This window comes from Telmatherina bonti (genome assembly GCF_933228915.1).
Source record: "Telmatherina bonti genome assembly, chromosome: 14".
NCBI lineage: Eukaryota > Metazoa > Chordata > Actinopteri > Atheriniformes > Telmatherinidae > Telmatherina > Telmatherina bonti.
The window spans coordinates 28,347,553-28,480,943 of record NC_136612.1 but is presented as its reverse complement, the minus strand read 5'-3'; the positions used below and the strand labels follow the sequence as shown (position 1 = coordinate 28,480,943).

Here is a 133,391-nt window from a genome sequence, read left to right as displayed (position 1 = left end):
CTCACTTGCAGACAAGGGGAGTGGGTCTGTCACAGTCATTAACTGGAAATTCCACAACATCTGTTTGTTATCACACAATGGGTCACGGTGGAGTGCAGACATGGGCAGGAGATGCTAAACTGAGAGCATGCTGCTGTATTTATTTATTTATTTATTTATTGTCAAGAAGAGAGAAACAAGGCCTTCTGGGGAGGAGCAGAGGAGGAAGTGAGGAGGAAAGGGAGCAGGAGGTTGAGAGAAAAAGGGGGCCAGGGGGATAACCGCTGGAGGTGGTGAAAAGACAGAGGTGGAGATCCGGGTGAGCGCCAGGTAGGTTTGAGGCCTTTGGCGGGTGGCCAGGTGGGTTTTGCGGGGTTTGGGTGGTGCCAGATGTTGTTCAGCTGCAGACTGAGATTTATTTTAGAAAATGAAACTCTTCTTGGCCTGTCTGCTTGTGTCATCCTCACCGAGGCCCAGTTGCGGTATGCAGCGGAGGGTCCAGAGACAAGGCGTGGCTGGCCCCTGGTTAGGAGGTTAAGTAGGAGCGCGCAAGGGGACGCAACTGGATCAGAAGGGTGGATGGGGGGGGGAATGGGGTCGTTGCTGGTCTGCACAGATGGCATGTGTACGCGCTTGTGGGCGTGCGTGTGTGTTATGATAGGGTTGGCTGATGCCCTGGTCACATGGGCAGCAGTAATTGGCCTCCATATTGACCAGTTTGCAGTGCTGGGGGGCGGGCAGTCTCCCAGCTGGACCTGTCAGATGGCATCGCATCCACCTCACTGATCACCCCCCGGACGACCTCCGCACCTCTCCCCTTTTTCCTTTTATCTTCCTCCTCTCCTTCATCCCCTTCATGTCCGCCTCTCTCCGTCACCTTTAATCTGTCGTCGCCAGCCTCCTCTGCCTCTGCAGAAATGACCCTCTGTTACTTAAAAACTTTGAAAAACAAGTCGATTCCAGAGCCGTCGGGTCATTTATTCCAACCTGAACTGATCTATGAGGGGAACTGTGCTTATTTATAGCACGGGATCCCTTTCATTTCCAATATTTTGTTTAATCTCACATTAATCTAACTCCTAATCTTGACCCTGTTTCAGCTGCATGACAGCATATCTACCTCCCCAACATCCCCCCGTGCAAACCTGTTGTCATAATTTCTCCCAAATCAAATCTAAAGCAGCTTTTTCTTAATGAGATTCACTGTAGGGTTTAAAAAGTCATTTGTGTATTTTTTATTTCTGCATTTATATTCATTTTAGCGGGGAAAACGCTTCAGCATTTTTTTGGTCATAAATTAGGTCTACATCTGCAAAAAAAAATAAAAAAAAATAAAAATAAATAAATAAAGAAATAATTTAAACTAAATTCAGACTAAATAAACCACAAACATTGAATTTTATTAAACCATTTTAATTCATCTTGAAAACCAGCATTTCTCAAAATATCACGTAATTGCTATATAATTTTTTAAAGAAGGCTAAATGAAATGTTTCCGATTATATGTTTTTATTGTTTTTTTTATTATTATTTTTTAAGTCTGTATCTTTATTTTTAGTGCGTTAAAAAGACCTGTGTGCGTCAGACTGACATTTAATGTGGTGTCACTCTCCCACCCCGAGCAGTGATGGTGTGTATCGTGTTGTAAGATGCCCGGCTGTGAGGAGTTAGCACTATAGAAAGGATTTCATCCCAGCCTTGGCAGGGGAGGGTCTCTGGGTAGGTACAGAACAATCGTCTATCCTTCGCTTCTGTCAGCCAGAAAACACAGAGAGCTGGCACGCGCTCAGTGGAAAAAAAAAGAGCGGGAGTGACAAAGGGGATGGATAGACACACACACGTACACACTTGTGCCCATTCTTTTCTCACAAAAATGGGTTCTGATGATCCCGTCGGGAATAGTGGGATGACAGGCTGGTTCTGCGAAGTGGATGGGAGGACCTCATGAAAATAGTCTGTAAAATGACCACAGTGTCAGTCTGCTGTCAGACTAACAGACAAGCAGGCCGACAGAGAGGGCGGGAGAGAGAGAGAGAGAGAGAGAAGAGTGGGAAAATAGAGACAGAGACAAGCAAAGGCGCGCGTGAACCTCTACCAGGGAGAACTCACGTGGGAATACACGTTTAAAAAGTCCTGTACTGCGCACTCATGTGGACAACAGTTCTCAGCTCCTTTGCTGTTTCTCAGCAGCCTACATGTGGATGCAGAAGAAGCATATCGTGTGTGCACGCATGTGTGCGCGCATTTACGCGTGAGCAAGAATGAGGAGGATGAGATGGGAGAGGAGGGAGAAGTGTGTTTGTGTGTGAGAAGGGGGGGAGGAGGTGAGGAGGAGGGGGGGTGCACGCTTAAATTCTGTGACATCTGTTCATTACAACTAGAGTGTGTTTATTTTTATACAGCCAGCCACAAGCAGAGAGCTCGACTGGCACCGCTGGTTAATGCACCAGCCTGCTAAGACGGCAAAACAAATGAAATATTAACCGACAGACAGAAAAGATGAGGACAGGAGCGAGGAGAAATGGGGGGAAAGAGGGGAAATGATCAGATAATATGTGACAAAAAAAAAAGGCACTCTCACTGCATGTCTTCCAAAAGTCTTCCGAACACACTGTCTTCAAGCTGCTCACGAAGTCTCAGTTCGGATCTAATTACTGGAAATACCTCGAAAACTGCACATGCATGAGCTGCAGAGAGATAAAACAGAAAGTTCAGAGCAGCTATAATGTGAATCACCACTTTCAACCTGAGTAAAGCATGCAGTGTATGTTAAAATTACTGATCAACACACTAAAATGGGGAACAGAAACAGACAGCATGAGGACTTTGTATATTAACTATGGAAGTTTATTAAAGCTGCAGAGATCATAGGATTCTTTATTTTATTAGCATTTTCCTGCTGTGTGTGGGGGGGGGGTTTGTTGTTGTGTACGTGGAACATATCATGAATTTGTTTTAAGAGCATCGCAGCGTCTTAACCAATAAAAAGCCAACCTCAATCCCACTCCTTGGCTTTTTCTAAGATCACTGTCCTGCTGCACATGCAGCCTCAGTACTGACCAAGAGCATGAAGAGAAGCTCAGTAACATCCATCCATCCATCCATCCATCCATCCATCCATCCGCATCAACAAGCTCCCTACCCCCTTACCCCCTTCCCTCCCACCACCCCCACCTCTGCCTGGCCCCACTCTGGCGTTCCCCTGGGACGGCCTGCTCTGGAATGCCGCTCATGGGGAAGAATCTCGCTGCAGGCGCTCAATATGTCACATGTGTCTCTGAGAAGGAGATGGAGATGCAGACAGAGGTGTGACAGGTAAGACGTGCCTTTTACAAGGCAGTGACAGGTTGTGCGCGTCCATGCTTGTGTGTTTGTGTGCATGTCAAAGATTCCCAGATTAAAGGTTTAAAGGATTCAGATTAACAGGCTCTGAGCAAAGGGGAAGTAGGATGGCATTAATGTCTCTGCACCAGCACATTAGCCATTCATTACCGTGTGGTTGCACAATCAGTAACCAGGCTCATCATTTCCCCCCTGTGTTATTGCATTCATGACCATATTAACATGTTGGGATGCTTTGTTATTAAGAGGCCATTATCAGAGATCTAATTATATGGCTATACACTGATGATGAGGCTACTACTACAAGTGACATTTTTATCACAGGCAGTCAAGTCAATTATCAAGTGTGCTCACTTGATAATTGAACAATTAATCAAATTAAAAGAGTTGTAAATAATAGTTGACCTTTCTACTACACCGAACTCAACACAGCGATGAGTTTAAAAATATGAAAGACTGTTATGTGACAGCCAGAACAAGTACATGTATCCCACGGCAAGGTGGTCAGGGGTGGCGGTTCAGATTTACATATAAAATAAATTTTAAAAAAAGTAACGCCAAAAAAAGTTAAGCCTACTGCTGTGAGAGCCAAGTGTGTATTCGTCTACCAAGGGAGGGTGAAAAAATACTAAGTTTTTAGTCTTGTCGGGTCTTTAATAATATGAAAAGGTGCAACTGTAAAATGCAAAACAGCAAAAACAAACAAAAAAAAACACAATTACCTGCAATGACAGCATTAATCTGAACTGATACTTACTGAAAGGAGGATTTAATCCTCCTTTTACCTTTGTTGAAATTACTGCATGACAGGATTAAACGAAAAATTGTATCTTTTCTATTATGATAAAGTTTTGTCACGCTAAAAGTTGTTCTAATTTGTTTGTGATCATCTTGGAACTTTATTTATTTTTTTTTTTTTTTGCTTAACTTTCACTGTGAACAATCATTCAAATTCAGACGTGATAAAATCATGCTTGATTGTCGGTTTCTCTCTCTGTTAGCCCGGTGGTGGACTGGTGACCGCTCCCCTGAGTCCCTCATGTCAGCTGTGTTCAGGATTGTAATCTTCAAATGCTTGCTCAATGCTTGCTTTACTCTTGAAACTGTCCATATTATCATTTCATAACTGTAACAAAATTATTCACTTAATTACTCATATATAGTTATGTAGCAACTTCAGGAAATACGATGTTTCTGACCGACAAAGCAGTATGCAGTAGATCACTCTGAAAGCATGACCTGCTAATGTTTAAACTGCAGACAACCACGATTAGAAAATATAAAGTGAAGATGGTGTTAAGCAACATAGGGAGTGTATTTTTCTTCTGAATAGAAATGAGACCAAATAAAGAGCTGCAAATCATGAACAGACTTAAGTCGTTTTTCTGCATGAACACGAGAGAATTTCAGTAGAATGGTCGGAGAATTATGTTGGCATTTCTCTGCAGCTGCTGTCCGTACATTTTTCCTTCACAGCTGGAGACTCATTCTCACAGCAGGAAACACATTGTTGTGATGCAGGAGAAAAGTGGATATGATGCAAAGAGGAGGCTGTGGAAGTCCCAGTGGGAGTCTCAGACAAGAGTGGCGTGATCCATCACCATAATTGTTGTGTTGATATCATTGTCATAGGGAGAGATTCACAGTTTTGAGAAGTGCAAGCAAAGTGTAGGTTAAAAAATAAAGACATTTACCTCTCAGTGTAGGCACTCAGATGCCGTCTACACGCATAATGTAGTTTAAATAACTGTACTTCAGGCCGTTTAGCAGGTATCTGGTTCGTGTCCTAAAACTATTTACCATTTCAGTGCTGTGTTCACAAGTGGTTCCCATGCCAACAAGTAGAGAATAATAATTATTGCATGTTCATGAGGCGACACATCAGAAAGCAACAGGATGTGTTATAGACCCTTTCTACATCCAGCTCATTTTATAATCTTGATGCATTATAATAAATCTGGCATAGCTGAATCGATGTTTAGAATGTTACGACTGGCATTCATCGTGTAGAAATTACAAGCCCTCATTCATGAAGGCCCTTCACAGCCCTCAGCTGCAAACTTTTCCTGTTTTCCGTCTGCCTGTGTGCCAAGAGAGAAGTGAAGGTGTGGATTGACACACCATCTCTTCTCCAAAGCCTCCCTCTTCAGCATCGGCAGATTAAGGGATTAGCGGGCAAGACGAGCACTAAAGCTGGCTAATTCTCACCCAAGCACAGAGCTAAGGCTACCCAGAGCCCCGTGGAGCCCCTCTCTGCTCAGAGCAGCTGTGTGGTGGAGGGAGGAACAGAGCTGCTTCTCTCTGAGGAACCAGAGAAAGAGAGAGAAAGAGAGAAATCACAGCATCACTCATTTGGCTTTCTCTCTAAGGCTCCAATGACTTTTTCTCAATTAGTCCAGACCACCAATAGTTCACAGCCAAACTTCTGTACTCTACAAAACTTTTCCCTCCTTGTTTATCTTTGTATATGGAGTTTATTTAGCTATCAAAATCCATTCCAGGTTTTTACACACAGTAATAATACGCTTTTTAAATTAGTTTGTGAATTTTGGTATTTAATTCATTGTTTTATTCGTGCCCTATGATGGACTGGCGACCTGTCCAGGGTGTTCACTTCCTCTCAGGATGGGTTCCAGCTTCCCCGCAACCCTTAACTGGACTAGACAGTTAAGAAAATGGATGTTTTATTCTTATGCATTCAATCAAAACACAACAATGAAGGGCCCACAATATTGTCTTGTCAAGGCACATAGTTCAGTAAGAGGCTCTTATTTCCTTGTTGAGTTTGGGTGTAGACTTTAACTAGATCCAAACTCTCAATGCCAGCATCTTACTACAATTTCTACTATTTCAGCTGGATGGAGGTTTTGGAAAGTTGGCGGGACACAAAAGCAGACAATGAGGCACGGGAGCGAGATTTCCCAACAGTGTTCCATTACAAACACACATTCATTCATCTTAAGTTTCGGTGTACTTTGGAGACCTAAAGCAAGCAAACGACATCCATCTCAGTTCGTGTACGGTAAACAAAAGGAAAGGCAGTGAGAGGGTCCACAGTTTGGGCGCGTGCTCTCCAGTGGGCAGAGGACAATGTAGAGCTGGCAGAGTCGGTGTCTCGTGCCAGAGGGAATAGAGTGCCACATGGTGCCCCTTTTTGAGCAGGGCCAGCCTGGAGGGGGTTGTGGGCCACAATGCATGTGCACGTGTGTGTTTGTGTCTGCTTTTGTGCATGCACTTGTGCATAAATGTGTATGTGTGACCATCCATCCATACACACTCCATCAACACACACAAGAGAGATTTATCTTCAAGTTTAAAGTGCGATATATGTAGATTTCTGTGTGTTAGGGTGTAAAACTGGTTGTGAGTGCATGTGCATATAAAAAGGGGGTATAGCAAGGTGGGGCAAGGGTGTGTGTGTGTGTGTGTGGGAAGGGGGAGGTGGAGGGGAGTCCCAGTTCCCTTTTGCATCTTAAATTCCTCAACATCTGTTCAACCCTTCTCTGTGGTAGCAGCAGCGGGTTGTGATTTCTGTGCGTACGTGTTCACGCATGTTTGTGTGTGCGCGGATGCGATTGTGTGTCTGTTGTTGTGATTGTGCGTGTCTGCATATGTGCATGCACTGTTGAAGGTGCTGGTTGTTACCCACACCTTAATTAGAAGGAGACAGAGGCACATTTTCAACAATACTTGCAGGTAATGTGAAGCGTTCACGGTGAATACAGAAACAGACCCATTCACCTCCAAAAGCTACGACGCCTTTAAGCTCCCAGGACGATGACCTAAATCACTGCTCAAGTTCAATGCCTTTGATCAAAAAGACATCGTGCATGATGCCGTGCTTGGCCTAAAAACAAAAAAAAAAAAGTGTCACCTTCATCAAATAGAAGATAAAAAGCAAGGTCTGCAGCTGCAGCAGTGCAACATGCAAACCAAGTAGGTCAACCTGAATGGCCTGAGTGTGTCCTAACTGGTAAGCATAAGCCCGCATGCATTTAGCACAGTTTTCTAGTACAGATTTGAAGAAGTCTGCCTGAGATGTGGGTTAGTGTTAGCATGCCACGTGCACGTATGAATGCGAAATGACAGAAGATTTTGGAAATGAAATATTTAGATCCTGTGTGCCATCTCCTGAGCGAGAATTTCAAAGCATCAACATAAACAGCTCTGAGGCCAAAAGTATGTTTTCTCAAACACACTGTGGCGCTTTTGTCCTCCTGTAGCATTTATATTTTATGATTTTTTTTTTCTAGCTATTTAACTGATGTTTAGATAGAAAACTTTAATCATTTTAGCTATATGTTCCTTTACTTTTGAAACTTTATGTACAAGGGGGGAGGGGGTCTTGTTATTTTTTTTTTTGAGGAAAGTTCATTAAAACACAAGATTCATAAACTTTACTTCAACATTGTTATAACTGCATGAAGTCAGCTGTACTGGTAATCTGTAACCTCTCTGACAGACACGATCTACTCGGCACCCCTCACTAACCCCGCTGCCAGTCTTATGCCACCTTGATGTCAAGCCTGCCAAACTTATGTCACATCCGAGCAGACCCTGTGTCAACTCCTCACAGTGCATATGCCAACCCGATGCCCTCCACATGCCAACCTCATGCTACAATGGTGGCAATCCTCAGACAACAATATGCCAACGGAGGAACTCTGTTTGGCCCGTCGTGAAAAATCCCTCAGTTGCGGGTGCTGAGTGACACAGCGTGGAAGTTTAAAAGGTCAAAAGTCATTGGTGAATTGGGGTTTAAGGACAAATCTGTTAATTTGGTTCTTTTTCACTGGATGCAATTAGTGATGAAATCCTGCTCCCAAGCCCTGCTTAAGCTCTAATCTCAGAGTCTGTGGGTTCCCTCCAGTCTGCCCGTCTACCAGCCTGCCTCCCACCAAAGCCCCTCACCTCTGTCTGTCTCTCTCCTGATGCCTGCTGGCACTTTGGGAGTGGTGCCCCTCCAATCCCTGTACCACCCCCCTACCTCCAACTCTACCCTCCATCCTCCCCTCCCTCCCTCTTCCTCTGGATGCCAGCCGACGGCCCTCACAGTGTGGGACGCCATCTGCTGCCGCCCGCCCCGGCAACCCATCCACCCCCTCCCCTCCTCACAAACACCCCCCCCCCCCCCCACCCCCCCAACTCACACGCACACACATGCAACCCCACCCCACCCCTGCAGACAGCAGCTACCCACAATCCCCCTCTGCCTCAGCCGCGCGGCGCATAGAACAGGAGGCTTTCGCACAGATCACTTCACCCCCCGATGCCCCTGCCATAAAGAAGGAAGCTGGGGAAAGTGTTTGTGCACGAGTGTGTGTTTGTATACGTGTGTGTTTGTGTGATGGAGGCAGTGGGGGCCTCCTCACAGACAAAGTAGACACGCTTTTGGTTCCATGTGTGAATAAAAAACACATATTTTGCCTGAGCATGTGCACACACAGACACATACACACACATACTGAAAAGCACTACTTATTTGCTGAACATGCACTCACACTCAAACACACACAAAGCCAAGCAGACAACTCAGTTATGAAGTTTATTTGTAGTAAGTAGAGTAGACATGCAAACACACACATCTGCATAAATACTAAAGTAACCTCAGGTGTTATGAGTAGGCCTCATATGGTGACTCTGCTTTTAGTATTAGATGGTTTGCTGATAATATAACAAATATGTCAGAATATTAACATATTTATCAGCATCAGTAAATATAAATAACACTGACCTTGTTTGTAACAAGAATTCGTTTAATTTGTAAAGGACAGCATGTAACCCTCCTGTGCACAGACTTCTTGTTTACTGGACTTAAAGTATTGTTACAAGGCATAATTATAAGTAGAGTTGCTGCAGGGGTTGTAAAACATCTACAAATATACTTATGTTGTTTGTTTAAGAATCTTAAGAGGTCTTTGTGGCAAAACTCTGATCACTGTTCAGCTTCGGAAAAGCGAGCTAATTAGGATGAGACGCATCAAACTATAGGAAAGAGAGAAAAGAAGCAGCACTCCATCCATCTTGTGTGAGTATGGAGCCTCATTCCTGGCACTCTATCCATCAATGAGCGCAACATTAACTTTCTGGATCAGAACCAACATCCCCAGATCTCTCCAGCTCGCTTCCCCTCCCCTCACTTTGCTAAATACACAAATTGATGTACAGACTTAGCATTCTGAAGGCATCTTTGAAAAAAAAAAAACCTCAACATCCATCTCTCCACCTTCTTCTCCCCAAGATCTTGTTTTGGGGTTTTTTTTCCCCCCAAAAATGCATAATTTCTGTAAAGTAAAAAAAAAGAAGGGTGTTTTTATTGTGAGGTTGCTGTGTAGTTTCTGTCATCTCCCTCTCAGTCTTTACACACTTCACTCAGCACCGCTGATGTTTCGCTCGTCTCGATTCACCTCCTCTTTCCTCCTCTCCAGATCTCCTCTCTGCTGAGCGGCCTGATCCGCTCCTCTCTTTGTCTCTCTCCCAGTTGGTGTTAATAATTTAACTACTGAGCTGCTGCAGAGTTGGCTCCTATCCAAGCCTCCGATTGGCACTGTCTGTCTATTTATGACACTGTGTGGCGGTGCACATGTGTGGGATGTGCAAGAGCGAGAGGAGAACTGCATGTGTGTGCGTGCATGTGTGAAGACGTGCATGCGTTTTCCTATTAGACTTCAGCCAACAGCAAATTAGCCTTGAAAGCCACAAGACTGTCACCTAAGCTGAAGTTAGAAAGTGATACGTGCATTACAAAATCCTGAGTTCTAACCAGAAGACTGGATTGTTTAACTTCACGCACACACAAAGCAGTGAGCATTTCTGTTGCAAGCTGATGGCCAGTTCAGTTCACTGGTATTACAGCTCAATGTCGATTGGACTGTCAGGTTCTGTTTAGTGTGATGTAACAGTGGTGGGTGTAATTTTATTTTTGGAAACAGAAACTCTAGTGAGCGTGCTGCAAGTGATTCACGGTTTATAAATAATGTTGGCATTTTTGTTGAAGTTAAAATAAATAAATAAATAAATCGAAATGTTCTTTTTAAATTCATGCTTGTAATTATAGTTCTTCCATAATCTACAGTTTACACCTCCATCTGTCAGATAAAATGGAATATTTTGCTGATAATTTCCCCCAACCTCTGAAAACTAGATTTGATTGCAAAGGCCGTTGTCTTAAAGGGAAATTTTATACTATAGGATTTCAAAGATCCAAAAATCCACACTTGGGAGATGTGTAAAGGCAGTAAGGGAATGGAGAAAGGTTTTCATCATGTCTCACGAGGAGGAAAAAAAGTCCCCTGAATTAGGAAAAAGCAGACAAAAAAGAAACCACAGACAAAGTAACTTTTAGGAATAAAGTCTTTAGATTTTAAAACGGTCCTGCTCAGAAATAATAATTAGATCCTGCTTTAACAACAGATTTACTTTTAATTCCAACAATTCCCACAATAAATTTACCAAATCAGTTGTCATCACCTGAAAACAGTAAAAAATTCAGCTGATCCGAACCAAAAAAGAAAAAAAAAAAAAAAAAAGGTGACATTTCCGAAGCTAGTGTGTGTGACACGGTGTGAATCTCGATGGCACCTCCTACACCTCTCACCCTCCTACAATCCGGCCCACAAGAGACTCTGCTGGGGAAAATCAGTGCAAGCAGCTCACGACATTCATTTAGTCATCCCTGGCATCATCAATCATCCTTAAAATCAGCCATCACACTAACATCACTTATCATGCGCTGTAATGAAAAACATTTGGAAGGGTATTCCATTCTGACTCTTTATCTAAACATCCAATAAGAATTCGTCTCACTTTTTCCTTATTTTTAATGCACGTCTCCACACTTAATTTTACCTTCCGATGTCGTCACTTAAGTGTAATATGCTATGTTGGTTTTCCATGCAAAAGAATGTCCCTTCTTACATCTGTTTGCATCCAAAGCTGATGGAATGAATGAATGAATGAATGAATGAATGAATGAATGACATGTTGTTTGTTGTAGCATTAAGGCCTTTTGCTTGGTTTCATAGTAAACAGACATATGCAAGGCCGCCCACCACTCCACCTTATCTAAATTTGATATCTCATAAGGGCCTTTCACACTTGTCGGAAAACATAAACACACCGCGAGAGGCTGTGTGTGCACGGAACCTGCACTGTCATTAATTTCAGAGATGGAGGGAGGTCAGTGTACCAGACGGCGCGTTTGTGAGCAAGCATGTGTGCATGCTAGTAGATGTGTGCTCACATGTATGTGAGCGCGCATGTCAAATGGGGGATGGAAACATGGATGTGCACACGCACATACACACCGGTGTTGACAGGTGGCTGCGGTAAAGAGGTGGTCCCTGAGCTGGGGTCTGCCCGTCTCTGGCTGAGAGAGAGAGGAATAAAAAGCTCCCAGCAGCTGTCGCCCTAATTCCTCTAACACGGTGCTTGTGCTCTGATTAGAAAACAGATCTGGCCTCTAATTTACTCATGACACCAACTAATGCTCTATATCTCAATCGCTCCATCCCCAGTTGCCACTGGACTGTCTGGCTGGACACACACATACCTTGTGACTCAGACGGTGAAGAGATGTGCAGACATAGTGGTGCACATGGGTACCTCTATCGCTATAACAACCAATGGAGTCTGCATGTAGCACTGCTGCAGATCGCGAAGCTGCAGTTCAGATATGAGCCTGGATGGTTTTTCTCCCCACCAGGTCTGAGGAGTCACGTGTGTTGGTTTGTGATGGCCTTTGCTGCCAAATTCCTGCCTCTGAAGAATTTTTTCATGGATAGTGCAAGTACCATGTGCAAAAAAAATGAATTATTTCCCTTAGTGATGGTTTTTTTTTTTTTTTTTTTTTAAAGTGAGCAGTGAATGAATTATTCAGAATTTTTTTCTGCCATTTATTTATTAAAATAGTTTAGCATGTCATGAGTTGTTTTGTGTCACCTCTTTCTTTGAAAACTTTTATGCGAAATATTCAAAAGCTTGCAGATGACAAATTATTCTTAGTTTTGCTTTCTGGCAACTTAGCCTGACTTCTTGTTTTTAATTACAACAACTGCTTAAATATTCATCAAACCTGTGCAGCAGAAGCCAAAAAGGAGCGTGTAAAGGTTATCAAATTTATGCCAGAGCATCTGTGTAAGTCAAAATGTGTGGCTTATCTCCAACTTATTAAGATGTGAATTAGGAGATATTAAAGAAAAAATTTTTTTACAGGAGCAATAAAAGTCAGAAATCTGGCTCGCTGGTGCTTCTGGTAATGTGTTTCATTTCCAGCCAAAACTCACTTGAAGTCGAAGACAAAATAGGAGCAACATAATTATTTTGTCTTGCAGATTATTTTATATTCATACATATTTTCATGCAAAGGTGGCTCCAAATAAATCCTTGCCTAACTTAATGTAAAAGGGCATTGAAGATTACTGAGTAGAGGTCAAAAAAGCCAAAGAGTTTGTGGGTATTGTGATATAATTCTTACTGCAGGAGGTATTTAAAAAATTTACTGACTGAGAAAGAGTGAGAAACAAAGTGATGAAAATACAGTAACCTCACAGCACAGAGAAGACTTTGACTGCGTGACAGAATGTAAAGTGATGCTTCGTACTGCCAGCGGAGGAGGGCGTCCGGCTGAGCGTCTGGGTGCCGTGACAGGGTTGGCCCAGCAGGGGGCAGAGGTGTGATGCAGCGAGTGGGAGGCGATAGCTTAGTGTCACACTGCACACAGGGTGTCACCTCGCCAGGCTGGGAGAGAGGAGAAGGAGAGGGAGAGAGTGGACATCGAGACAAAGAGGTGAGAGATCTGTCTCAAGCTGCGCATCCATCTATATGAAGACTTAAGTGGTGAATTTGAATCTGAGGACATTTGGTTCTGTCTTTGCCCCCTCAAGACACTGACATTGCATTTAACCTGAAATTAGGATTAGTCCATTGGTAAGTTATATTAAAGTTATTGTAATAAAAAAAAATTTTTTAAACAGATTATGTAAGAAATAAAGCCTGTTTTTTGTTTATTTTTTTTAAATCAAGCAATGTAAAACATCTCTTAAAAGTGTGTGTGTGTTCTGTTTTGTAACAGGCTACAACTAGGCTGCTGTTCTTTGTGCAAGTGACTCCTGTGTGTGTGTGAAATCCTTTTTATTTCCTCCTTCTTCTCTCTCTGTCTCCTGTATCTGTCTCCCGGGACTCACTTGGCATCTCTCCCTACTTTTTATTCGAGCTCCACAAACTGCTGTTGTCTGAGCACAAGCTGGTTGTGCGCATACACCATCTTGGTTTCACAAATCCAACACTATAACCCCCAACAATCCTTACCAAACGGGAAAAAGAAAAAAAAGAAAAAAAAAAAGGCAAATCATATATCCTTACACACTTGCCTCACACCTGCTTTAAATTCATCTTTTTCACATCACTGTTGTCTGAAATATTAGCAAGGGGTGCAAGTTGCATCATTGGCAGAGGACAAGTTGAATCCAAATAGATTAGCACAAATAGACATACTATGATGCATACTGAGATGCATTCAGCTTCCCAGGAAATACACACATATTTTCACTGACAGCAGCAAAGAGACACAGAAGCAGCATCCCTGATACAAATCCAGATGGAAAGGTAACACACACATGCAACAAGGCCTAAAAACATAAACAGAAATCAAGGAAGTGAAAGGACATGAACACTCCACAATTATTTGTTTACTTCGATCCCTGATAGATGCTCTTTCGGTTTCAAAACGATGCACACAGCCTCCTGCAAGCTTCAAAGTTCTCAGGCAAAATGTACACACACTAACAGGCAGACAAGTCAAACTTCAAAAGCAAGAAATAAATAAATTAAAGGCAAGTCTGATAGGGATTAATTAATAACAAGAGCAGAGAGGGAGACGCACAACAGGAAGGGGAGACGGCATTTGCAGCAGTAAGGAGACGCAGTGATTTTTTGGAAGGAGGCTGGAGGTGCAGGCAGTGAGACGGAGTGTCACACACATTTTAAGTCTTTAAGGTGAATTGGCATGTAGCAGCTTAGCTAAAAATGGAGCTGCACCCCAGAGATAGATTTATAAATGTGCAATTTACACATGTGCTGCAGGTGGAGAGAACCTGCAAGACACAACACGAAGCAGGGTGACTTGCTTCTCTTTTGAGTTTCCTACACTCTGTGTCTTTTCCTTAATTATTTTGAGAAGGGTGAGTGTGAACGCAAATATGCAAATGAAACGGTTATTATTGCATTGCTCATCAAGCAGCGCGGAGCAGACATTAATAGGCTGATGAATATGCATGTGAATTTGTTAATTAAGTTAATTATTCTGCTGAAAATGCATTCGTCTTCCAAGGACATCTTCCCCAGGATTCCAACCTGCTCCACTCATTAGTCATGCGATATTTTACACTGGGCGCTGGGACAAGAGGCAGGAAGGGGAGGGGCTGCAGGGGCCACCGGGTTGATACGTATACAATATAAAGGGCATCATAGGTTTCCAAGTCCACTTAAGAACAGGAGCAAAGAGTGTCAAACAGCGATATGGAGCATTATAATTGTGCTTAATCATTCATCTGCTCTTCAAAAGTGAAGGGTCAGGGAAAGGGACGGCGACTGCAGAGACCGCAGCCAGATACAGTTGGGCGTTCACTCTCCTAGTGGCCAGACGTTCACTCAATCTCTGCTTTTCTCTTTCCTCTCCAGTAATTCCCCCTCTTCGCTGCTTTTCCTCTAATTGCTTATTAAAACCCTCTTAAATGAACTTTTTGTGCCAACTTTCCAACACATTAATTAATTGTTGTAGCCAATTAAGTGTCGCTGCGCAAATGAGCTTCAGCACAAATGGTCCTGCAGGGCCCGTCCCCCCGCTTCACATCCACCACCAACCCCCCCCCCCCACACACACACACACACACACACACACACTCCCACACCCACACCCTACCTCCTCCACCCCTCTCTTACTGCTTTCCCAGCAGCCCCTCTGCCCTTAAAGTGGCAGCATCAACACATACAGACAGAAGGAGACAATGATGGTGCCGTGCTGATCAGGCCTTTTTGAATTGAATTGGTAATGAGATGGCGAGACCTTGAGAAAATATTTTGGTTTGCAGAAGTGCAGCATCATGCAGAGAGGATGATGTGTCTTTGGCTGAGGTGGAGAGAACTGCACAAAGGTCAGAGAAAGATTTCCCTTTTTGAAAAGTCAGCACAAACTTCCTTTAAGTTTTCTTCTTGTATTTTTGATTCCTAATAAAGCAGAAAAAAAAGCAAATGCTAAAGTGGATGTGATTCCAGATTATTAAAGTTTTATTACCTGGCCACAAAGATTCGACTTCATGCAATCCCGAAAAAAAAAAAACCCTTAAAGCCCGTTGGTAGGTCTCACTGCTGTTCAGCCATAAAGACATGACAGCAGTTTCCCAGAAAACTATAAACTGAGAAGAAATAGAGATGCTGTTATGGCATCTATAAAGTATGCTGTTGCAGCTGTAAAGCATATATCACTGCCAGAAAAAAAAAGTCAATCAGTTTTTGAAATCTCACATAAATAAAGATGGAGTCATAAAGAAAACGGCTGACACTAAATTTTTAGTTTGATAAAACACAAAGAAGATCTGATGAAGGCAGCACAATTTGATCAGTAGTATTGATGATGAAGCTGTCTTTAAAAAATTAGCATTATGTGTTTATAGCTGTAAATGTGCAGCTGGAAAACACTTTAAAAATATTTTTATACACATAAAGAGCATTTCTAGGCTAATATCAGCCCTTAGACATGAGGATGTTTGTGTGCTTTACATACAGGGAGTGTCACAGATGCTACATCAGCCCAGATTTACACACAAGGAAGCGACTACACACACACAGATGTAACTCCTTATAAATGTTCAGCAAAATTGAAAAGTACAGAGATATCATTAGTTCATTTTTTTTGGTTTAGAGGCTTGAATAAAATTAGAGGCTTGAATAAATCATATTTCACAGATTTAAGTGTATACAAAGCAAAGGTGAATATATGTTGTCACTATACCTCTGATCTGAGGAAACATTGGATGGAGAAACTGTTAAACAGTCACACGGACTAATTTGTGTTTTATATGTTTATATATGTTTGATGATGTTTCTTTTATATATATGGACCATTGTTTCTGTATCAAAAACAAATACAACATGCCGTCTCAAACTTTGCCAAAAACTAAATTAAAATGCTGAATTAAAAGTCTTACATTCTTCCTCAAAAAGTGGGTCAATGGCTGCGCACTGTGCTTGTCCAGCAACCTTGTCCCTTTCCTTCCCAGTTAACACCATCCTGAGTTTGCTGCAAAGATTGAAATGAAGAAGTTAATACAGACTGATGCATCAGACTTAGCGATCCTTACTTTATTCACTGTAGCAAGAAGAACAATTACAAACAATTTAAGAAGGTTTAAGTTCATCTGTGACGTTCACCTGCTGAGATTAAAATCAGAATTTGAGCCTTCAAAGGCTGGCAGAGAAAAAGAAAAACATTATTCATACAATTTGGCATGAATTGCCTGAAAAGGACCGTCAGACATTGCACTATTTGTCTGGAAGTCTACCAAAATCACTACAACTGACATTGAAGAGACTGCATCCAAAATGGAGGCTCCATTTTGAATGCCCCCACCGACCGTCTCTGTCATGGCGAAAGCACACTTCAGACTGGCAACATGGCACATTTCTGGGCATCCCCCATTAGGTGCTTTTCTGATTGATGGCACAGCCTCATGCGCCTCCCTCAGTCCTGATTTATTCGTTTAGTCTCTGTGACTTGGCGCTGGCATTGCCCACTACATCTCCAGTAGAAACTCCCTGCAGGCACATTTACTATTATATGGAGTCCCAATGGGCAGAGGCATCAGACAGAACGCACACATGCAGCACCGTCTCATCTCATTCACACTGGGCCTGTGCTAGAGGGCAGGTGAGCCTCCCACTGCCTCCACTCTGAAAGGATCTTTCACCCAGAGGGCTCAGCTGCGTCGGGCCAGAGGGGTAAGCGGCTCTGTAAGCCTGCCAAGTGAGGAACTGGTTGGGGTATGCGTGAAGCCAATCCAGCACACACACACACACACACACACACACACGCACACAAAATCAGCCAGTCTGCATGAACCGTGCAAGCTTCTGTCTTTGCCAGTTTATGATCCTTATCAACCTGTCAGGTTCTTCATAAAGAGATCAACCCAAGTGGTGAAGAAATCAACGAATAAATGCAAAATGAACTTCGCCATCTGTGCAAGACAAAAAGAAATATTCCGCATTTTGGACCGTGTATGAAATAATGCATCATGTCATTTTAATTTTAAACCTTTAAGTAATTATTTTAGTAATGTTAAAAGTCCTCTGCTTTAGTTCTTTGCATTAACCTTTAAAACTCAAACATTAAAACAATCTATCAAAGATATTTTCCCCCATCAGAACTACACTTTAAAGGTGCAATGTGTAAAAATTACTGCCATCTAGTGGTAGAAAATGGGCATAGCTACAACTTCAATCACAATGCACGGTTGTGAAAGGATCAAGGTCAAAATTGTTTGATAATAAAACGTTTTTGCCTGCAATTGGATCCAGTGGACTCAGGTGCAGCGATGGCTGCAAATAAAGGTAACGACTTCAAAATTGTCTACATGTATACAATCTTCCTCTGGATGCCCTTTGAGGTGTTACTGTGCTCTAATATCCTAGCTGCCATGTATGTGGACCCATAAGCAAGTAGATCTACATGGCTCATTTTAAGAGGAAAAATGTAAAATATTGTAGTACAGTGATTAGATAAAGAAATGGTGTTAATAATATATTAATTTGTTCTGACATGACCAGTTTATGACACAATGCACCTTAAAGTTTAATCTTTATTTCTGATGGCCGTTTTTTTTTTTTTTTTTTAATAAGCACTCTGTTCTTTTTACTCATATCCTTACTTGATTTTTGTTTTTCATAAAAAAATAATAAAAAAAAAACACTAAAAGCCCAAAGCTCGGCCCGACGTACACTGCAGTCCACAGCTACTTTGTACAGAGCATGTGTGGATTTCTTGAAGTTTGTGCTCCAGCTCGAGTTAATGCCTACCATCTAGTGGCCACTTTACAAACAAACATTTCAGCCGGTCGCATCATTTCCTTTAATGAACTCAACCAAAAAAGCACATTACAAAAATTGTGGATTTTTTTTTGTTGTTTTTTTTTTTTTTTACAGACACATGATACCATTTTTCTCCTCCCTTTCTTCTTTTGAAAACAATAAGAAAAAGGTACTGAATTATTGTTTTTTATTTTTAAAGCGCGATATCATTTTATTTATGTAGAAAATAACGGCACCAAAAAAAAACAAAAAACCTTTGTTGTAAAAGTTGTCAGGGAGGCGAGGGGGCAGAAAAATTAGACGAGGCCTTCAGGGCCCACCAGGGAAAGCTGGAAGAGTCTGTGTATGTTTCTAGCTTTATACTTCAACAAGCTGGTTAGCATGTGTATTATGTGGTGGCTTAATCCATTTATAAGACTTAAACATGAGAGCTACAGGCTTGACACAACACCAAGGCTTGCTGGAAGTAGGAGAGCAATACCTTCAGGTGGGCGCAGTCATGGTTCAGCTAAGTTGGGTTGCAAAACCATCATACATCTAATAGTTTTCCAAATGTACACAACTGCCGTCCAACGCAGAAGCTTATCCCACACAATCGCTGAGACCATTCAGGGGTTGTTTGCACCACCACCATCATATAAGGCCGAAAACAGGAGCTAGCATGTAAAAGGGAACATAAACTTCATCATCCAAACACTGATAATCTTGTTCGAAGTGGGCACTGCAGTGGATATGACAATCATACATTTATTAGAAAAAATATAGGTCAATGCTGCTTTGGGAATTGACCGTCAGCTGAGGAGCACTCGGCTCCAAAGCTCCATTTCATTCAACTCCAGACCTTTTGATGTCAAGGAATGAGCAGATCTGAAAGTGGTTCAGGTCCTTAATTTAAACATTTAAGGACATTTGTCACCACATTTTAAAATACTCTTACCATAACACCCAATAGTTCTGGGTTTGTTTTTTTTTTCAGATAGCTGAAACGTTTGTGAGTTTACCTGAAACAAATCCTAAATCTCTTCCATTTAAACATTCATTTTCAAAATCTTGGATTCAACTTTATCTACCTGCCGCTGGTCCAGTGAGTCACTTTATGTGGGGGTGTAGTGCATTCTCCAGCTGCCTTTTCCTTAAGGCCAGAGTTGCTGGAACTTTCCCATGATACCAGACTCTACCTCACGAGTGGACAGAGGGTCAGTGGGCGGCTCCATGGGAAAAACGGAGGTCCTGGTCTTTCGGAAAGTGTGCTGCTTTGGTAGGACCAGCAGTCTCTAGTCCAGCTGGAGTCTCAGCTGCAGCTGAAGATTTAGGTGGAGAGTCAGCAACCCAGGGTGGAGGTGGCTTTCCCTGAGCTGGAGCATCCACAGCCGAAGCAGGGTCTTCAGTTTTCTTAAAACGTGCAGCTTCCGAATCCTGTTGAGAGATGAGCTGCAGCAGGGCTGCTGCCACCGCAGGGCTGATGTCCTGGCTCGGCTGAGTTTCTGACTCAGTCTGCTGGGGGTTGCCAAAGACAGAAGCTGGTGGAGGGGGTCCAGGTGGAGAGGGTGGACGCTGTTCACCACATGAAGGCAACTGGTTGGTCACAAGTTGCTTCTTTTTTGACACTGCAGCATCTAATGGGGTCAAACAGAAAAAACACAAGCCATTAGACCATCAAGGAAAAATGCTTTGTTTTGTTTATTTCGTGTTTATTTTCCCCAGAACTTACTGCCCTAAACTGCGTCTTTAAAAAATAGTCCACGGTTTTTAAACAAAGCTGACATGGAATTACACAATCTCCACTTCCTGTTTTCACCACTAGAGAGAATAGTACTCGAGTGATGTGTCACATCAATATCTGCTCAAATCTGTTTTTTAGTGTTCTTGGCAGAACTAGTGACAATAAAAACATGCTACAATGAATGCAAAAAAAAAAAAAAAAATAAAACCCAAACCTTAAAACAAGAGCATGTCTGGCCAGTGCAAATACATAACTATCAATAAAATAAATCCAAGAGTTGAATGACAATACTCTTTGATACAATTGACTGGTCATTTATTCTTTATTGAAAAAAAAAACAAAACTTATTTAACCTCTGAAAATAGAGGCGAAACGGTGGAAATGCATGAACAGATGTGCCCATCCCCAAACAAGTGCCTTTATTCAAATTAAAAATAAAGGAACTGTGTTTAAAAAAGGAAATAAGGGATGTAGAAAGTGGATGAACAGAAACACAACTTATGTAATTAAATCAAATTACAGTAATTAAAGGCCAGGACAGAATTTCTCACCCACAGTGGTCTTTCACCTTCCCAAAACTAGTATGGTGCAAGACGGACCAAGCCTGTGAGTTTCAACGTCGTAGGGTAAATTAACCAGGACTTGTACAATTCCAGTATCAGCAGCATGGCTGTTCAGCTAATCACTGTCTACACACACCAATACCTGACCCAGAGTGAACAGCAAACAGAAAACAAAATGTGATAAAAACAAAGTTAAAGGAAACACATGCAGGTGAGCTCTAAAAGATCCAAAACATTTATTTTCACTTGATAATTTATTTCTTCATAAAAAGGCTGACATTACAGACTGTTTAAAGCAACATCTCTTTCGGTGACAAGTTCATGACACCACCTTTATATAATGAAAATGAAGTGAGGAAGAAAAACATGTGGAAATGAGACAAAGACGACTGTGAGAAAGAAAAGCGGGGGTTGGGAGGGACACAATGAATCTTTTTTTTTTTTTTTTAAACTTGAATGAAAAACACTAAACTGTCCTCTGATCTACTGAGCACACCAGTGATGCACCACCGACACCCATGTGGCCCAAACTTTTACCTGGCTACCAGGGTCACATGACAGTCAAAGTGTACACATTTGACCGAGTTTCTTTCTTTTCTTTTTGTACAACAGGCACTGAAAGGGGAAGATGGTGAGTATGTGTCAAGGATAAAAGATGGACAGATGTGAGAGAAGTCTAATAGCCCCTTTCATTTAAATCATTAGTGATTTGTAAATCTCATCAGGTAGCCTAAATCCTAATAAATTTGATAGAGTATATAGAATTCTTGGGTACTAAAACTCTGTCAGCTTCACTCTGCTTTCCACATTCTTATGTATTCCAGCAAACTTTATTGTTTTTATTTGCCCTCTAAAGACTAAACCCAGACTTGCCCTTGGAATCAGTAGTAGAAGCAGATGAACTGCGCGTAAGCGCCTCCTCTGGCTGAACGCCATTGCTTTCATCTCCTTGCTCCTCAGTTTGTGGTTTTATGATTTGCCCCAAAATTAAAGCAAGCAGGTTGGCCTGGTCTTCCTGGCTGAGAGATGGCTCTCCAGGTGGGGGTGAGGGCTCCTGGGGTTCAGGCGGTGGCTCCGGAGGCTGGGAGACAGCGGCAGGCTGGGCTTGGTCCTCTGGAGCCCCCTGGTGGTCAGAGGCCTCACCGAGGGCTGACAACAACTGGCTGAGAGTCTCTGGATTGGAGAGGTTAAGGAGCTGGGCCACCTGTGGGAGGTTGAGGTCAGTCTGTCCTTGGAGGAGGTTCAGCAACACAGCCAACTCCGTTTGATTCAGTTGCTCTGCAGACACTCCCAAGCCTGAACAAACATTTATACAACAGGAAATATCACAATAAGAAGGAATTTAATACAATTTCAGTGGTCTGTTAGAAAATAAAAAGTAAATACTGGAATCTGGACATTTCCATGTGGTCCATTATTCCATTAATATTAGTTTAACTTTAACATTTCATAAAATATAAAAAGAAAGGAAAAACTAAAAGGTTTGCTTCTGGAAAAATCTCACTAAACTCTGAGACATCTTTGTTACCTGATAACTCACTCTCTAAGTTTGCTGTGGAAGGAGGTTTTCCTGGGGGAGGTGGTGGCGCTCCGGTTGGACTGCTTGGAGGACGACTATTCTCACCGCTGGAAGTCCCGGTGGCGTCTTTACGTGGCACTTTGGACACAGGTACATCCTCAGTTTGTCCGCTCTGACGAGCTCGCCTCCTCTTTTTACTCCACAGCTCATGACAGTCCTGATGGTGAGGAAGACTGCAAGCAGAGAGAGAAAACAACCAGACACTTATTTTATTACAAGACTAAAACCTTAAAGCAAATACAGCTGTTCTCATGTACGCATATCTGATACTCTGGCATGGAAACATGGCATCTCTCTTGCTCGATGCAATACTTTGGCAGTCTGTTAGTGTGTACACAGAGGGCTTGAGTTACTGACTCTGGTGGCGGCATCTTGTTGGGCTCTACATCACAGAGGAAGTCACTGAAGAGAGCTTGCTCTGATGTGCAGCGACGCGTAGGGTCGAGGGTCAGCATTCTATCCAGCAGGTCCAGGGCAGGAGTGGGCAAGCTGTGCAGCAAGGAAGAGATTTTTCACTTATAGAACCAGATCCAGGGTGAATCACAGACACTTTAGGAAATGACTGCATGTCTACATACAAGGCAAACTCCTCCCGCAGCCGCCGCCTGTACTGCTTCTTGGGTTTCATGGTGTTGAAGAGGGGAAGTTTGATGACATCAGGCCAAACTGCAGGACAAGGACTCCCACACAGACGGCTGTAAAAACGGATGAGGTTAAGCACTCAGGGTTGAACATGGAGAAAGGTATTTACATAACAGATTAACTGCTCAATGAATCGGTTTGTTTATTTATTTATTTATTTTGTTATTTCGCAGCAGAAGTGTCACATTTCTTATAAAATTCTGCAATTTGATGCTTCAGATGGTGAACCAAGGTTTTGCATAGTTGGAGAAACATCTACCGTGTTTCATCATGCTGTAGCAGGGCATGTCCTGCTGGTCCAAGGTACACATAAACAAATATACAATGTGCACGTTTCTCATCATTTTAACTCAGGGTGGATCATATAAAAGACACATACATGCATTTATGACTGTTAGCTTACAATCTGTAATGAAGTGTTGGCAAGACAACAGTGAAATCATGTGCAGAAGCTCTTTGCTCTCCAGTTTGATGGTTTTTATATGTGAGGGTTTGATCATTTTAATTCAGTTGAAAGACTAGTTAACTGTGAATTACATTGTAACTTGCTTAATATGAGTGAGTTTAATGATGCTCACAACATTTTCTCTTGGTTGTATTTGAGTATCTGAAGCAGGACCTCCTTCAACCCACACCAGTGTACACAGAACACCCACAACACCACAACTTAAAACCAGTAAAGACAAAGAACTGGTCCTGGACTGAACATCCTTCTGTCATCATTAGTTTGGACAGCAAAGACAGGGCGTTCATCTTCTAATTCTTGCCCATACCCCCTCTCCAACGACTCTTCCTGACCCTGACAATACATTTACAGTGGTCAAGACAGCTTAACAGAAGCTACTTCCTGAGGTTACTCAGGAATACTTTCTTCTCTTTTGCACTACTCAATATATTGACAGTCTGTTAGTGTGCAGACAAGATGGCATCCAAAGTCTTTTCCTGAAGCCAACTTTTATTTTTTTTACTTGGCTAATAAACTACACAGCATCCAAAGAGCAATATGAATTGCCTCAACCATGTTTAACATTTATATATTATATTAGTTAAACTTACAACTGCTTTTCTTAACAAAGTTGACTGCCTTATGTACCAAGTTGAGCAGCGCTGAGTTTAAAATGACATTAAAGCTTTGCTGAAAACAAAACCAAAGCCAATTTTCCTAAAAAAATGAGTCACCCTGCCTTTTATAAAAATAACAATGGTCTCCATGTCCAAATGCCACAAGTGTAGGAAAATTATGCAAAGTGTTCCCTTGACTGTTTTGTACAGACAAGTTCTCTATATCCACCTTTATTATTTGTGCAGTTCTGTAAATTCTTATTGAAGTACTATGAATGTACAACTAACCTGATAAGCTCCAGCTGTAGAAGTTCCTGGTTAGCCTGGAAGATGGGTTTTTTGGTGAAGAGCTCTCCAAGAATACACCTGGGCCATAAAAGAGAAAGTGAGCAAATGAAGTAAGGAGTAACATTTTATTCGTATTCATATTTTACACTGTGACCAAGCTTAATTGAGACTGTAGAATATTTTCAAATATCTTCTGATAAAACTCTTAAATGTATTTAATGAATCTTACTCTTTCTAAAAGCTTTAAACTTCCACAGTTTCACATTTAGTAATAATACACTGATTTAAATATGTTTTCATTTTAAATCAGTTAATTTCATGGAAATTTACAGCTAGTTTTAAAGCCTCAGCTTTAATGTTGCTGCTGCTATATATTAAAGCATAAAAAAATAAACAATACACAATGGACCAAGCTAAAATTGGGTAACAAAAGAATTGTAAAGAGAGTTGTCTGACTGAGCTCAATATGCTTCTTGGTCCCAGAAGTAACCCAGCATTAGAAAAGAAACAGATTGAGTGTAACTGTAAATACATACATCTCAAAATACTGCCACATTCCTGCTTATGCTTCAAAAAATACTTTTAAAACATGTTAGTTTTGGATTATTTATTAAAAAACAAATAACTAAATCATTAAAATAAGTATGATATCCATTTTCAACCCTAAAGCTGAGTCAAAAGGTTATTTATTTAAAAAAACAAACAAACAAAAAAAAAAACAGGCATTTATACTTAGATGGACTCATCAACACATCCTCTGCTTTCCTAAGATGTCAATAAGCGATAACTAAATTATTTAACAACAATGTTTATGAGAACAATTGAAACGTATAACATTAAAAAAAAACAAAAAACAAAAAAAAACCTGTAAAAGTTTATGTGTGTATGAATGGACATAAGCACCATAATGGTCATTTCAGACTCACCCACAACTCCAGACATCAATGGCTGGTGAATACCTCTCTTCACCCAGCAGAAGCTCAGGGGGGCGGTACCATAGTGTGATTACTTTATTAGTGTATGGCCGACTGAAGGTGAGGAAAGAGAAAGAACAGATGGTATGCATTCATACAGCATCTATGCCTCCGTGTGTTCAAGCAGAAACATTTCAGCTGTAGTGGGTACTTGCTCAGACATGGCACCACCTACTGGAAAGTTTTGTACTTAAAAAAATCTAAAGTTCATCAAGTTTGAAAACATTTAACCCTCATAAAAATATCAAATTACCCATTCAAACATGATAACATATGCACTAAGCATACATCCTGTGTCCATTCGTCACATATCACTGCAAGCATGTTTGTCTTACCTTTCCTCTGAATTGTAAAGTCGAGCCAAACCAAAGTCAGCCAGTTTGATCTGGCCCCTGCACAGGAAAACACACACAAACATTACAGGTTACGAGCCACACAATCGACAAATGTCAAACAACCAGCTTCCAGTAAAATGTTTGTGCAAGAGAAAAATGTAGCATAAAATGTACACTACACTTTCAGACAAATTCCAAAACAAAATTATTTTTATTTTCAGCTTATTTTGTGCAAACGTCCTTGTTTTGACTTCTAGTAAATCAGTGACAGTTGAACTCTGCATTTGTCATTCAGAAAATATGATACAATTCTTATCATAATGTAAATATGGATATCAAAGTTTTTGTAATCATCAAAATATTACAAACTTGTTTTCTGACATTTAGGCAAGAAATACTTTTAGGGAACTGTCTGTTTACTCAGAGCCACTAAATACCCAAACATCATTATCTAAAACAACATCTGACAGGATCTGCTTGTTATAAAGCGATTTAAAGACTTAGCTGGATTAACTGGTGGCCGCCTTCTTAATGTGCTGTTCTTGTATTCCCAGGAATCAAACTGCAGCACTTATGCATGCTGATCAAACTCATTTCAACACCTGATGAGGCACACCAAGTATCCATTTTTTGCTGAATGCTCCACCACAAAGCAAGACTCTGATTAGGACCTTATACTCTTAGCAACTAGTTGAGATAAACTTTTTGCAAGCATCTTGGCTAGGTTAGTGGATGGATGCTCAACTATCTTGACACTACTGCATACTTACACAGCTGTCATTTGAAGCACCAATTTAATTATGAATCAGCAGCAATTGGCTGCTCTCTTTATGTACGTTGACCAATAATAAACTTGTGAAACAAAAATTTAAAGTTGTGGCAATATTTAAAGGGCACTTAGATGGATACAACTAATTTGTATCTTCTGTTTTGATGTTGATTTGTATTACTGGATAAAATGCAATAAAGTAAAACATTTCAATGTTAGTAGCTAAAATATATCAAACAGATACGTTAGAATTCCTCTGTAGCTTTTATTACTCTTCATCTGCAGTGATAATCCGCATTTTGATAATCGAAAAGATGTTAGTCTTTTTGAAGAATTAAAGGCTTGTTCTGCATCAGGCAAACAAAATAACGAGATTGCTAAAGCAACTAAACTGGATTAAGAACTACCTTGTGGATGACTACAACCTGGAAGGATAGTGATAAATTACCATCTTTGAGGAAATAATGTGGTTGGAAGAATATTATGAATGGCTGTAACTGGAAACTGCTTAAATGTTTGGTGAAACCAGAAGAAAAAATAACAACTAAACATGTTTGTATCTTGTCAGTAGGATTATATTTGTAATCTGCCGGGAGCATAAAGAGGAGGACCTTGTTGTGCAGTCCTATGAGCAGAACACGGTTCTAGACGGATGGATACATCAGGACAAGAGCTGCAGATGAGGTGATGCACCATCACTGCTGTTGGGTACTATACAAGCCTGTGAGGGTGTTATGAGCTGGGGTTGGTTTAGGTGATCAGGCCTAGGTGGCTGTCTGAATATACTTAATAAACATTTCTTTCCTGTTAGAACTGGCATTCTCCAAAATGACAATGCCAAGATTCACTTGGGTGAAATTATGAAAAAATGGGAATCAGAGAACACACCGATTGGCCACCGCAGAACCTCAAAAGTAAAGTGTGTAAGTATTATTCACAGATAGAGGTAAAGCACACTTGAGAATGGACGGTGGCTTTTAGTGGCCAAAATTCTTCCAGACATAAAAATATTTTGATATACAAGTTAGGGGTGGGGAATCAAATGAAAAGAAGAAGAATAAAATCTGGATTTTTTTGCTTCACAGTTTTAAAATTTATTACTTTTGTTTAAAAAAAATATTTGTTTTCAAATAAATAAAAATAATCCATTATAAAAAAATGAATTGAGAATTGATTCTAAATCAAATAGTCACCCCAAAATTCAGAATTGAATTGAATCGTGAGTTTTTTTTAGATTCACATCTCTAATACAAGTACATCCAGTGGCCTCAGATGCAATATTGACCACACAACCATTAACTATTTCAAAATTGTATATATGTGTATTGTTTTATGTGACTTTAGGGCGACACTCGTATCAAACGGTCTCCTAGCACCTACTAAACAAAGTGGAACAGCAGCATTAAAACTTACAGGTTCTTATTTCACACAGGTTTGCTTGTCAATCTACTTTCTTACCTGTTATTCAGCAGTATGTTGGAGCATTTGATGTCTCTGTGCAGGAAGTTGTTCTTATGGCAGTAGTCCAGGCCTTCCATCAGCTGGCGCATGAAGCTGCGGATGTGCTCATGGGAGAACTGGACAAGGCCCGACTCCAGAAGGCCCATCAGGTCATGGTCCATATACTCAAACACCAAGTAAAAAGCACCTAAAAACGGAGTGAACATTTAGAAACAAGCATACATGTGTAAACCACAAGTCTGGAGTTTTTGGTTTTTTTTTTGCAGCTGTTCTTTTTAATAAAAACATTTAACTTCAAATATCTTCAAGTTGGAAGAAAGTACAGTCAATGCACCAAAGAAAGTGTCACAACTGCACTGCCACCTACAGTATGGTGTGTTGTAATTTCCTCCCAGTATAGAGTACGTTACTTTGTCACTACACTTCTTGCTACTCCCTTTGAGTTGCAGCAGCAACTCCCAACTCAACTCAAGACAACTTTTGAGCTGTTTAGAAGTGATGGCGAGCTGAGACCAAAAAGATCTTTCAAACGATATTGTCATTAGTTGTTGACAAAAGTTCTGCAAAGGTAAAAGAAAAATGTCAAGCAATCATTTCCTAGTTCATGTACAACCTTGAACCTATTTAGCAGTCATTTAATTTAATTCTACCTTGTTGCTGACATCCAGCAACCCTGTTGGATTGTATCAGGCATATTACTGGAGTAAACATGTATGATGGGAGATCTCAGCTGGGCATTCTTAATGACGTGTTTATAGTTGGTGTGCCACTCTTTGTACAGATGCACACAAATTGTGGACCCATTGCTTTTTCATGTTGTTGTATTGCAATATTTCAAATTAAGCCAGTAATTTTGATCATTATGTCAAAGTTGGAGATGGAGCAGTCAAAATACTGCTACACGAACAGACACATCAGAAACTCCAGTTACAGCTCAAACAATCATTCATTCAGCTCATACTACAAGGCAAAGGGCTCATTACTGCTGCTAATTACTATATAAAAATCATGGGAGAACATTTAACAGCACTCTTATTCATTCACTCAATAGTGTGACTCATCAGAGTAGATTGATGTGGTCTCTTTATCCAATAATGCTGAGTCTGATAGCGTGCTCACCATACCATGGCCAAAAAGTTGTCTTATTGGTCTGATCAATGTGACTACAGCAGTTTACAGTAGCCTGGTAGAAGTGATGTGCAGATATCTGTAATTCCAACCAGGTAAGATTTCTGTCTCAAATGAGCACAAGTCAGATAAATCCCACGTGATGCCTACAGGTTGTCACCAGATGAACGCATTATAGTTATGAATACGGTTAAAGAAAGAAATGATCATGAGCTTTAAATGTTAGTGTTTACAATTCTCCTTCAGCCCCAATGTGCAAATATACTGAGACATGTGCACACACGCGCGCACACACACACACACACACACAGGTGGGCATATTCTCACCAGTGGATGGAGAGCTTGTCAGATAATATGTGGCTTCAAAAAATAAAAACATATTTTAATTTTCCACATGTCTGGGTGGGTGTCCAAGATAAAAAGTGATCATTTCTTCCGCTATTGATGACAACAGCTACTGCAGACTTCACACACTTATCCTGCATACTGACAACCAAACAGGTGTACCGAAAGTCTATATTTACAAGCTATTCACAAACATCTCTCCTCCATTGTGTGTGCTGTCTTGCATCGGTCAAAAGTCTGAATGTTTTCAACCCTGTGAAAGTATTTAAAGTTGACAGCATGAACTCAGCTCCTTGAATACATCTGTATTGTATCACTGATCAATAAGAATGACAGTTGAAAACTGGAAATACATTTTTTTTTTTTTTGCTACCTGAATTATAAACATTTTCTGATGATCTTACCTTTATCCTTTTTGAAGTCAAGCGCATCCTGCTTGTCAGTGACAATTTCCTTCATGTTGACAACACTGCGGTGTTTTAACTGTCGTAAGATTTTGATCTCTCTAATAGCTGTGATGGGAAAACCCTCTTTCTCATTGTCCAAACGCACCTTCTTCAAAGCAACCAGTTCACCTGACAAGGAAGAACATATAGTGTATTTTGAGATTAAGTTTTATCAGTGGTTTGAAGTTTACAATTTAATGAGTTTAGTTTTATAGTGGCTAACATTGAAACAATATGTGCTTACCAGTGTCTTTGTCCTTTGCTTTGTACACCTGACCATAGGTGCCTTCCCCTATTATTCCAATTATATCAAATTTATCTACACAGCGTTTGCCCCAGTCACTCAGGTTATGTTTGCGCTCACCATAACGCGGGCAACAAATCCTAGAAAGCATACATAAGATGACAAAGGCTAGAGTTAATATGGGATTAAGACTTAATACAGCAGTAAATTGGCGAAACAAATAAAAGAATCTGACTTTGGTCTCTTTTTGAGGGTTGTTTGGGGCATTGGAGGAGGCTGGCGAACAGGGGACTGTGGAGGTGAGGAGTCCGCTCCAGGCAGGGTGGGTGGTAGAGGAAGGTCGATGAGAGATGGCCGGCTGCGAAGTTCTTTTTCCTTTTTTGATAGCCTCTGAGGAGGAGTGGACTTCTTTGGACTGAAAGAGCAAAAACATAATTTTAAACAAAATGTTAATGAGAGAAAGCAGAGTCTATATATCTACTAGCACTATATATACAAATAAAGATGCCCAAAGACCTGTCTGCATACACATCGTAGGACAGAACATTAAGTGCTTCTTTGATTAATAGGAGTTTTGAAGATGTGATCTATAAATAATGTGAGACAGTTAATCCATATTACATGTTGTGCCTTGGGTAAAAATATATCATACATCTCTGAATCTTTGCTCAGTATTTTGGACCAGAATCAGATTTGTTACATAATATAAAGTAACACTTTGAAAAGTCATCGTAAGTCCTCAGTTGATGCACAAGTTGGAAGAAAGTAGAGCACGCAGTGTGCATGTGCAGCTCACTCAGCCCATAAGGTGGCACAGATGATGGTGATTATTTGTGGATCAAAAGGACAAGACAGTTTGTCAAAATTATGACTAAGTTTATATTATGTCTGGGTGATAATTGCCCTATATGTTCTTGATTATGAAAAAACCCTTGCATAGTAAACAAAAGTGCACAAGACAGCCATAAATGACAACAGCTTGCTTTTCAATATGGTCAATGCTGCCACTGGAAAATGTTCATTTGCTGATTATACAATGAAGGAGACATGACCATCACTTATTAAATAAAATTGCTGTAATGTGTTTGACTATGTGCATTGAGCCCATTGCATTTAAGTTTTTTTTTTTTTGTATTTGATTTTTATGTATATATATCCATAAAACTGCATTAAAGAAGGCAGTGGGTTTGTCTTTCCTGTTTTTAGCCAACATAATTATAGAATATAAACCATACAATCAATTAGGGCTGGGCGATATGACCTCTTAGCAATATCCCGATATTTTTATGGCATGTCACAATATACGATATATATCTCGATATTTACCTTAGCCTTGAATTAATGCTTTGGTGCAGACAATCACATCAGTAAGATGATTTTGTGTCTCCATGAAAACATAATTGTTCATACTGCATCAAGATATGCGGATTTTAAACATTCATGCCAAAAGGATGAAACTGGAATGAAGCAAATTGATCAAAACCGTATTTATTGAACAGTTAAAGCAGTGGCAGAAACATGTCATTTTAAAACAAAATAAAGTGCCTTTGCATGATGTAATAAATGCAACGTATGAAAATACGTGCTCTAGGGGGGGACTTTTCAAATGATGAACTATTATAAAGGCTTTGCTTTATGGATACGTTTTTGAGTTGTCGTGTATATTTTTTTTTTTAATCGCAGAGTTTAGCGTAGAAATCAGTCTTATAATACAGGCAGAATGTCCTCGTATCGTCTCCAATAAACAGCTTCAGCCAGTTTTTAATTCAGGATTTGATTCCCACTCCTTTCTGTACTTTCTAGAGACATGACAAGCTAGATAAATATGCTTGTGTCACACACACAGTGGATGAGGTGAGTAAGTGACAGAGGCTGTGAATGTAATCAAATAGAATTAATTAATTCTGCGTGACGTGAAAAACTTTGTAATTGACGTCCCACTCTGTAATCCAGAGCGGGATCAGTGGCGGATTGTCTGTTCATTGTGACTGTAGGTGGAGTCGTGCAGGTGTCCTCTCTGCTCCTCTGACTGGCTGCAGCTGCAGCCGACTGAGTGCTTTGGGATGGGGAGAGACTCTCGTTCATGACAATAACTTTACAATATGCGCTTTAAAGTCAGTCGCCAAAACACCAGGAAAGTCTCCAATAACTCCAGTAAAAGTCGCTAGATTTGTCGCGAGTCGCTTTTCACTAAAAAAGTCGCCAGATTTAGCGAGAAAGTCGCAAAGTGGGCAACAGTGGCTACACGCTGCCTCTCATGACGTAGCACGTAGCTCACGTTATGTACGTAACTGGGTGCGCTTGCTTTAACTCTCCGTGCAAAGTGGTGCAGAGTCGAGGAGGAGGGAGAAAACCCCGCCCACAGCTACAAACAACTGCGTGACAACAGGATACTCGAATATGACGAATATAGGCATTTTCTGTATCACACAGGCGACTAGCCACGATAACTCGAGTATATTCGATATATCGCCCAGCCCTACAAGCAATGTAAATTTAACTTTGAATGAATAATAAACCCACATTTATAATTCAACTGATGTGACAATGTATCTAACATGAATTTGTTTATGGAATAGTCTGAAGAAAAATGTTAAAGACGCTAACGCTAATTTGACAATGGCAATATATTTTAAATTGTGTGTGTTTTCTGACAAGCATCTCGAAACACCCATTATGTTTTTTTAATAAAGAAGAACTTCAACTAGTTGCTTTTTATAGTAAGAAATGTATATTATTACATATCATGAAAGTTAGTGTGTAAATTAACTTAAATTTTTAGTTATTTAAGTTATGATAATTTCAGTTATCTTACCCAATGTTATGTACAAAACAGGCTGAGTTTCCACAGCAAACTTTTGTACAACTTATTTTTCTTGTGGATTTTAAAAACAGCAAGTTATTTTTCTACAAATACCTGCAGTTATAACATTTACATTTAACCTAGTATTTATTCATCACAGGTTTTCTTTCCTAAAACTACCTCTTGAATTGTGACGTAAATACAGTCAGTGTGTGTCAGGAGTTTCCTCACCTGTCCTGAGTATTTCCCAGCAGCATAGGCGGTAAAGGCAGGGGAGGCAAAGTAGATGTCTTGTGGAGTGGTGTCTGGCGGACGGGGCTGCGTATAGGAACTGAAGCTGGTGACTTGGCCTGGGATGTGGGATGCATAGCGGGCTGAAGAGTTTCTGCCTGAGGGGGGGGGGGGTGGTGGCACCTGGATGGTTGGACAGGGTGGCACAGGGGGCGAGGGCTCCGGTGGAGGTGGTGTAGGGGAAGTAGTAGAGGAGGAAGGTAAAGGCGCTGTAACTTGATCTTCTGCATTGAAAGCGTTAGAAGATAACTGTGCAGTTGGTGGGGGCTGAGTCTCCAGTGCCGCCGTTGAATCTCTTTCTGGCTGCGGAGCCTCAGCTTTAACAGGCCGCGAGGATGTGGAGCTTGCAACTTTGCGAGCAGACGGAAGAGGAGACCCACTACCAGTTGCATTGGCACGAGCTGCAGCCTCAGCAGCCTGACGTTCTTTTTTTCTGCGACTAAGCTCTGCTCCCAAGCTGGAGTTGAGAGGCAAACGAGAGGATGGAGGGGAGCGGCTAGTTGGCCGGTTACTGTGGGAGCTTATCCCCCCTCCACCAGAGGAAGTATGCCTCTTACTGCGGGAACGAGAAGAAGAGCGACGAGACGAAGAGTAGTGCAACGGGGAGCGACTTCTGGACCGGGCTGACCGTCTAAATGAAGCAAACAATGCAACACATGTTTAAAGAGCATGACAAATTAGAAAAAGCATGTGTCTCCCGAAATGTTTCCCACCTTGAAAAAACTAAAATAGTCTTTGATCAAATTCTAGACACAGAAATGAGCCTTTCAATTTGAAAAGGTAGCACAAGTATAAAAAGATACACAAACAGTTTAAAAAAAACTTTCAAATACTTTTGAATTAATTAAAAGCACAAATAAAGCCAAAGTTATTAAAAAGTAAAAGATTATATTTCACTATTAGGCTTGTTTTAACTCAAACCCTGGACTTTTATTCCTTTAAACATAATGTTAAATGCAAATTATGTTAGGTTTGTGTGACAATGTGGCACAGGATGAATCTATAAATGTGTGTTAATGTCTTTCATCATCAATTAACATAGTTGGCGTGATGTTAATCAAAAAACAAATTTCAATGAATTGCAAAGTACACGTAAAACATAAAATTACAAGAAACACACGTTTTCAGGTGCCTGACCGAAAGGTTATCAAAATTTTATTTAGTGTAATGCCAACACCCAAAAGCTTCAGAATAAGGTCTACTATAACATGGAGAACGTCCTCCATCCCAACTCCTCCAACCAGCTTCTTTATAACATTTTGCAGAAGCTGAGAACTCAACATGTCTACCAGACTTAAACACACAATGCAGACTCAAATTATTATAAAAGCTTGAGTTTGGTTTCACTTTCTACAAAAATCTCTCAGCTTGGCCTTTGGCATTTACCATTTCCCCTATAAATATGCCAATGACACAAGTGTCAGCTTTCCAAACTGTAAGCACATTTAACTCAAAAACTTTCAGGGTTGGATATACTCACCTAGACATGGGGCTTGTGCTGGAGGACCTACGGTTCCCATAGGGGCTGATAGAGCGCCTCCTTAAATAGGGGCTACTGTCCCTCTCAAAGCTGGAGGATCTGTGTCTGCTGCCATAAGGACTGTCCGATCTTTGCCTGCTTCGGCGAGACATGTCCCTATAGGGACTTGGGCTTTGTTGGACAATCCTCCGCCGAGAGTAACTATCATCTCCCTGTTGTCCATAGCTACTCCCCAGTGGGCTCTCACTGCCACCTCCTCTTCTGGGACTGGGTGATAAAGCAGAGCTGGTGCCCTTTCTACGTGGGCTTCCCCGACTTGCAGACTTGCCCTTCGGGCTTGACTTGTTGCTCTTGGAAGATTTGCGGTGGGCTCTGTCTGTACGGTTCCTCTGGGAAGAACTGCGGCTACCCTCCCCACGGCCTTCTCTGCGCTGCTGCCTGTCTTTGCGTGACTTCCCTGAGCGACTGCTCTCCTTGCTGCGAGATGAAGATGTGGATGAAGTAGTGCTGCCCACACTGGCTGTGGGCTGCACCTGGGGAGTGAGCATCAACTCCCCACGTCTGGTGTCGCCCTCTGGCTGGAGCTGGCGTTTAGATGAGGAGCTAGATGAGGACGTCTTCTCCTTGCTTTTCGCAGTGCTCCCTTTCTCACGGTCTTTGATGCTCTTTTTCTTGTACCCAAGCTCTCCATTCCCAGAGTCTCTAACTTTATTAGGGTCCTTAGACTTTTTTCGGGAGTGTCTGTGACCCCTATTTTCTCTACTATCAGTCTCTCTGTCAATATCCTCCCTGTCGTAGTCTGGCGAGGGCTCCAGTCGATCCCCGCCACCCAGCTCAGATGGCCTGGAGGACGGCGGATCCGAGAAAGTGTCCGAGTCGGAGCTGATATCATCGTACTCCACCAGAGGCTTCACCGTGTTGACACCAGGAGGCGCCGTATCGCCAAGGGTAAAATCTTCGGGTCCCTGAGTCGCCGAAGATTCCCGAATATGTTTAGCTGATTTATGTCGCTTCCGTTTTGAAGATGAAGACATTGGAGATTTTAACTGCACCTTAACCTTTTTGCTTGTCATGTCTCCCGCAGAAGAATAAGTGGGGCCTTGGGTCTGGTGCGCCACACCGCTGCTAGAATCCGGCTTCCTCTTGGTCCCATGGTGTCGGTCCGACCCAGGCATACCTTACACCGGCGTCGGTGCCTCTTCCGCAACTGGGCCTCGGTAGTCCAGGAAATTCATGAACAGGAAAACAGCAGCTGCTCCAAATGTCAAAACAAGTGTTGCAAAGCAGAAACTAGTCCAAAAAACACACAAAATAAACACTCAAGGCCGCTTACGTCCAGTCATCCTTTGCGCCAATTCATTCCATTGGATCACCGACTTGGTTCTTCGAAAAAGAAAAAAAAAGCCACTGTGGTTTTCCAGAACAACAGCGTTTATGCTTTAAATCTGTCAGTAAATGAAAAAAGTCCAAACCACACATTGGAGCATTGTGGTGTCGTCTCCGTCTCAGCGTAGCTAGCACAGCTAGCTAATGCTCGGCTGCTAGCGAGCAGACTCGTAAAAAAGGAAAAAGTCCCCTTGTGAAAGCTGTCCTTGTCCGGTGCCAAGTTAAGTAAAGGTGTTTTTATTCCACAGAATTACGGTCTTAGCTGTCAGAAACAAGCAATTGCCGTCAATAAGAGACGCTCGTTTCTCGAACAAAATGAAAACTTGACCCGGTTGGTGCTATTTACATGTTCCCTTTAATGTAAGTTTTATCCACTAGAAATTAAATATTGATAAGAAATCATAGTATTTTCGTGTGCAGTAGATGTTCCAGTTTATTATTAATGGCTCTGGAAATCAACCAGGCCTATATTTAGGGCGATGCTAGTGGATTTAATATCATCCACAGCCCTATCTGAATGAGACTACAAACGCCATTGTGGCTCCTGTGACTAGCAACTTCTGCGCACATCAAGAGAAACCGGAAAGAAGGAGCCTGTCAATCTTGTATGTAACCTAGAAACTTCCTATCACAAGAAAGAGCCCGCCTACCGCGCGCATGGGGGCGCCATAGCGACGCATGTTGCTGAAAAATGCTGAGATATGAATCATGTTGTTAAAAGTTAAGTTTCAACCTTTTAGTATATTCGAATTATGACATGACATGTTAAATACTTATATATAAAAAAACATTTAAAAACAAATGATCAAACGTGATAACTTAAGTTTTATGAAGGCCGTGGTGAGATAAATGAAAGCATCGCTTATATCAAAAAGCAAAAAAGACTCTAGAGGCCAGAAAAATCAAAATGCTTTGTAAATATGCATCACTGAAGCAGTATTTTATAAAAAAGCCAGTTTGTTACAAAATACAAACATAAATATGCAGCCGCTATACTATTCTGTCAAATTTTCTGCTTTCAAGTCCTTGTATCATTGCAAGTTCATTTGATTAGTTTTGGTACTATTCAAATTTCTGTTCTGAGAAAGCAGCAAGAATCCCCTGAAAAAAAGGGACTGTAACAAGCTCAAAGTGTTATAATTAAGACTAATAATGGTCACTTTGTTTGGACATAATAAACATTAGTTGCCATGAAAGAAATTTGGTTGTATTTTATTGTGTTTGGGGTATATGTTATGCATATAAACTATGTCTGTTGTGATATGGTAAATGATAAAATCAGTAAATAAATTCTTAGACTGTGTCAAAGTATTCAAAGAAGTTGAAAGAATAACACACTTGATTTCAGCTGTTGTTTGCCAAACTGGACGTTGCAGATTGGATAAGAGATAGTCACTGATTTTGATCTGATTTTGTTGCTCTGTGGTTAATCAAAATAACAAGCCTACATTTTAATATTGTACAAACATTTGCTTATATTGTAATAACTTGTGTATTAATTCACTTCAAGAGCAAGGGAGTATTAATATCTGAAAAGTAAAAGTAAAAACATACATACAATTGTGTGTATGTTTACTAGCTTCAAATGCACTATCCTCTGTTAACAGATTTCTCCTGCTTTAGTTTGACTTGCTAAAGTAGCTTTTTCAGGCTGTTAGATCAGTGTGTTGTGTCGGTTCTTCAAGATGTGCTGCATTTAAAATAAACATATTGCCTAAGATTGTTTTTGATCAAATTTTAACTCTTCAAGCTCAAGCATAACACCACGGAGCCCTAAAACTTAACAGTGCAAAAGCAAAATAAAAAAAAAAAACGCACAAAAAACAATGTTACTATAGGTCATGTATGAAATATTCTTTAATGATTAAATGTTAAGTCTGTCAAAGATAGTCTTAGGCTTGGCTTTTAGAGCAGAGAGCTATGCCAAAACTCATTCAGAGGAAAACAAGGGTTTTGAGCTGGTTCCTCAAGGAGAGGGAGGGGTTGGGGTGACAGTTAAAAGTTGGAAAGCTGCAGTTTAGGAGATAAAACAGTTATTGTTTAATTGGATGGACTTAATCAATCCCCAATTTCACCAGTTCACATGACCCATGTCCCTAGAAAGAGATTAGTTCAGATGGCCATATTTACCTAAGTGACTGTTTTCACTCCAAACTATAACAATATGAGTAAACATAACTGTCTGGAGTAAATAAAAAAAAAAAGAGTATTCTTTTATTGGAGTAGCCTACTATAAGAGTTTTTTTTTATCATAAATTGTGTAATTTCAGTGGCATCTTCATTAAAAAGTTTTTTTCTATTCAATTCTATTTTCCAGTTGACTTGTATTTAAAACTTTCATTATTGCATAAAAAAACCAGAAAACACCAACGTTTCTGTCCAACGATATTGAGCTGTTGTCTTTTTTTTTTTTTTTTTCTTCAAATAATAGATTTGACAACCATATACAAACAGTGATGACAAGGAGTCAGGACAATGAACAGTTTTTACAGGCATACTTATATGAAAAAAAAATTAAGCATGTGCATGAGAGAAAATATAATAAAATGATATTGAATTTGGTTACCTACACAATTCTTACAGATAGTTTGTCATTAAAAGCTGAAAGTGTAAGAATGCTTTTCTCGTTTGTTGAAGAACTTAATGTGGATTAATAAACATTTAGTTTAAAGTTAAAGATATGGTTGTTTGGAAGGGATTTCTTGTATTTGGATTTATGTATATGAAATTTGCTAGTCAAAGTTAATATGTTAACAATGTACATTGAGCTGTTGTCAAGCATGTGTTGCTCAGTGCGGTTACGTAGTTAGACGAGCGGCCGTTCTCGTTGCTGATTTGATATCTTTGTCAAATGGGGCGTGGCTAAAGAGAAACGAGGAAGTGGTGTTTCCTCTGCAATAACAAAGTTGCTTTGTGTGTAAATAAGATCATTTAAAGTATTCAAATGGTTAGTATGACATAAACATCAAACCTAACTACAGCTTCTTTTTTTTAAAAATCCCACTTCAGTAACAGGTAAACTAAATATGAAAACGGCAATAAACAGGCATCTAATATATATATATATATATATATATATATATATATATATATATATATATATATATATATATATATATAATTTGTTTTCCGTTTTCAGGGTAAAGGAAACTATGATCACCATCTCTATAGGCTCATCTGAATAGGCTCTTTGTTTCGCAGGCCATCAAACATAGCTTTTATATAATGTGCATTAGCCTACATGTGCCAATGAACCGTGTCAAGCCAGGTATTTGTGCTACGTGTGCGTGTTAAAAGGTTGACACCCCACACTGGTAGCTTTGCTTCAGCCTGGAACTTGGCTTACACTGCGTGGTTTGGCTAAAGGACCAGCACTTAACAAGTAAGTAAAGCTGTTGTTTTGTGTTTGGTCAATGCATTACCCGGCGCAGCAAAATAAAATAAATCATCTCAAAACTGTACGTAGCAGACGCTTAGTATTTAGGCTCCCAGATCATATTCCTCCCGGGCTATTGTGTGGATGGATATAAAGCTGTACAGGGGGAGGAGGAGGTGAGGACGAGCCGAGCCGAGTAGATAAGAAGAGAGGTGGCTTATTGGCTGGCTCTTGCCACTAACCCATATTTTACCAGAAACAAGAGGTCTTGGTTTTTTTGTGTTACAGGCCGTAAAACAACCATCGCACTCCAGGAGCTACACAGAGGACATGGTAATCGAGGAGAAGGCCCGTATCTGCATTTTACTGCGCCCACATCGGATTCATTGAGTCGGTAACCAGCGTCCGACATGGGGAAGGAGGTAAATGGTGTTTCACGGAGCCGGTTTGAGGTGAGTTAACCATGTATAGTTACTGACAGTCATCGACTTGCATTCAGCAAAGCTGGTAAAAATGCTAGCGCATGGCAATGCGCGACGAGTGTTGTATTTACTGCAAAACTGCGCTCATGTTGAGGCTATTGATGCAGCTTCCGCAGTCAGTGTTTGGGATTAGGTCAAACACTGTTGTTTTGTTCAGACCACATACAGCTGAGGCCTGGCATGTCATTTCGTTGAGGACACTGGTCGATGCTTTCCCACCAACCTTGGTGCGCTGTTAACAGCGAAACTGGAGGGGGTTTTAATTGTGCTAAAAGTGTTATCCTTCCCTTTTGCGCCGTCAAAACAAAGACAACGAGGCCACAGAGTACGCCGAAAGCAAACGTCAACGCAGCGTGAACAAAAATAGAATTGGTCGACTTCACTTTGAAGACGATTTGTTTTCAACTGAGCTCAAATCTTAAAATAATTTTTTTTCTTGCGGTTTTTGCAGAGGTGGTGCATTTGTCTATGTGGCCACTGCTGTGGTGGTGGGGGGCCTGGGATGTGACTAATACCTGTACCCGGTATAGCGCCTAGCACACACACACACACACATATATACTATTAACCTCACACTATCACAACGTAACCTACTACAGCTGCTGTACTGATGGCAAAATGACGAACTGGAAACAGAAAAAACACACAAGCTACGACGTTGCTGATCGGAAGTATCGCCATAAACTTTTGTGTCTTGGCTGCGCACGCGTAGCTGAATATTTGGGTAAAATCTTGAGCACAAATGCCATGAATCCGGCCGGTGACATTGGCCTGTGTAGCCCGAGCACTTGATGTTGTTTAATCCCCAGCTAGTGAGGGATTTGTGTGTGGTTTTATTTATTTTTAACGGTGCAACAGCTGACGGTAGACTCAGGCCGATACCTTCTGGCCCGACAGCTGCGGTGGAAATTGCAAAGCTAACTCAATTTCGGCCGAGGAGGAACCGGAAACTGCTCAAATGGGCCTTCAAAATAAAAAATCTTAATCTGGACTCTTGGTATGTCCCCAATTTTTTCTCCTGCCTTTTATTTTTCCTTCAGATTTAACACATTTTACCCACATAAAATGGGTAAGACTGATATTTTGGAAATTTGTCAATTTCAGTTTGTATCAGAGTTTATGTGTCCTAATTGACCATATTTAATAGGGATGCCCAGTCACTTGTGGAAGTTCTGTTTGGGTCCTGGAAATGATCTAATGAAGTCAAAGGATCAATAAATTACATTTACCTTTTAACACCCAGTAGAAACTTGAGGTTTCAATCTGGGGTCTACAAACTACTCTGTCATGTTTACTTCCTTTGAATTTATGCAAATGCTTTGTTTGTTTTGCACCACAGGGTGGACTCACTCCAAGATAATGCACCCTGTCTACTAGAGACTCTATACAATTGGGAACTTGGTTCAGTTGGAGGGTGCAACATTCATCCGACAGTTTGTTTTCACACTGCATGATTCAACATGAATCAGACCTTTTAAAAAAAAAACGTACTCGTGCTGCATAAAGAATTGCTAAAGGAAAGGACAAGGCACACAATGAAGAAGAAAACTTGTTGATCTATTGGTTAATTCATTAGAAGACTCACCTGTTTTTACCACATAACAGAAAATATAGATCCTTCAGATCCTTTAGTTGATTTAAAAAATATATTCTATCAGAACTTAATCAATTATCATCAATTTACACTTTATTTATCTTTCGCTTTTTTATGGGTTTACGTTTGTTGGTCAACATGAAATGTTTGTGGTAAACCATTTTTAGATTTTAATGATTTCAAATCAGTTCTGATTAATTATTTACTATATGTGGTGCATTAAAAAATTTGCTTATGTCTTTAAGCAAATTATTAAAAAAAAAAAAAAAAAAGGTCAGTGCAACAGTTACTTCAGTAGGCAACTTTAATAAGACTATTATTTTAAAATGTATTAACGGAAGCTGTGTTAAGTTTTCACCATGGTTATTTTTACTGATCTTACTGTTTTATATCAAAACACAACAAAAGCCTATAACGACAAAAACATCAAAACTAAATAGATGCAAAGTACGTTATTATTTCATTTATAATATTTAAGGAAGAAATATGAACATGTTTCTGGTTGTTTATTAGACTTATTATAATATACATTTACTGTCAACCTATACTTTGCATAGCTGTATTAGAGGTAATATAGTTTAGACAGCATATATTGACACTTAATGATAGTGTAACTACTTAACACTTGAGTAGCCAGTTGACTGAAATCCAATTAACTAAAATTTTTATGCAAGTCCAAAATTACTGTTTTATTTGTTCAGACATGGTTTATATAGTTTAAACAGATTTATTTATTTATTTATTTTTTGCTTATCTGTAAGGTTTGTGTTGTAGTAAACTATCTTTAGTTTCTATAACAACATAGATGTTCTTACATGTCAGTGTCCCTACATCTGTAGTATAAATTTTAATCAAACTATGAAATTTATCAAGAAATAATCTTGCTGAGATGAAAATCTACTTTGATTTAACTTCTGACTTCCCTCTTGTTCTCCATCTGGTTGGCTCTGTTTTCCTTCAGTTTCCAATATTTTGTCAATTTATTCGTTTGAAATGATTATCTGTTTCGTGTGGGGTCTGGTCATGGATCTTTTTCATCTTCTGAAATATATTCACATTTTGTTTTGCTTTTTTTGTGATCTCTAGCTTGAGGATACAGCTCACCCAGCTATTTTATTCTAGTTTTTTTTTCTTCTTTAATAAACCTCCTGCCAGGCTTATGTCACCGATTATAGCTGACCAGTGGAGAAAACATAATGTTCACATTCATGGAGCATCAGGTTCATTTTATGTTAAATGACAAAAGGGGGACAGTGTATGCCCGTTGACCATGCACATCTGTCTCTTTGGAAATGAATCTAGATTATTTGGACAGAAAGAAGCATCCTGGAAGGCGCGCTGTCGCAGTTGGTTTGCCCCAAATCCAAACGGGGAATGACTGTCCCTTCTTTCTCCTGCAAAATTTTACACGTTTGAGCTGGCAGGCAGCCTTTGCATAGACAGCTGCGCGTGTGAGGAGTTTATGTATTTTATCAGGGAGACGTAGAACGGTTTTGACCCAGAGCTGACTTGTTATTCAAAGGTCCAAGCATGAACTTAAAATGGCAGACATGTCCGTTTGTTTTTTGTGCTGATGAATCGGGTGACGAGTCCCTCAAAATCCAAATCTGTTGTCAGGTTTTGGATCAACACCTTTTAATTAAAATAGCATTCTTTCAGGAGATATAAATCATCCACTCCTTTATTATTTTTTTTCTTTCAGCTAACAAATGCATAACTTATTTGAGATGAGTGTGTCATGTTTGTTCCTGACAGGAAAAGCAATTCATGACTTCTAAACCCCCATGTTCATTATTTCAGAAATTCACCTCCTGTAAACAATGTGTGCACTTTTAATTTATACGCCAAAACCCTTAATTACTCCTCCGCTGGTTCAGATTTATTTTTCCAAGTCTATTGTGGGAAAATGTAACAAGCCAGATGTTGCTTCATCTGTGGATTCTCCCAAACATTACTGTCTTTCATTTCACAATCTTGCAGAGCTGCCACAAAATTATAGGTACCCTTCATTGTCACTGATTGGGCGTGGGGATCCTCATCTTAATAAATGTTGATTTATTGTCTCTTTGTGTACTGAGGCTTTTTTTCCCCCCTACAAATTATAGCCTGGTATTTGTGCTTACGCAGCACGCAGTTATTTGTGTGGAAATCCATTAACTTTTAGTTGAAGCTAGGACACTTCTGTGAGTCAGAGATTTATAGTAGCTGATTTCAGCGCTGATGTGGACGCCAGTGCAAACTCATTAGTGTAAACAAATAAAGCTATGCATTCATGACAGATGACATGAAAGCAAAGGCCACCTCAGCTCATCAGTAGACGGGACAAAGTCCTGTCCCACTGATTTATTTTGCTTAGAAGACACAAAATTCTGCATCTTTAACTGGTTTTTATCTTCTCTCAGCCTTCCTGTATCTCAAGAACTGACCCAAAATCCATCTCAGCTAATGTGATTATGATAATTTATCTTTACTTGCGTGTTGGCTGTCCTTGAGTTAGGTGGGCAGATTGAAAGGGGCCCGAACTACATTAAGACAAGCTGCCAGGACTGATAATTCTCTTCTGCTTCATTTCAGATGTTCACGAATAGTGATGAGGCGGTCATCAATAAGAAGCTACCCAAGGAGCTGTTGCTACGGTGAGTGACATCTTTTCCAAAAACACGTAAGTGGCACGCTGTATAGATAAACATAGTTCTTCATATACAAGCACAATTCTGGAGGTAAACTACTCTCCAAATAAACCCCTCCCCTCCTCTGTACATGTCGTGGTCATTATATACTGTATATTCAGTTACTCAGCAACCCGCATTCAAATCTTCCCATTCATTTCCCCATCCTATCCTGGTACCCCCATTCTAAAAGTGTAATTAAAAGCAGCTGCTTCTGGCTATAAAACATTTTAAAATTGATTTCAGACCCAAAAAAAAAGAAGAAAAGCCAAAAGCCCCTCAGCAAACAGAAAATAAAGGCCATAACTCAAGCTTGGCCTTGCCAGACAAGCTGCCTGTGCTGTGGCTGGTGGCCAGGTGCAGTGCTGCTGATTTGTTAGGCTGGCAGACGGCGCTGCAACACACTGCATCCCTCCCTGCTTCACCTCCAGCGTGCACTTTACTGCATTGTGGTAGCTACATCTTTTCTGCACACTGGCAAACATCCCTGCTGATGTCAAAGACGTTGCTGGCTGATTTACTCATGTCTTTGTTGGGAGTGAGAGCAGACGTGGGGTTGAGTTGAGGGCAGCTTGGTGCAAAGAGGAAGCTTCTGGCAGGAGTAATCAGAGTATCTAAAGCATCCCTATCTGTCTTCCAGAATATTCTCCTTTCTGGATGTGGTGACACTCTGTCGATGTGCTCAAGTCTCTCGGGTGAGTCTTTGGTCCTGCGCATTGTTTTTGTTTTTTAATCTTATTCTTTGAGGATAGGCATAACTCCCAAATATTTGTTTCTTCTTCACTGTTTTCAGTCATGGAACGTCCTGGCTTTGGATGGCAGCAACTGGCAGAGAATCGACCTCTTTGATTTTCAGAGGGACATTGAAGTGAGCAAACTTGAAGAACCTTCCCATTTACTTTACTCGCATGTTGCCTCATTGTCAGGTTTTCTAAAAACAAGCCGTAGAGAAATGCACGGCAATCAGAGTTGTTTTGTTTTTGTCACAGGGCCGGGTGGTGGAGAACATTTCAAAGCGGTGTGGGGGGTTCCTTCGGAAGCTGAGTCTTAGGGGGTGCTTGGGTGTGGGCGACAGCGCCTTAAGGTGAGTTCACTTAGCCTGGCAGAAATTCGTAAGTGTCTGAATTAGGAGTTTGACTGAATGTAAATTATTCGTTTCCTTTTTCTGTAGGACTTTTGCACAAAACTGCAGAAACATTGAGCTGCTTAGTCTGAACGGCTGCACCAAGATCACTGACAGGTATGAGAGTCGTCCTGTAGAAGAGCTGCAAATATGTTGCAAACACTTTGTCCTAAAAAATGATCATGCTCCTCCCTCTGTACAGCACATGTAATAGTCTCAGTAAGTTCTGTCCGAAACTGAAGCACCTGGACCTCGCGTCCTGTACTTCCATCACCAACCTGTCACTTAAAGCTCTCAGGTGTGTCACATCTGCATAGAAAATGCTGATAAAGAACAAAAGCATAATTCATTGGAATTGTTGTTTTTTGACATCTAAGCCTTCACTTTGCTCCTCCCATCAGTGAGGGTTGTCCCTTGTTGGAGCAGTTAAACATCTCCTGGTGTGATCAGGTCACCAAGGATGGCATCCAGGCTCTGGTGCGCTCCTGTCCTGGATTCAAAGGCCTTTTCCTCAAGGGATGCACGCAGGTACTGTAAAGGGTTCAAAACTGGCTGCAGATCATTCTATTCAGAGTCAAGTTTCATCATGTTTTTAAGTCACTGTTTGTGTATATTGCACCATGTTCAGCATTACTGTGTTGGTGATTATCTCCACCATGACGATCTCTCCCACAGTTAGAAGACGAGGCCCTGAAGCATATCGGGGCTCATTGTCCAGAGCTGGTCACGCTTAACTTGCAGACATGCTCAGTAAGTATATTTATCAAAACCGGACCTCATCTGGTTGAGGTCAGGATTCAGTTTTTAGTCTTTTTTATTTGTGCAACGCCTCTCCTCATCCATGCTCCAGACTCAGAGTCTTGTTGAATTAGTCTGTAAAGAGGCAGTTCTTCCTTTACCATGGACCACCAATTGATGCCAACTTGGCTTACTTATGTCTCCATTTAACACATTCTTGGTGTGTTAATAGTCAACTATTGATGCACTTCTCTGTAATAATTACTTAAGATCTTTTTTTTTTTCTTTCTTCTAAAGAAATGAGTACAGAAAGTTTGATTAAATACAACTGCCTTTATATTTAATGAATCTGATCATAACTAGTTGTCATTAAACATTATTTATAAAATCATTTAAATATTTAGTCATAAAGTAATCTGTTAGAATATAGTCAGAATATTCAGACTCAGTAGTTGGTATTAACCCATATATTACATTTATTCTCCTTATCTGATACCTTTTTAAGATCTCATTTCATCTGTTCCCTAGTCTCGCTGCTCTTTCTGCTTTTTAGATTTTTTTTCTTTTTTTTTTTCCCCATTTCCGTCAGTTCTTTCTCACCTGTTCCTCTTTTGTCTGAGCACTTCAAAGTTTCTTTGAATAATACTGGAAATGCAGGGGAAAGGAAATTGCTTTCATAAGCTGAGGTAGTACATGAATATATATATATATACCTTTTGATGCATTCCCGCCAGAGAACACAGCACAAAGGACAAAGTTTTGCATGGCATGTTTTTCACTTTTAATTCTGGATGCAGATGTGAGCGGATCCCCTCCCCCACCCCACCCGACTCTCAACCCTCACCGCCATCATCACACACAAACACTTCTCTTTTTCTATGAGCAGCAGATCACAGATGAGGGCCTCATCACAATTTGTCGGGGTTGTCACCGCCTGCAGTCTCTATGTGTGTCGGGTTGTGGCAACATCACAGACGCCATCTTGCATGCCCTGGGACAGAACTGCCCCCGCCTCAGGTGAATTTATACACACACATATATACACCCAGCCTCATGGTCAGTTTAGCTATGGAGAATTTCCTAGACCCTGCAAAAAAGTAATCGGACTGTTTCGGTTGCGAATGAGGAATTCTAATTGGGTTCCAGATGGACTTGTAGTGTCAGTGATTTTTAAGGAAATAAATGATTGTAACGACTGATTAAAAATTAAACTTCTGTCTTTCAGAATATTAGAAGTGGCTCGCTGCTCTCAGCTCACAGATGTGGGCTTCACTACATTAGCAAGGGTAAGTAAGCCTGTTTCATGCCGGTAGAAATGCATGCTTATGCACAGCAAAGTGGGTTTATTTGTTCCCAAAACAAACCAACATTCTCTCCAATTTTTCTACAGAATTGTCATGAACTTGAGAAGATGGATCTAGAAGAATGTGTGCAGGTAAGTCAGTGTATCCTCTGTGAAGTCTGCATGGTGGTGATGTACGATGTCTACAGTCTGGTTTTCATTTTGTATCAGATCACAGATGGAACGCTCATCCAGCTGTCGATCCACTGCCCTCGCTTGCAAGTCCTGGTAAGTGTGTGAGCGTCTCTCTTGAACTTTTTTTTTTTTTTTTTTTTTCTCCGACATATCACAGCTTGTTTGGTAAGGGAGCTGCTGTGTTGGTACCAATGTGTTCCTGCAGAGTCTGTCTCACTGTGAGCTGATCACCGATGATGGCATCAGGCACCTCGGCAGCGGCCCCTGCGCCCATGACTGTTTGGAGGTGATCGAGCTGGACAACTGCCCCCTTATCACAGACGCCTCGCTGGAGCACCTAAAGAGCTGCCATAGTCTGGATCGCATTGAGCTCTATGACTGCCAGCAGATCACCCGCGCAGGCATCAAGAGACTAAGGGTGAGTTGTGTTGGCTAACAAGTATGAGTAAGCTCTGATTCATGAGCAGAATGCTCAGCAGAGACATATTTCGTAAAGTCAACATATGTCTGTTTGTGTAAAATTTATTCACAGGCACAAATATATGTGACTGCGAGTTTAATGCTGTGATGCTTGCAGCTGATGGCACTGGCTAGTAACTGGTGTGGTTGTGTCAGTCATTCAAGGTGCTGTTGGATTATTTACTACCGATAATTTGTGTAAAGTAAACTTTTGACTTGAAAGTGAAACTATTTCTCACTAAACTTAGATGTTAAGATGACTTCAACCTTTTATATTTGTAAAAATATGAACACAGACATCGTTTTGACGTGTGTGTGTGTGTGTGTGTGTGTGTGTGTGTGTGTGTGTGTGTGTGTGTGTGTGTGTGTGTGTGTGTGTGTGTGTGTGTGTGTGTGTGTGTGTGTGAGTGTGAGTGTGTGTGTGAGTGTGAGTGTGAGTGTGAGTGTGAGTGTGAGTGTGAGTGTGAGTGTGAGTGTGAGTGTGAGTGTGAGTGTGAGAGTGAGAGAGTGAGAGAGAGAGAGAGAGAGAACCCTTTTACTCCAGATACTTCATGTTCTTAGTGTTGCAATGTTGCAGCATTGTGTTATCACAGCAGCCAGGGAGGAACAAATCAAACTTTGTGCCTTTTTTATCTCCTCTCTCCATCCTTTTACTTTGGATATTTGAGGCGATGTCTTAATTCTAACAATTGATCTGCAGTCGTCTGGACGCTTAATGTTGGAGTTACAATCAAGTGTTTTAGGTATCTGTTTCACCTAAAGAAGGCATCACATAATAATCCAGCATTAAGAATTTATTAAAGCACAATTTTAACACATTTTATAGACTTTTCTAATGTTATCTGTGAGAAATAAGACAAACTATTTCTCTAAAATTTGAACTTTCTTTCTATAATGCAACATAAACTCAAGTCTGTAGTTTATTTGTTTTATTTTATTTTTAAAACTTTATTATGAATCTTTAACTGAATAACTTCTTGTATTTAGTTTAAATGTATTTAATTGGTGGCAGGTTAGGGTGTCAGGATCGGGTATAAAAGGCTTAGTTACTCTGAAAAGACATTTTTGATAAAATGGAAATGAAAACTGGGTAAAATGCCAGAAACTTATGCTATAGGGATGTAACCTCTGAGTCATAAGGCTACAGTGCATTGAAAGCAGTCATGCTAACATAGTATTTCTCAAAAGGCTGAGGGATATTTTCAAAAACCAATTTCACTTAACAGTCTACTACCAGAAATTTAACTTGGATCTGTATTACACAAGGTGGAAGCCATGCAAAAATCCTGCACAAAAATGGCTCATATGGGGACCGATGGGGCAGAGACTTTGGTCAGATGAATCAATATTTCAGCAGCTTTGGGTACAAATTGACATTGCCTATTGTGTAACAAAGACCATCAAAGACTTTTATCAGTATGAGAGCATATCAGCACTTGTGTCATGACTAGCATGCATATGTATGAAGGTACAGAAGATGCAGCTGTGCTTTATAGACTCAGTATATGTGTTGCCTTTCTGCATTCCAGGTCTGTCTCTTTTATTTTACTTTGTATAGTCAGTCTATCAACAGACACATACTGTAAACAGCTGAAATGGTGTATTTGGAAAGACTGGAAACAGACTTGGCATTAAATTTGATATATTTGTAATTAATTAATCCAATTAAAGACAAACTTTTTGTTTAAACTTGCCTGTAAGTGGGTTTCAGACATAAACACAAGTAATTGAATCCTGTTTTGCAATGCCGTTTTGATATATTTTCGAGAAAAGTTTACTTTCTCCTCTTGTATTTTACTGCTGTAATTCACAAGAGAATAACTTCTGTACTGAACAGATTTGAGGGATAGTAATATTCTATCCAAGAGACTGCACAGAAGAGCCTACACCGGTGTGCTTGTAGCTTCTCGTCACCAGTAACAGCACTGGGCAGAATGCATGGGCGGTAGTCAGAACATGGACTCACATTTTGTCCAAAATGAATTGTGATGCCTTAGTCACTGCACCACCCACATGAAGGAATGAATCAAAACCAAGTCATTAAATCAAACGGTGTCCTCGACAACAGTAAATGAACGCTATCCAGATCAAACTGGTTCTGTGTCATTATCTGATCTCATGGTGTCATTTCACTTTTTGATAGAAGTCAATCCAAAGCACGACCGTCTGAAAAAGACTAGTTTACTGCCGGTTAGTTGTACCTACTGATGCTCGGATGCTGCAAATGTGTCAAGCTACTTAAAGGAGTTTTTAACATTTTGTATGAGTCATTAACACATTTCCATATGTTTTTGTTTTTCCTCTCTCCCTCAGACTCATCTGCCTAACATCAAAGTGCATGCATACTTCGCTCCTGTCACTCCACCCCCTTCTGTTGGAGGCAGCCGCCAGAGGTTCTGCCGCTGCTGCGTCCTGCTATGATGTAAAGACAACGACCCCCTTTCCCGCCCGCCTTTACGTCCCTCGAAGCCCAACGCTTCCACCCTGAACTGCTGTCCCCCTCCCCCCTCCCATCCTTAGCCTCCAGTCTACAGACTACAGGCTGATGTGCTGATGTGAGCTGCAGAGAGAGGGAGAGAGACAAACACTGCTACAGGGTCTTGGGTAACTTTCCCAATAAGCATTTTCAAATCCTCCCCCACATCACAGATACACAACAGGCCGATATACAGACACACAGTCAATTCTTAGAAGAATCTCAGCTCTTTCCTCGCATGGAAATAATGGATGCATCAGTATTATAGGAGGGTTATGGGATCATCTTATGAAGGGACTTAAATTCCCCTCAAATGAAGTATGAATTAGAGCCAAGCTCTTCACATTAAAAACCATTGGAGACTTTATCAAGATCCCACTTAACCTGTTCCCTTGGAGTGAAAGGTCACTGAACAGCTACCTCTAAACAGGGACTGCACATGAGGAAGATCAGTGTTTGCTTCTGCAGGCTGTTTAATTTAAAAAAAAAAAAAAAAAAAAAGTAAAAACTGCCGACACCCCAACACACACAAAGCAGAAAGCCTTTTCTTTAGTGTTTTTTTTTTTTTCTTTTAAAAAAATACTTGCAGCTATTTGCACTTATCGTAAAACACAGACATGACACTTTACAAAGACGACCATCTCAGAAGTGAAGACTGGCATTTTCCTAACACACCAGCGCTTGCAGCCGCTGTGCTCTCACCTCTCTCTGTCTCTCTGTTACAATCAGAAACTTCAAGTCATGAAGAGAAGAAGAGTAAAATAAAAAAATAAAAAATTAATATTTTTCTAAAAATGGACACCAATTAAGACTCAGAAGTGGGGACTTGGGAAGATGCCAAATGTTGCATGTAACTCTCTAGTTTTTTAAAGTCTCATTGTAAATATGTGAGGACTGTCGGAGTCTAAGCCAGTTTAAACATGACGATTGAGGACGGGGCAGAGACTGGTGTTAATGGTCCTTCTGAGGGAACTCTGAAGCTCCAGCATGTATATGTGAGAGCGAAAAATGAGCTGGTTTGTGACAGCATCAACAGAAAAGACACTTTTTTTTATTTTAAAGGAGGAATAAGAGGAAAAAAAAAAGTCACTACACAAATCCATGCTGTCAGACCAGGACAATGGAAAGAAAAAGCCAACTGAAAACAATCAAAGTACGTCATCTTTCAGTTTGATTTCATTAAGTTGCTCGTTTATTTGCATCGTTGGTGGTTTTGACGATGAGAAACTGGTGAATCGCACGCAGTGGTGGAAGCTCGTGCTCGACGTCGGGAGTCGCATTAGCGACTCCTCGGCTCCTATGAGGCCTTGCAGGGGACGGAATGACGGCGCCTTACACCCTGCCACCCGGGACCACCTCCGTCTGTCCGGGGACCAGTGACACTGCCGGAGGTAAAGGCCGGATCAGACTTGTGGAATCACCTAAAGAAGACTGAATCTTGAGCGCACAATTCTGGCCTGCTGACAGACACGATGGAATGATTATTTTTGTCACAGAGGGCTATAAAGGACTTCAGCTGCCCGCCATTTGAAGTATTGAAGCCTTTTCTTCTGGATAACCTTGTCCTGCACTTGCACCTGCTTTATTCTGTCTCTTTTGTTTTTATAAATGTATCTCTTGCTGCTTTTTCTGTTTTTTTCTCCTTGACACGATTTTTCTCGGATTCTCTGACTTCCTCTGCTTTTCTGTTTTTGCTGTGGTTTGGATTCTGCCTGCTTTGTGTTTGAAGTCATGAGTTCAGTGTCTCCAAGTTGAGTTTGAGCCCTGTTTTTTGGTCATTTAGTTTTGATCTGATGGAGTTTGCTTTCATTAAGAGTTAATTGTTATTAAGTGTTCAGTGTAGCCTTTGTCCAGGGGAAGTGTTGACAACAGTGCAATCGTACTTAATGTTAAATGTGAGTTGGATTTTTATTTTTTTTTTTCCCCTCCTTTTCTCTTTTATTTTATGTGAGGAGTTAGTGATGACCCGTACGAATGAATGATGTAGGATCTATTTGCTGAATGTTTCCATCAAGGAGAAAGCTCATTAGGTGATGGCGCTTCACCGGACAGATTTTTCTCCCCCATAATGTCCTGCTCAAATGCATCAAACAGGACATAAAGTGGTTAACAGTGCAAAATATCAATCGCCCACAAATGTCCTCATTGTGTTTTAACACATGCAGCAACAGGCAATGATGATTCTATTCATTGTGAGATTTGACAGCTATGAAAAGCTGAAAAGATTCCAGTGTAATCCACTCTGGTTGTTTTGTCTGATTTGGGATTTTCAAGGAATTGGAGAAGAAATGCAAGTCAAATGGCAGAGAAATGTTAAAGGAAAAGTCAGGGGATTTATATTATGAGCTGGGATATCACACCTGATGGTTCTCAATCATGATGAACCATTGCAGCTCGCATCATGCTTTCAGCCTGCGCCAGAAGGTTTTCATTAGTACAGAAAGAATCCCACGTTATCGGTCCTTATGATAGAAAATACACTACAGACTCCACACAGCAAAATGCCACACATATTTTTCTCGAACACCTTGGTGTCTTTGTGTCAGGCTTCCCACCAGTTTACATGGAGGTTGAGCTGTTGCGCTCTGGACCAGTTTGTTTTCTGGCACGTTTCGTCCCAAACACTGGAGTTAAGTCAGAAGGCAGGAGGTGAATCTACTGCGAGTCTGTGTTGATGGTAGGTTGGCACCTGAGAAATTTCAAAACATTTTGACAATGACTGTAGTTCATATAATTACTGTAAATCTTTTCCTTTTTGTCTTTTTTTTTTTTTTTTTTTTTTTTTTTTTTTTTTTTTTTTTACAATTAACCAGTATAAATAAATATGTACGTATGAATAAATATATACCTATATTATTAAGGCTTGTCTTCGATTCTCATTGCTGTCATTGGTGGTAAAACTGTGCAGTAGATGGCAGCAGAAAGTCAGCTGTAATGAATCCTGCTGTCTTTCTCTCCTGGTTTTAATGATCCATGATTGACACGGTTACTCAGCAAGTCTACATGGTTTGTTTTACAAATGGGGAAAAGTTAAGAAGGCCTCCATTTCCCAAGTTGCAACATTTCCCAGGTTACACCCCTGATCTAAGACCCTAGATCAGGGGGGTTCAGCTCCAGTCCTCGAGTGTCACAACCCTGCAGGTTTTCCACGTATCCCTGCTTCTAAACACCCGGCTCAAATGAATCAGGGATTGTGCAGAACTTCATTGGCTGTTTGATCCATTTAACATAAGCCAGGTGTGTTAGAACGGGGTGCATGAAAAACCTGCAGGACAGCAGCCCTTGTGGACCGACTTTGGACACCCATGCTCTCGATAGACCCTCTCAGGCAAAACTTAGTGTGTTTTACAGCAAACATTGACATTAGATTTATTTTCGAATCAATAACAGCATGGTGTTATTGTCAAACAGGATAGGTTATGTCAAGAACATGAAAAAATTTTAAGGGTAGAAATTGATGAAACAGTTCAAAAAATGGACATTGGGAATATGTTCTCCCCAGATATCCCTAAACACCAAGCACAGATATAAACTTAATAGTGTGGGATAATTTTCATTTCCTTTGGGTCTTTTAATGATTTGTTTCTGAAAATACTGCAGCATTTAGGGGGTTAACACTGAGCCATGCTGTAACATGGGCATGGTGTGGTTTGGCATAGTCTTATTAAAAGAAGTCTGGATGGGGATTTGCATTGCAGTAAAACTACAAATACAATTCTGAACCAACACAAATGTGCAAGTTATCAAGCTGAGTTATGGATGATAACTTTCAAAATGTGAACCAAAAACAAGACAGGTGGTTCTAATCTATGATTTCCAAACTGGAGTAAATATCAAATTGTGATTAGTCACCTCATGGAGCACTTTACCATGTTATTAGTGAACACAAGTCCAGAGAAGATGGCAGAACTTCTGGATCTTCTTCAAGTACAATTATTTCTTATGAAAAGTTGAATTTGTATTTGTGGATACAAAAAGCTCTTCAAACTTTTCAGTGTTTTTTTCCTTGGATTATTTTCCACATCTGAAACTACTTCTTTAATTTCAGTGTTGCCTGATGGCTTGAAAATCATGAATTCAGTATTGGTTTGACTGTTTTATTTGTGTTAGTGACTCTTTGCCAAGTAACCTAATTAGTTGTAAGATGTTCCATCCACATTTCCTTTTGTTTGGTTTTAGGCATTAACTTTTCTGTCCTGCCTTTTGTTGCCCTCACTTCAGTTTACATGTCAAAATGAGTTTAGCTTTCATTTTTCATACATTTTTTTTTATCATTGCATTGCATATTTATTGTTATTTACACAGTCTTACATAGGCTTAGAAGAGTTTTGTTTAACATTGTGTTACAGCAAAATAAGGATGGAAATAATCCATGAAACACTGAAAAGATCCAAAGTTTATATGGAAATAATCAGAGACCTCAGTAATGGAAATGATAGACTGACATAGTGAACTTAATTTAATATATTTAGTTACTTGGATATATATGCAGTCTGTGATCTTAGTTTTGGCTTCTTTTTTTTTTCTTTTTTTTTTTTTTTTGCTTTGTATATGTTGTAGAAAAGCAAAAATAAGATGACAGACTCCAACTTCAGGTTTGGAATAGGAGTCTCTTGGTGCCTATGCTGGATGCAGGGTCAAGTTGTAATTCTGTGTTGATGTTCACATGTCTGAGGTTGGAACACAGATCAACAATCAGTATCAATTTATCCCAGTGGAAAGAGCAGCAGCTCTGGTCCTGTGGCTGCACCATGACGACCGCTGTCACGGCTGGGATCTGTCTTCCGCCACATGAGACTCATTTGGTTCCACTCATCCTCCAGTGTTTCTTTGCCCCCCCCTCCTCTCTCTCTAAATGACAGAGAGATCCACATGTGCTCACTCCTGTTTAAATGTTCATTTTTAGCTGGAGTGTTCTGGCACCTGGGGTTTCACATGAAGGATGAAAGGAGGATGGCACAGAGGGAGAAATTTAAATTGGCATCTATGTTTCCCTCATTCAGTTCTCTCTGCTGTTCTGTTTTCTGACTTTGAACAGACCGATGAGAACACACAACTCATCACACACCAAGATATTGTGGTCTTTTCATTTTTAACTTCACTTTGATTATTATTATTATTTTCTTTTTTGCTTTGTTTTGTCATTTTAACCCCTTTTTTTCTGCAGAGTGTGCCTTTCAGCAGTGAGCCCCTATGCTGTGCTCTGGCTCTGAGTGAAGTTATAATTAATATGTTAACCGGGGGATCCTTCTTTGTCTTCTTCTTCTGTGTCTTCTCTCCAAAACGCCCACGCCCAAAGACTTTGACAGCTTCAAGAAAACTTTGATGTCAAGATTTGGTGAAATAAGGCAGAGCAGATAATAAAATAATAATGAAAATAAAAAATAAATCATATTTAGACGTGCACAGCTCCACATTATAATGGAACACTTGAAAATTACCTTTACCATCATAGAAAAGCATGTGGATGTGTGCACAGCCTTGGTGTTCTGATGTTTTTGTGTGAAAAGTTTTTGAGTTGGAAAAAAAATCAATAGGAGCCTCTTGTAAAAGTCTAGTAGTTTGGAGTGAATTTAAAAACAGAGGTAGCAATACTTTAACCATCCAGCTATTTTATTTGGTGCTCTAACTGCAAAGCAGCACAATTACAGCTTCATTCACTGCAACAGAAGATAGATGGAAAAGGAAGCTGAATTGTCAAGTAAAAATATGGCTAAATTTCAGGTCAAAACTCAGAAATCAACATAAAAAAAAAGTCAAACTACGTGAATAATTTCTGCTTCACTTTTACCAGACAGACACAGAAAAGTCTTCTTTTGGCGTTGTGCCTTGTGTGTTCACCTGTTTGTTCTCTTTTTTCTGTAACCTTCATAATTACAGATTATATTTCAATCTATTCTGGCACCCAAAGAAAAGACACAGCAGAATTAAAGGGAGCAGCTTTGACACAAAGGCTGTGCTGGTTGGCTATTCAGGAGCTGCTCCTGGTAATGACAGACTGGATCTTATGACGAAAATCAGTGCTTTGTTCACATATTGTACACTATTCTATATTTAGGTGTAAAAAAAAAACCCCCTCCCACCCATTAACGACGAGCTTGTTTGAGCCTATTCGAGTCCTTAGTTGTATAAAAATAAAAAATGAAATCCCCCCCAATCGTGCGCCCGGACGCGCGGAGAGGCGTGCCGATTGCGCTTAAATTCAAGTCTGTGCTGCTGTGAAGAGCACAGATGACTCGGAATTTGCACCCACTTCAAGGCATCCAGATCCCAGACTGGAATACATTTATTTATTTGATACTTACTCATTCATTCTGATTTGAATATTTTTGTTATACTTGGAGGACGGAATTGTACCACACTGGATCTTCCTGCTGTGCGTCAGTGGACGGTGTCATTCTGTCCAGAAGAGCGGTTCAGCTTTGTCCTCAATACTTGGGACATGCATATTTAGATGAATTGGCTTGTTTGTGAATTTACCAAAATCCACCATTTAGCCACCTTGCAGCACCAGCAGCGCGCACCAATCCTTCTCCTGTGGACCTGACACGCTGACAATCTTTTGCATCGACAAAGCCGGAAATTTCCTGCCGACTGGATACAGCTTGAGTTCAAACTTTTTTCTTTTTTTAAAAAGATATCTTTAATAGGAAACTGTTCTTTCCAATATAGCACCAAATATGATAGAGAACAGCGAGATGGAGAGTGACTCGCAGCTTCAGCGGTCCCCAAGCAACATCCCCATCCAGCCCATGACATCCAAGGCAAGTACCCCATTGACTTTCCTCTGTTTTAACAAGCGGATCTCCGCGTAAGAGGAGCTGAAATAAGACGCATTAATCAAGCAGTGAACTTTGCAGAGTGCTCCATGAGCTGAGAGCAAATTGTTCTCAGCAGAGTTTAGTTCGGTGTGTTTCATGTGTCTGGGATTTAGTTGTCTGGCCGTATTTTTCCACGGGTTTATACGACGGCGATGACAGGTCTCCACAAATGCGGTTGTATTCTAATGACTGCGTCACTCGGTGTGACCTCACACGTAGGGTCTGATGTCACACTGTCCCCCGTGCACATCTATCTAAACCAGAAAAAATTTCCTGCTCTCACACACAATTTATAAACACTTAATAGTTTTTCCTAATGGGAAATGAGTAGCAGGTTAATTGCGTCGCTCTATTTAACTGAAATGCCTTTTGTGCGTAAATTATTGTTCTTTGTGTGTGTGTGTGTGTGTGTGTGTGTGTGTGTGACAAGAGGAATTTGCAGTCTCCTGCATGCTTATGTGCATAAATGACAACTGCATATTGACCCATAAAATTTTCTTCACTTTCTGCCTCCCTGAGCTTCAGGTCCATAGAAAGTGACTTTCTCCTACTTTCATTTGATTTGTTGACTCAGTTACAGACACTTCAAGCATGGCCTCCAAGAGCTGTGAAAGCTTTTCTCACTGCCTGCCTTTTCATGGAAAGCCCTTTGATTCATGACTAGACTACATACGCAACTTTTTTTTTTTCTTCCCCTCATCGAAGTCTGTCTCCGCCTCGTGCTTCTTCTGCCCACGCACAAACGCACGCGTGCTGATGGCACGTTTGAAGCAAGCGACACTCCTGCGCAGCACAGCCAGACCCTTAAACCGACCGACTGCCTCTGTGCTTCAACTAAATATTTGATGTACTCTGTGAGAAGTCAAGTCGACATTGTTGCAGGCTATTTTATCACCACTTACTCCAGGGGCGACCCATTCCAGATCCCCACTCCTCGCCAGCTGCTACCAAAGGAAATCAGAAGAGATTTGGTTGCAGGCGGGACTGATTTGTATTCACACCATTCACCTGCTTGCTTTGGTTTAACTACATGGCATCCTGTACAACAAACTCATCAGTCTAGTTATCTGCACCTGCGCTTTCAATCGATTGAGGTTGCCCTGGTTGAATTCCAGGGCTGTGTTGGAAATGGATTTGACATTAACCTTTAGCCTTTTTTATGCTCCCAGAACTTCCTCTGAATGTGCTTCAGCAGCCATCTGCCACTCCAGGGTCAATTTGAATATGCAGCTATAATGGACCCTATTAGGGAATCTTGTTGGATACTCAACTTAATCTCAGCGTATCTCTGATATATGTGGCCACAGAAGGCTAAAAATCATTCATGCAATCACTTTATTCTTATCTATTTTAAACACTTAATCAAGACCATAATATATAAATGTCAGCCACAGGGGGCAATATTGAAGGAATCTAATCAAACTCAGCCATGTGTCCATGATGTTTTAATTGGATTGGAAAGATACCAGCAGCAAATTTCCACATAGATTGGTATCAGAAATGAAGAGCAGGTGAAAATGCTGCCGGAGGTCTCAGAGGAGAGGAAGCATTGACTTTCTCTGCAGCTACTCAACAGTGTGCGTTGGTATAATGCCATGGTTGGCAGAAATGTGAGTGGTGCTAGTGGTGTCTATCTTTGTTGAGAGCTGTTTGATCTCTCAGAGTTGTTGATGCTGTTGGAGCTTTTCATGTGAGAGAGGAATACGGGAAAATCATTGAGTCCTCAGTTGGTGAGTCCAGACAACTACAATAACAGGAATATCAACACACCTTTTGGCTGATTGACCCATTTTTAAGCTTGCACACTGGGAGAGGATGATACCAACTTTGAGTCTCTTTGTAATTCTTCACTCATCTTCTTAACGTATCCACAGTAATTAAGTGCAAACACAGCCAGGTCAGTGATGAAAGGGGGCTGCAACTCTCTGCAGTGTGAAAACACTGCTCCAAACTGACACCACATGTTTTCTTAATCCATACAGTTTAGGCCAATTCTTCCATCTCCTGGAAAGAGGATCCTTCAGTTTATTGTTTTAATTCTAAGTCCTGAACACATGAATTGGCTTTAGCAATAAGGAAAAAATGGTACTGTGCTTGGTATTTTTATAACATGGTTATCCAAGAATAGACAAAACGCAGAAGGATCTGACATGTTGCAGTCATGCGGTGTTGTCCATCAGCTTAATCTGCTTATCTTTTATAGGATATACAATGAATTTTTTGAGCCATCTGCGTACTGATAAGTCTGTTGGTAATTACTTAACAAGCTGAAATATCATTTGACGTTAAAGGTTAAAAAGAAGGTTTGTATGAATGAATTTGTCCTCATCCACCCCTTTACCAGGTACTCACTAAAATACTTAGAAATGTAAAGTTTTAACATTAAAAAAAAGAGCATTAGGATATTGGAAGATATTGCAAGACTAAAACTTTAAGACTTTTTTGTAAAACAACCAAATGCGTACAGTAGGGATCAGCACTAATAGTTTTAAAAAAAAAATATTTATTCTGAAGACTGATCTCAGTGGTGTAGCTGGTCTTTACTCTGATCTTTGATGATCGGTGTGAAGAATTCAGTGCAGAGGCATTTTGTTTGTCCAGTAAAGTGTACAAGTATGGTCATTTGCTCAATAAAGGGTTAAAGGCTGTGTGATATGGAGCTCAAATACCTGAAAGATGTTTATCTTCTTGTGTAGCAATACATATTTCATCATTTCCTGACACTGAGGGTAAAATAATTACCAACAACAGTCAATATCAACTGTCGGTCACTGACCAAATACTTACATTTGATGCTGCTAGTCCAGGATTTCACAGTCGATAATCACCTCATTATAACCTCAGAATATTAAACACACGAGTCATGAAATCTATTTATTATTGTGGATGGAAAATCCAAAATGTTTACAGAAACACTGAACTAAAATGTATATTTAGAAGGTCGGTCTCTTGGCAGAAGTGTTTCTGAAGATGATGAAACTCTTACAGAACATAATCTCTTTATTTGCTGCAATGCAACCTAATATTTTTCTCTCTATCTGGATACAAAATAACTGCTCACATGTGTATAGCGTCACAATATAGATTTTAAAATGTCATAAAAAGATTTATTATATGATGTTTTAAAAAGGCTTGATAATAGGACTGAATGATTATCGGCCAGTAGATGTAAGTTCCTCTTCTGTCTGTTCAAATCATTTCTATACATTTCTATCAGTCCTATAGGGAGAATTCAGAGTGACCAATTAGCCAACATGCATGTCTTTGGATGGTGGGAGGAAGCCGGAGTACCCAGAGAGAACCCACACATACACGGGGAGAACATGCAAACTTGAAACAGAAAGGCCACTGCCCAAACCTCATCCCAGCCAAGGATTGAACCTTCTTGTTGTGAGGCCACAGTGCTAACCACTATGCCACCATGCAGCCCTCTCAAAATATAATCAAATCTAAAGCAAAGACCCATTCTGACAAAAACTCACAAATCCATCTAGTAGTTTTTTAAAATAAATTTGCTAACAGAAAAATTAAATGTGGGCAAAAATATAACCTCCTAAGCAGAAGTGACAACTAACACATTTACTTTATGTATTTAACTTTATAACTGAAAATCTAATTTTTGTTAAATATGACCCAATGTTGTACAAAAACATTTTACTTCTTTACCTTGTTGCAGTTGTTAGGCATAAATAGAGAGAATTAGTTGCGGATAGAAACATTATGTTCATTAAGTTGAACGGTTTTGTCACATTGCTGTCCCAAAACAACAAGTTACAATATTTCCATCCCATAATTTTTACACCTTCATAGCTATAACTGTATGTTTTGGACAAACTCATGCCTGTTGCACTTTTTATCATTTTTTTAAAAAAGCTGCCTTAAATAATAGTTCAGACATGAAAAGCAGTTGGTTAGATTTAGGTCAGAATTTGATTGGTTAGTGTTAGAAACTTAGCTTTATTCAAATATATGCTCTTATGATGTCTACAGAGTGTCACAAATTTAGTAAGTCCTGATGTTTCCTTATACCTAACTAAGTGTTTTAATGACTAAACCATAATCAAACAAAGTTTAAATGATTTTTCTAAGTGTAAAATTAAATTAAATTCAAAACATGTCTGTCCAGAATAGACAGAACTAGTTTCCTGCATGTTTTCTGTCTTCTACATAAAACAGTCCTGCATGTAACTTTCTGCTTAACATGCAAATAAAAATGAGAAACTTGTATCCAAGACTGCAACTAAATAATTTCCGAAAAGTTTGGACGTCTTAGTTCAGCATCTGGTATTTACTGAGTTGCACCATACACAAAGTTCAGTTATATATGTCAGTGGTGCTACAGAGAAAAAAAGGTAATATTACCATATTCATTAACATTAATCCCGAGAGGAAAATGAAAGGTAGCCCTAAATTTCATAGCAATCCGCCCAATAGCTTGAGAGACACAAATGTCAACTTCATGGAGCTGCCAGAGGAATTCAATAGGATTTTCTGTGTGCTCCTGGGGCCATGAATGCCTGCATAACTGTGATAGCTCTGAGAAAATCCACAAACCTCATGAAAGTCTCTCTTAATCCATTTAAAGTTGAAGGGAAGGAAAAGTTACCATGAGCATCAAATGGGAAAGAAAGTGTCTCTCACTCTTGGCCTGATGAAAAATGAAAACATATATCGTGCACACCTGCTCATTCACACAGAGCACAATCTGCAGACATTCAGCACAGCGAAGCTAAAATGTGGCTAATGAGCCACCGTGAGTGCACAGATTTCCGGTGACTACCGTTTTCTGAACCACAAAGTTTACCTCTAAATCCAACAGCTCTTTGAAAGCATGCAGTCATTTAAGGTCACTTCACATCTCATAAACCGTCACTTCACTTTCTCCTAAGATGAAGGGGGGGTGACACCGATATGAGCGATGCGAGCGGGATGTACGCCATGTCAAACAGAGCTGCAACGTGATATTATGAAGTTGTGTGTAAATAGCACACCAGCCTTGAGCAGATTTCAAATGTTGTGTCAGCGCATGTTAATTTTTTCACACACGTGGTGAAAAGTCTGTTCAAATGACAGCATGAGTAATACTGGAAAACATCAAAGTGCAGGAGTTTGTCGATTGCAGAGATGGTGAGTTAAGGTTAAGTCAAAGTAGACGGCCAAGCATTAAAACTATTCTAAAGAGATTTTTTAAAAAAAGCTTTGTGTTGGCATTCAAAATGACTTGCTGTGTGATTCATACACCATTTAATAATCTCAGACTGTGGCTGAAGTAGGCCAAGGTCTTCATTAATTAATGTAACACCTTCACTGCTGTGATGTTTATTGATGTGACACTCCGGGGAAAGGTGTGAGCTGCTGAAATATTAGAGTCTAAGCTACAAGAAGAGAAAAGATAACCCTCTTTCCTATGTCACAGTTTCTCCTGCGTTAAACAATCTCGTGACAGAGATAGAGAGCTTGTGATTCTGTACGAAATAGCTTATGGTTGATTGTGTGTGTACAAGCATGTGTGATAGGAGCAGAACACTGGAGGCAGCATGTGATTATGCATCTCTTATCTTGTATTCAAAGCAGGAATCTGCCATTCTGCAGTGCATAATAACAATTTTTGGGATATGAAACTGGCCCACTTACCCGACATGGGAAGACAGCTTTCTGAACAGAGATTTGATCATATGTTGAAAATTTCTGAAATCACTGGGATTTTTGCTATTGTGCATTCTTCTGTAATGAAATCTCATGGGTGAAGTAACACCATGAAGGTGTAAATAGGTGTATCCTTCTATACTTCATGTACATGGCGCCGGAGGGTGACAATTTCCTCCGAAACCGCATTTTCGGCTGATGACCTAGAATTAGAGTGAGATAGGAAACTGTGTCTTTCACAGTGCATTGACACCAGTTCCCCTTCTTAAGGTTGAACTATTCCCACCTTGAACAGGGTTGGACTCTGTAATGTCAACACAGAACGGGCGAATGACCCATTATATAGATCCACGTATGCACTCGATTTTAATTCTGATGCATCTATAAGTGGATTAGATGAAGCTGTGGATCTGCTGCAGTGAGTTATTTTTGCAGTTCTTCTCTTCTGCTGCTCACAGCAAGTGGATATAGAAGTGGATATAGATGTTAGAGGAATGCATGAACAAGAGAACAAAAAAAAAATCTGTTTTAGTCAGAAGAACACTCAGCCGTTCTCTACTTCAGCGAGACTTTGTTGGTTTTTTACAAAAGTGAGTATTTTAAACTTTTGTGCATCTTAATAAAGGCACAGCTGGAGTTACTGTATTCTTTACTGAACAAATCGCTGAAAAGCATCAGCATTTTGTGGACAAAGGCTGTATTTATCATTGCATTCCCGGTGGGAATGTGGCTTGTCTTGCTCAGTCATGACCTCTGGACACGCTTGAGCATCCCATAAATATCTCAGTCTGGCCTCATTAAATTTTAACAGAGGCAGCAAGACACACATATTTGAGCTGAATGAAAGTCTTTTCATTGATTTATGGCCTCTCAATTCTTGCTGTCTGTCTGTGGAGCTCTGAATTTGGACATTTGCGGCAGCTACATGTGAGAACGGCAGGAGGATTGTATGTGGACTGAAAATGTGAGAATCATCGGCTTTTACAGGTCTGATGTGACAACTTGTCATATTCTGTCCTGCAGCTGTGAGATTGGTGTTGTTAGAAGAAAAAGGAATAGATGCAACGCTAACATTTTCCATGGACTGATAATTAATTTATGATCCACTTTTTTTCTTGTTTTTTTTTTTTTTTTATCTAAATGTTTCTTTAAGAAGAGATGCATTATATGGAGCATGTGTTGTGCTTTCATGAACACAGTTGGTGGAGGAATTGAGGAATTTACAAGCATTGTGAAATTGAACAATCAAACCTCACATCGGATTAAATTCTTTACAAGAAGTGATGTAGAAGATGGATGTATTTTCTTATTTTATAAGTTAAACCAATGTGGAGATGCTTTGAAATCCCTCTGGTTTCCTAAAGGTCTTTTTCATGAGATATTAACTTTATTGATTTTTTTCCCCACAGTTCATTGTTGTGTCATTAGTCAGACACAATCTTTCTGGTCAGAGAGCCAGTAGTTCTAGAGATGGTAATTCTATTATTATTAGACTTTGGTCCTTCATATATATTCTTGCCCAATCAGGCTGGATGTCACAGTGACGGTCGCAATGGCCACTTCTGCCTCTTCCAGCCTTCGCCTTGACTCATTCTCCTTATCAGCATCCCACCTGCCATCATTGCACCGATGTTCCGCATCAAGCGTGAGGTCGCACTGGCTTTGACTCAGAAGGATGGTGCTCTCAGCTAATGCTCAAATAGAGGCTAACGGGAATGCTTTTTAGGTCCGCACACTGACAGATGATTAGATTAGCTGTAATTGAGACATGTGGTGTAGCCGGAGCTGTTATGCCAGCACTCAACTGCTCTGATTGAAGGAGCTTGGCTCAAATGATGCTGCAAATAAAACATAAAATCAAATCGCGGCACTATAAACAAGATCATTTTGGTGACCATCTTTTTGTAAAAGGACTTAATGAAGAGTTTGGTGAATCATAAAATTCTTGTTCTATTGATAAGTATTGGTGTCATTTCGGAACTAACTTAGATGGTTTATTAGAAAGCGAGAAATCTCCAACACTTGCAAATATCCCTTTATGAAGTAGTAATTGATTCTCTGCTATTATTCAGATACATTACTGTTCCTATTCAAAGCCATCAAGTCTCTAAATAAGATGCAAAAACAAAAAAGCTTGCAGTAACCCAAACTATACCAGAAACAATTACATACATCCAGAATTTAGCCCATACTACAATATGGGAGCAGTATAGATGTATAATAAACACATAAAACAACTCACATATCTACACAACACACTAAACTTGCACTCTAGTATATTTATTTCTTTATATACATTCAGAGAGATCCCCAGAGACAAATTGGACAGCCCCCTGCAGGTAACACTTGTGTGCTGAGAGGCTGCATTGACAAGTGAATGAGAGCTTTTAATGGTGTTGCTTTCACTGAAAAATCTACAATGTTCTACTGGCAGAAGGAGAAAAGAATATATGTTCAAAGTTTTCATGAGGTTAACGGTCACAGCTGTGCATTTTATCATAAAGAGGCACCGACTGCAGAGAACTATCTTCTATGCTCACAAATGAAGGCATATTATACAAATGGAGTTTTGGAGGAAGCATATGGAGCGCACAAATGTGGTCGCACTCTTTTGTTCCTTCGTCTCTACCCCCATGCCCCCCCTTTCACCACCACACACATACACACACTCAAATAGACAAACTGTCTTCGTATCTTATTACCAGACATGTGGAGCTGTAAACAACATGTCCCTGTAAAGTGATTATGTTTGGCACTGAGCAGAACGAGCGTGGACAGGCAGACAGAGGGAGCATGTGCACACAGGGTGTCTGCGGCCCCGCTGATGTCTCCCTGTCTTCACGTGTTGAACCATTCTTCTTCTGCGATACAACCACACCCTCACACTGGAGAGTCTAGTGGCCAGCTAGCAGCATCAACTGTACACAGAGCTGCAAGCAAATGTCAGGAAACACACCTTAATCTAGCCAATCAGTACCAGGCAATGGTAGTTTTCACGTGTGGTATTTGTCTGCTGATTTGGTTTTGAAATGCAGCAACAAGCAGTTTGGTCACTACAGATAGATTGCACGATGTTTCATGTTGCAGATATGTGAGTTTGGCCCTTTGTGTTCAGTATAAAACATAACATGATCAACATCATCTAAAACGTGAAGTGCAAAACTAAAGGAAACAACATGCTGCCATTTAAAGTTAAGGTAGGTCATGTTGGGGAGCTAGGTCCTCCCCCTCCAATCAATAATCTGTTGATTAATCTGAGACACGTCCGACCGCCCGCCCCACACTCCACCCCCCACCTGACCTGAACTTGCACATCGTAGCTTTTTTATTCGCAGCTTTTTCCACCAACAATTTTCTCTTTCTCGGCTGTTTAGCGGGAGGAGGCAAATAAACCGAGCCGGGTCAGGAAAATCCTTCCTGCATTTTTTCAGCCATGTTTGTCTTCCGAGTTTCTTCTTCACTACTTTGTTTTTTCAACCTAACACGCTATTTATATGCAGGGTGTGGTTATCAGGTATTTGAAAGTGGCACAGTGTGGGAGGGGGAGGAGGGGAGCCTGGAGAAGAAGCTTACGAAATATAAGAAATGGACAACTCCATTTCGGAGTGAACGTTTGGATTGGACAGAGTTTTTACAGATTTACAATAAACTGAGGGGTCTAACTATATTTCTTATTGTTCATGATTACAAAATGAATCGACTACTATCAGGACGAGGAACCAGTTCACCCAGAGTAAAAAAAAGTGTCTCTGAGCAACATTACCTACCCCAGCTTTAACAGACAAAATGTATAATTCCTCTTGCTTGTGATGGAACACAACCCCAAATCTCCACCAACAAATTATTTCTTTCTCCTGCCACCAAAATGCTAAAGGTGTTTCCAATTCAGCAGTGAAAGGGAACAGCAGAAAGGCGCGATTTTTACAGTTTTTATGGGTTTAGACCAGAGGGGGCAATTCCTGGTCCAGGAAGTAAAAGTCCTGCTATGTTTTTGGATCTACCTGTACATTTAGAACAGGTGTTTTCACTAACAGGCTCGTTTACCTGGCAAATAAACTCTGCTCATTAAATTCAGCTCGTTTGGTGACGAACAGGACTTTTACTTTCTGAACCAGGAATTACCACCTCTGGTTTAGACCCCATAAACTGGATCAAGAAGAAAGACCACACCACTTTAATTGGTCCAATCTGAGCTAAATGTTTTTATATCATTTTCATTCCTGTTACTGTTGTTGTGTTTTATACTAAAACTGTTATGCACATAATACTGAGTGTGATGCAAATATTTGAAATACGAGGCTAAATGGAGCCATGAAGCAGTAAGCTTTTGTCATCGTCTCACTGCCTCAAAGCAGAAAACGTAAAATGAAATATTAAATCCTTCCAATTTGGCATCAAGAGCGAGGGAAATTTTATGCATCGATACAAGAGTTGTGTTGTCATTCCAGCCTTCCCCAGGTGTATTTTAGCGTAGTGGATCACTTTGATACACCACTGACGATACTGGAAACACCACTATATGAGAACCACTAATTCCTTTACTCCAAACATCGCACCAACGTCAAGCCATAAAGTGGTTGGAGCTCAGAAATAAAAGGATGCAGTCAGTAAGTATGGTAATCAAAAGCCAACTTGGTCCCAAAACTGTCATTTAGACAAAAGCCTTAGCGCCAGTGTGTAAATGTGTTTGATTTGAACCTGATGTGACATCGCATTCACTCATGAAAGTGCAACAATACCAGGAGGCAAATACAGTCTTAATGTGATGACGCCTTATGAATCCCTGTTGCTACATGATAGGACCGTAAATTCTTGTTTTAGTTCGTCACTGTTGCCCCCACTATCACCATTACCAAAGAAAAACCATTTGTACTCCGCAGGGATCAGTGTTTAACTTCAAGTGGTCTCAAAGATAAACAGGCTTATCATGTTTAAGCATGGCACAAATGCACATGAAGCCATGTTAAATATGAGAAAGATGTTTGTCTCACTGAAGGGAGCATTGTTGTAGCATTGCTATCGATGCGATGTTTCCTTATGAGGTGATATTGCATTGCATAAGTTTCCCCCTTTCCCCGTGGTGTACTTGTCTCAACACAGTTTATGTTGTGTTTATGAGTGTTAGGATATTGCTTGTGGTGTCCTGAGGGTGCATTAAGCATTTGTTATTGCCTCTTGCTTATCATGTGTTCCTCCTTCCTCCCTGTCTGTCTGTGTGTCTACATGTGTGTGTGCAGCTCCAGAGACTAAAACGCTCTCTATCCTTCAAGACCATGATGCGCAGTAAGAGTGTGGAGAACTTCTTCCAGAGGTCTTACAGTGATGCTCGGCTGCCTCCGGACTTCATCACAGACCCTCCGCCCCCTTCTCCGCCTCTGCCGCCTGGCTCTCCTCTTGTTGGGGAACACTCCCCATCCGTTTCACCGTCTCTCAGCCCCAACCCTTCCATTTCCTCCCACTCCCCCTCTCTCAGCCTCTCCCCATCGCTGCCCACCAAGCCTCCACGGCCTCAGATAACCCACTGTTTCCAGGACCACGTCTTTCGCAAGCCAACCAACTGCCAGCACTGCAAGCACATGATAGTGGGTAAGCCTCCCCAGGAATCCAACTCAACGTTGTTTGTATCATTTAATAAAGGGAAGGTCACCAGAACACATTAACTCATTACAACATTGGCTACTGGTTGTAGTCTGAGCTCTTTCATCCAACTCTCCGTCAGAAATTAAATTAGTCAAACTATTTGTTTAATCGTAGAATACTTGGAACATGAGCCAAATACTGAGAAAAATGATCCCCTTGAAGCCTGTTGTTTTTTTCTCTCTTTTTTTTAAAACTGGATTGAAGACATATTTGATTAAAACTGGACTGCTTGTCTTCACTGCAGACGTGTGACTTTTATCTCTAATTTACTGCCTCTATGAGCTACTAGCCACTTCTATTTCTGCTAAATCTACTTCCTGTCAGTGTGATTGATTACAGTTTCCAGCCTGTTCCCCCCTGTGTTTGCATCTGTGCTGTTTTTATTATTTTTGCATGCATTGTGAGTTTATTTATGTAACGCAGCGCCTCGCTGTACTCATCAGCAGTCTTAAAACAAAGTCAAGCCTCTTTCTCCTTGTTAAGCTGATTAAGTAGAATCCATTTTCTTCTTTAAAGTAAAAACGTTTTTCACTAAAACTATCCAGTTTGTTTCTTTACTCTCCCCCCTACTGCATAAATGGCCTGTTGATGTTATATCCATCCCCAACAAACTCAGACTCTGCCACTTTTGTTGTGGAAGATAAAGAGTCTCAGGCTCTTCATTGTTAGGAACATGATAAATGGAGCTTATCTCGTTGCTAACCAAATTAGGAGAAAACATCTTGATATTCAAGAGACTTTTATCACTCTTAACACATGAAATCAGAAGAGAGAGCTCAACAACTCACTGCCAAATCGGTTATGATTGAAATATTTCCTGCTGGTTTCCAATCTCTCCAGGACTTTGTGGAAAAGGAGCTGTTGATTATGAAGCTGTTAGTGTCAGCACTGCTGGCCTGATAAAACTAGGACAATGCTTGATTACTTGAGCAGAGAAAAAAAACCTGCTTCTGTGATCTGAAGGCCACTTTGGTTTCTTGGCACTTTTTTTTTCCCCTTAAGCCTGCTGTGGTCTTTCTATCTCCTTTTCTTTCTTTCTATTGCCTGCCTCCATGTCTGTGTCCTCTGCCTTTATTTTCTCATCTCTGTCCGTCTCTGCAGGAAACTCCAAACAAGCTCTGCGGTGTAAAACTTGCAAGATGGCTGCTCACCTGTGGTGCACCTCAGAACTATCACAACAGCTGTGTCACGGAAAGGTCCGAGCAACTTTTGCTTTTGTCCTCTTTTATGGCATTGCAACATATTTGAGCCTATTTATTTACTAAATGCCTCATTTATTCTAAAATTATACAGACAGATGGTTATATGTGGAAGTATTAGGTTATCTAACCACATTTTTATTCAAACTTCTTCTGAAAAAGCATTATGAAAGAAGTCAACAGGCAAGTACAACACTGCTTGAAGACAAATGTTTAATTCAGTCTCTCATTTAAAATAAGCTTTGGCACTTTGTTTTCTTTAAAATTGCATTTTAAATAACTGAATGAACCAATTACAAGGTGAGAGTTCGTGAACTTCAGGATAGCTTTGCCACCAAAATGTGCCGAAATGAAAAAAGTAACCTCTTCTGTTATTTTAGATTTGCAAAATGCCTTGTCCATTGTTAAAAAACAAAATGCCCCAACACACAACCAGTCATAGCAACACGTTTGGCAATACGCTCCAACAGCTCTACTTAAAATGTGCCCAAGCAGGGCAAGAAAAGTCATAATCACTAATAATGTGTTTATTCTAAAAGTGTTCAGACACAGGCAGAAACACAACACAAACACAAACTAAGTTGTGAGTTCTCAGAATCATCTATTACCAGGACAGGACTAAAGTAGACTTTTGTGTGTGTGTGTGTGTGTGTGTGTGTGTGTGTGTGTGTGTGTGTGTGTGTGTGTGTGTGTGTGTGTTGTTCAGTGTTAAACCAGGATTAGTTTAGTAGTCAGAATCCAACCAAGTAGAAATGAGAGCAAAAAAGGAACTTGACTAGTTTCCAAGTGGAAATAACACATAAACAACCGTCTCACACTCGAGTTGGAAGTGTCTGTTCTGGTGTAAGGTGGTATCAGTTCCCAGCATCTAAAATCAGACATTGGTAACATTACTACACTAGCACAAGGACACTTGTCATAATTTACTTCTTCATTACTTCAACAACAAAGTCACTCTGTCCACAGAGAAAACTGCTCTTAAAACATCTAATTTGCTGTCAAGATTTTTCTTCTTTTACCAATTGACAGTATCATACCTCTAGCAGGCAGTAGAAAACAGGGCTTTGAACTTAGCAGCTCAGCTCATAGTGATGTATAAGCACCGTTATGATAAATGATAAAATACGAGGGCTGTAAGGTGGTGTGGTGGTTAGCACCACAGCCTCACACAAGCTTCAGCTGGGGGGGGGGGGGGGGGGGGGGGGGTTTGAACAGTGGCCTTTCTGTGCAGAGTTTGCACGTTTTACCTGTGTATGCACAGGTTCTCTCTGGGTTCTCCGTCTTCCTCTCACTGTCCAAAGACATGCATGTTAGGTGAACTACTCACTGCTTTAACAAACCTGACTCACATTAAAGGTGCAGCATGTAACAAAATAAAAGGTTATTGACAAAAGTGTGATATGACGTAAAAAAATACACCCAAAGACAGGGATGTTATGTTAACTGGTTACTCTAAATTCTCCCTTGGAGTGAGTGTGAACGTGACTGGCTGTGTTTCTCTGTACTGGCCTTGCGATGGACTGGCAAAGTGTCTAGGGTGTAGCCTGCTTCTCACCTGCTAATTGCTGGGAGGGAGCTTCCCAATGACCCTGAAGTGGACCAAGCAGTGTAGAAAACAAATGCAGGAATGAATATAAAATGATAAAATGCTGAGATAAAATCTCATTCAGACAGTTGCTGTGATTATGCAGTTCATTTACATAAAATGCTCAACAAGACATTGTTGTAGCCAAAAACATAAAAAAACACGACTAGAGCCTTGCTTCATAGCTACTTTTCTTCCCAAAAACAAAGTTTAAATTTTAGCCCCAATAATTCAAATGATGAGGTTTTATTAAAAAAAAAAAAAAAAAAAAAAAAAGCATACAGATTTCTTTCTCCTCTGGTGAAAATCAGGAGACACAAGCATTTAGCAAGATGCAAACCTTTCTTAGAGCAAATTGGAAATGATGAAAGCATTGTGTTGAAGACAGCTGACTAAAGTTTCACAGTGTTGCACAAACACAAAGAGGGTGAGGCAGAGAAACCAAGCGGACATTGCAGGGTAGAATATAATCAGGTCAGAATCTGGGCACGTTTTTAAGGAATTAACGGCATCAACAAAGAGACGGGCTTATATGCAAGACAAAGGGATCTCAGCTGAAACACTTTCAGTGCTTCATTCAGTGTGAAATTGCAACTGAGCAGATACACACACACAGAGTCATATGTGCACACACCTAAGCAGCAGAGTAAATTAATCATTCAGTTGCAAAGACGGGAGATACTTTTCTCCAGCGTTTGCCCGATAGCAGGTGCACTGCTCTGAGAAAACAGACTAAACACATGTCAGTGATGTATTTCTGATCTGGTCATTTTCATGCAACTCTATTAAGTTCCAAAAATTTACGACGCAGTCATATCCATTTTCCTGTGGGCTGAGTCTATAACCAGTAAGTTGATGGAAGCTGGAAAAGTCATTCTGCTTTCTGGTCTCCTCCATTAGTCTGGAGCATTCAAGCGGAACTTCAGCTCGCCGATGCTCGTCAATGACCAATTGGCTGTCGTCAAGGAAGTTCAGCCGAGCCAAGGTGAGGATTTTCAGGGTGCCCGTGTATGTGTGCGTGCGTGTGTGTGCGTGTGTGATTGTGCAAGTGAGCGTGCTGGTTTATTTGCGTCCTTGTGCTTTTTGTTTTGTGACGTTGCTCTTGTCTAGCGTCTTGGTTTATTTTTAGATTTTTGTGTGCTCGTGTGTGTACTGTAACAAAACCAGAACTGCTTCCCTCTCACCTCACAACCAAGAAGCATGAAGTGGAAAGAATAAAGAGGAAGAACAAATTCAGCTTCTCTTGGAGGCTGGTGGACGGTCTGCACCCTGAAAGTATGTGAATAAATATTTAAAACCTCTAATGTTTATGTTCTTATATCTTTGTTTATGATTTGCTCTGTGTACCATAAGACTGGTGAAGGGTATAAGTTATTGTCAGGCACTCCAGTTTGCAAACTTTTATAAACATGGAAGAACGGCCTATTTGCTGATGGGTCCTAACAAGCTCTGTGTGCAAGCATCCACTTATATATCTGGAGAGAAAGTCTTCTAAAATTATTTTGAACATATGTTGCATTTCTTAAATTTGTTTATTTAAGCTGCTGTAATGAGATGATACAAGCTTTTCTTTTACCTTTACTGACCAAATAGTGCCTGAACTTGTTCTTCCTTACATCATTAACATTATCATCTCTGAATGGGAGCTTAATTTACCAACTGGAAGAACATCTATTCAGATGTTATAGTCTTTTATCTCACATTAAAGCCGGGGTAGGTAATGTTGAGGAGCTAGTGAGATGTGAAAGCGGCACCCTATCTTGGCTCCTCCCCCCTCTGGTTTTGCTCCTTGCGTGATCCAAGGCTCCATTTCGGTCCGAACATTTGAATTGGTCAAACTTTATACAGATTTACAGTAAACTGAGGGGTCTAACTATATTTCTTATTGTTCATGATTACAAAATGTATAGACTTCTATCAGGACGAGGAACCAGTATACCCCAGCTTTAAGTATAACTAGCTGACCAAGAGGTAGCATCTCATGCTTTTCTTTCTTGAATATAGTTCCATCATCACCTCTCCGTAGTATCTGGGGCTCTGCCGAGGCTGGCTGAGTCTGCATCCTGCCAAACACACAATGCAGGGTTTGCATAATTACAGGCTTGGTGAAATATATCAGGTTCATGTTAGCCTTAAATTGTCGTTTTTATCATGAATTTACTTGCAGAGTCTGTAAAACTGTATTCCAAGGCGGATTTCAAACCACATTAATTAGGATGAGTCTAACACAGGGTTACTCATTCTGGTCCTACAATCCAGCAGGTTTTCCATGTTTCCTGCTCCAACACACCTGACTCAGATTAATGAGTCATTGTGCAGAACTTGATAGGATGTTAAATCCATTTAATTTGATTCAGGTGAGATGAGTCAGAAATACATTGAAAACCTGCTGGATTGCAGCTCTCATAGCACCGGAATGAGTAACCCTGATTTAATGCCTCTTGGAGAAGCCGAGCTGGTTCAGGTTGATGCTACAGAAGGAAAAGATGTCGGAGAAGGAAAAAATGAATGGACAAATTGAAATAATTTCTTATAAAGAATCCTCTTTAAGCTTTGAAGAAAAAAAATCAAAGGTCTTACACCCTTAAAGGTAATTATTTTCATAAAGCAGAGGAGGTTAATGTCTCTAAGCACGAGTTCCTGTTGTTTACTTTTCTGTAATTAATATCTCTCTGCAAAAACATCTTTTTCTATGAGGTTCAGCTTCATTACCCTGTAAATACTTAAATCCAAATGAAGGCAATTGCGCTGCAGTTTCATTTTATAGGTATTCCTATTGAATCTTTCTGACGACAGCACAAAGCACTGACTTGATATGACAGTGAACCATTGCGCCTTCATCCTGCATGGATACACGGCTGAGCACACCACATCTGGTCCTGCAGAAAAAAAACCCCCCATTTGGCTCATGTTGAGCTGGGCAGGAAGAGCAGCAGAAAATCTCTTTCCTAATTGAAGATTTAGATTTACATATTTTAAATTTCTTATTCTCTTTTTGCTCAACTAGATATCCAGATATATCATAGCCATTAAACTGAAAGACATCTCTGGTGTGTACATTCATTAAGATGCCTTGATGCCTTCTTAACTTTTGGCTACTTCTTCCTCTGAACTGGGTCACTTTGGTCTGGGACTGACTGCTTTACTACGGTTATATTTAGACAGGCTCCTCCAGATTGGCAGGAAAGTAACCATGATGTACAGCATAAGCTCAGTGTGTAGTCCAAATTGTAACGTGTCCGGACCCGAAGCTTTGACTGAATCATTTAAGTGTGTAATTTTCCTCATACGTAAATGTGTGTGTGGTTTCAGAGGCTGTGAGGATGCGTGTAGACCCTGTGTATGCCGCCTTGCGCTACGGGACGTCTTTGGCACAGATGAGCCGTTCCAGTTTTGGCAGTTTGTCAGAGTCACCAACACGCAGTGTGGTATGACATCGTTATCATATAGGTGTGGGTAGAGGGGAGTGTAATGGTTTACAGACACACAGCAAGTTTTAACAACACAAAGTCACTTTACAACCCCACTTCCCAAACCCTGAGACGACTGATATTGGAACTGATATTTCCAATCCAGGTTATAGTTACTGAAAGCTTAACATATTTTACACTTTATATACGGTGCATGAAATTGATTGATGTATGAACAGTTTATCATTTTCTCATTTTGAGCCATTGATGACAGAAATGTTCAGGTGGCCTTGATGAAAACACACCTCCTGTGTTTGTTGTCAGGGAGACCACATTAAACTGTCGGGCTATTTCAGAGAGCCACTGCATTTAATTTGGACCAAAATTAGTGATGTGACATTCACAAACGAATTGAATATTTTAACAGCTCTTCCCTATGAATGATGGGAACTGATTCCCAGTAGAGAGTTGTTCCTTTTTATCTTCACTTATTTTTGTTTATCTTTTAGTGCATTGAGTAGTACGGTAGGAGAAGCTGAAACAATCGGCAGTTGAAGAAGAGTAAGTAGAACAGTGAGGATTATATTATGATTTAGATGCACTTTTTCCAAGAAAAAGATGAAAAATGCAAGTTGTAATCTTAGCAAAAAAAAAATTCCATAAATCTGGAATAATATGAATTAAATGATAAAGCATTACTCATTCCATGGTTCCTTTTACTATTAAAACACTGGTGTTTAAAATAATGCAAAAAAAACATTAAAGAGCCAGTCTTTTGAATGGCTCTTTGAAGCGAATTGCTCCCAAATCAACAGATCCCTTCAAAAACACATCTCATCACTAAAATCCTAAAATTCAAATCTAATCACTAAAATCCTAGTGATGAGATTTTATGCAACCTGCACAAACAGTAAAAGTGTAAGCAAAACGCCATTATCTTAACACTTGTTAAACAAGAAAAATTATAATGAAGAATTATATTTAAAGGTAGATTTTTTTTTTAGATTTGTTTTTCAAAAACCCTCACCACAAGAGGGAAAAGTTTTACCATATCATGACCAAATTTCAGTTTTTAGGCATCGCTTAAAATTGATCTTATGGTTTGTTTGTTTTTTTTTTTTTTATCTACAAAGTGTAAAAGAAACTCTTCCTCATCATTTTTATTGTCTGTCAAATCAGAAGCTGCTTTTCTTTTCGCTGAAAGGATTTATAATGACAAGAAAAATTATATACATATATATATATATATATATATATATATATATATATATATATATATATACATATATATATACATATAAAGTATTTTATCTTCAAACAGCCCTTTTAAAACAAAAATTTGTTGTAGCTTTAATCTGTATATCTCTTAAGTAGTGTCTAAAGGCTGAAATATAATCATTTGGGTCTATAAATCTCCACCTACAAAGTAGCTCTGTGTACATATTGAGTTTATAGAACAGTATCTTTACTACCACAAGAACCCTTAATTTTTCTGAAATTTGTCTTGAATACGTTGAATTTTTTTTTTTTTTTTTTTTTTAAGGCTGCATAGTCGAACTGACCTAATATTTTAAAAAAAAAAAAAGAAAAAGTAAGTTAATCGTCCTAAAACCTATTTAGCTAATACGTTGATTGCTGAAAATCAATAAAATGGGTGAAGATTGGTTAATAAATCTATTAACACAATACGTTACAAGTTAGCAGGCTCACTTACTCCAACTTTGCATTATTGGTCATGTTCTGTCCCAGCAATGCTTCATGTGTTTATTCCCTAAAACTCGATGGAAATAAACTTATAAAATAATCATCCCATTACTGCCATGAAGATTCCCCCCAACATGGTCTAAAATTTATTGGTGCATGTTATGGAGACCTTAAAAATCAGTGTGTACACAAGCCATAATTACACTGATCAAATGTACAAAAGTCAGATGAATAGTAATGACCATAAAGTAAATAAGCATATCTTCTCACACATTTTTCACAACTCAAAGTTGTTACATTATATGATATATTACTAACATATCAAAAAATGACTAAGTTTGTGCAAAACAAATCTGGGGTAATATTGTTTTCTGTCTGTAAAAACAAACTTTTCAACAAATTGTGTTGTGTTATATTTTCCTCTGTTTTTTTTCTTTTAAGGGGGAGGGAGGTGAGGAGCAGGAGCGACAGTGCAGCATGGAGGAGGAAATAACTGAGGAGACAGGGGGTAAACACTGTGTTTCTGTGCTTCCGTGTATGTGGACATGTGCAGGTTGGCCATGCCTGTGTGTCTCTCTGCCTGTGCTGTGTTCACCTGTGCATGACTGTCTATGTGAGAGAGATTTAATGTGTCTGTTGGTATTTAAAATAAGAAAAAATAAAAGACTGATAGCGTGCGTATCAGGGCTTTCCTTTGTCTCGCCTTCTAAAGAAAAATTCTTATTGCTTCAGATGCACCTGTCCTCGACACAGAGATGGAGAAGGAGGTTGACGAGACCAGTGAGCAAGCTCAGAATCCTGCCGAGGAGAGCAGCATGAAGGTACCGCTCTGTCCAGTCCACCTCTGAAAGTCACTCTTAATCGTTTAACTCCTCAAGCATGTATTCCTGTCTCATTGCCTGCCCTCCACGTATCTCTCCGTGCCCAGGTGCCCAAACGCATTGAAGTCCACTCCATCCACACCTATGTAGCCCTCTACAGGTTCATGCCTCAAGAACTGAATGACCTGGAACTACAGTGAGTAAACGCCAACCTGGCTGACCACGTCCAGGCGTTTCTAGAATTAAATGTGTGCAGCTGCATGAATGTTTGTGTGTGAAATTGTGTTTTTACCACTATGTACATCAGTGAAACTCGCCTTTATCTGTGCTCCGTCCCATCCTGTGATTTGCCCTGGTGATTGTTCCTGCAGGATGAAAATGTCCCTGCCATGTGAGAAAGGACGTGCCGGGGAGCCCTTAAGGACGACTAATTATAAACCCGGATCCCATCACTGTCCCCTCGTAGGGCTAGTGACTGAGCTGTTTTCCCAGCAGAGCAGTGCAGAAAGACAACTAAGAGATGAAAGGGAGGACCTACATAAAGGGAAATGGCATATAACTGAAGCATATACACAGAACAAGCAAATGGGACAAACAAGGATAGGAAGTAAAGTAGAAATATCAAAGTTGATGCTGTAAGATGAAGGAGCAGGGAAGAAAGCTGAAGCCAGGATGTGAGGGTGGTTAGAGGACAGCTTTCATAAAGGTAGAGCAGTGGGATTGTTAACAGCCATCTGTGCAGTGGCTCTGTGTGTTACACTGCAGAATATGAACTAATGGGAGAACAACAATCTTCTATCAGAAGGAAATGAAAAGATAGATGTACAGTCATTTGGACAAAAACTGACATTCAACTGCATTTTCTGAAGAAATATTAAAAGTCACCTATTTCTACCTGTTCAGCAGCTAAGACTGATGCATGAAATTTGCATGTGAAGGACAGATTAGACTTGCTTTAAATGCAAAATGCATCAACAAAAAGGTTTTTCTAATAGCCTTGGTTGACTGTTACACAAAATAATGCTGTCTAAGTGTCCACAGTCCCAGTTGATTTCCAAAAAAGTGTTTCACATTGCAGTAAATCTGAGCACAGCCCAGGACCCAACACGGCTGATAAAGGTGTTTGCTGCCAAACCTTAACCGGAGCTACATAGCCTACGGCAGAATGAGTACGATGTCAGTCAAGCACCGCAATCCTGAAGTCTTATCAGGCGCAATACGTAAAAACACTCTAGGCAAAAAAATAATCTGTATGTGCGGATTGTGTGTCTCCCTTCTCCAGTCAAAACATCAACTTATAGTCATAAAGAAGCAATACGTGTTCAGAGGAAACATAATTAGGTGACATGGGGAAAAAAAATGGAAAGGGAGAATTTAATTTAAAAACATAAAAGGGAAATTTCACTGAGGCTGCAGTTCTTATAATTGCCCACCACCTATATTGAGAAGCACAATTTAACATTCACAGACGCACTGAAAATAGCTAAGTGTGCTTCATTGTGTTGAGACTGCTATTAATTTTTTTTCTGTGTTAATGCGGATGCTATAAATAGCTGCAGCTGTTTTTAATGGTCATGCATAAAGATGCTGTGTTTTTGAAGGAACTTACTGGTGCATTTGTAATCCAACCACTTTTTCGTCATTAAACCAGCGTCTCTTTTTCAAAACATGGATGATGTGTCTGTTATATTTCTCTTTTGAGTAATTATGTCTTTCCACTCCTCCAGTAAGTGTGACAAATTTTCTGGTGGAAATAGAGTTGCATGTGATTGTGATTTTTGCAAGAGAACCGGGCAAGAACCAATAACATTTCTACTTATAATATCTGTTTTATTTGTGAGGGTCCGAAAAGTAAAAAGTAACAGTGAAATTTGCAAATGAAAAGTTGCTGTAAAGTTGCAGCTTACATCCAGCTTTGGAGAGTTATAAAAGTGTATTTTCTTGCCATCAAAGAAAGCTGCTGCTGTTCCCGCAGACATCCGTTAAAGTAGGTTAATCCCACTGTTCAATTCATACCATGAAGTTGCATGCAGACAGCTAAAAAGAAAGAGACTTAAAGTTAGAGTAAGACCTGAAAAATAAATCCAAAAACTAAGCTCCACATTAAAAATTAAAGTGCAGATGCCTCAGCAGCTCTGGTTTAACTCTGCTCCTGTAACTGCATGAGGTGTGATCATGTAGGGCAGTTGCAAGTGCTGAGGCCCAAGAGACTTGACTTAAAGACGTGCAACTGGGACAGCATTTCTCCCTGCATATCTAGGACAGTGGACCCTGTGTACGTGTGTGTGGGGGAGACAAGTTTCATCAAAAACTAGTTGCATCATTAGGATGCAGACCAGGTTGGGTCAGCTTCAGATCAAATCCAGCCTTCATCACTGCAGTAGGTCGTGTGTGTGTGTGTGTGTGTGTGTGTGTGTGTGTGTGTGTGTGTGTGTGTGTGTGTGTGTGTGTGTGTGGTGGACCTTATGAGATTGGTGTCAGCTGCTTCGTCACCTCCGCAGGAGGACACAAAGACTCACCCACATTTTAACTGCCACAGCTTTGTAGCCATGGGTACTACACCTTTTTGTGGCTGTTAGATAATGTTATCTTTTGTTATTGCACTCTGCTCTCCTTTCTTTCTTTCTTGCTCTTACTCCACCTCATCTCCCCACCATGTATCTCTCTTTTCTCCTTTCTCTTTTTTGTTTCCACGTCAATCACTTCTCCCCCCCTTTTTTTTTTTTATCTTCTCTCATCTCTTTTAGTCCTGGCGATCGGGTGCAGGTCACAGATGACTCCAATGAAGAATGGTGGAAGGTGGGTAATAGATCACTTCCAAACATCTGTGAGATTTTGTGTTTCTCTGACTGCTCAGAAAGCCGTGTGTGTGTGTGTAGCTATTGTGCATATGCGCTAATTCAAGTCTTTAAATGAAACCTTTAGTGTGCACCTGCTCCAGTTTTCATAAACAGGCAGAAAGCCTCAAACAAAAATAGAAGATAATTTCCTCCAAAAATTGCCAAAAGACTTTAACATAATGAACGTGACCAGTGTTTTAAACTCAAAGAGGTGTTTGTTGAGTCAATAATGAGCTTCACTTTCTCCCAATGGAAATGATTGTCTGTGTGCCAGCGTCCTTGTCTGTGTGTGTGTGTGTTTCAGGTCTAGACAAAAACAAGAGCAATCAGAATTAAAGGGCCCATAACACGATTTAACATGTTTTCTGGCTTAAATATGTTGAATTGTATTAAAACAGGGTTACTAGCTTAAATGTTGCCTAAAGCTTAATAAAAAGGGGATACACATACTTTGGTATTTAAATAAAAAAGGAACTCTATTTATCCAGTAGTCTCAAAGTCTTGAAAATAAGATTTTCTTTACAACATGGCCACCATTGTGCCATTGTTTCATGGATTTCCTTCATCTCCAGGTAGATCTTGTATGTTTTGCATAATGACCTGTTTTTGTGCTATAAGGAGCAAGTGATCCACCTGTACTTCTCAGAGCATGTCACCTTGTTTTTCTTTTGGCTAGGTCTTCCAGAAACTGTGGCTTTGAGCATATGTTGACCTTATTCAGCATCCTTAAAACCAAGGCTCCTTTTATTAGTAGATGCATTTCTTTTTCCTGGTCTGCATACGGTTATAAAAAATGTTTGTGTGGTTGTGAGTTTTTCCACAAACACTGTTATAGATGAGGCCCAGTATGCTGCTGGTTTTGTAGGCAGACTTAAGCTAAAAGTTGAAGTTTTCCCAACTCTGAGGGTTGACCGTCAGGCAGTATGTAAAATGGTTTCAGCTTCGTCCCTGCTGTAGATTCTTCTCGGTTATCTAGGTCATGATCATTGAACAAGCTTTAATGAAGTCAACTGGACTTTAATTTCTTGATTCTTGAAGATGTTTCGCCTCTGATCTGAAAAGCCTCTTCAGTTCTAATGTTTTGGATTTTTCTGAGAGATATCAGTGACATCTTTTCCAGGAGTGTGAGTTTCAAAGGAGGAGTTCTGGCATTGGAGAGGGCTGCTGTTGCCTTCATTCATATATTTTTCTGCTCATGCCTTGAAGAGGTTGATATTCTTCATAGCAGCTTGTGTGGCTGTTATAAGATCCACTTGGGCAGAAATGAGAGTTGAGTTCTCTGACTAAGACGTGCTTTTATGGGTGGCTGAGATCATGATCTGATCCATTTTTGACCTTTTAGTCTCGAATGTCTAAACATGTTTTGCTGGTAACACTTTACAATTATGGTACAAATCATGTACTTAAGTAATGCGTTACTCACAATTAACTAATGCATTGATTTATGAAGACTTTATCATGAATTCATGTTGCTCATTATGAACTAATGATGATCTCAATGTTGATTCATGTGATTACTTGACTCCTAATTGCACATTAGTTCACTGCTAATTCATCAATATGTCAACAAATTTGCCAGTTTGGATACAAATATATAATTTAATTCCCTGATACTTTTTTTCATTTTTATTTAAAGCAAGACACACTCAGAAAAGTTCACTTGGATGAACATGGGTATGTAAAAGCGCTTGGAGGGATTATTATGGTTTTAAAATCACTGTATTAATGCAGTGCATTTAACAAAGACATGACACTGGTATGTATGGAAATACCTTAAATCGAATACATAGCTCCTTTAGAAACAACAATAAATAAATAAATAAACTTACAATCAACCTTTATTATTAGTCACTCAAAGTGCTTTTACATCAATGTTCACGTCAATGAACTTTGAGTGTTTCTTTCATAAATAAAAATTAAAAGAAAATCAGTAGCAGGGAAATAAATTACACTACTCACAAAAAGTTAGGGATATTTGGCTTTCAGGTGAAATTTATGGAAAATGCAACATGTTCATGCTACAGTGATATAATATCATAAAAGTAAGACATTTAAGTAGAAGGATGCACTACTGATTTCCTCATCTCAAAAAATTCATTCAACACAAAAGGTAACAACAATGGTAGTTACACCACAACAAAAAATTTGAACGTCTCAATATCTCGTCATGTGCCCTTGAGCATCAATTACAGCTTGACAACGACGTCTCATGCTGTTCACAAGGCAACTTATTGCCTGCTGAGGCATGGCATCCCACTCTTCTTGAAGGGCAGCCCTCAGGTCATTGAGGTTCTGGGGTGCAGGGTTTCGAGCCTCTACACGACGGCTCAGCTGATCCCACAGGTTTTCAATGGGATTCAGGTCTGGAGAGAGTGCAGGCCATTCCATTTGAGGTACACCAGTCTCCAACAGCCGTTCCCTGATGATGCGGCCTCGATGAGCAGGAGCATTGTCGTCCATGAAGATGAAATTAGGCCTGTGCTGTTCATGTAGGGGCACAATCACTGGATTAATGATGTTATTCAGGTAGTATGGGCTTGTCACTGTACCATTCACAAAGTGTAGGGCAGTTCTGTACCAAGTGGACACCCCTGCCCACACTAACACCGCCACCACCAAAAGCTGGCCTGGTGACAACAGTGGCTGATGCATAGCGCTCTCCCTGACGTCTCCAACATGGTTGCCGGCCATCATTTCTGCTCAGTGTGAATCGACTTTCATCAGAGAACAGCACTGAGGCCCACTGGTTCCTCGTCCAGCGTAAATGCTCCCTGGCCCATGCAAGACGATGATGCCTGTGCCTGGTGGTGTGGTCAGGTACCCGTGCAGGTCGTCTAGCACGCAGACCACGCTGATGGAAACGGTTTCGAATGGTCTGACGTGACACTTGGGTGCCTCTCACCTTTCTTAAACGTGCCTGGAGTTGAGTGGCATTCATCATCCGGTTTCTCAGGGCAGTGTTCACAATGTAGCGGTCATCAGCACGGGATGTGGCCAAAGGACGTCCACTTCTAGGTCTTTCTGTGACTCTTCCAGTCTCTCCATATCTCTGTTGCAACCTGCTGATGACACTCTGTGACACTCCAAGCTCAGTGGCCACTTCTGTCTGAGAACGTCCTGTTTGAAGCATTGCAGTGGCAAGGGACTGTTGTTCCATTGTTAGGTGTTGTCTTGGTCTCATGATGTCAAAATGTGAACAGCATGATGAGGACAACTGTTTAAACACCAGCTCTAATTGAACCAGGACATTTATTGGTCAATTCAAGGATCACACACCTGCCGTGATTTTTGCCGTTAAGCTCCTTGTTAGAGAACAGCAACTTGTGCAAAATTTATTGAAACATTTAACAGTTGGACATGTGCATTTAAAAGCTTAGAGAAGATCACATTAAGTTCACCTGTACAGGTTTGAATGCATTTTAGGCTTGTTGTGAAATTTCACCCAAAAGCTGAATATCCCTAACTTTTTGTGAGTAGTGTATATGTTTCAATTTAACCTGGCAAATATGTCAACATACTGATGAATTTACATGAACTAATGTTCATTACTTGATGATCAATTAAGGATCAAGTAAACGCATGAATCAACATTGAGATCATCATCAGTTCGTGATGAGTAACAGGAATTCACGATAAAGTCCTCATTAATTAAATTCATTAGGTCATAATGAGTTACATATTACCAAATATGTGATTTGTACCATTATTGTAAAATGTTACTATTTTGCTGTTATAATTTTAACGCTCTTAGATGTAATGTTTTGGGTTTCCACCTCTGGTGTTCGTTCCTCTCCTTATACCATCATAACTGGGCTTATAAATGAAACTGTTAGTCTCTTCAATGATGGTATCAGGTAAAAGGACTAAAAGTTAATGGTGGTTAAAATGCTGAACTGAAAAAGTCTTTCTTATAAGAAGCAAAACATCATTGGGCTTCAAGATAATAAATCCAGTGGCCTTACAATTTCAGAAGTGTTTTATTGTCATTAGGTGTATGAGTGGACTTACGTGAAAAATCATGGCTGCATATATATGCGTGCATGTGCGTGTTTGCCAAAGTTTGTCCCTTTTATAAGTTCTCACATCATCCTGACCAATATAACAAGTGGGGCAATTTTATGAGTCATCGGTCACCAAACCTTCAGAAATTTGACCAATAGGACAACACTCTAGCCCAAACCTCTCACTTTTTATGCCCACATTTCCCTCCATTGTTTTGAAATTATTGATTGGAGTTATGTTGATCACAAAGCTAATCTGTGGTAGCCAAGAGTAAGAATTAATTGAGTTAAAGTGATTGTGCCATGCCACTTATACAGAGCATATGAAGAATATGAGTCTTTTATCCCTTATATTTCCTGAATTTTATGTAGCTTTAAGTGAAGCAGCAGTTATTAAACACCCTTAACCAACAGATTTATGCCAAGGAACTTTTAAATTATGCATAAATTGTGAATCATCTGTTCATTACTAATTCATAGTTTGTGAATCATTTCAATAAACATGTCAACACCTTAGGCAGATTGTGATAAACAGTAAAATATTGCAGCATAAAACAGGGCACTCCAGCATGATGATCAGCTTTCCTCTGTAAAAATGGGACATAATCTGTTGTTTTCTGTTTTGTTTGAATACATTGAAAACTCATCTAGTCTTAATGAGTCATCTCTGCATCAGACAGAATTTTGATTGAAAAGCCTCATACTGATTTTCCTGCTAAATAGCTAAACAGATGATGACAGTTTTAAAAAATGTGCATCCTCTCCGGACTGCATTAATCAGCGAGATGGAGTAATCATCCGCCTTTTCAACAAACAGTTTTCACTGAAAAATCATTTAAAATAAATCCAAAAAGAGACAACATTCAAGCTTCCTCCAGCTACGAATAAAACTGAGTGTGCGGTCAATTAAATTTGATTGTAGTGACAAGCTCAGTATTGCTGTTTTCATATGTTGTCCAGGGTAAAAGTGGGGAAAGAGTCGGCTTTTTTCCAGCGAACTTTGTGCAAAGAGTCCGGCCAGGAGAGCGGGTGTGGCGTGTCGTCCAGGGTGTCTCCGGCAACCGGGAACGGGGACATATGGCAGTGAGGGAATCCCAGGTAACCTAATTAATTTAACACACTGTAAGAACCTGGATATGATCAAAATACTGGCACTGGCAACTAAAGTTTGTCAGACAGGGATACAGAAAGCCTGTGTAGCGGTGTGAGAACCAGTGACATGTTCTCTGTTTTGGTCTTGGTCTGTTCTGAATTAGTTGCACTTGTCTTAGCGATTTTATTTTTAAGATACCTTTATAAACTCCATTACAGCAGTCAAGCCTACTAAAAATAAATGTAAAAATAAGTTTTTCTGAAACATTCTGAGCCATTAGTTTTCTTTTCTTCCTGTGGTAAAAGGCTCAGTTATGACTTTAAAACTTAGCTCAGAGTCAAACATGACAGACTTGATCTGTTGATTTCAGCATTGTTCGTTGAAGCTGTACACGAATCTTTGGAAGTTTGTTGTTGTTTCCAAACACAATTATCCCAGTTTGTCTTTATTTATCTGAAGAAAATTCTGACATATCCATGTCTTGATTTGACTGAGGCACACATTTGAGCTTTGTATAGTACTGGAGTCTCTAAGTGAGGTAGTGATATAGACCTGAGGATCATCAGCATAATTATTGTAACATATTTTGCTTGTTTCTGAGAACTGAGTTAGAGCAGGCAGATGCTGAACAACAGGGGGAGCAAAAAGAAGCCTTGAAGAGGTCCACAGGCTGTTTGAGTAGATCTTTGTTTGCCAGTAGGAAAGTGGACTAAGATCCCACCCAATTTTTGAGTTAATCTATTAGGATATTCTGGATAATTGTGTAAAAGTAACTCTAAAATGTAATAGGACCAAAACTGTACTTATGCCACTGTCTATGTCTTTAATGGATGTTATTGAAAACTTTGACAAGGGCAGTTTTAATGATGTGATGTGGTCAAAATCCTGAATGAATGACATGAAATCACTTGCTCAGAGCAAAAATACAAGGTTTGAGATGGGCCTGTACTGACATGTTCAAGTGGCTCTTTTTCCACCAGTGCTGTGATCACTGCAGTTTAGACAAGCTGACGGCAGAGACGTGTTGACTATTTGCAGAAGGTCAGATGCCATGCAGATGAAAACACTGTTGAGAGCAGGATAACCCCCTTAACTCTTGCATGATATCATCCAGGGATATTTTTAGCTAATGGGATTTAATCTGGATATGCTGTCTGAGTTTGTGTCTGGGTGAAACAAAAACAGCCAAATTTCTTCTCACAAATGACACATTTCATCAATTTTACCTTTAAAAAATATGCAAATTCATTACAGGCCTTTGCAGACGAAAGTTTAGGAGCAACTATTGCAAGAAGACAATATGGTCTGATGCTGTACCACCTCCTGACGTATTACCTCCAAAGGCCTCAAATCTCATAACAGCTACATAATAGCAGCTCAATACAGATCAATTTTTTATATGGCATCTGTCAAGTTAAGTGCAACCTGAAGTGCTTTACAGCACAGAAAAACATAAAAGATAAAAGAGAGTGTGAAAATAAAGGAAAATAACAAGGAAAATGATCAACACTTAAAGGTTATAAAACAAAATGGAGCATAAATTTTTTTTTTTGCCAAATAGCAATAAAAGCAAAAGACATTGAAAGTTAAGATTCACATCAGTCAGCGACAGAGAGTTCAAACAAAAACACTGCTCTCAACAATTCTGTGTCCATCTCCAACAGATCTGTCACTGGTTCAGCAAATGGCTTCAGACCACTTTAAATTTCTAAACTTGTGAACAGGCAGCGGATTACAGATACACTCCATTACCAAACTCCAAAGCACGCTACAATTACAGTATCCAAAAACAACATGGCAATCAAAGCATAAAAAGCTACATAAGAGTACTACTAAATTAGTAGTAGTAGTTTCTCCCTGATATCCGTCTAAAATCTTTGCATCTTATTTCTCTTTAAACATAATTAAATAGGTATAGAGAATTTAAGGTGGAAAGACATATTTATCTTTCTACTGTAGAGTCTTAACACCTAATATAACTGATATTGATATTTTTCTTTATGCGATATTTGTACTTCTATAAATTTTGGTCAGTGCAACTAATAAACCGTTAAACAGAGCTGAATAACCTTCCAAGGAAGCATGATTTTCACTACGTTGCAGTCATGAGAGAGTCCATCTCAGCAGACCTTAACATCTGTATTTGTAGTAAAGACAAACATTTGCTTGGACGAACCAGCATCTTATCATAGCAGCTGTGGGTGGTTTTTATGTATCAGCAAGTTTGATTCTGCCGACTTCCCTCTACTTAATCAAACTGATCGGTTTAATCTCATCTGTGATACGTGGTGAAAGATGTTTCTAAAGATCACCGACAAGGTTTGTTTTAATACTTTTCCCTTTTCTAAACAATTTGCAGTGATCCAGGATGCCATTGTCTTCCAAAACGTGTCTGCTAGAATAATTTATCATGTGAACTGGTGTATCATTCAATTAAAAAACAGACTTAACGTCTCTCTCTCTCTCTCTCTCTCTTGCTTTTAGATATGTGTTGGGAAAAGAGAGGATGGCGAGGAGTTTCTGAAGCTGAGCAGTGGGAAGAAAAGAGGGTTGGTCCCAGCTGACTCCATAGAGGAGATCTGAACCGTCTTTCCACTTCCACTTGTTCTCCCTGCAAAGATGCAGTTTCTCCCAAGACAAACACATGGCATCCGGCTGAATCGGTGGACTATAAAACCTTTAACTGAGTTTTACAGTTCCTCTGCTTTTAGAAAGGAAGTGGTTCTCAGCAGCCAAATGTTGCTTTATGTTCACATTTTCAATCTCAGTCGTCAGTCAGTGTTTAGTGAGACAGCAAAAAGTAAAAGATGCTTCAAATGTCTATCAGATTTAGTTTTCTTCATCAAAGACTTTTGAATCCTGAATCATGACAAGGAACCATCATGCATGTGTCAATGTCCTTTTCTTGTTTCTACTCACTCGGCGTGTCTCATCCTTATATGCTCCTTTCATGGTTTTTACCCTGGGGATTGATATCAGCTTCATGCACTGCTGCGTAACAAGAGACTTACACCAAGAACAACCACTGCCATCCATGGAAAGCTAAACTGCCACTCACAGAGACAGAAGAGCCAGGAGGAGTTCACACAAACTTAAATTCTGCAGCAGACGTGTAACTTCAATCACTAGTTAAAGAATGCAAAGGAACATTTTTGGCTCTGAAGCTCTTGTTACAGGAAACTTAAGCTTGAATTTTCTTGACACTTTCTGTGCTAAATAACAATTAAATGTGCTGCATAATGTTTTATCGTCATTGAATTTTTGGGATGAAAGCCTAATTGACCTGGCAGACTCCAGGCTTTACACAAGGACTCTTTTTCAGCTACAAACAAGAACTTGAACTCACAAGGACTGCTTGAAAAGCAATTCTTTCCAAATGATATCACTGAATAATTTTCTGAAATATGAATTCATCACTCAGCTGCAGCAGCGATCATCTTGGGTCTGTATAGTGTCCTTTTGCTGTTTCAGGTGCAGATGATGCAGAAGAGATCAAAATATGGTGGAAGGATAAAACGTTGGAGTCTCTCAAGGAAAAAAAAATGTTGTTTTGGAGGTTATGAGGAAAAAAGCAAAGTAAAAAGTGGCAACAAGTGTAAATGTTACAAGTGGCAGAAGCTGTTTTCCTGTTTGCACATGGAAGAGCTTGCTGTGCACAGAAAGGGCAGCGTCTGCAGAGACCTGCTTAAGAGCCGCAGCGGGTGTTGCAAGCGCTGCTCGGCATTGTAACAGGTTCACTAGAGCTTAAACAGCATGAAATAAACTGCAGCCGTTCTGCCTGAAAAACAACAACACAATGGGGATCTTTCTGGCCATAACACAGAGTCTAAGTCCCACCGACAGTTTGGAGGATGCAGGAAAGGAGGCAGTGCAGTGAGAGGAATGACACGAGTGTTGAACCGTTATGAGTCAGCATGCATTCAGGTAGTGTTGTACCCATGGGTGCACAAGTCATCATTGATCAAATGTCATCCTGCCATCTTCCACTCCCCATTTGGCATCTGTTGTCCTCATTTTATTGATGTGGCTGGTGAAGTTTGACTTGAAGGTAACACATTTTTTCCTCTATGCTCTGGATAGCTTGGACATCTACTAATTTATTATCTCTATATGATAAATTCTTTCGAAACAACACCGTGTGCCAGAGAGGGGACGGATGCATTTTGCATTCAGGAGACCACATAAATGACTTGAAGGAGACGAGACACATTTGTATGAGAATTATTAAATAACTGAGCACCTTTGACGTTTTTTCAGAAAACTGATTCAGCAAATATCCTTTTTAGTGAGCATTTCATCTGTGAAAATCTTTAGAACTTGTAATAAATAAGCACCTGTTCTTGGACAAATACAAGTAGCACTTTACTGCATGTCATTTGACTAAGTTGCAGTTTATGTTTGAGTGACTTCATGGTAATAGCTGTTGTATAAAACAATATTTGAAGTGCAACTTCACTTCAGCATAAAGCAGATGATGAGCCGAGGGTCTGTTTGTCACATAATAGCATAAATAACAAGAGACTTCTGGAGAAATATAGTGCCAGATCCTGGATTCATGTAGACATCCTGTTATCATGCATAACACCTAATTCTTGTTGCATCACACCTTAGAGTTTTTATTTTTTATTTTTTTTATTTTTTTATGTAACATATGTTTCAATTTGGCCTGCATCTAAAGTCTTTGTTCAGCAACTTACCTCAATAAAATGTCTTTACTAAAATAAGTCTGCTCATTTTATATATTCATACTGGAACAGTGAAGATGCTCCTGCATGTTGGCCATGTAGGCCTGCACGACAGAAGGGGCAGCTTCTGGTGTTTTTCTGCGTCTCTAATCATGCCCCTAAATGAGGCCAATTCTATGGCACATTGTAGTGCTGTCCATGCATAATGCACCATCCTCCAGCCACAAACATGCACCACTGTGCACAGAGGAATGCCAGACCAATGCTCAAGACAGCTGCAGTATAAATAGCACTTAATGGCACTGCTGGAGGGAGTGTAATTAAGGCCTGTTTACCTTATCACACACACAGCTACATAAATCAGAGGAGGAGTAATTACATCTTTTTAAATTCAGCAAACATTCAGTTAAAAGAAACCAGTGTATCTGGGTTTTACAGATTAGGTTTTATTCATACTGAAGAAAGAAGAGCAACATTTTGCAATCATTCATCACAGCATGTCCATCCGAACAGTGGTAGGTCACTTTGCAAGAGTGTGTACAGAGAAGCAAAAAGCTGGGTTGATTTTTCACATCACATTCATGTCAGCTTCTTTGTTGTAATGACTGAAAGACATCGCTGTTTCAAAATCCATGATTAATCTTGCATCTATCAAAAAGGACATTAAAAAGATATATTATCACAATGGGTGAGTACTTTTTCCAAACTCACAAAAATTAGATAATTAACTTTCAAAACTGTCAACGCTTATTTGCATTTCATACTCCTGCTATCACTTTTTTTTCTACCTTTATAAACAGTTATGATTCATGTTAGGTCAGAAAGACATTGTTACTTGCACATAAAGAGAAATAACACAATCATTTATTTGTCAGTACTAATTTTCACAGTTTTTTCCCCCATCACACTCGCACTGTTTAAAACCCAGGGAGAGCTATCAGTTATGGTGTAATAAAAAAAAAGAATTACAGAAATAATTTAAAGTAACGCACTTTTCTATGACTACACATTCATTTAAAACTGAGACAGTCCATCTATTTCCCAGAGCCACATATCTGCCCATCAGCTGTAAATTAGACATTACATTATAAACATGAAGCTAGGACTGATGGGTAGAGACAATAGATGGACCTTAAGCATACGTTCGTAATGTCCAGTCAATGATGATATTCGTAAAGATAGCTAGTAATGTATGTTGTGCCATTCCAGCAGCTATTAATCCTATTAAAAGCACATCTGTGTGTTTGGAAATTGCACAAACTGGAAACTAAAAGGGAAAAAAAAAGACTTTGATGACCAAAATGGGGTAATTCTGTCAGTTTTTCCTCATTCAGTGAATGGGGACGTATTTATATTCCAATATAGACATATATAGTCCCACCCTCTCCCCCATCGACCACTTGTGTCGTTCTACAGCATTTCCTACAGACAAAATGGTTCTGAAATAATTGTCCAGGCAGCTAATGCTTACTCACTGAGGATGACTCTCATGGGTTTTTCTCATTGGTACCTGCTGGTACTTAAGTTATTTTCAGCTAAATGCTTGCAGAGTTGCCCTGGCCTCTCTGCCCGGAGCAGAGAGACTGCAAGAACATGAAGTCCGTGCAGATCTCTCAAGTGATGAGCTCCAGCTTACAGAGGGCAAAGTCCTGGCAGCTTCAGTAGAGGAACCACCAAGGAGAAGAGCACAGAGCAATAACACATAAGAAAAGTAAACCTACCAGCTGATTACCATATCAGCTGTACTTGCTGTGTTTGCTGGATAATTGATTGAAACAGTACCCTCCTCGTTTATCAGTTGTCAAAACCCAAATTTACTTTGATAATGTCTTGTATATAAAAACTGCTTGTCCATATCATGTTTGTATTGCATTTTGATTTGACGGGTTTGGTTGAACAGACTTAGACAGATCATGTCAGATTTGTCAACTTCACAACCAGAACAAAACACAAAAAGAAGCTACTTCTACAAAAAGCAGCCAAAGATTTGTGTCCTAATTGGCTAGCTTTGCATTTCATCAGTACTCTGTCAGTACATGAGTTATAAAGCACCACCCTGCAAGCAGGATTCTGATGTTTTATATAGAAAATATGGAGTGGCTCTGCAGACTCAAAGCAGAAATTCTCAGAAAAAAATGTTAATCGATGACTATTTTGTTATTAAAACATGAATTTAAGAGGAAGCGGGTTTTAAAAATATAAAACATGCAAGTCAGTGAAAGTAAAATCAATTATAAATACTAGAAAAGGGGAAAAACAGAAATATAGCCACCTCAATTGAAAACAAAACAATAAAAGCATACAAAACAGGCTACTTCATTAGCTTAAGAGAAAACAGTAAAAGCCTATTTGGTTTGTATGACAACTTCATGCTCCAATAAGCTCCAACTGTGCAGTCTGAGCAAGAAAAGAGTTATTCCCAGGCTGACAGTGTATGTTGTGGTTTTACAAGCTGTCATCCGTTTTAGCAGCTGAATGACCAGCTGACAACAGACAGCCATCATTTATATTTAGCCTCAAAATAGAAGTGTCATTAAATAATAGCAAATGCTACAGGTGAAGGATGGCTCTGTCAGTTACATTAGACATAGTGCTTGGGACATTTTTTCCAGAATGTGTTGACCTCAGGTCACTGCCGAAGTTTATGATTAAAGGAACAGGTGAAACTGTCTACAAAAGTTGTAAAATGAATTGGTATTTAGTTTGCTTCACTCTTTGGAGGTGTGAAATAAGATTAATAAGATAAATGTATCCTTTTCTGTTGAGATATAAAATATGTATTTTTGTTTGCGTTTTTTTTAGGTATTCAGTGGTTTAAAACAGCTGCAAGGTGAATAAATGAGAAGATACAGCAGAATATTGGCAGCTGCCGTTTTGAATTGTCAGATGACATTATCTGCTGTCATGTCAAAACATGAAGCTGGAAATTATTTCTATTTTTCCCTCCCATGCGGTTGAACATGGCTTTAGTGGAGTATCCTGCAGCCAAATAGCTTCCATTGGATTCAGGAATGTTTCTAAGAGCTTAACAGATCAAATAAGCGTCAAAGTCCAAATTAATCTTAGTTTTTATATGATTTCTTTTAATACCAGTTTAAGTTGGTGTGATATCTAAACTTATTCAATGTTGCTCTGAAGATAAAGGTGGTTCTAAGAATGACTTATTGGATTTAGTCAAAGATTTCTTTTGTCCTTTTTAGGAGCGCTAAGCAAATAACCATCTATTTGGAGCTACACATTCCAGTGGATAAACAGCGATAATATATGTACTCTTATCTAAAACTTCTTCGTGGGTATGTTTAATTTAAGGGAATCAGTCTGCCTTTGCTTGACACCAGCTACAAAAACAATAGATAGAGTTTTGACAGAGAATCTGGTTGATTTTTACCACCAGGACCGACTCCGGCACATCTATTTGCACTTGACAGTGCCGCCCATCTGCTGTGACTCAGAGCACGACAAGTTCTCTCAAGCTGATGAAATTTTGCCAGTGTGGGAGAGTGTTGAACAGTTCCATCTTTTTTTTTCCTCCTCCAAGAAGGTCTTTTAATCTTTTTCTGGCTTGATCTGCCTCTCGATCACTCCCTGCCTCCTTCCTTACTCACTTTACTGCCACAGACCCTCATCCTCTTCAGTGTTTTTCACCTAATCTTCAGGCTTTAGACTCTCTGCACCTCTCCCATCAGTTTCTGTCACTGACTGTCTTGCTCCTTTTCTTGCGTCAGTCGAGCTGTAACTTATAGCGGAAACAAGCTCCTTCAATCATTAAGGAAAATGCAGGAATGTGAGGAAGCTTCAAAGTAAAATAGCCTGTTAATGATGGATCATTTTGCCTGGAAGGCAACTTGGCCATAATCTTGACTTTCTGAGGTAGAAAATAGAGAGAGGAGGAGGGCGGGTAGTTGAAGGCTAGTGTAAATGTAGTTATTTATGAAATTTGGCTTGGCATCATGTCTGGCTGACCCTGCCTGGACCCTGCAGGGGCTTGCTTGTGCTTCTGTATAATATATGTCCACTATCATTATCCAGAGCGTCCCCCACTGTTATTATTACATCCCATGACCTTTCGAGGCGCCTCCCAGCAAGTGTCACCACTAACAGCCTCTGCACTTGCGTTGTGGTTAAGGTGAACAGAAAGCTGGAGCATTAACAGACAGAGAGACAGACCCAGGAAAGAAACAGAGGAAAAATAAAGCTTCATAGTGTTTAGACTATTGAGTTCTCGTATTCTCTTCATTACATATGAAGCTCTGAGCAAAGAAATAGATCAGCATTACATTTAAAATGCCAAACATTGCTGCATATGAAATTGTTATGTCACACATGGAAAAGTTAAAAACTTTTTAATATAAAGCTGCTCAAAGACTCAGAAATAAAAAGATTTATATTAAAAAAAAACCTCATACGTAGGTTTATTAAGCCAGAGTGAGTTTCTCTATTGCAGACATAAAGATTGATTTTGTTCAACAAACTTTAGTTAATCTGTGATAGATCAAAATAGTGTGTAAGAATTACTGCCATATCTTGATAAAGGACACAAATATGGCTTCAAATGCCAAATATGGTTGTGTAAGGAAGGTGGCCATTAGTGACCAAAAATCTTCCAAACTTAAAAATTTCCACACGTGGATGAGTGCACTAGAGGTAACTACTTCAACATTGTGTACACGTCTTCTCCTATCTGCTTTAGCACCTAGCAAACAAAGCTGATACCCTAGCTTTAAAGCTCAGAGAGTTTGCCATTTAGAGACACTGAAGGAATAAGTAGCACCAACATTGCAGCTGCTACTTATATTGCAAAGTAGATATAAATATCTAATTCCAGAAGAAGAATAATTGATGTATTGTGTATATATATATATCTATATATATATATATATATATATATATTTATATATATATAAATACATATAAAAATATATTTATATATATATATATATATATATTTATATATATATAAATACATATAAAAATATATTTATATATATATATATATATATATATATATATATATATATATATATATATGGCTAGAGAACAAGTCTGCTCTGATTGGCCAGCCGCTTGCTCAAAAGACGACGCACAACATTTTTTTCCACATGTGAAGCATAATATGAAGCAAATGTGCTTCACATGAATCAGTGCTTCAGTGTAAACTTTAATGAACACCTGAGCAACAAGAGTGTGAAGGAGTGTGTTTATTCACCAATATGAATTGGAATTCAATTTTACCTAAAAATGTTTCTTTTGATATGTGGAGAAGTGAATGTTAAAGGAAGAGTAAAATCTACATGTGAATTTGCAAGATTACTACAGCGGCTCAGACAGAGTGGAAGGACTCTGCAAAATCTCCGAAGAGTGTATCAGCAGCCCATGAAATGGCCTTTTATGGATGTAGTTGTTCATTTTCCATCCATGCTTTATTCAGTCCAAGAGTTAAACAATTTGCCTATTTCACATTTATGTTATATTTAACATTTTAAAAGTAGCAGCAGCAAAGTACGTGTACCATTTTTGTAAACTTGTACATGTACAATTGTCTACTTTTTGGTTAAGTAACTGCAATGAGTTTTGTGGTTACTCAATAGAAAACAAATCTATTTTCAGTAGATGTCTGAGCAAATGACAATTGTTAAAAGGAAATATTTTGTGTTGTAATTTCAACCCATAAGAACCCAGCGTGACATGTATGACACATGCAGTTTCTGGAACATTTGGCACTACTGTATGGTACAAACTTTGCACAAAATCCTGTGGAACACAAATTTTTACCTTTTCCCCCACAATAGAGATCCTAAAGAAGAAGACTACACTATAAAAATGTTGACATAAAATTGTAATAAATGGTAAATATGCCTGAAATTAATTGGTACTTCTTTATTTTACATTATTTTAAATGGATAAAATAAAGACCCTATGTTAAAAATTGGACCTATCTTTACAATTTTCACAGGTTTGATCTTTATGGGTTAAAAACAATGGGTCCTGCTAAAACTAACCTGCTGCATCAGTATATTTTGGAGGCTTTATAATTAAGTTGAGTTTGCTAATCTGTACTTGCAGAGATTTACAATGTTCAAAAGCAAGACTGCAGCTCTTGTTTGGTTTTATGACCCCCTCAAACTGCTGTACATCTACACAATGCTCTGTAATAATATAGCCCTCCAAAATGTTTCTGTCACATGCACATTCACAGAGGGGAATGCACTGGGGGCAAATGGGTTCAGTCTCTTGTCTTAACACATTTTTACATGTGGGCTTCATGTAAGCCCTGATAGTGTACTCCATCTACGAAACCACGGAAGTTAGAGTGCACAAGTCTTTTACCCTCTGCAGGTAAACAACAGGGGACAGCTGACAGAGGCTAATGGGTTGCTTTGACATATCATCATGCATGATCACACCAGGTTTGCATTTTTTTCTGAGATATTTCCAGCAGCGGTCAAATGCTGCACAAGAAATGTCAACACCATATATGGCCTAAACACTGTGGTGCTCCTTAAGAAAGGCTGATTCAGCATCTGTCTCAATTGTTTCTCTTCTCTGAGCTTCCTCAAGCCAGTAAAAGTCAGTTCTTTTTCCACTTTCTTTTTTGATGATGATGTCCTGATTTTCTGTGCTGAATCAGCCACGGTGTGCATTTCAAATGGCCAGTTGCTGGCATGCAGCACTATGCTGTGAAGAAAAACGCAACCATCTCATGATGCCTTAAAACTAAATAAACCAAGGCTAAGCCTTCAAAATTCACAATGCAGACTTGCTCCTATGGGGATAACAGATTTTGTTTCTCTGTTTGTTGGAAATCTACATAAAATGGTGTGCAGTCAGATTCTTTCCCCATCATATAAAATAAGTATACCCACATACGCAAGCCAGTCTCTGATAGCGGTAGACAAAAGCAAAAGGAGTGATTTTCTCAGTTGTGTGTACGACATACTCCTTTCTGCCTCATCCACACAGGAGAGCATGCTGTGCAATAATCTGTCTGACTTCAAGCTGCTTTTTATATGCAAATGAATGTGCAGAGAGATGGGAGGGGGGGAAGCTATTTACTGTATAGTGTTGCTGTCTGAATATAATTGGGAGATGAAACAGGGGCAAGACTGAAGTTTATCAAATTCTAGTTTTACAACCTCTTCCATTTCATTTCCATTTCCCCCTTCTTCTCCCAATACAATGCAGGGAAAAGGGAAAAATGTCATTAAGGGAAGACAAGTACCAACAACAAACAGTCCACTTGGCGAAAACAACACACCTAAGTCCCGCAAAATGACAAGCCTGAGGGTGAAATGCATCGCATTTAGCATCCAAAAATAGCTCAACTGGAGAAGAACCAAATCCAAGGTGGCTTAAGTGGCACAACTAACAGTCTTTTCATCTCACACAGCTTCAAAACAAAGCTTACTGAAGACATGATACCTCTTACTTTCCAGATACCATGAGAGAATGAATCAGGCATTAGAAATTGCTTTGAGACAAAGAACTGGAAAGCCATCAGAGGGGGGATTGGACCTGTGGCCATCTTTCTTTTAAGATGAAAGAAAAACATAAACACCATCCTTCATGTGTCTACGACTGTTTGCGTTTGTGTTGAGAGCGCTCATAGCTGGGTGTTTATCTTGTTGAGGGATAGTTTTCATAGAACTAACAATTATCACATAAATATATTTGCAATACTCTGTTAATTTATACATCTAATATGAATAAGAATAATAATGCATTTTATTTATATAGCGCTTTTTCAAGAATTCAAAGCCCACAATAAAAGACTAAGTTAAAACGGGAGAAAAAATTACAAGCACATAAAAGAATATAGAGACGTGTTTGTTACACATTTGCAAAAAAATTGAATATTGGACTTCATTTCTTTTTTTTTTGGCACAAATAATTACAGTGACAAGATGAAGTATTAATGCAATCTTTAAGTGGGATTATTTTAAATCAATGTATAAAGTCTGTTTTTAAAAAAAAAAAAAAAAGACAGAAAAAAAAAACAGAAAAATACTCAGGAGAAGCAGAAATCTCTGGTCAACAACCATCAGCAAACTTATTTTAAGAAAATCTTGATCGTTTAATGACAGAGTTAAACTACACGCATGGCAAGGGGAAAAACAGTTATTACTTATTACTGAATAGGGACTTTATAGGATATAGTTAAAAACACTGAAAAGTCCAATACATATGAAACCCCAACCTGAGCTTAATGTACTTACTAAAAATAAAACAAAAAAAACACACACACACTGGCACCTTAGACTTAAAGATATGCAACATTATGCTGCAAACATTGTAGAACAAGAACATTCCCAAGAAATAAAGTTTGCTTGTTAAGCTGCAGAGCATCGTTCTTTCTAGTCCTGTTTGATGTCCGCATCAACACCCAGGTCCTGTATTTCTCCTCCTCTTCCACCTCTTCTCCTGGGATGATGCTTATTCCTACCGCACCAAAAGTCCACAGTTTAAAATAGTCGGATATTTTCCACATCAGGCCACAAAGCATTCGGCCAGTTCCCTCCACTCCGCTCGCTGTCTGCAGTGACTCACCCAAAACTGTGAGGTCAGTAAGTTCCTCTGCAGATGACAGGACTGAGTTGTACTTTCAGGCTGAAGGGTACAGGGTTAGAAATGTCTCTTTTCACTGTTAAGAACTCACAATAATGTTTCTCAAAGCTAAAAGTCTTACTATTTCAGAAAAATGACGTTATTAACATCTGCTTGCTGTTTAGAAAATAATTGACAAGGAAGCAGATAAATATTTAAATTTTTGTCAAAACGACTGTTCTACGGTACTATAGTTTATGAATCAGAGAAGCTACTAATCTTTTTCCAGAATCCTGTAAGAAGACTTTAGACATCGGCTGTGATTGTGTCTCTGCAGAATAAAGATTGTCAAAGATAAATATGCTGGTTGAGAGGCCGACAGGTGACTGGGGAGACCAGTCATTCCATGATCGGACAGAAGTCAGAGGTTATTACAGATATGATGATTAGAAGTGACTGACAGAGAAGGAAGGAGACAGGCAGGAGCCCTGATAGCTCCATCCTCCCTCTGTGGAAAGTACCAGAGGACACTGCTTTGACTGATTCAACATTTAGTCATGATGACGACTGATGCCTAAAAGTGGGCACTGTTTCATTGGTCTGCTACTCCACGTCTGATCAGCGTACATGAGAGGCAGACTACTATGGATATACCTGTAAATCAATGATTACCTTACATTTGTTCAACACATTTTTTTCCCACTCTAATTAAAGTCAACTACCACCCTCCACATCATAAGCACACGCACACACTCACAGGTTGCACGATATGCTTCATTAAAGAAACATGAGCTTCAGCCGGCCCACTGAGCCCCATTTCATGTTCTTGTTGCTCTTTTCTCTCTGTCTCCAAGAGTTTGCAGCCAGAGGCATTGCTGGTGGTGCTCTATGAGCTGGGACTGCTGCAGGACACACACACACAGAGCTGAGGCTGTTATAGTGAACAACTCACGTCATACCTCTCTTCGCAGATGACCTTTACTTTAGTCAACAGACAGTGCTTAAAAGGAGAGAAAGAAACAATCCTCCATTTAATAAGGTCTAAATCTCAGTTTTTCCACGTCCCATGGTCATTTTAATTCCTGCATGCAAAATAAGTGCCTTTTTCCCTTTTACTCTAAACCCTGCAGGACCAGTGTTTTTTATCCTTCCAACATTTACAGTTAGTTATTTCCACATATTCTTCACAGGCACTTAACAGGAATACTATGCCGATTTTCTTCATGAATAAATGGAAAGAAACTCTTTGCTTGAAATAACTGACAAAATGATGTTTAGAGACTTTACTACCCTCTATGGTGTTTTCATGACCAAAATGACATTTTTAAATATTTTTTTCCTCACCAGAATAGGTTTTTTTTTTTTTTTTTTTTTTAAATCACAAAAACATGATTTTTGGGCCTCTTGCGCAATTTTAACAATTGCAAGGAAATCATCACTAAGGAAACCCGGATGACACTGGAAGAACAGCCATTTAATTTAAAAAAAAAAAAAAAAATGGATGACCCACCATGCCGTGAGCCCTATTTGCTGCCTTCAGAAGAGCAGGTAAGGTAAAGAATTAATAAATGCCCAGATAAGGGCAGGTCAGGCTCCATGCCACAGCCATAAGGCTGCAGTGCAGGACCCTCTAGCCACTCAGACAAGGGCCATTAATGTGGCAGATAGTAACAGAAATACCAACAACTGAGTCATTCATCAACTCTTCCTCTTCTTCCTCATGTAATCTGGACATTTTCTTAGAATATTTCACGATACAAAAATTGTTTTTTTTTGCATGTATTTCTTAAGGACTCAGATTTAACGTATTTGTATGCTTTAAAGAGGCTGAGTGGAGGATTTTAGAACAAAACCTTTGGACAGTTATATTACCTGCTCCCTGATTTCAGCATTGGTGATTATAAAATCTAGACTCTTGACTTTATAACAGGACTTTTTAACTTCCAGTCTTCAAGGACCACTGTTTTAAATGCTGCTCTGCACATACAAACTAATAATAAAAAAATGTAAAATTAATAAAACAGACCCAGAAGCTTGTTGGGTTACTCACAATGGTCCATTCATTTTTGTCAAGTGGGTTGAAGCAGGGCAACATCTCAAACCTGCAGGATTGTGGTCCTCGAGGACCAGAGCTAAAGAACACAGATATTTTTAACAGCATTTTTCATGGTTTAAAACATCCTTCCCATATTTTTCATCCACTGCAGTTTATTGTTGACATTTGTTTTGTTTGGTCAGACATTTATTAGCTTTCAAAGACAGATGATTATGTGTAAAATTCCCATCCCAGCCCTCTAAATGCCATGCGCTGGGGTTTTGTGATTTACTGCCGTTTTTGCATTTGCGCTATGCATTTCATTTGAACTCAGTTGAAATATATTTTCTGTCGCTATGATACAATTTCCCCAAAGAAAATAATAGATCTGTAAAAACACCTATAAAGCAGGTTTCTCTCAGACTGCTGGTTCGTGTAACCTTTTCATTCGCTCATACCGCTGAGTTCATGAAAACTAATCACTCAGAATTACATGGTTGTTAATTGAAAGCTGACCCACCTGCTGCTTGAAGAGCATTGTCCTTAATAATGATTAAACAGCAGGTTAAAATCAATCAGAAACTCTTTGCATGTCTCAGTTCGATGCACATGCAAACCCAGACACACAAACTGCAGCAAATGAAACCAGATTGGATCTGAAACATGTCAAGGTCGATCTAAACAGGTTTTTGTCACTATCCAACTGCTAGGATTAATGATTACAGTAACCAGAGCCCTCTTCGTCTAAAAAAAATGTTCCAAGCACAAAATAACATCGCCTGATTTTATCGCTTGCAGCACTTTTAATTACTGATGGAGCTTGACTGGAGCACGAGGTACTTATCAAAATGTTTGATGAAGCAGTAAACACAAATTATGAGGACATGAGAACATCACTGGATGTTGTCATATGCATGTCGACAATAGGAAGTGTAATCAAACCTAAATTTGCGTCTGTGGTAATCAGATCTCGTCTCAGGCAGCACAGATCATCGGCTGAGAGCATCACAGCTAATCCGATCAAAATGGCTCTGATTGTCTGCGAAGATAACTCATGTCAGCGTTTCATTTTGAGAAAAAAAAGCTTGTATTAGTGTGACTGTATCATGAAGATCTTTCTCACATGACAGGAACAGTGTGGATTCTCTTAATCTGACCTAAAATACATCATGTGTGAGCAGAGACCGAATCACTGCATTTCACTATGTCAGAACCAAGACATGCAACACTTTGTTAGAGATAAATCACTGTTGTCATTGCTTCAGCATGGGACAGGCGAATATGCTCACCTTATTACACCCTCTTTGTGATTTCTTATTCATGGCCATATTGTCACGAGGACAGGCATGAAACGGGAAGAACTGAAAGAAAAAAAAAACTGCAGCAACTGACAGAAGAAGCAGTGGAATATTTGCAGGACAATATTTCACTAAGAAAAAAATCACTTCAACCAAAGACGGCAGTGAGGAGAAAAAGCAGAAAGCAAAAGGAGAGCTCTGATGTATGAAGTGACTTAATGATCAAGAAAGATGAGAAATATCCAGCAGCTTGACTGAAAGTCTCTAAAAGGCATTTTCAACAACAGGATGACAGGAAATGCAGACTCTGTCTCATTGTGCGAGCAGATCCAAAGCATAGGATGAAATAGTGAATTATGCAGCGGTCCAGTGGAGAGAAAAGCTTTCAACACAACAAACACTATCAATCTCAGTTTCTTTTTTCTTTTGTTGATGACTTTCAGCATGCTGGTCACTGGATCCAGCTTCCTTGGAACAGATGCCTCCTGTCTGGAAGGACTTTTTCACATTCAGATCAAATTTTTGGGGCAAGTTTTTCTTCCATATATGATAAAATACACAGATAGCATTGATAAGTTTCCATGCTGCTTACACATTTATGTTTTTTACTGTGTTCCAAAGATTTGCAGCATCATTTACCTTTACAGAACATTAATGGCAAACAGCCCTTTTAGTCCATTCATCTTTGCTGGAGTGGGAGCAAAAAAACCAGCTATTAAAAAGCAACTATTAAGAAATAACATTTAAAGCACTCTCAAAGGTCTTAAGTTTGACCAAAGGTCACTGATGACTTTTAATGATGAAGGTACAAAGGTCTCCTCCGGAGAGGGTAAAGCTTAATTAGAACAACTATAAGGTCAAGTTAAGTCTTTTGTCAGAATAATATTGATTTATTGCACTGTTCAAATAAAACAGGACCACAGGTGTCTCATTTGTGCATCAGAAAAGCTTTAGAGATTAAATGCTGGAATCTCAATCGCTAAAATCAATGTATCTGCAACTCATGCAGGCAGCGTTAAAAAGAAGTGACATTTTGCAGGCCAGACTTTTGACCAGGAGGGAACAAATTATGCAACTTTAACAGATCGGCATGACTCTGGAAAGCTCGTCACACTCTCCCCAGCACCACCAGCTGGTAAAAAGTATAATCAGAGAAATGACTGAACGTTACAAGCTGGTGAAAAGCTCAGAAGGCTGATCTACATAAGATGAAGCAAAGCTGGTTAGTATGTTGTCTTGTTACAGTGACAACAGCGAGGTTATGAAGATGGTACAAGATGCACAAAATTTATATTTAATACTTTTGTTTGACAAATAAGTGCTTGGCAACCCTCCCAGTCTTTCAAAGCAAAACTATTTGTTTTCAAGCCCTAAAATTGTTTAATTATAATGTCTGCAGAAACTGTAAATAAACAACAATGAATTTGTATAGTTTACTCTGCAGTTTTCCTTTAAAAAAGAAAATGTATTTGAGAGCAGGTGTATGTATGTAATGATGGCTGCTGTTTTTTGCAGCCATGCTTTTTTTGCTGATCTGCATATTGTTCGCCAATTTTTAGCAGACAATACAGATTAAAATGCATTTTATAACTGATAGCAAAAGTAGTCATTTTTGCGCCTTCATGCATCATACTCCACAAACTCTGAACACTGACTTCCGAAAGGAAATTTTACACAATGCAAAGGGTGTGAATGCATCTGTGAGAAAACAATGAGTGCAACTTGCGCTGAGCAGCATTTGCAGCTAGACTATCCATGTTCTAATGCATCCTTTCTTGGTCCATGATGGAGAAAAAGTCATTGTTCTTAAGCACCCGCCACCGTCTAAAACCTAAGATTTATTCCAGGCATGTGAGGCACTAATGATTAACACTCCATTCACCTTATACTGAACTATCAATATGTTTTGAGACTATTGTTTTAAAGAAAAATGTTGCTTTAAAAGGGCATAATTTACTTTTTTCTTCTTCATTTGAGGCTTGGAATTAAATGAAAATTGTTTTTCAACCACCCAAGTTCTTCACAGTCAGTCTTGGAGCAAAAAGGTTTTTATTTTTTTATTACTATTTATTTTTTGTGGCGGCCTTGATCATTCTGACACAAACTACTTTTAAAGTCAAGTCTGAGAAACATCTTAAAACTGTATTTGTCCACCTTTGACAACAGCAAAGACAGGCAGCAGTGAAGAAATCAAAATTTTGATCTAGAGCATGACTCAAAGATTTAGAGGCAGAAAAGCAAATAAAACAGGTAACAAAAGCAGCACAAACATATCAAAACAAAAACAAAAATAGAGACCCCATCTGCATTTCCACTCTATACAACCTACACCTATCTTACATATGAAATTCTATTACTGTATGTGGTCTGTTTCTTTTATAATTACTTAGTTTGGAAGAGTTGGTCATATTTGTACCTGTGAGGAAATATTTTTTTCTTTTGGTAACTTGTATGGTATGGGATTGTATAGTTTTAATGATAAACTTCAAACAGGGCCATGGGAAAAGGGAGTAAAGGTTTTGGGTCATCTATTCTGGAGCTAAATCAGGGCATGACGACTGTATGGTTAACCTACTTTGATTTATCTCCTTGTTTCAAGCTCCACGCTCTGAGGGCGTTGGGTTTTCTGCAGATGTTCTGTGAATGAAAATGAGAAATGTGGGTTACTACTCAGATTAAAAATGTCTAGTGTTGAATAAAGAAGGAAAAGTGACAGACTCTTCAAAGTACCTCGCAGTTACGGCTGAAGGTTTTGGACATGTGGTAGTATTGATTGCAGGGTGACTTTTTTACTGTAAAGTGTCTAAACATACAACCTGAATGCTCTTCTGTGGTTTGATAAGTGGATTTTGCAGTTTCAAAGACAGTCATGACTAATTTTTCACAGGGTCAGAAGCATAAATCAAAGGCTTTTAGTTGATAATGACCATCGCAGCCCACTAAACAGCAAGACATTACAGAAATTTTTCCTTTGTGTTGCTTTGACTTGAAAAAGTGGATTTTTTTTTTTTTGCAGTGGACTCATTTTACCACCAATTAAACCACTCAGTTCCAACCACCTAAGGTTGTCACAAAGGTAAAGAGTCATCACAGCAGGATGAAAGTGATTCATTGATGCAGTGACACTGGTAGAAAGCTACACTACTGAGCAGTTAAACCTGTAATGCTTTCATAAAGATTGTGGTTTCAAGTAGTCTGAAAGCTACAATGAAAAACAATTACCACTTTCAGGCTAATATAATTAGTAAACTATAGCTGTCCTGAATGTAGGGAGCTCAAATCTCAACATCAGCGTAACCTATATTTACTTTCTGAAGCAGTTTGCAAAATTCCACCTCAAGCTCCAAAAGGTCAGTCTGGATAGTTGGCCTTTCCAGACAGCTGGAAGTGATGAGGGTACAGTTAAATGAGTAATTCAGTGTTGCTTTCAGTCAAGCAGTCCAACACTTAGTACTGTTAAAAAACAGTTGTGTCAAACAAGCATTTCCCACACTTGAATATCTGCAAAGTAGTAGCTTTAAAAGAAAATCCAGCAATTTAAGGAACTTAAAGATTAAATCTTGTTCACCGTTTTGCAAAAACACAGGAACATAGCCACGCTTTCAAGCTTAAACTGACCACCACACCAAGCAGTTTCACAAACTTAAAGATGCTTTCAGCGATCCTTTTCCATCAAGGCTGCAGGCAGATGACTGCAATTGGTAAGAGCACTGCTAGTTGCCGCAGTTGTGCTAAAAAAAATTGAAAGGAAACTGCAGCCTGACAATGTATGCAGGTCAGCTGCTGCAGAATAGGTTAATGTACGAGACCAAAAGGGGGGAGAGCAGAAGGTAGCATAGGCAGGAAGGTAGCCTCAGGCTGCAAAGCATAGAAAATGACCTTCAGCAGAGCAAAGAAAAACGGCTGCGAAGACACCATTCAAGAGATGGATTATCAAAGCTTGAGGTAGGAAGAACAGATTTCCAAGATGCAGAGGCCCTTGAGATCTACAACTTCAACCAAAATTATTCTACACCCCAATTTGAAGCTGTAAAACAGCCCTGCACACTTCATTTACAGAGCAGGATTTCATCCCTTTAGTTTTTGTTTTTAAAGTAGCTTCAAGAAAAAAATTGTAAATCCCTTTTTACCATAAACTGTCAAAATGGTCAAACTTAAATATGGAGTCATTTCCTACACAAAATGGGCAATTCATGCCAGTGTACGTTTCACATCTTTTAAACAGCCAAAGTTGCGTAATTTATACATCATTTACACATTTTTATGACTTAGTAACTCCTGAAAACCTCAGTTCAACACATCGTACACACTTTGTCTTCAAAGTCTCAGCCGCCCACAAAGTTGCATGATCTGATTCAGCCCTTACTCACGCACAGCTCTTTAATATTTAATGAGCTCCAACATGTTCAGCAAATGTCAACCAATATGTGCAACCCAAGCCGGCACAAAGGAGATGCAGGAGGAGAACAGCTGTTTTGTGTGGGCCAACAATAAAATGTTCTTTCAATTGCAATTAAATCAGAGCAAGGACTGAATCAGCTGCTACTGATGGGCAGACATCCAGCAGAAAAACCCTCTGCAATCGAGTGCCATTTTGAACCAACTTTATTAGGTCAACAATGTTACCAAAATAAAGCATTTCAGATAAGACCTCTGGTCTTAAAATTAAACCGGAAAATCCTTGGAGCCTTGAAACCAAATATGTCATAAAAAATTTATGCATTTAAGCTACTTTTAAACCTAAAAAACCCAATTTCATCATAACTAAAAAAAAAAAAAAAAAAAAAACAGCTCCCGTGTACATTTTTATTTAACCTTTCACTGGAGCAGCTTCCAGATTCTCCACAGGACGGGGCCGTTTGAGCCCAAACAGGTCACGCAGGTTGACCTCTGGGTCAACGTAGTGAGGAATCTTGCGTTCACTGAAGAGGCCCGACAGGTTGGCTTCCACTTTGGCACGTCGGGAAATCCGCATGCGCAGAGTGAAGAGGCGACGCAGATCCTCCTCCACAAGGGGCAGCTGGTGTCCGTTCAGGCGCTTCTGCCAGGACTTCTTGGGCCTCTTGCGCATCTGGTGGATTAAAATGGTTTTGAAAAAGTTCAAGTGTCTCAGATATGAACTGAAACTTTTGCTTTCCCTTCACTCGCTTAAAAGCCAGGAGCACTTCAAAAAGGTTTTAAGAGACACTGCACCTCTACTCTGCCCTCCAGCTACACAGTGGCATATTAATGTCAGGGCTTGCCTTCAAAGTGATGGCACTTGGATCATGATGAAGCAGGTGTCTCATCATACTCTCCTGTGGAATAAAAAGTGTAAAGAAATCACTTGTTACCAGTTAGAAAATTAGATTTTACTTTTATGTTCTAGTTTATTGCTTACTCACCCGCATTGCAAACACACGAGGGCAGTCAGGGAAAGAGCATTTATATTTCAGGAGGTCAAGGTGCACTTTACGGATGTGGTGCTGCAGGTTGAAGGTTGTAGAGAAATACGCTTGGCAGTCATCTCTCGGACACACCAGCACTGGCTTATGTGAAGCATGGATCCGTTTGTGCCTCCGCAGAGCATCCGTTCTCTTAAACACCTTCTTGCACACGTTGCATGTAAAGGTGGCTGAAACGTGTTGGAACCAGGGGAAAAAGGCACATGTCTTGCGTTAAAGCACCAAGTTTAGACAAGGACAACCTCTCCTGGGATTTGGTTCATTAGCTCTTGCAACATGACCCAAAATATTTACCTGGATGTTTGGCCAAGTGCTTCTGAAGTTTACTCCATGTGTGTTCTAGTACCTGACAGTTCGCGCGAGGGCAGCGGTAACCTGCAGACACCAACGTCTCAGATTCAGACAAGTTAAAGATGCCACCATGTGTCCATTTTAAAAATACCTCACTCAAATAGACCAACCTGTATGCTTTTTCTCATGAGCTTTGCGGGCAATGTGGGAATTAAACGTAGCATCACACCCATCTTTAGAGCATCTAAACATCCAAACAGGAAGAGAAAACAAGGCAACAGCCATATGAATTTACTGATTTGCATAATTTCACCATTTATTGAAAACATTTAAGCTTTTCTGAAAAAGAGGGGACATACCTAAACTTGGCATGCACACCATGCTCCTCCAAGTGCAGCTTGAACAACCTGCGCTTTCTGAAGGTCAAAGTGCAGTTTGGCTGGTTACACTACATGAGGAAAGTTGCCAGGTCAACACAAAAGCTCGAAAACGAAATGTCAAGTTAAAACGCGTTACTTTGTCGCCATCTGGTGGTGAAAGTGCAAGACAAACCTTAAAGTAGCTGTTTTTCTCCCCATGAGCGTAGCTCACGTGTCTCTTTAACTTGCCTGCGTTGATAAAAGTCTTGGTGCAGCTCACGAACTTACATCTGCAGAAAGCCAGAAGAAAAATAAGCAGCTGGATGAGAAAACATGAACAGTGCGACTTTTATCTAAACTTACTGGAACTTCTTCCCTGTGTGTTCAAGCATGTGGCTCCTCAGGTGGGACTTTCTCTTGAAGCGACGACCACATCCATCAACTTCGCACCGACACGGACGCTGTGACAAATCATCACATCCTTTACATCCCCAGCTTTCAAATAGGCCACTTCAACCTAGTTTGCTGGCTATATTTAGCAGCTCGCACGCAGCTGAAACGCTCGCTTACCGCTCCGGTGTGCACCGTCTCGTGCTCCTTCAGTTTCCACTCCCTCTTGAAAGTTGCTCCACAGTCAGCGTGGGAGCAGGGGAACACCTGCCTGGGTTGTCCACCGGCAGCCTTCACACCGAGGACACCATTCATAGTCTCCCAATGTCTGGACGCTTTTCTAGCAGAGATATAGGAGTGAAAGGCCGCCGCCTTTGTCACGCTGTTTTATGGCCTCTTAGCTGATTACAGTCAGACTGCAGCTTCTTCCAAACACAAAGCTGGAAGTAATGATGCTAATTGACCCAGTGACAAGGTGTCAAACGTGAAAACTTCACTTTTTTCCACCATAAGTTTATCTTCCACTTATATTCACTAATATTATCATTTATCAAATAAAGTATAAATTTACAGGACATAAAATAAAATAGCAAACGTCGAAACATTAAAAAAAAATAGTCTACTCGACACAGAATATGGTAGAAATAAAAATGCATCGGTAGATAATCGGATTATCTTCCAATACCAGTCTTTTCTAACACTCTTCTATCACCAAACAGCTTGAATGCACAGAGGGAAATCGTTTCCCAACAACTCAAAATGTTTAAAAATTACAGAAAATGTAAAATATTTATGCTACACTGATATTTTAACTGATAGTTTAACTCTGCACCAAGATGTTGCATATCTTCTATAAGTCTGTTGTGGAGAGTGCAGTCAGCTTTGCAGCATCTGCTGGGGTCGTAGCATCAGAACCAGAGACTTGAAGCGAATCAACAAACTGATCCAGAAAGCTGGTTCTGTGCTTGGAGTAACTCTGGAGCTGCTGGAGCTGATTGTCCAAAGAAGAATGCTGCACAAGCTGATGAAGATGATGGAGGATTCTTCACACCCTCTCCACAACACAGTGGAGAAACAACAAAGTGTGTTCAGTGAGAGGCTTCTTCAGGTCATGTAAGACTGAAAGATACAGAAGATCATTCTTGCCAGCAGCCATCAGCCTCTGGAGCAAGACCTCCTCAAATTAATTATCTACTACAATATTGCATTTCCCTTTGGGGATTAATAAAGTATTTTTCATTTTCATTTTCATTTTCATTTCATTTTCATTACATCATAAATGAAAGACATTAAAGTAGAATCATGCAGTGGTATTACCTTGATCATCTCAAATAATTTATTGAAATAAAACCTAAGAATGGTACACATAAACAGTGTCTGAATAACTGGTCATGCTTTAGGTTTCCTCTTGTTCATATGATTTAAAATGTGAACATGATGAGGATGACTGTTTAAATACAACGTGTTATTGAATCACACATTTAATGGTTTATTCATAGTTCAGACCAGCATGTTCTGCAAGTAATAGCTGAACAGTGAACAGAAAATGTGCATTTAAAAGTTTGGAAGAGGTCAAATCAAGTTCACCTGTAAAGGTTGTTATGCTTTTTAGGTGTGCTCTGACTTTGTACAAAAAGCTGAATATCCCAAACTTTTTGTGAGTAGTGCATTTGTAAAAGAAAGCTGAAGATTTTTTCTTATTCTGACTGATTATTTCAGCCTCTGCAAGTGTGATACAGCTATGTGCACAGTAGAGGGTAGTGTGACTTTACACACAAGGCTGTGCTGTTCAGATCTACAGCCCTTCAACATTTTACACAAATATTTAATCAGAGAGACTGACAAAAAAACCAACTAAAGATCCATTGGTTCTTATTGAAGCTAAAGAGTCTGGAGTTCTGACTGCTAATAGTGTAGTATTATGATTCCTTACATTGTTTTAGTGAAACAAAAACGATCCTATAAAAAGATGTCATCTGGGTGGCAGCATATGCTCCTCAAATACCAGTGTGTGTCATTTAGCATTAATGTTCCTGTCATACATGTATAAGTGAACCATGTAGATTCGTGCTCCCACCACACTACGGATGCTGACTTCTGAATTTTGCTTTAAATATAATCATATGTTTGTATATGTTTGTTGTTTTTTTTTTATTATCTCTCTTTAAAGCATGGGTCTTAAACTCCGTTCCTTGAAGGCCACTGTCTGACAGGTTTTAGATGTTTCCTGCTTTGACACATCTGACTCACATTAAAGGTGCAGCATGTAACAAAATAAAAGGTCAATGACCAAAAATGTGTGATATATCATAAAAACCATCCAAAGACATGGATAATCGGTAAATTCTCCCCATGAATGACTGTGAACGTGAATGGTTGTTTGTCTTGACTGGCAACCTGTTCAGGGTGTACCCTGTTTCTCTTGCTGTGGTAGGCTCCAGCATCTCTCCAACCCTGAACTGAACTAAACTCAGGGCAGGATTAAAAGTGCAAAGGCCCCTGGGCCCAGAGTGTGCCAGGGGCCCCCTTCCCCACCGCAGCATTGTGAAAATTGTGAGGTATACACTTTGAAACAACATTTCTGACATCTCTCAGCCAGCAATACCATTGGCAATACACTAAACACTGTGGTCTAACTATCTGACTCTTATGTACATTTTGTTTCATGTCTAAACCACTGGTGTATGCCCTACGTAGGCCCCACATGAGCCCCACATGGGCCCCACATGGGCCCCAAATAGGCCTCAAATGGGTCCCAAGAGGGCGTGGGCCCCTGGGACTGTGCCCATAAAGCCCATTGGATAAACCGGCCTTGACTAAACTGTATAAAAAATTAATAAATGAATCAATGAAAGGATGGATATAATTAAAAACTGTCTTTTGGTGTCTAATAAATACTAAAATAATTACTGTGATTATTCTCTTTGAACCATTTGAACCATTAGAGCCATTTGTTGCAGGTCCACATTCATGGCAGCTGCTATGCTTGATCCACCATGTTTACAATAGTGTCTCTGAAAACAAGTTTGTTGCTACACTTCTGGCTATTTTTAGTGGGTGTTAGAGCAACTTACAGGATAAGTAATGTCTTACAAGAACCATAGAAAGCACACAATGAAGTAGTTACCTGTGATGTATCGTTACACCTGAGGTCACTGACTCCATTCACACCTAACTGACAGCCACCATCTATTCACAACGTGCTTTATCCATCTTTTTCACAAGATGACAGCAGTTCTTACACACTGTACCTAAAATGTGTCTTTTTGCAGAACTTGGCAACAAGTTGTTGGATCCATTTGACAAGAATCAGACTTGTTGGAGGAGGGAAGCATTTAAAACCTGGAGAACAGTGGCCTTCCTGAAGTTTGATGTCCCCGTTTTAGGATTAAAAAATTCTCTTATTAAACTTATTTTTTCATTTTACCTCAGTCAAACTTTAAATGAAGTCTGATGAAAACTGTGCATCATGTTTGTGTCTGTTTCATATATTTTTCTCTATATGGTAGGGTTTTACCCCCATCTGTTGAATTCAGTAACAGACTATGATCAATGAAAAGTGTTCAGGATGTGTGGAGATTCTGAGTGCAGAATAATGTCTGCGGCCTTAAAATAACAGCCGTATTGTTTTCAACTTTGCCTCGATTGAGATTTATCATGTTCTTACAGTCCTTCAGTTGCTTTATAGATTATAAAATGTTCCTTAGTTAGTGAACTGTGCGACCCACTGTGTTTTTGCTGATTTTTTAAAAATGGGAATAACTTACGAATTGCTTGAGGCTTTCATCGTGGCTTTCCCAGTTTTGTTTTCAAAAGGACCCCAACCCCACAACTCCCACTAAAGAACTCACATCAGAATCTGCTTTTTGAGGATGTCTAAGACCCATCAGTCAACTACGCTGTAGCTCTGGCTGCTCACAGCTCCGCTTACACGTGCAACAGGTGTCTCTTCTAAACTACTAAACTCTCCCATTGAAACTGTGCATCATTATGGGACTGTATATAAAAGTTAATTCAATATTACTTAACTTTGTCAGTATTTAATTGAAAATTATGTGACTGCCAATGTTGCCAAGCCCATGAAGAAGAAAGAGGAGATGTTTGTGTACAGATTAACAGAAGATAATCAAATTTAAATTAAAATTATTTGTGTTTTCAGTTTAAAATAGCAATTTTTTCAGCAGTCTGTTATTTGGGTGGATGGACATAAAAAAGCATATTTATTCCTTGATGCTGCATTCCCCCTGTTATTCATCTCTTTCTGCTTTCGCTCATTCATTGTCGGTCTCAAAGGGAGGTAAATGAAATATTCAGAGGGGGCTGTCAGTGCACAATGTGCCTCCATTAGTGAGATGTGTCGCAGGATGGTTGCTGGAAGACTTCACTGCATCAAGGAGGCTAAACCCTGCAGGTTGGCTGAGATAGCAGCACATAGAGCTCCAGTTAGAGAGCTCTATGGTTCAGAAACCAATCAACCATAAGTGTTTGGCACCAAAAGTCAGGAATCAAACAGGAACTCTCATGTTTCTCTGCCCCCAACTTACACATCACCTTTGTGGAGCTTATGTTGGATACAACTCATGTTTTAGAGTATACATCATTAAAGTGCCCTGTTTGCTGGCTGGGTGTTTGAATCAGAAACAGAAGACCTACTGATGAATAAAACTGCATTTCTTCAAAGAAAGTAGCATAAATGACTTTGCTTTATTATCATAACGTAATATGGCCACGTTGTTTTAAAATACAAGAATATCAGTTCATTTGGTTTCCAGTGTTCAAACTCAAGTGAACATCTGAAAATAATTTGTGACACATCAGATCCCAACTTCCATTTTCACCTACTGAAATGTTGTTCTAATGGTACTTGTATGTATTTTAAATTACACAGAAGACACGAATTTATTGCAAGTCCAGCAGTGATAGCTTACAAATATATATATATATATATATATATATATATATATATATATATATATATATATATATATATATATATATATATATATATATCTCCAAGTCTTTGAGCTTGTTACCACAGAAACAAAGTTGGAACGTGAGACACGATGACGAGGCCTCTGATGCTGCTGTCGGACACACCTTCCTTCTCTGCAGATTTGTAATCCTCTTGTCATTGTTTGATAGGCTCCTCCACCATTCACGACTTTACTTTCATGTAATGAATGAAGTGTTTACCCCTAACGCCCTTTACGGCTCTTCCACGGCCGTGCACTCCAGCCGCCGAGCTGTCGCATCCTCTTCCTGCGCAGGGCTGCATGGCAACGGGAGGAGGAGGCTGCTCTGGATGAGGGAGGTTACCACGGCCCCACGTGTCCTCCTCACCGCAGACCCAATGCATTTCTCTTCGCTTTCCCATCCTCTAGTTTCCGCATACCGCAGATACACACACACACACACACTGACTTACACACACACGCATATAACCTCATCCATACAGCCATACTACGCACCCGCGCAGCCTTGCGGAGCGATGCATCCGCTATGCGCGCTCTCCCGTTCCTCACTGTTTCCCTCGCTGTTTCCACTCTCCAGGCCCGGATCGATTAATTTTTCACCATTTTGAGATGCAAAGCCAAATTATTTGTAGCAGCGTCGGCCTTAGCTGAGAGGGTGAGAGGTAGAGAGGGGGGAGAGATGAGAGGACGCGCATCATCAGATGTTTAGCAGATTAACTTTGGATCTTCGCCATCATCTCTGCTGTGCGTTTTTTTGGTCTTTTTCCTCCTCTCCACCTTCCCGCTTCTTAACATCCTGTATTTGCGGCTCTCGATGCTGTAATCCGAGGGAATATGTGAAGATCATGCTGGCGGTGTGGTGCTTCATGGTCTTTGCTGCAGTGGGCGAGAGGCTTGCAGTCTCAGGTAAGCGAGAGGGAGGCGAGTGAGGGGGGGGGTTTGGATCAAGAGCGGGAGCACCCTTTTCGTTTTTCTTTACATCCACAATTTTTTTCGCCTTGAGCAGCACTTTTTCTAACCCCAGTGTAAGCTGTGATTTTATTGTTCGGGGATGTCTGTGCCAACCAGCCCACTGGCCAACCGGTATTTTTGCTGCATCAACACATTTCCACAGCAGATCTTTTCCCTACTTGAAGCAAACGTACCCATCACCCTTCAAACGGTGTTTAATCCAATTAAAATCTAAAAGCACCGCTATAATCAATCACCAGGCAGATCTATACATCCTAACTGAGGATCACTGAGGTTCTGGTTTGTGTGTAAAGCCTGTATTTGCCCGTATGGGCGTTAGTGAGGCTTTTAACTGATACCTAAGAGCATTCATTCATTTTCATCGAAAGACACTAATTTGATCCCCTACATTTCTTAAAATAGTAGCTGATTAAACATCGTTCAGTGGACAATTAGTTAAATAGGCCACTAGATCATGTTTCAGATGAGATTGTGTGTGCATGGCATTTGATTAATGAAACAGTTGCAGTCTTTTCCCAGGATTTGCCAAACCCACATTGTACACTCATAAGCCTGCAGAATGAGTTTCCCTGTTGTGCTACATGTAGGTGTGGACAGCAACCCGGTGGAGGATGGAGGCATGTGGGACTGGTTTACCCCATCAGGCCAGCTGGATGATGGGGACACATCAACCGAGGTTACATATCCAAAAAGGCTGGTGCAACAAATCAAGTCGGAGGAGGAAGTGGCTCGTGACTACTTGGATACCAGGGTGAAGAACAGCAGCGGGGACAGTATGGTAAGTTGTTACTCTGGATGAACTCGCCTTTTTCCTTGTCAAATCTCCAATTCTTTTTCATTTTCACAGTGGTTCATGCTGTGAATTCTTTGGCCAGCAAGCTTAATTTGGCCTTCAGAGACACTCAAAGATCCTTGACAAGGTTTCTTCCCATAAAATGGAAACTAGATCTCTTTAAAAAAAAAAAAAAAACTATCCCCTATGACTTGTGTTTCTGTTTTAATCAGAATATCAATAATTAGGTTACACAATCACGAAAGAGGATTTGCTAAAAGTGCATGGAATAAAAGCCACTGCACATTTTCAGGTCTACTGCTGCACCCTCTGCTATGTAGCATCTCTGTGTGGGCAGCATGAAGACAGACTGTTATTCTGTTGATGGGAACCTCATTTTTTCAGCTGTCTGCGTAACAGTGCACTCCTCTCTGCTGCCTCACAGGAATGACAGTGCAGGGTGCTGTCTTGCAGCAGTTTAGTACCAGTCCAATGCTTGCAAGATGTGTGATTTTGTTTTTTTCCCTGCCTAAGCTCAAGCCAATGACCATTTCTGAAAGCAAAGGCGCTCTGACCTGCTTTCTGAAGCATGCACTGTATGTAAATACAACCATGTCAAGGAGCTGTTTGTGCGTGTTTGCCATCATCTTCTCTTGCCTTTTTCTGTAATATTCAGACGCCATGTCTGATCATCTGCTAACTGTGCTGAGCCGTGACTTCTTCATTATTCAGTGGTGTTTTTAAAGTATGTCCCCATTAAATATGAAGCAGGTCTGTATGAGAAGTGCTGCATGGTCCAAGAGGCTGAAGCACTCCCTTGGTCTTCTTTCCTGAGCCATCTCTCTGGTTCATGATGATGTTAGGACAGAGCACATAAAGCTGAGCAGTCATACATTTTATCATTATAGTTTAGATTGATTTAGGTTTTTTTTTAAAGAGAAACACTGATATATATATATGACAAACAACTTGAAATATGATGATGGTTTCATACACAAGTCCATGATTTGGCTGTCTCATTCATCAAAGCCTGCTGTGTTTCTTTTTTCCCTTTTTTTTATATGAAAGATGCTTGGAATGAAGATAAATTTAGAATCAGCAGGGCTGATGTGCTGAACTTATTTCTTCTTTAATGCCACATCAGACTGTGTTGAAAATAGATGAAGCATTTTGCTTTACATATTTTTCTTATTTTTATCTGAGATAAAAAGAGACTTTTAACATCTGGTGTGCATAAAAGAAACTATGATTTGCTCAAAGGTGTCTTTGAGATTAATAAATGACTCGTACAGTTTAGAATAACTCTGTAATGCTGTTGGGAGAGTTTTGCTGGCACTGCTATTAAACAATCAAGCAAAACAGCAACAATCACAAAGCACCACCTCAGCTCTCTCTTTGGAAGGAATGCATTTAGATGAATGCTATTCCACTCTTCTATCTGGACACAGAGACCTAAAAAAATGTGTCGGTATGTCAAGGTCTCATAAAGCTGTTCTGGTGGCACGCAGCAGCTCAGCACCAAGAGATTTGGTTTTCTTCTTAATCAGTGTTGTGAAAGCTGTTGTTAAAAGATGTATGATGCACCACTATGTATGCTCGCTTTTTGCTACACAGCTTGCCATTATTTCAGTATCAAGACTGAAATAACAAAGGGATTAATAGAAATGCATAACTAGTAATTTGTTAACTGATTTATTGATGGATTTAGCTAGAGTTGTCTCTAAAATTCACCACAAAAATTAAGTTTTCAACATAATCAAGGGAAATCCTTATAAAGAAAAAAATGGAAAGGTTTAATATCCCTGTTAACTCATTTGAACACACACAAATATATTTAAAAAAAGGATTTGGTTTTTACACTCGCTGTTGGATTTTCATTTTACTTGTCACCTTTGTGTAAATTTCCAGGACATGAACATTGTGATAGTAAAGATGCAGGAATGCTCTCAGTTTCTCATTTCTGTAAACATGCTGATATGAAGTTTCATAGATGAATCAAAGACAAAATATGCTTAATAATACTTGTGTGATACTAACTTTACAATATAAGTTTGTTTCTTTAAGAAGTCCAACAGTTTCTAAAATGACTTTCTTCACACAAACATTTTTGGGTGCATTTCATAAGATAATGCTTCTTTAACAGTGTCCCATCTTTATGCTGCATCCAGTGTTTGAGAAGCCAGAACTTCGAATCACATTGTTTTAAACCATTTATGAGTTTATTAGCAATAAGTGGTTGTAAATGAAGCTATGACTGTTTTTGTGTTTGCAGTGTTGGTTTACAAGTAACGTCATTCAATTTTAGAATACAAAAATGAGGTAATTAGATTTTTTAAAAAAGCATAAAAAAGTTATGACTTGTGTTAACGGTTGATTAAATTAGGCATAAGTTACCACACCAGCTATAAAATACATATTCTCTTTTAATCTTCCTCATCAGCAGCTGTATATTTGGGATTTGTTGCAAAATGTGCAGAAATACACTAAGAAGACAAAGAGTTTGAGTAGATTAAGCTTCCGGTGCGGCCTAAAGGAAGGAAGCATTGATACATCCTTGGAGGAAGTCTTTTCTAACTAGTTTAAAGGACATCAGCATTGCTTTAGACCAAGATTGTCCCACTTTGGTCCTCAAGGGCCACAATCCTGCAGGTTTTCAATGTTTCCCTGCTCTAATACACTTGCCTCGAGTTAACCATGAGTCATTGTGCAGAACTTCATAGGCTGTTAAATCTATTTAATGTAAGCCAGGTGTGTTGGAACAGAGATACATGAAAAACCTGCTGGACAGAGGCCCTCGAGCACCGGCTTTGGACACCCCTGCTTTGGACCCTCAGAACAAATTTTTTTTGTGTGTTTTTTTTCTCCTCCAGCCTCCTTTTCTCTCTGAGAGAAGCTAGTGTGGAAATTATAAACAGGCTTTATGAAAAGCTGGTTGTACAACTGATTTGTACAAGGCTGGTGCCATTGCAGATAACATGAACAAACTTCGTAGCTACGTTATCATAAGTGCATTTTCATTTGCTATTACAAAACATTCCTTCAACACCAATTACATAAGCTAAGATAAATTTTTTTAAATGTGTGTGCCGTAGTCAGTAGCTGGTAAATGGACTCAGGGATGTATATATATATATATACCTGCTACAGCAGGTATATATATTCATCCTGAGTGATGCAGCGCAACAATGCTACTATACGCTAACATATGACAGGGTACTTGTAATTCTTCATCCTTTCCAAGACAGTAGTAAGAAATGTGTTGTCTGTTTTCACTGGAGGGAATCATTTCTGGATAGTGATGCATTTTGTTGTAAAAGCCCAGTGATTCACTGCGGTCTGGTTCCTCCAGACTGAGATCAAAGCCACGCTGGCACAGTCAAGACTGCTGAAGAGCCACTGTTAGTCTGCAGTAAAATTCCCTGTCTCTTCATTTCATCAGTGCTGGCAGCTGTCCTTTAGGGACATTGGCATAGCATGGCTCAATATAGACGATCCCAGTCAAGTTTTTTCCACCTCCTCCTGCCTTCCTTCTGTCGAGCCCCTCTTTATCCATCACTGTCTTGAAGCTCTCGACTGGATAGCGCTTTGTGGTCATAGCTGCCTGAATGCTGGCAGCTTAACTCCGTCAATGAAAGTCTTATTAATCATAATATTTCAGCTCCTCAGATGCATTTAAAACAGTATTGATTTTGCTGAATTTTCCACGAGACTGTTTTTAAATCACTGCAGCTTTAACAGAGCAAAATACTTCACTGCATTTGTTTTTATTTTTACACTTTGATTCATAAGATGTCAAATCTATCTTTGTAACTGTTGTCGATCTTTCCTCAGCCCGTCCACTTGGCCCAGAGCTGCTTTCAAGTCGACGCCTTCGGACACACTTTCACTCTAGACCTGGAGCTAAACCAGTTAGTATCATCATCAGATATTTTCCCCTCCTTTTTCATCATGCTTGTATCAGTAAGTGCTCTTAATTTACTGCAGCTGTTCACATTAGCATATTCCCTGCTCTCACACAAATGCACTTAGCGCCACTATTATGTTACAAGACAAGATGGGGAATACCAATGTGGCACGATCACAGACACATACAAATTTTAATAATAACACATGCTAATAAGGTCTGCGTTGTTTTTTGCTGAATACATTTGAGGAGAAAACCTCCAATGGAAGGTATCCCCTTGTAAATATTCTCTGACTGCACTCTGTCGCCGGTGCAGATATTGATGATATCTCTTCTCTCGCTGCAGTCACCTGCTATCTTCAGATTATGTAGAGCGGCACTTTAACCACGACGGCAGACCCTTGCAGTCTCTGGTAAGATTTTCTGTGTGGTTTGTGAATACGTGCTGACATGATGCCAGTAAATTACCAGGTTTCTTCTGACACATGAGATGTACTCCTCAGCTGACCCAAAGCATTTCATCAAACATAATTCTACATCCAGAGTGCAGATTAACACAAACTACATGAAATACGTTTCTGATATTGGAAACAAAGTAAATGATTTCCATTTGTTTTTCTTTTTAGGTTCATTTTTAAGGTAGTTGAGATGCTTTATTGATATTTCTACAGTTTGATCTCATCCTTCTGTTTTATCTATTTATAGAAAGTGCATCATGTACTCTGCTTCAAAAGTAGGCTGCTGTGTAGCTGTTAGAATTTACTGGGCTGCACAAAAGTGGTTTACCTGGAAGTCTGCGGCCTTTCGCTGACGGCCGAGACAAAAAGAAGCGGTGCAAAGCCCCAAAACCCACCCAGAGGATTGTGAAGATATCAGAGGGAACAGATAACAACATTTAATGTGATGAGTTTGCATCAGAACAGAGAAGAAGAATGTGACTGCAGTTTGCTCGCCAGGAGGGACAGCTAATGTTTTCTTTTTTTTTTTTTTTTTTTTTCGTTTTGTACATATGTGCCACTCATTACCCCTCAAGCACCCACCCACCAAGCCAGAACTACATGTCCCCACCCACAGTCGTTTCAAACTCTCCTTCGCTCCCCCTGACCAATCATGAGCTTGTTTCCATAGCAACCAGTTAGCTCAGTAGTATCATTAAGTTCTTGGCAGCCAAGAGAATGAAAGAAGACCAAGAGGGAGGGAAGAGCAGAGCTGGAGCCAGAGGAAGAATAGGAGGAGAGGATATAAGAAGTAAAATGCCAGTTAATGCAAAAGGACGATGAGCTTTGGCATTTTGTGTGTTTGCAGACAGTCGGTTTGTGCGCAGAGTGTTGGGAGAGAGAACGCGTGCAGGGCTGGGTGTGCAGACCTGCAGTCAGACCAGATTGTGGCTCAGCTGGATGGAGGCCTCACATGATGATACCATTGCTGCTGGACATGGCAGGCGTGATGTTTTCGGGGTGGCATGCCACCAGACCGGTCTTTTTTTTGTCAACATTTCCTTCAGAGGCGTTGTTTCTCTGAGGCTGAGACGTCCTGTTGAGCTCAATTTGATCCTGGTGAAACGGACTTTCTCGCCTTTCCTGTTGTTTCTTCCTCACCCGTGTCCCCTTGTAAAGCAGATTTCTCTGTAATGCCATAATCTTGAGTTGCAGCCTGCTTACTGCACTACTCATTCTTAAATCTAACCTTGTTGGTAAGCACGAGTGTTAATTTATTGAAGAGGTTCTTGAACTGGGCTTTCTTCCACCCCTATTGTGAGTGAAGCACACGAGAGTAGAGTACAACATAAGACATAAGTAGGTCACAAACTGTGCCACAACCGTAGCTGTGTGCAGAGAGGTAGAGAAGAGTGGCGTATGAAGTATTTTCTTTCCACTATGCTGACCTGTCGTGATATGTAATGGAGTGAAAGCATGCCTGTGAAGTCTGGAGTGGGTCAGGAGTAGCTTTTTTTTTTTTTTTTTTTTTTTTTTTTTTATGAAACAAAGGTTTGTTGTTTCCACAGGGAGGAGAGCACTGCTACTACCAGGGAAGGTTAAGAGGTTTACCAGAGTCCTGGGCAGCTGTCTCCACCTGCCATGGCCTGTGGTGAGTGCATCCGTGGAAGTATATCTATACCATTAAAGATTCCTTACCGCTGTGTTTACCTAAAAGCAGTTTTTTGTTGTTTTTTTTCCAACGGTGCATCTTACTAACTTTGACTTGTTGATGTTTTTCTCAGTGGTATGTTCTCTGATGGTTTCTTCTCTTATGGGATCGAGCCCGTTCACAATGGGAGCAAACAGGTGAACATTTATAAAAGTTAAAGGGATGGTGACAGAATTTAGATGGAGTCTGGATGCTGATTTTGTCATTTTCTAATCTGGATTTTTTCTTCTTTAGGACGATGGTGCTCACTTAATCCGCAGGATGCCTGATATTAGACTTTCTCCCTACTGTGCAGGTACATAGTGATGCAGATAGTACTTTAAAGAAACCTTTTATTCGTAGTATTATTATTTTGTTTTTATACCGTGCTTATTGAAGAAGCCCTTCATGTTTTCTAAAGGTCTTCTTTGGGCATTGTCTGCTTTTCCACAACTCTGTGGTTGTATTGTGGTTTAATAAGGTGATACCAAAAAAGGTATTAGTTAAAAGTGTATCTCAGCATGCTGTGAAGTTTAACTGTGAGGAAACTGGACAAGTGGAAGACAGAAGTAAAAACTAAGGTTTTTATTTTTCTCATTTGAACAAAGAGAAAGAAAATAATGCTAAGAGACATTTCAAACAGAATAAAGTTGGTCATTAAATTTAACATTTACATCTCAATAACCAGAGTCACAACTGTAAAGAATTAAAATGTTGTTGTTTTTTTTTTTATTGAATATACTTGAGATGGGTCTATTTTTTTTACTCTCTACTATTGTGAAAAAGTAACATCTCTCGAACTGCATCTCTACTTCTTGTTGTGTTCAGACTGTGCCGAAGACAGTGAGTTGGACAGTGGAGGAAGTGAAAATGAACTGGACCAAACTGCAGAGCAGCAGGCGTCTGGGGGGCTGAGAAGATCCAAGAGATCTGTTCGCAAACCCTCTGTCCAGACTGAGACCAAATATATTGAGTTGATGGTGGTCAATGACAATGATATGGTGAGTCAAGGGATGCTTTGTCATTTGGTAGATAGGGGGTTTTCACGCATCCCTCGCTTCTCCTTGTCTACATGCCCACTGCTGCTGTCAGGAAGGCAGACTAGCATCAGTCGCTACATATAAGATATTATTTTATACGAGAATAACCTACAGTTGCTTTTTTTCTTTTTTTGTCTGATAACTGTAGTTGACAATAGTGTGTTTCTATAGATACACAGCCAGTCAAAAGTTTGGACACATTTTCCCATGAAAACCAATGGGAAAGTGTGACCAAAGTTTTGAGTGGTAGTGTAAAACTAAAGAAAATAATAAATCTCTGTACAGCAGTGTTAATATAATAAAAGTTGCTTTTTAATTATGAGTTAACCTGATTAGACTTTCTTACAGTATTAGTAATGCAAAAATATAAAAGCGTTTCACACAGGGGAATGAAAATACATGCATGAAAATCTGTGTCCTCACTGAACAACTAATAACTCTGGAAATGAATAAAAACACTTTTTAAATTCAAAGGATAAAAAGCTGCCAGGTACTGCTGATCAAATCACTGATCATCTGAAAGCATCACATAAAAGCAAAAGGTAGGACCGTTTGCTGGTGTGTGTTATTACAATGCCAAGGAGGAAAGACATCAGCCATGATCTTATCGAAGCACGTTTCCTATTAACCTGGAGATTGTAACACTATTTCTAAACAATGCAGCGTTCATCATTTAAGTGAGAAGAATTGCTTACAAGTGGAAAACATTCAAGATAGTTGCCAAACTTCCCAGAGTGGATGGCCAAGCGAGTTCACATGAACTCAAACAGTGCTAAAAACAAACAAACAAAAAACCAATAGCTACATGTCAATTCTACAGGCCTCGATTTGCATGTTAAATGTTAAAATTTATTAGAAAAGGCTGAACAAGAACAGCTTGTTTGTCAGGGTTTTTCAGGAGAAAGACTTTTCTCTCTAAATAGAACATGGAAATACAGCTTAGATTATCAAAGCTTCATCTGAAACACAAATGCTTTTTGGACAGACAAGATCAAGGTGGGGGTGGCTGATCATAGTGCACAGCACGATGTTTGGTAGAAACCAAACAAAGCATCATTGCTGATGAAACTCAACTCTAAGTTACTGCCTCACCAGGGGACTCTTCATTCAAGGCTGAAGAGCTTGCCTCGGTCAATTCAGTAGATAGATGCGTCAGAATTTTCTTCTGCTAAATAAAGATACAACTAAAATAATTGGGTTTGGAAACAAAGAGGAGCATCGAAAGGTTAGCGCCCAGCACTGTTAAAATCCACTAATTAAGCCAGAAACTAAACTAAAAAAAGTTTCTGTTTCAGTTCATCTGGACATGAACTAAATGGTTTTTAAAACTCCTAAATGGCTGTAATTGTAAAAGTTAAATGGCGCTTTAACTTTTACAATTGTAACAATCCTTTAAAAAAAAAAAAAAAGAAAAGAAAAAAAGGCTCTTGTTGTAAAAATCACACAAAATGAGGATTTAATTATTTTAATATCTGTGTGCTAAAGCTGGTTGAGTCTTACACATAAATCTGTCTGAGCTTGTCCAAAACTCACACTAGCCAACATCATGGAAAATGATGCTCTAGAACAAGAAAACTGATTAAATGAAACGCAACTTTATAGATGTCTCTTTTATCGCTTTGGATCTGTACAACAATGTGTGTGATTGTGTGTTAAAGATCCATCTCTTCAGCCATCTGTCTGTTTTTGTCTCTCCACAGTTTGTACAGCTGCGCCGCTCCAGCAGCCAAACCAAGAATTTTGCCAAAGCTGTGGTCAACACGGCAGATACGGTAAGAACTGAAATCCTCCTGCTGGTAAACTCTAAACACACACACACACACACACACACACATACACACCACCTGTTGAGATGTGTGTGCTCTGCTCCACATTTGGAAATGGTTTATCTCTGAGCAGAGTTAGGCTCTCGGCTCTCCAGTCACAATAACAAAGCTAATAGGCATTCTGTGGTCCCCAGATCTTTCAAGAACAGCTGAACACAAGGATTGTGCTTGTTGCCATGGAGACCTGGACCTCTAAAAACATGATGCCAGTTGTCGAGGACCCACTGATAACACTACAGAACTTTATGAAGTACAGGAAGGACAACATCCGAGAGCAGAGTGACGTTGTCCACCTTTTCTCGTAAGAGATCGCAGAATATGTATTTTATATCCTGATTAATAATAAAATCTTTGTTATTGAGGCTTATTTGGCATTTGAAGTGGATATATGTGGAGATGATAGAACACGATTCCCTGTTCTCCACAGAGGGCGTACATTTCACAGTAGCCGCAGTGGGACGGCCTACACAGGAGGGGTGTGCTCTTTGACGAGAGGAGGAGGAATTAATGAGGTGAGGAAAACTATGAAAATGTCATCCTAAAAAAAACTGTTTAGTCTGAAATCTCACTTGATTTGATTTTCTGCTTGGGACATATCAAAATAGTCCCCAACTAATCATCACGCAGATTATATGGAAACAGTGCCGTATGAGGAAGATAAGTCTGGACTCTTGTGGCAGAGAAAAACTTCCTTTAGAGTGGACTTTATTTGTAACTTTGCACATTTTAAAGCCACATTACCTCAGAAGGAAACAAAACAAAAATCCGCAAAATATTCCGGATTTCACAAGATAAAGAAATGGGATTAAATTAATGGCCAGGATTGGGGTTGACATGCAAAAATAAGACAAACAAACTTTCATTTTCACTACTTTACAACCAAAATTCAATCTTTTAGCATTTTGTTGTACTGTATAGGTCATGGAAACATATTATCTAAGTGTGTTTATTATCCAAACTTTGTTCCCCATAAAGGACTTGTACCGTAGGTAGTTGAAGTAAATAAAGATGGTAATCTCTTCTCTGTAGAATGTTTTGGTTTTTTTTTTTGTTTTGGTTTTTTTATTTCATATTTTAAATCGTTTTTATAGCACATTTTGATGACTCAGCATTCTCTTTTCCTCATGCGGGGAGACATATCACTCGCATGCCTGCTCATTTGATTGAAGGGTTACTGACAACTATTTCACAGTTAGGTTAAATCTGCCCTGCAGTAATAAAATCTGTTTAGCAACACCTTTTCAGACCAATCGGTAAAAAAAAAAGCCATTGTTATATCTCCCTTATTAGTCAATATTTTGCACAAAATGTGTTTTTACCCTAAATTTTAACTTTGCTTTTCATTCTGGCTCCATGTACATTCTGGTGAATACAACTCCATTGTCTGTGCAGGTTAAATACCCTGTTGCAGATGACCTCTCCACCATAACCCACTAGCAAAACATGTTTGGCCCAAACGTGGCCTTGATTTATGGTGTTGGCTATCAAAACTCAGCCACGTGACCACCATGAGCAAACTGCCAAAATGCAGGTTTCCCCTATTAAGATCATATCTGGCCTACTTGCACTACTTCTCAACTTCCAGACTAAAAACTGACTTCTGGACCACATGTGGCCGACAAGAGACTTGCCATGGTCCTGACAGGCTGGCAACTGACATCTGATCTACTTCTGGTCTACACAACCAGTTCTGTAACTGAGCCATTAATGCCAAAAGCAGCTCAGATTCAGCCCAAACGTGCTCGCTATTTCTGGGGAGGTGCACATCAGGTTGCAGGGAACAGCAACAGATGGGACAGAACTATGATTTAAGCTCTTCATAAATCTATTCAAGTGTAAATTGCCCTCCACTAATTTTCAAAATGTAATCATTTTTTTGGTTCCCCTTTCTCTAAAATAGGGCTGACATGTTGAAACGTATGATTTTGTTTCAGTATGGGAGTGTAGGTGCCATGGCCATCACATTGTGTCAGAGTCTTGGCCAAAATATTGGGATGAGGTGGAATAATGCTCGAGCCTCTGCAGGTAAGACAACAGGCATCTCTGTGCTTCGAACTGAGTTGAATGGATTACATGAAAAATGGGTTTTGATTCTCTTCTGTTGTCAATCTTTTACATTCAATGATTAGTCACCTGCATCCATAAATGAAGGGATGATAGTTTAGGTTTTGTTACAACAGAACAATGAGCGCAATGATTAATGCTGAAGAGCCATCAGGTTAATTAGCTAAGTGAGGAAAAAGAGATCAGTGCTCTTTCAATGTGGTTTTTACTTTGGCATCAGTATCACAGAAAGGCTTTTGATAAAGTTGTTCATTTTTTGCTGCAGAACTTTGCTATTTTTCTCATCTGGACACCTCTCACCTGTACTTTCCCCCTGTTTGATCTTCTTCACAGGTGACTGCAGGTGCCCAGATGCCTGGGTAGGCTGCATCATGGAAGACACTGGGTAAAATCCCTCTAAGCTCCAATTTTCCTCACTTCATTTCCCTCAGTTACACAATTAAATGCCTGTAACAGAGGGATGTTTTGATTTTCACTCAATCCTCAAGCTGCTAATGTCACAGCCTGTATTTAAAGCAATTTTGTAGTAACTGTGCACACTAGAGCACCATATAAGAAGTACAAATAGTGAACTAAAAGAATTTACTACATGAGTGATTTGGATTGGGCTCCCCTCGACAGATGGAACAATACAGATTTTGATTATTTGTTAAAGTAATGTCTTACTGCAGATGGTAACATTTCTATCAGATTGCAAAGTGATGGCACAGACACCCACGGTGGATCTGGCTTTCCTTACTGGCAGAAAATGACATTACTGTTTGCATTTTATTTCATTTCTTGATCTTTATATGTGTTTGTGTCTGTGATCACAGATTCTATTTGCCCAGAAAGTTTTCTCGCTGCAGTGTTGATGAGTACATTCAGTTCTTGCTCCAGGGGGGTGGAAGCTGCCTCTTCAACAAGCCCAATAAGGTGAGGGCTATGCAGGGAAATCCACTTCTCTATATATACTTCCATTCAGCCGCCTTGTAAATTATTATTATTTTGGGTGGGTTTTTTTTGTTTATTTTTTGTTAGCTGTTGGATCCCCCAGAGTGTGGAAATGGCTTTGTGGAACTAGGAGAAGAGTGTGACTGTGGGTCCCAGGTGGTAAGTGGACTGCTGAACTTCATGCAGATGGGTTGCACCTCTCACTGGTACAATACAATGTAGTGTTTTGGGAAAGTCTTTGAGTGTTTTTATTTATTTATTTTGTGATTGTGGCTGCAGGAGTGTGCTCGCAGAGGAGGAGCCTGCTGTAAAAAATGTACGCTTACCCATGATGCCATGTGCAGTAATGGACTTTGCTGTAGTGGCTGCAAGGTGAGTTGATCTGTAAGCCAGACAGAGAAGTGAGCTACTTCATCGCAGGGTCAATTCCTGCTCTAAGAACAAGTGGATGGATGGATGGATGGATGGATGGATGGACGGATGAAGGAATGAAAGGACAAACTGACAGACAGATAGATGGATGGATGGATGGATGGATGAACAGATGGAGGAATGAAAGGACAAACTGATGGATGGATGGATGGATGGACAGACGAACAGACGGACGGATGGATGATGGATGAACGGGATGGAGGGATGGATGGGCGGACGAACAGACTGACGGACGGAAACACGACGGATGGATGGATAGATGGATGAACAAATGGAGGGATGGATGGACGGAAAGACGGATGGATGGATGGATGGATGAACAAATGGAGGGATGGATGGATGGAAGAAAGGATGGACAGATGAATGGACAGATGGACAGACAGACAGACGGACAGAAGAATGGATGGATGGATGGATGGATGGATGGATGGATTGATGGACAGACAGATGGATGGATGGATGGACGAACAGACGGATGGATAGACAGATGGATGGATGGATGGATGGATGAACAGATGGAGGGATGGATGGATGGACGAACAGACAGATGGACAGACAGATGGATGGATGGATGGATGAACAGATGGAGGGATGGATGGACAGATGAACAGATGGAGGGATGGATGGATGGATTGATGGATTGATGGATGGATGGACGAACTGAAAGACGGACGGATGGATGGAAGGATGGATGAATGTATGGATGGATGGATGGATGGAAGGAAGGAAAGAAGATGGATGGATGGATGGATGGACAGATGAACAGACGGACAGATGAATGGATGGATGGAAAAAAAGATCACACCATGCACTCTTCAGCTCCTCACAGTTCCTTAAATACATGCTGTGTTTAGGTGCTGGTGGAAAACTGGGCCATCTGGGCTTTTGAAAAGTCTGCACATTTTGCTCATTCTCCACAGGATGTGTCATTGGCATGCCCTTTCTTGTCTGTGACACTTCTGCCACTGTTGCCTTTCTTTAGTGTGACTGGCTGCAGTAGAAGCACTAGTTCATTTACCTTTTGGCAGCATTTTATCAAATATCAAATATCAAATATTTATCTCCTGCTACTGATTCTGTTTCCTAGTATCAACAGAGAGGTGTTGTATGTCGAGAGGCCGTGAATGACTGTGATATCCCAGAAACCTGCACTGGAGACTCCAGCCAGGTAAAGCTTTCCAAAAGCACTAATCAGCCTGGCCAAATCTGTCTGATCACATTGAAAATATATCCATCATTTTTGTACTTTACTTGTTTTGCAGTGTCCTCATAATGTCCACAAGCTGGATGGTTACATATGTGATAACACACAGGTAAGAGCTGTTGTGTGTCATGATTTCTAGTCTGCTGCTCATCCTGTAGTTTACTTCAACAACACCGTCTCGCCCCCTCAGGGACGATGTTATGGTGGACGATGCAGAACTCGTGATGGACAGTGCAAGGGACTTTGGGGCTATAGTATGCATTAACATCCAACTAGACATTCATATGTGCTATATAAACTCCTTGTCTGATTGTTTGGCTTTGTTTTCCACTTTTAGACTCAGCAGACAGGTTTTGTTATGAGAAGTTGAACGCTGAGGGGACAGAGAAAGGAAACTGTGGTCGGGGTCCTGATGGGGAAGGCTGGCTGCAGTGCAACAAACCGTGAGTTACTCTTAACTTCTTTGTTATTTCTGGATCAGCAAAAATAAAAGATCTGCTTTTCTTTCTGGTTATATGTGAGCACAGCCTAACTTAGAAGAATAATTGTTTCTCTTCACCTCAGGGATGTTTTATGTGGCTTCCTATTCTGTGCCAATGTCACCATGAAGCCAAAGTTTGGTGATCTGCAGGGCGAAGTGACCAGCTTCACTCTCTACCATCAGAACAAGTACCTGGACTGCAAGTAAGCTGGTAGTCTGTATCTCTCTGCTCCGTAAATCTTTCTCCCTGCTCCCATGTTTCTGACTCATTTGGATCCTTCACTCAGAGGTGGCCATGCTTTGCTAGAGGACGGCTCAGACCTGGGCTATGTAGAGGATGGCACTCCCTGTGGTCCCAACATGATGTGTTTGGAGAGACGCTGCCTCCCTGTGGCGGCGTTCAACCTCAGCACCTGTGCAGGGTCTAATTTTGGACGCATTTGCTCTGATCATGGGGTAATGCCATCATCTGCACACAGCTTTAGACAATATGGATTTAAAGGAAAAGATCTGGGGGAAAAGTAAAGTTTTTACATATCATTTGTATCCTTTACTTTATTTCTAGGTTTAATATTCATCTAAACCTTTTTGGAAATTTATGTATAAAATCACACATAAAAAAATGGAATATTTTGTATTTTTCTGAAAAAGAAAATATACTGTAAATATATGCGCCTGGTTAGTTTTGTCACTTTTATTTATTTTTTTTTTTTTGTGTGAGATTCTGGCATCTAAAAATGTGCTAAATAGTATACTTGTACAACTTTCTTTTAAGTAAATTTGGAATAAAATTCAGGATTTTTTTTGCTAAAAAAAACAAACAGTTTTTGGCTGAAAACAATTATTTTCTATGAGCACAACAATTTAAGCTGTATTTTACCTGTCTTTGCTCATTTGCAGATTTGCAGCAATGAGGTGAAGTGTATCTGTGACAGGGACTACACAGGGAAGGACTGCAGTGTCTTTGATCCCATCCCTGAACCAACAGTACCAACAGGCCCAGAGAAGAAAGGTCCAAAGCAGCCCTCAACCTGTCCACATCTCTCTTTCTGTCTGCTTTTCATATCCCCTTCATAGTCTACTCATCATCACTGCACTGTAGCTTCTCTATGTAGTGGAACCAAACGTTGTCCCCAAGCACACAGTAGGACAGTTCACCTGATTGTTTGACAGACCACGCAGTGTTTTCCCTCCTGCTGAGTCTTGGTTTTGGTGTGGGAAGAGCGCGAGTGTGTAGTGAGACGTATTTATCCATGAGAAAATGTGTTAACACGGTGTGTTAATGAATGTGTGTGTGGTGGTACTGCCATTTTCAAGTGTCTTCCTTATACTTTCTTGCAGTCTGCCAATGACACAGGGCAATTGAGCAGCTGCTCTTGTAGGGCCAAAAAAGCCACCCTGAGCAGGAGGGTGTCCAGCTGAAAGAGCAGGAGAGGGGGATTGAGAACAAAGTAATACAACACTCTCTCCTTTGTTTCTTTTTGTAACTGTTGTCTCCCTGATCTCCCTTTTCCCACCCGCCTGTTCACCCATCTCCACCCCACGTGCTGGTTTCCTCCTCTTCCCCTTCATCTTTCTGTCTCTGTCTGCAGGTACCTTACCACCTGCCTCTCTCTTTCTCTAGTAGATGTTGTTGATGTACAGTGCTGATGCTGTCTTCTGACGTGTGTTTTTTAGTGGTGTTGTTTTGTTTCTGCCCTTCTTCCTCCTCCGCACCCTTCCTGCTCCCCTCCTTCCTCTGCGCAGGTCCCAGTGGCACCAATATCATAATAGGGTCCATCGCAGGTGCTATTCTCCTGGCAGCTATAGTCCTAGGGGGAACAGGATGGGGATTTAAGTAAGAGTTCTGGCATGCCTTTGTGTACCTGTCTGCTTCTACCTAAAGGACCCCCCGTCCACCCTCCCTCTATCACTCCTCTGAAATAGATGCAACTCATTGCTCAACACTCGGGAGGGGAATGGGGAGTCGTGTCTGAGACGAGCTAATGCTTGAATGCTTTTGGCTTTAAAATGATAACATCACAGCGGCTGTTTTTTTTTTTTATTTCCAAATCTTTAATAAAAGCTCCGTCCTGCATCTTTTCCTCTCCTTCCTCTTCATACTAGCCCAGGCTTTTGTAGTTATGACAGGGCAGGAGCGAGAAATTTCTCTGCCAGCATCTGCTGCACTGCAACGTTTCTCTCAAGTCTGCTAGAACTGACCTGACTTTCTCCACTGGTGCCACATCTGGAAGCCCCCACTCCCTCCTTACTTTCAGTTTTATTTACTCTATATTTCTTTTCCTTTCCTGACCTCTATGTTGAGAAAAATATCTTTTTGCCATAGCCTAACTTAATCACCTTTCCTTGTTTTTGGTGCCGTTTTTCAAGCCTCCATTATTCCTTTTCCTATTTAGGCATGCTCCAAACCCAAACTTCCCTTGCTGATCTGCACCATCCCAACTGTGCATGTTTGCTATTGCTCACTCCTTAAGATCTGACCTAAAAGGACTGCTTTCACTAAGTGATCATATGCACTGCTAAATTTAAAGTTATAAATTATTTGCAGCAGGCAGACAGTCCTTTTAGGGCCAGAGGTAAGTGTCTGTGCATGTGTGCATGAGCTGCGTGCCGTGTCTTTTCTCTTAGCAGTCAGACTAAGTTTCTGGTGCAAAGCGTCCACAGCCTCTACAGGGGGTAGGAGGGTTGAGTACTGCATGTGAGGTCTTCACTATCATCAGATGAGAAATTCTCACTGCAGTAAAATGTGTAATGTAGTTTAATGTTTTAATTCTCTGACATCAGTTTTCATTTCCGCATCACTTTGATGCTTCCTATAATCATAACCAGAATGTCTAAACTGTATATTGGCCAGCTGTGCCGTTTATGCTTATTTGACTGTTGCATTTCATGCTAAATCTAATAATATACATATTGATTAGAATCATTAGGATGTCTCTTTTTTTATTATTCTTTTTTATTGTGAATGTTTTGACATCTTCTCTCCTTTCTTGGTGTGCTCATGGAATGCAGGAACATTCGAAGAGGAAGGTATGACCCTGCAAGGCCAACACCACGCGATGCCTGTCCGTTGATCTGTGTCTCAGAACATCCCAAAGCATTTCATATCATCTCATCTCTTCTCAAATCCTTTCAGCATGGCCGCTAATTCTTTCCATCATCATCTGACGATCACCTTTCAGCTCGTTGTCAGTTTTTCCATTTTGCCTTTTTGTTCCTTTACCTCCTGAAACTTAATACTTAATCATCTAACATAATAATAATAATAATAATAATAATAATAATAATAATAATAATAATAAAATACTTGCAACACTCAATCATCTTTTCTTTTTTAGAATAAGCATAATTACTGCTGAGGACACTAACTTTTTGTTAACCCATCACTTTCTGTCATCTTTCCTTCCTGTTAATAATCCTCATTTTCCCTTCTGTTCCAGATCTGGAGGAGGATAATATTTCTGTCCGTCTTTCTGTCTGTGTCCTGTCCACCTTTGTCTTCCTCCTCGCATTGTGTCATTTCCACATTGAAGAAAAAGGGGGAATAAAAATAAAAAAAAAAGTCTTCCATTACAGTCCCCAAATCCTCCCAGACCTCTTCAGATAGTTGTTTCCTCCACGCTCCCGTCTGCTCCTTCCGTCTGTCCTCCTTCAGGGCTCCTTGGGGCTTGCGGAGCTCCTCCTGTCACCATACCAGCCAAGTCATACTCTTGGGGCTGCTGCCAGCAGGCCGCTGAGGATTACGTCCAGGCTGCGCCTAAAGCGAGCAGGTGGCTCTCTCTGTGGGAGACGTCAGGGTCTTCCTCCAGGCCAGGAGCTCTGCGAACGTCCTTAGTGGTCTTTTTTCACGTCTGATAAAGAACATATCAACAGTGGACCAGTTTGACAGGAGACATGTCTTTCCAACTCCTGCCTGAGCACAAACTCCTGCCTGAGCACAAACTCGACCTGCCACTAATTGAGCCGAATGCTGGACTACCACAAACTGAAATAATGTCACAGGAGCCGAGTTGTTCCTTTCTACTCAAAAGGAGAAGGACCTTAGGCTTAGTTTTTCCAAGACCAGGCCTTGACTAGGTGCATCCTAAAATTGACAGTGATGTTTTAATCTGCAACATTTGGAAACAACTGGTGAAAAAAAAAAAAATCCTATTTTAGCATGTTTTCCAAAGAGACACTTAGGAAGGACTGATGGGCGTAGGTACCATTTGTTCTTAAATTGAGATGTCCTACTTGCACCCACCCCCAAACAAGTCTTCAGGTACAACAAGAGAAGCTAGGTGTAATGGTTTTGGGATCATTTTAAATAACACTGAACTATGAAGCAGCAGAGACCGTAACTTCGTGTTTTTAACGTCAGACTGACCGACATACATTCCACTTTACCTGTCTGTGCGTTCTCACCACTTCCAAAGTTTGTAGGAGGTTTACTTTGTATGTCTGTTTAAGAATGAATGTATGGCTGTGCGAGATTTTTAAAAGAAAAGAAAGAATGTATGTGTTTACATTAATGTTAGGGGCAGTTGTGTCCACTTACACTTT

General features: G+C 40.0%; 5 protein-coding genes across 5 annotated transcripts; 3 read left to right on the top strand and 2 right to left on the bottom strand.

Moving 5' to 3' along the window:
- Positions 1-18,643: 18,643 nt before the first annotated feature.
- cdk12 (cyclin dependent kinase 12) lies at positions 18,644-36,453 on the bottom strand. The gene is given in 15 exon segments (XM_079253579.1): positions 18,644-20,021; positions 21,565-21,987; positions 22,232-22,443; positions 22,628-22,759; positions 22,849-22,965; positions 24,263-24,340; positions 25,189-25,290; positions 25,572-25,628; positions 27,799-27,988; positions 29,679-29,849; positions 29,965-30,104; positions 30,200-30,379; positions 32,999-33,166; positions 33,168-33,689; positions 34,539-36,453. Coding segments are annotated over 15 exon segments (4,086 nt in total). The 5' UTR covers positions 35,714-36,453; the 3' UTR covers positions 18,644-19,602.
- Positions 36,454-39,421: 2,968 nt separating this feature from the next.
- On the top strand, positions 39,422-50,296 carry fbxl20 (F-box and leucine-rich repeat protein 20). Its single transcript, XM_079253585.1, has 16 exons — positions 39,422-39,476; positions 39,589-39,752; positions 43,951-44,012; positions 44,686-44,740; positions 44,839-44,913; positions 45,035-45,129; positions 45,217-45,285; positions 45,371-45,466; positions 45,570-45,696; positions 45,844-45,918; positions 46,793-46,923; positions 47,132-47,192; positions 47,297-47,341; positions 47,420-47,476; positions 47,589-47,801; positions 50,156-50,296. Exons 2-16 carry the CDS (start codon positions 39,711-39,713, stop codon positions 50,261-50,263), a joined length of 1,311 nt encoding a protein of 436 aa, XP_079109711.1. The 5' UTR covers positions 39,422-39,476; positions 39,589-39,710; the 3' UTR covers positions 50,264-50,296.
- Positions 50,297-56,998: 6,702 nt separating this feature from the next.
- On the top strand, positions 56,999-87,661 carry LOC306766014 (SH3 and cysteine-rich domain-containing protein 2-like; the record flags this gene model as incomplete). The annotated part of the gene is made up of 11 exons (XM_079253588.1): positions 56,999-57,082; positions 68,023-68,371; positions 69,527-69,621; positions 72,110-72,194; positions 74,522-74,637; positions 76,765-76,831; positions 77,056-77,144; positions 77,252-77,340; positions 79,892-79,943; positions 84,946-85,083; positions 87,563-87,661. 11 exons carry the CDS (start codon positions 56,999-57,001, stop codon positions 87,659-87,661), a joined length of 1,263 nt encoding a protein of 420 aa, XP_079109714.1.
- An 18,786-nt stretch (positions 87,662-106,447) lies between these two features.
- Positions 106,448-108,436, bottom strand: 42sp43 (P43 5S RNA-binding protein; the record flags this gene model as incomplete). Its single annotated transcript, XM_079253114.1, has 9 exons — positions 106,448-106,708; positions 106,881-106,934; positions 107,022-107,251; positions 107,376-107,456; positions 107,543-107,616; positions 107,732-107,820; positions 107,925-108,021; positions 108,095-108,192; positions 108,302-108,436. 9 exons carry the CDS (start codon positions 108,434-108,436, stop codon positions 106,448-106,450), a joined length of 1,119 nt encoding a protein of 372 aa, XP_079109240.1.
- A 5,503-nt stretch (positions 108,437-113,939) lies between these two features.
- Positions 113,940-130,690, top strand: LOC306766008 (disintegrin and metalloproteinase domain-containing protein 11-like; the record flags this gene model as incomplete). Its single annotated transcript, XM_079253582.1, has 24 exons — positions 113,940-114,000; positions 114,654-114,844; positions 118,670-118,746; positions 119,089-119,155; positions 120,748-120,830; positions 120,964-121,027; positions 121,125-121,185; positions 121,698-121,870; positions 123,610-123,681; positions 123,870-124,036; positions 124,163-124,247; positions 125,670-125,760; positions 126,133-126,184; positions 126,615-126,714; positions 126,820-126,891; positions 127,012-127,104; positions 128,252-128,332; positions 128,427-128,477; positions 128,559-128,622; positions 128,706-128,811; positions 128,933-129,052; positions 129,137-129,305; positions 129,750-129,861; positions 130,596-130,690. 24 exons carry the CDS (start codon positions 113,940-113,942, stop codon positions 130,688-130,690), a joined length of 2,307 nt encoding a protein of 768 aa, XP_079109708.1.
- Positions 130,691-133,391: the final 2,701 nt, after the last annotated feature.

What these genes read in the sequence shown, in the direction of transcription:
- fbxl20 (XM_079253585.1), top strand. Translation starts at nt 39,711, where the DNA reads ATGGGGAAGGAGGTAAATGGTGTTTCACGGAGCCGGTTTGAG. An exon ending in GATGTGCTCAAGTCTCTCGG is followed by an intron (nt 44,741 to 44,838) that starts GTGAGTCTTTGG and finishes CACTGTTTTCAG; the next exon opens with TCATGGAACGTCCTGGCTTT. An exon ending in CTGTCACTTAAAGCTCTCAG is followed by an intron (nt 45,467 to 45,569) that starts GTGTGTCACATC and finishes TCCTCCCATCAG; the next exon opens with TGAGGGTTGTCCCTTGTTGG.